Source organism: Psittacula echo (genome assembly GCF_963264785.1).
Source record: "Psittacula echo genome assembly, chromosome: 1".
NCBI classification, from domain to species: domain Eukaryota; kingdom Metazoa; phylum Chordata; class Aves; order Psittaciformes; family Psittacidae; genus Psittacula; species Psittacula echo.
In genome coordinates this window covers 43,693,021-43,837,199 of record NC_137735.1, presented here as the reverse complement: position 1 = coordinate 43,837,199, position 144,179 = coordinate 43,693,021, and the positions used below count along the sequence as shown (strand labels likewise).

Here is a 144,179-nt window from a genome sequence, read left to right as displayed (position 1 = left end):
ACAGCTTCCTAGTTGATATATTATGATTTCTTATTTAGAAAGTTATTAGAGTACACTTAAATCAATATCTGTCAAAGTACACTAGTATTTGGACGGACCATGTGAACTGAGCCCAAATACTCATAAATACCTGAAAGTGTTAATTTGGGAACTCCTGGTGCAGCTGAAAAGTTCCTCAGAGGCTGCAGCTTTATGGTTCGGGATGGATGTACAGTGTTATCCACAGCAAAGTTATAATGTTGCTCTAACTAGAAAGGGGCCCTTTGCTAGCATAGATGTGTTGTGTAGGCTCAAGCAGAGCTGCTGCAAAAATTTGCAAGTAGCAGTATTTACAAGTTTTACAATATTTTAATTCTTAATCCTGTATACAAATCTGATTTTTTTTTTTTTGCCTTTTAATATACAAATAAGTTGTCTTCAGTACGGATAGGGCCCAAAACTGGAGGCAGTGTTTTCAGTGTATCACCAGCCCTGAGTAAACAGAGTAGTTTCTCTCTACAAGCTAATGCACTTCTGCAGCATGGAAAAACTGGATCAGAGACAGTCATCGGATCTAGGAAGTTCATACGGTTCATCTCTATTATTTTAATTAAGCTGTATATTTACTTGCCAGAAGATGCTGTAATTGTGGTTGGCTAAATTCGTGCACTAATACTTTTGGAGCATATGTACATCTCATCTGTTAATTCCTACTTAATACAAGGATATTATGTTGGGTGTAGGAAGTCCTTGAATGGCAAGTTACTGGAAGGTGCGCATGTCTTTTGTAGAAGTATCAATAAATGTTTGCGTTGGTTTTGTGTGGTTTGTTTCTTTTGTTTTTTTTCTCTTGTATGTTTTCATTTGGGTTTGGGGTTGTTGGCTGGAGACAGGATTCAGGACTTGAGACAGTTAGGCTTATACTTACTTTTTAACTTTTCTGTGTGATGGAGGAAGAGAAATAAGTACTGTGAACGTTCCTGTTTATGTTAAAACAGGAAAGGAAATCGCATTTAGTTATGACATGCATATTCAGGTATCTTTGTCCAAACAATACAATAAAAAAAGGAAGACATTACCTACAAGGAATTTCAGTGCGTAGTGCAGCAGTAGGAAAAAGGAAGGAGAAATTCTACTCTAAATTGCCAAAGTCTTTTGCAGCCTCCATTGTCCAGATACTTTTCAATGTAAGCATTCCCAATGAAATATGACAGTAATAATAAGCTGATTGTTCAGAAACTGTGGCTGCACTACAAAAGACCAATCTTGACTATAATAGGAGGAGGCAGACTAGTTGGTTTCAAAAAATTGACTACAATCTTAAGTCATCTTGTTCACTTGAATCACATTTATTTTATTTTTTTTTTTCCTGTATCCTTCTTTTCAGTTATTCTCAAAGTCTAACGAGCAGGAGCAAATTCCAGTGTATTACTACCAAGTTATTCTCTTAATCTACATGTAAATCCATATTCCTGCAGGCAACTTATTTGCTCTGTTAAATAACTACAAAGATGTTTTTATGAAACAGCAATAGCTTGTTCACTGGAGCCAGAACACTGCTTTTTCTACACTTTAGGAAACCAGACCATAATGGGATATTCCTGAAACTTCTCTTACTAGTGATGTACCACCACCAATCATGTTTTGTTTGCAGCTGCTGAAATCTCTGTCTGATTTTGGTAGCTAAAGTTGCTATCACTGTTTTGTTGTCTTTTTTTTCCTGTCATTTTCCCCCCCGACTCAAAATACACCTTTTCTATTGTGCATATATTGTAAATTTTTTAGGAGTCTGTGGATTTTCATTACAAATATCCCAGTCTAATACTGCCATGCTCTGAGATACGAGAGCTAAGGAGTTTATACGGTATTTCTTGATCTGACATGAAGTAACCCCATAGGAATAAGCAGTAACCTTAAAATAGCTCCTGTTGTAGCTCTTTGTTTGTCCTTAGCTTTTCTGTTGTTTGACCTTTTAATCTCACTTTAGCCACCATACTTCTGCTTGTGCTGTTTGCAGCAGTGATGTTATCCTAAAAGCAGACTCGTTACCTGTTGTGCAATAAGCCAATTGGCACAGGAACAGGAGAGAGATTGCTTTTTATTCAGGACTGGTGCTTGGTGGATTTCCATAAGTCAAGCACATGCTGGCTTCTTTGTTAGATCCATACACAAAAGTTACAGGGTACTATGCTCTCAGTTAGAATGGTTGATCAGTAGTTTACGTACAGTAATAATATTTGCTGTCATTTGTCTTAATCACTGCGCATGCTCTATGGGGGTCTTTGATGGTCATTAGTGGTCATTTAATGAGGTTTCCCCCAGAAGTTCTTTGCCAAATTTCAGTTGGTCAGCTTTGTGTTATTGGAATAGTCTTCTTGATTGCAACATCAGTTTTCCTGGTTTATATCCAAGATCCAGGGCTAGATATGTCCACCAGTTTCACATAAACAATGCACTGCTATCCTTCAATGTCAAAAACTGGTACAAGGTCATCCTGATAGAAATGAAATAGGTTTGTTTGTAACAGTGATTTGAGATGCGCTCTTGCAAATTTTATGTGGAGCTGAAAAAAATGAAATGACTGCAAGAAAATCAGGATTTTTAATTCTTAAAGAGGATTTTCATATAGAAGTATCCTAAAAGGCTTAACCAAGCCACTGATTGGAGTGTAAGCTAACAAAAAAAGGATGTGTAGGGAGAAGTATCGAAGGTATTTAGCAATCTGAAAAAAGAAATGAGGAAATGATGTCGTGTCAATCATTAGGATGCAACAGTCTGCCACAAGGTTGTATCCTTGTCCTCATCCTCCCTTTGGCATGAACAAAAGATGTTACTGATTGTGTGCAAGAAGATGAGAAGAGTTTTCTTTGGCTTACCTTATTTGATTAGCCTCCCTGTTAATACTATTGCCTTCTGGTAGTCATCAAGATGAGGTTTTTATGAAATGTACAAGAAGACAACATCTGATCCTATCATTCATTATTTCTCATACAGTGAGGTAAGTTGTCTACACCTAGAAACTGAAGGCTTTTCTTACAGGAGAAAATCCTGGTTATATACTTAATTGCCTTGATAAATAACTGTTCTAGTGACCCTTGCAGGTGCAAATGGTAATTTGTAGTGTTTTAAAGCATAAATACATGACATGATTTATGATTCTAATCAGGCAGCTTTTCTAGATGGCATTGTAGTTTTCTCCATGGCAACGCTTTGCAGAAGTGCTCAGCTGGCTGTGTTGCCATACAAGGTTCACAGCAAATACTGCTGGTGCGGAGTCCCACTGTGTAGAATATGTGTCCTTTTCTTGGTTGCTGTTACCCTTCAAAACTCCATGCTCTAAGCCCTCTGTAGGCTACCTACCACAATTTTTACTTAAGGCATCTTCTAATCCAACTTCTTTTTACATAGTCTTATCCAGGTCTGTCCTTAACCCACAGGAACAAAAGTAATTTATGTTTTAACACTATAATCTTTTAATTAAATAAACCAGCTTGTTTTTTGCTTTTTTTTTTTCAGTTGTGATAAAACTCAAACCCCATGCTTGGACTCTATGCACTTTTGCATTAAAAATGTTTATCCCAGATGCTAGAATATCTATAAAAGTGAAAAGGCTTTTCTTGAATGCACTAGTGGAATTCTTAGCAGCTCACACATGCTGTGCATTTGCTTCAAAGTGGATTTTATCCTTCAGAAGATTAAATACTTCTTGAAAAAGCTAATCTTTATTTTAGTAATGTAGGTTTTTGGTCAAGTGAAACAAGTATGTTTGTCTCTGGAAAGCAGGGCTTTCTCTTTTGATCCAAATTTTTGTGACAGGTAACAGATTTCTATTCTTTGAGTTACTTTAGTTACTCTAAAATGCTTAGAAATTCTATTAATTTAGAGTACAAGGAATTCAATGAAGGAGCACATTAGCTTTGAAATGTTGAATTTTGGCATTATTTGTTCTTTGTTGATGCTACCACTTAACGATTTTATCAATTTTCTCATTAAACTGTATAATAACAACAACGACAATGATGGTAATAATAATATCAGAGGTCTTTAGCATATATACACTGAACAGGGATGGCCAAGATATTTTTTCCAGTGACAAATTTCATACTTATCGCAACAATGTATTATTTTCTTTTCTGGAAATAAAGTGACATTCAGTAATGTTCATTGCTGCAGATTTAATCTGATAGCTTCAAGACAAAAAACATACGAGGCATTGTATTATTACCTGTTAGAAAACTTGTGTTCTCTGATAGCTGCTCAATAGGATGCAAATCAATTGCAAAATTAATTGTGTACACACATCCCCTAGAGTACAGGAAGCTTCAAGTATCCCACCAGAGACTGAGGTGGAGTTAAAAATACTTTGAGATGGATTTTTTATTATATTTTTTTTTAATAAAGTTGTTAATTTTGGTTTCTTAACACATTAATTTTTAGTGCTCACTAAGGACAAACTTTAATTATTACCAGTTTATTAGATACTAGAATGGTATTTTTCACATTGTATGCTTGTTTTGCAAGGATGCAGTGCAATTAAATATTCTTGATTAAACATACCAGCAGAATATTAGTAATACTTAGGGAAATTATTACAGTGCAGGTCTTCTGTGAAATTCTGCTTGCTGTCCTCTAGAAGTGTTGTGTCCCAGTTTCTTCCAAGAAATTGTTTAACTGTAAACTGGACAAATATCAGATAGTAATTTTACCAAAAAGTAGATTTGTTTTAGATGAAGCAGAATAAGTTTTACACTGTTCTGAATTAGGCATGTATTTCTGTTTGAAACTTTACCTTGACTTGCATTGTGATTCCAGAAAAATGATTTTTGGAGAAAGAAGATTATTATTTGTGTAATAGTCATTCCTGGTTAACATAGCTGTTTTTCTCTGCTAGGTTGAAGACTGACAGAGCTTTGCGTTTGAGTATCATTGGTAAGCAGAAACTTCTATTACTGAATACAGTGTTCAACTTTTTAGCATAGATTTTAAGTTTTACCAATTTTATAGATACTCTAGTTAGAGTATCTTTCTCTGTAATAATGACTCTGTAATCTTTAAAGACTTTGAAATGCTAAAATACCAGGCGGTCACTCAAGTAGTATATACAGGGTTGAATTTGAGGCAGAGTGCAATTTAATCTTTAGTCAGTGTACATGACAACAGTGCAATACAGACCAAATGTCTGGTTTGTACATCTGTGCATGTATTTGTTGTGCTTGTCTCCATGTTTTTTTTAATTGCCTGTAAAAGAGGATAATATATGCAGGTTAACAGACATATGGTGCTAGCAAGTAAATTCAAAACTTTGACACACAACCTGGAGTATTTTCCTCTTTTATGACTGACGCTGCACCTTTTCAATTTAATCTGTTTAAGAATTGTGATGATCAGAGCTCTCACTAACCCACTGTGTTGTTTTTTGGTTTTTTTTCTTTCCCTTGGGGCCTTCTGAGGTTTCCATCTTAAGCAGTTGATGCAGAGATATTTTAAACACTAATTTTGAGAAAAGCAAAGTGTAATGTCTTTTTTTTCTGTAAGGAAAAACATAAAATACATCTGAAAAGATGGGAGAATACTTCTGTTACAGCTGCTTTCATACCTGGTACACACAATATCAGTGAGTCTGTGATGCCTTTCAAAATCTTAAAAAATGGGGGGTTACTTTAAAAGCTTTGAAGAACTTTAATCTGTGTTGATGCTACAGTGGTGGTGTAATCATTGATGTTTATTCTTATAGGAGAAAAACTGCAATGGTTTCAAAGTCACCTGGACCCCACTAAAATCGAGTACACAAAGAAGGAAGCTGGCGAACTAATTGAAAAGTAAGACTGGTGTTAAAAACAGGATTGAAAAGCTTGATTTGTCTTAAAATAATGTTCTTAAATAAGATCTGTAAAGTGATGATGACTCAGAGGTGGACTTTTTATATATTACTAATATCAAGTAGTTGCTTTTGTTGGAACTGGAGTGAATTATATATTGAAAGATGCATATATTCACACTAGAATTACTCATGTAAGTCATGTGTTTGGAGATCTTTTATTATTTAAGTATATCTGCTTTTGTAGCGTGTGAAGGACCCAAAATTATTTGAAAAGTAGTAAAGGCGTGAATTTGCTAGCTGGCTTATTTGATGACATTTAAATGCACAGATTTCATTCTACTTACTCCTTTATTCTTTAATTTTCTTTGCTGAGAAGATTAAACAGTACTGAGGTGGGTCAATTTTTAGGGCAGGAAATACCAAAATTGAATCTGCTAAGCAGCAGCTCAGTTATTTCTGTGTTGCTGGATGTGTGTACCTGTGGCTTGTCACCTGCTAACTAAATAACATAGGTGTACTGTATCAGTTCCCTTTCAGAAGCTCTGAAATATTTCTTACACTGTTCATGGAACCTGTAAACTGCCAATTAATGCTAGTGATACTGCAAAGGCAATAGGAGCTTACTTTTTGGATTTTGGTTGGGTATTTGTGAGATGATTTAGAACACGTTAAAGAAGAATGTTACTTTAAAAATTATTATTGAGGTGGTGAAATTCAGCAATTAAAAATTAGGAATACTCAGATTTAACACTGGTCTTCCAGAGCAGGTGAATTATAATAATGTGGGAGTTTTGTTTTATGCAAATACAGTTTAAAAACCAAACCAACAAAAAGGCAAATAAAACCCCATAATCTTCTGGATGCCACAGATCATTCAAATGAAATTCTAAATTGAGCTTCCATTTTGAAGATTAAAGTCGTAGTTCAAATCTAACAAACATCTCTGGCTAATTTAGAAAATAAATACAATTAGTAAAATAACTCCTTAGATTATCAAAGTAATTCTGTTTTGCAGAAGTTTTGCATGACTGCACCTAGCATAAATGCATTTTATTTCTTTCAGTTATATGTGTCGATTCAATGCTGAGTTGGAGCAGATTGAATTACAAAACAGTATTAAAGGTAGACAAGGCAGACAGCATGGTTCACGGGAAACTGTCATCAAGCAGACCATTGAACGTGAAAGACAACTCTATGAAGGCTACGGAATGGGTATGGAAAAGCATTGCAAATAATCTTGTGGTCATACCTCCTCCTGCTCACAAGGCTAGAATCTAGGTGAAATTTCTAGGTATTGTCTTTATTTTTCTCTTCAAAGGAATTAACTAACTGCAGAGGACTTTGGGAGGGGGCAGTGTAAAGAAAAGAAGTAAAAAGATGATGGAGATGTGACTCAGATTTCTTGTTTATTACTTTTGTGCATTTTTGTTAGTACTGCCTCTTTACTGCAGGCATTTATAACCCATTTTTGAAACTAAAGTGAGATTTAACGCACCTCTCTCAAACACAGATACAGTTCAGCAGCTTGCTTGGACCTTAATTATATATGAAGTAGTTTTTATTTTACAAGTACATTTCAGTGGGTGTGCATGTTTTAACATGCATCAGCATGAAGACTTTATTTGCTCATGTGGAGAATAGCCAGCATCACTTTCTCTACAAATTAATTACTTTTTTCAGGTGGTCTTCATTACCTAGACTTGAGACAATGAAATCTTTATATGGAGCTTTCTCTGTCATTCTTTTGATAATATATGAACTTATTGTTAGGGCTAAACCTATAGCCTGATTTGCCCCTTTTGACCAAGGTGGACCAGTGGCATGAGGAACTTCAGCAGGTCATGAGCAGGTATCATGAGAGAGCGGGCTTGAGTGTTCATGAACTTAAACAAAACCAAAGCCTCTTCAGAAAGAGACCTTTCGTTCCACCAAGGTTGAGATATTTCATGTGGGAGAATGATGCAACAGAAATTGTAGTATTGATGTATTTCCAAAACTCCAGAAGTTTCCAGAGTTCGCATTTAAAATTCAGGTATTCCAGGAAGAAATCCTGGGCTATTGTGTCACATCTGCTGTACAGGCTCTATTCTACATGCATAAATGATAATAAATTTTGCCTTTTGTTCTTCTTGGGCAAAGGAGTTGAAAGCACTTGGAGTTTTTAAACATTCACCTTGGCAATTATCACGAATCTGGGTAAGATCATGCCAGATATTCTTGTTGACTTTTTTTGTTACTGTTTATCTTCCTTTGGGTAGCCATCTATGCCAGCAGATAATCTAATAAAATATTGTGAGGAACAGTTGTGTGAAAACCACAACATAATCATTAGAGTTGAAAATTTCCTCTTAAGGTGCATGATCTTGTTTAAGAAGAAACACTTAAATTCTTTTTGAAATTATTTTCTGGTATTGGAGGTAAGTCCACAGATACAGGCTACATGTGAAAAAGAGAAATGAAAGACTGAAAATTAGACAGCTAGAACTACGCTGAAGGGAAAGCAGCAGTAATCTGGTGAAATAAGGGAGAAAGACAAAGGAATAATGAAAATGCAAAAAGCAAAGAGCTTTGAGTAGAATCAAGTCAAAATAGTGAAATTGATGTATTTTGCTTTAATAAATAAGCATGTTGGAGTTGAGTGATGAACTTGGCTTTAGTGCTAAAGTATTATTGAGACCTTTTAACGGTACATCATGGAAGAGATTAAAAATCTATATTGTTTTGTGGTTAGGATACAAAGCACAGCAATGTTTGGGTTGTGTGTCATACTCCCCTTTCCTCCAGTTTATGTTGACCAATAAAGATCAATGGCTTTAAAATTTTGCCAGTGATACTTAGTACTTTCACAGCCTGCAGTGGCAGAGGAATTCAGTAATATCTGTAAGACTTCATGCATAATCTTTGATTTCTTAAAAAAGGTGAAAAGGTCATAGGAAATAAATACTATGAATGTCATCAAATAGCTTAGTTGTAGAAAATCTCTTTTTTGGTTTTGTGGAAAGCTGACAGAAAAAAAACAGTACGACAAGTTAGAAAGATGTCAAATGCACAAACACAACATAAAAATAAAGAAAAATCTAGAAATATTGTAAGCAAAATTTGAGGTTATTATAGTATTACTAAGTAAATCATTCAGAGAGCATGGTGCAACTTCACATATTAAATACACTCTCAAATCATTCATTATTTGTTATCACAGCTGCTGCAGGTTTTGCTCTCTGTCTAGGACAGTATTAATTCAGAGAAAATAGTTGCTGCTAGATACTGTAATTAGAAGTTGGGGATAAATGGAAAACAGCTGGAAACTGTGCTTTTATGCTCGAGCTCATTATTATCCCTGAAAACTAGTGAGTGGAACTGTTATAACGACTTAGTATTTGTTGGGCTTTTTTCCCCCTTATTCTTGAGATTGGTTATTTCTTGTATGCACATGCATTTGCTATGAGAAGACTACGTGATATGAATTATTTACATTTAGGAAAGTCTTTTACAATTTGATGCTCTCTATATCAGATATATGTAAATGAAAAATGAATTCTTCACTCTCTGTTTACAAAAGTAGTAGATATCCAAAAGCATAGTAAATGTTAGTCTTTCTTTTTAAAAAATACCTATACAGGGAATATTCAGTTTGTGTTGTTGTTGAGTTTTGTTAACAGCTTCTTGTCACTTCTTTATTCATGAAGTTTATCTACATTAGTTGTACTGCAGTTTTCTTCCTAATGTTGTCATTTACTTTATTCCTACACATAGGACTAGAGTTTCTAGTTCTGTTCCTAATCTGGCAACTCTGTGGTTTGCAAACACACATGTAAGTGTAACTTCAAAAACCTTTTCCACTGCCAGAGCAGTAAAAAGCAATTCAGTACAAAATCTTGGTCACAGAATCCCTCCCCTTCAGAATGCCTGCTTTCTCATGATATTGGTAAGCCCTGGATGACAGGCTAGATAAAACTATTGGAATATTCTCTTTGGAAAAAGATCTTCATATGTTAATAAAAGGTATCAATGATTTACAAGGTCTTTTTTTTGTTTGTTTGTTTGTTTTTGTTTTGGGGTTGTTTTTTGGTGGGGTTTTGTTTGTTTGTTTGTTTTTTCCAACCAAAAAAAGCAATTGACAGTTGAAAGTTTTGTCATTTCATCCTAGTTTGAGAAAAACACTGGACTGAATGTTGGAGCAGTGCTTTAATAGAGGGAACAAATACAAATCTCAGCTGGCACATATTTCGGCCCAAATTAGCATGGTGCTACTTCTGCCAAACTGACTGTTTACATCACTGAGCTGTGTCCCAGAAGCAAACCAAGCAGTCATTGCTCCTTGTAAAATACCTGAGACAAGGGAAGAACTTCTTTCTCTTGTGAGGGCTAGGATGTTTCCGCATTTGGCACCCAGCTGCCAAGAGTGCATTTGAATGTGTTCTATTTAAACACCTGATATCTTGCTGTGCTTTTCCCAGTGTTTGTATTTTAAACACACATGTTCTTTACTGCATGGTAAATTTCATGAAGTGTATTTAACTGTTGGTTACATTTTCTCACCTGAATTACCAGATTTACTTTCCTAACTACTGCTGATCCCGCTTGCAGTGGTGACTTAAGTGCTTTGAAATTTTTTTCCAAAAACATTTCAAAATACTTATGGACCACTTAGTGCTCATTAATTTAGAGTGAGGCCTGTATATTTAGGCCAGCTTTGAAACGAAGTTTTCTTATTTTACCTTATATCTGTTGTGCATATTTATAGTGAGTTCTGAGGAGTGTAATTGTCTTTTCATTATGTGAGTGGGTGAATGTCTGTTAAAAACTGACATAGTTAGACCTTGATCTTGGTTGTGGATGTTAGTTATGCTTTTAAATCAAATAATAAATTAATTGTTAGTTTCTTCACTGGACTTTTTCTAAAGGGAAAATGTAAATGCTTAAAATTCTGCTATTTCTCAGATGTGTCAGAGAAAATTCAGCATGCTCTTTTTTATTATTTGTCAGGTAGGATTTTCAGTAAATGGTACATTTGAAATCTGGACAGGTTCTTAGGTATAAGTTCACTTTTTCTGAAGCAGTGAGAAGTCTTCCTGTTTATATATTGCTTTATAAACTTTCTAATGAATTCTCATTTTCTTGGGCTTTTAATCTCTGAAATAATACGTTCGCCCTTTAGCTCACATTTCTTTCTTTGAAATGAGACTCATGAATAATGTAACACATCTAATAGAATTTAATTTCATTCCCATTAGAGATCCCAGACATTATGAACAGAAAGCATCTTAAATTTTTCAGGTAAGTTCTTTTTATTATCACTACTAATCTGTTTACGGAAAACAGTGTTTCTGAATTTGACATATTATATGTCCTTTTTGTTAAAAAAGAATTTATGCAAAACTGTCAAAGGATTTGTCATTTGAAAAAGCGGACTAGGTATGCTGTTGCTATTTCAGCATTTATTAGCTGTTAGAAGCTAAATGCTGGTGACAGTTAATCATTAAAATATTGAGAAGGTTAGAAAGCTTCAAAAACTAGAATTCAATTTCTGTAACTTAAGTATCTTTTTTCAGTATTCTTGGAGAATTTTTTCTCTTTACCTACAATTCTGACCTCATCTGTTCACTGATTTACAAAAAACCTAGCATTTACTGTTAATGTTTAAGGATCAAGCCATGAATTTATTGATAAATTGCATTACACTGTTTTCTTACCAAAATGAGATTTCAGATGGTAACTTTAGTCATATAACATAGTGGCTTTAGATATTTATACTCAGAACTTACCATTAAGTAACTAAACCAGCACTAAGTTCTTAGTTGTATTTTCTAAGTGTAGTACACATTTGTGTGTACATATTAGTTGTAAATCTTAAGCCAACTGAGGACTTGCATCCAGTTAAAAGACCTGGGAGCTGTGCACATTTGGGCCAGTAAGCCAGTATGCCTTGGTAATGGATTGAATGAACACTCCTGCTGACAGCTCTGTCAAATAAGGTACTTCAGGGGAAAAAAAAAGGAGCCTTACCAATGCTTATGTTGCAAGGAAAGATATACCATTATACCACTAACTCCTAGAGGTGGTATGTAGCCAAAGTCATGCTTAGAGGATGATGGAATGAATTAACAGACCTCTGGCTGCTGTGTTTATAAATACACTATTGACTTCTTTTAGTGGGATGTCTGATGGAAGTGTTGTTGTATTATCTTGGTAGAGCAAAAATGTGTCTGTCTCCTAATTGGCAAATACTGGCTTTGCCCTTGAGAAAAATTATCCATGCAGTGCACTTACTGTGATCAAGAAGGCATTCCATTAATTGAGTACTGGATTTGACTTGTCATATATAAATGAACCCTTCCTCCTTCATGCAGCCTTTTGAAATAATATACTTATGTGAATTAATGCATACTAGCATTTTGTGTCCTCTTGAAGTCAGTCCTACAAGATTTTAACAGTTACCATAGAATCATAGAATAGTTAAGGTTGGAAAGGACTTTAAGATCATCTAGTTCTAACCCCCCTGCCATGGGCAGGGACACCCCACACACCCTCTCAGTAAAGAATTTCTTCCTTAGATCCAATCTAAACTTCCCCTGTTTAAGTTTGAACCCGTTACCACTTGTCCTATCACTACAGTCCCTGATGTATAGTCCCTCCCCAGCATCCTTGTAGGCCCCTGTAGGTACTGGAAGGCTGCTATGAGGTCTCCACGCAGCCTTCTCTTCTCCAGGCTGAACAGCCCCAGCTTTCTCAGCCTGTCTTCATACGGAAGGTGCTCCAGTCCCCTGATCATCCTCGTGGCCCTCCTCTGGACTTGTTCCAACGGTTCCATGTCCTTTTTATGTTGAGGACACCAGAACTGTACACAATACTCAAGGTGAGGTCTCACAAGAGCAGAGTAGAGGGGCAGGATCAGCTCCTTCGTCCTGCTGGTCACGCTCCTCTTGATGCATCCCAGGATGCAGTTGGCTTTCTGGTCTGCGAGCGCACACTGCCAGCTCATGTTCATTTTTTCATTGACCAACACCCCCAAGTCCTTCTCTGCAGGGCTGCTCTGAATCTCTTCTCTGCCCAACCTGTAGCTGTGCCTGGGATTGCTCCGACCCAGGTGTAGGACCTTGCACTTGGCATGGTTAAACTTCATAAGGTTGGCATCAGCCCACCTCACAAGCGTGTCAAGGTCCCTCTGGATGGCATCCCTTCCCTCCGGCGTATCAAGCGAACCACACAGCTTGGTGTCATCGGCAAACTTGCTGAGGGCGCACTGGCTTAGCAACTTCATTCGCCAGCTCCTTCAGGACCCGCGGATGGATGTTGTCAGGTCCCGTGGACTTGTGTACGTTTAGGTTTTTAAGATGGTCTCGAACCAGATCCTCTCCTACAGTGGGCCTAGGGTCTTCATTCTCACAGTCCCTGCGTTCACCTTCCAAGACTTGGGTGGTGTGGTCAGAGATTTTGCCAGTGAAGACCGAGGCAAAGAAGTCATTAAGAACCTCAGCCTTCTCCAAATCCCGGGTAGCCAGTTCTCCCGATATCTTCCGAAGGGGGCCTACGTTGTCCCTAGTCTGTCTTTTACTCGCTACGTACCTATAGAATCCCTTCCTATTATCCTTAACATCCTTAGCCAAGTTCAATTCTAACTGGGCCTTAGCCTTCCTCACCTGGTCCCTAGCTTCCCAGACAGCATCCCTGTATTCTTCCCAGGCCGCCTGTCCCTGCTTCCACCTTCTATAAGCCTCTTTTTTCCTTTGAATTTTCCTCAGCAGCTCCTTATCCATCCAAGGAGGTCTCCTGGCCCCCCTGCTGCACTTCCTTCTAGTTGGGATGCAACACTCCTGAGCTTGGAGCAGGTGATCCTTGAATAACAACCAGCAGTCTTGGGACCCCCTGCCCTCTAGGGCTGTGTCCCATGGAACCTTACTAAGCAGGTTCCTGAAGAGGCCAAAGTCTGCTCTCTTGAAGTCCAGGGCAGTGAGCTTGCTGCACGCTCTTCTCACGGTCCCGAGGATCTCGAATTCGACCATCTCATGGTCACTGCAACCAAGGCTGCCCTGGAGCGTCACATTTCCAACCAGCCCTTGTTGATGAGCACGAGGTCAAGCACGGCACCTCTCCTTGTTGGCTCCTCTATTACTTGCAGAAGGAAGTTGTCTTCCACACAATCGAGGAACCATAAATCATAATGAAGGACTTTATGTACATGTGGGGTTAGCTCTGCAAATTGCACATCCAAATGAAGAAACTCTTCCAGTGTAAGCAACAAAAAAGAAGTTTGAGAGTTTAGTTTGTCAAATCGAAAAGCAGGCAGCCTGAAGTAGCTGAGGAAACAAATAGTCTGTGGGAATAAAGTGAATCATATTTTTTGTTCAGAATGTCAAATCTGAAAGCATTTAATTCTTCAGAGATATGTTACAGGTGCTGTAGTATAGAGATCAGGTCAAAACATTGGTCCTTATTCATACTGCAGTATGAATACTCAGGGACTGAGTATAATTTAGAAAAGCAGCCTCACTTGAGTTAACGTCTTGTGAAGAAAGGTAAAGTAACTCTGCCACAATCCTTCTTGCTGTTTTTATTGGTAATGGGTTTTCATTAATTTTTTCTTTAAGGGAATGGGATGGTGATCTGAGGAAACTGCCAAATATCAAAATGAAAAAGCTCTCAGCTAGCGATGCTGCTTGCAGTAACCCTGAGGTGGCAGATGAAAGAAACTAAAAGAAAGCTAAAGAAGAATTGAATAAAGCAGAAGAGGTGGCTTAATGAGCACCAGCTGATTCAAGAGCTGAAAGAGCTGAAGGACATTGTAAGAAACCTATTTTAAAGATCACTAGAAACAAGAATAAATTCTAACCATATTTGCAAAGGCTCTTCTAGTTGCATTTTTTATGAGCTCACTGTGTACCTATGGTAAACATTAAACAGTATATTACTGGGTAAAGCTGTATATTGTTGGATAAAAAAATCTGAATATAAATAAATACTTAAAATCTTAATTGTGTCCTTCTCATATTGTACCTTCACTTTAGGATGCAGGCTCCTGAGTTGACAAAGCAGATTTTCTTAGTAATGGCAAGAGTGTATGTCATGTATATAAACAGCAGGTACCCTGGTAAACAGTAGGGCCACCTAGCATCAACTTTTATTTATCACTTGTGGTGGTGGCTGGGATGCCTCTAGCTGTATGTAGTATTGTGGAGAGCAGTAGTAGGCCTCATCTCACAAAATCCAGAACACTACCTTGGGTGTAAGAAATGGTCTCCCACTTGGTGGAAATATATGTGCAGAATATGAGGTACCTGGAGAATCAGTTAATTCTGAAGAACTCTTGTATTGTACCTGTCCTGAGAATCTGTGTCAGGAACATAGAAAGCTGGAAAGACTTCAATAAAAAACTGAGTATTTTATGTTTTGTCAAGAGAATTTGAGAGAATTACACTGTCTTCACCACTCTGTATTGAAGAATTCAGATCAGAAGCCAACTGAAATCCCTACAGTCTGTTTTTAAATATCTTTTTTCCATTTTTTTTCTTTCTTTGCTGCCCCTTGTGTTGAGAAAGCTCTGCATTTTTAAAGTAAATTGCTTAGGACTTCTAAATAGCAGCCTTGCTTTGTGAAGCAGCTCTTTAGATGCCTTTAATGTGTCTTTCAGGAAGGTTCTTAGCTGAATCTCACTCATAATAGTGTAAAATAAATCAAAAAAAAAAGGGTAAGGGCAAAGCCAGGGCTAATTTCACACCAGGAATTAAGTAGGACATCTCTTAGCATGGATTAGATTGTCTGGGTTCAGAAGTTGCAGTTCAGATGCACTGTCTGTATACTTTGTAGCAGTCACAGTTCAGCTGCTTGTAAATTACATGGAAATAATTATTCCTGGTGGATAATCTTTCTAGTACTCAATCCCCAATACAGTTCTGTGTGTTAAACAACAAGGCATTGTCATGGTAAGTAGATACGTGGATTCCCAGATTTCTTTTACAGATAATTTTATAGGTTTGTATTTTCTTAGCTGTGCAATAGGTGTAACTGATGAGTGTTATTCTATTAATATCTGTGTTAAGTTTTTCACTATTTACTAAATAGGCTTGTGCTATCCTTTCCTGATTTAGAGAACCAGTCTGTTTTGGTAATACAGAAATAACTGTTGTCCTCTTTAAATTAATCTGAAGAAGAAACCTGAAAAATTTAACAGACCTGAAGCACGTGTGAGTGATCTAATGCATCTTCAGATGGACTGTAAATCTTAAACCTGGCTAGAGGCCTTGTCCTCTGATACCAGCCACATCTTTACACTGTCACATCACTGCTTTGTGTTTGTGTTTTAGAATCAAGTGTACTGAAGTTCAGGTGAGGCTTTGCTATTTTTTTTAACTTTGTTAAATTGACCAGTGTTATGGAATTCAGCTTTTGATTTATAGAACTTGAGGTGTTAAACTTCCTAGACCGTTGCAAAATATTTGACACTGTCCCACACGACATCTTTGTCTCTAAACGGAAGAGACATGGATTTGACAGGTAGACCACTTGGTGGATAAGGAATTGGCTGGCTGGTTTCACTCAGAGTTGTGGTAAATGACCAAGTGGAGACCAGTGACGAGTGGTGTTTCTCAGGGATCAGTATTGGGACTGGCGCTGTTAAACATCTTTGGTGGTGACACATGTACAGTGGGATTGAGTGCACCCTCAAGAAGTTTGCAAAGACCCCACCTGCAGTACTGTGTTCAGCTCTGAGGCCCCAATACAAGAGGTACATGGACCTGCTCGTGCGAGTTCAGAAGAGGGCCACAAAGATGCTCAGAGGGCTGCAGCACCTCTCCTGTGAAGACAGGCTGAGAGAGCTGGGCTTGTTCAGCCTGGAGAAGAAAAGGCTCTGGGGAGACCCCTACTTTCTAGTACCTAAAAGGGGCCAACAGAAGATCTGGAGAGGAACTTTTTACAAGTGTATGTAGTGACAGAAAAAGGGGGAATGGCTTTAAACTGACAGAGGGGAGATTTACATTAGGTATTAGGAAAATATTCTTTACTGTGAGAGTGGTGAGGCACTGGCATGGGTTGCCCAGAGAAGCTGTGGCTGCTCCATCCCTGGGCAGTGTTCAAGGCCAGGTTGGATGGGCCTTGGAGCAACCTGGTCTAGTGGAAGGTATCGCTGCCTGTGGCAGCAGGGTTGGAACCAGATGATCTTTAAGGTCTTTTCCAACTGAAATCATTCTGTGATTATAATTCTAGAGGAAGGTAAGCCAGGCTAATTGGCCTGAACTAAAGCCGTGTATGTGTTTTTCAGTGCTTTGACAGATTTTGCTTTTCAGAAGGTTCATCTTGACTTTTTGCTTGTATACAACATCTGATGTGCTTTGAAATTTTAAGCAGAAACATTGCAGAAAATGTCACTTTTCCATTACATTGGGTAAAATACAAAAGGAAAATGAGGAGTAAGATAACTACTTGTCACAGTAATGACAGGTGAATGCTTTAAAAAAGATCGTATCACAAAGATATGAAGAATAAGATGTTCTATATTCCTTGAAACAGTTCAGTTATAAGACATTACAAAAAAGTAATTATGGCTTGTGTGGTTGATGTGATAGTCAAATATTTGAAGTGATTTCTTTTTTAACATTTGTTATTCGTACATCAAGAACATGTTTACAATTTGGACTTTGTTGAGTTTGTGGATTTTCTCCTTTGAAGGCCACTTTTTCTCTGCTGCTTTAGCTGACTTTTAAAATGTTTTGATGAACTACTGCCTAAGTAATGCACAAAGAACAGGTTCTGTGTGTGAACTTTTTATATTGAATTATCAGAAAAAATCATATGCAGCTGTCAAATATTCATATTTGAATTGAAAAGTAATCTAGACTTAAGTTGATGATGTGCCAGTTTACCGGATGAGTTTTGTTGCAGAATACTAATGTGGCAATGGGAAAGAAAAAAGAGAAAAAAGCCATGTATTTATTGATTTATTTTTAATTTCTGTGCTCAGAGTTTTGGTGCCGAGAGGCCTGGAGGGAGTCTTTTGCCTCATATGTGTTACTGAGACAAGACAGTGCAATCTCTTCTATCAGTTTCGTAATCCAATCATGCCTGTGCTTTAAAGTCAGCTATTAGGGTTCTGTATGCTGATGAGTTTCTTCCCTATAGTGGAAAAAAACGATGAAAGATCTCAGGAGTTCTGAATTGTCATTCTGTTTCTTTAAAATTAAAACCTAGAAAGCAGGTGCTTTTAAAGGTGGGAATGGGAAATATTTCTGTGATGTTCTCTATTCTTACAAACTTGTCTCAAAATTCTGTTCATTTGTAACTGAGGATTACAGACTTCAATGTTAAATCCTCTGTTATAATTTTCTGTGATGGGCTTTTATGGTTAAAGATTAATGTTATGGAAATTTAATTCTTAAATTGTCAGATATTGCTTCACAATATTTTTTCATTTTTAACTGTGAAGTTGTAATAGTTAAAACTCAAGTTTCTTTAATTATAAGGGCTCCTATTAAATACAAAAAAAATTCAAACAAAAAAGGAACACTTTAACATGGAAAGCCACTTTTATATAAGAGCTTTGGGGTTTTTTATGCTTTCTAAGTTTTCACACTTTACAGTGTACTTACTAAGCTATACTTTTATTCCAGCCAGCCTTGGAGAGCTAAGACTTTGCTAAGGAACTGGTTGAATTACATTCAGACTTTCAGTAGCATTTGGCTTGCTATTTGTGCTCTGATTCTGAAACTTACTCTATGGATGGTCTCAGCTGGAAAGAACCAGCTGACTTTAATTCCAGTAGCAGTATAGGTTTTTTTAGGTAAACAAAACAAATGTTGATTTTTAAAAAACCCAACCAACTAACCAACCAAAAAAACCCCCCACAAATTCAGAAAACACTGTCCTTCTCAAGGCTGGTTGTATGCAGTAGATTGATTAATTTACAGTTTTTTAGTGTTACAAACTAATGTGACTGAATTAATAGAATTGTTCATGGCTTTCCAGTCTGCTCCAAAAAGTTGGCTCTAAAGGAATGAGACTTCCACAATTCTGATGTGGAGAAACAAGCATATAGTGAAGCACTTAGCCTTAGCATTGTATTTGTTATCTTTTTTTCCTCTGCCAAAGCATACTATATTTTTTCCTATGCCAAAGTATTCTTTATGGAACTCCAGTATGTGCAACGGGATGCAGAAAGGCAAAAAGGCAATGTATATGAACCATTTTATGAGCCATTCTTAAATAGTTCAAGGAAGATATTTAACCAGTACATTATGTGTGATTGATTTATTTTTTTGTCTTTGATCATACTAGCATATTTACTTATCTCTGTAATGACACTGTTGTGTGTGAGGACAGAATCTGGGATCCAAAAATGTGTATGTTAAAGTACAATTTAATAAGAACAATAAAATGCCTGCATCATATTTCTATTTTCTAGCTCCTTCAAGAGTAAAAAGTCATTATTCTTGACTTCCAGACTTTCTCCCAGAAGTTTTACGAAGGTAAGAAACTTTGCCAATGAGGTGTTGTGATTTATGCATAACAGTTTAAGCTGTTGCCTTAAATACAGCTAAGCAAGATCGTGTGCAGAGTTCCCATAATGAAATTCTATAAATAAGCTGATGGTGGGAGACTTATTGTAGAGGTCCTGTAATCAAGTTCCCTAAGTCTTAACTGCTTGTATTGAAAATACTGCCTTATTTTCATAAAAAGGAGGATTTAATATGTAACTAGTTACCTGTTACAAATGAAAAATAAAACTATATAAACTTTAAACTGAGTTATTAGAGCAAAATGCCAGCATTACTCTAAAACCAGAAGCATTTTCTAAATAAGTATAGAAAGGTGGCAGCATTCTGTTAATGTCAGCTCATGTTCAATTTCATATATAGTCAAGAAGGACAGTAACATGCTGATTTGAAAATTTGTAAAGTGACAATGCCCATTGCTAGGCTATGAACTAGCCCAAAATTCTCACACATACTTTTTTAAATGAAATATTCCTGTATTTCTCCAGCTCTCAAAACATATTAGCAAGCCTTCAGGTAAAGTGGTACTTGAAGTTTTGCCAGAACCTTTGCTTGAATTTTCTTCTAGACTGATTTGCTCTTTTGACTGCATTCTTCATGACTCCTGTGAGTAGCAGTCTTACTCCTGAGAGCCATTAAGATTTTGTTTGTTGGTTTGTTGTTCTTTTCTGAGTTTATTTTTTAATATAACCCATCTAAATGTTGCTGCTTTACTTTCCACTTCTATGCTGTTTGTGAGCCATTATCAAATTTTATAGAACATGTTGTTTACCATGTTCTCAGATATATACATACACAGATGTAATGATCCGTGCTTCATTATAGCCTTATTTCTTCAAATTAATAAACTGCACAAGGTTGAAAGTCATTGTAACTATATGGTAGTTCTGAAGGAAAAAAAGAGTTAACATGCCATTTATTGAACTAGATGATCCTAAAGAAATGAGAAAAGTTAATCCTTTGTGTCATAAAGGCTGGACAGTTTCCCATGTGGCTTTCAAAAGCAGTTATCCATTGCTAAAATAAGACCTAATTTAGTTAACACACTTAAAAATTACTGTGACTTGTTTTTTATTTGGAATAGTTCTGATTATTATATTTTCGTGTATATTACCTCTGAGCCATTTAAAAAAGAAAGGATTCAGTGTGATAATAACTGTGACTCAGTCTCAGTCATAAGTATTTGCAAGTAATAGAAAGGCAAGTTTGTCCCAGAGCCCAAAGCCTGCAGCAGACTGGAACCATTCTGTTCTCAACCATGGTGTAAAATTTATCCAAGGTTATTTTCTGAGCTCCATGTCATAGGCAGTGGAAATGTAGCACACCATACAAAGTACTTTTGGTGAGTTGTTTGTTAACTGACTTTTTCTTAAACTTTTAGGTAAAGCTCATGCATAGCAGCCTCAATATTTTATTGGGGGGCAGGGGAAGGAGAGTGTGAGTAAATACTATATAGCACATTTCCTTCTTTACATGTATATAGAGAGCAAACTGGACAGAAATGTGTTTTGTGTTCTAACGGTGCGTTCCATCAAGAGATTTGAACATTTGTGTGCAAAGCAAGAAGGCATAGTGACATACACCCCTAATCTTTTCATTCTAAACCTAAACTTTTTTAAAACTGTTTTTCCATATGCTAAGAAATGGAAATGGATAGATCTTTATTATTAGAACTCCTTTGGTTGTGCTGTTTCTTCTGTATGATGTCTTGTAGGGATTTGTGAATCCATCTTTGATTTGCACAGTGAGCTAGTTAGGGCAATTTTAGCAAAATGAACAAGCTGTTGGCCTTGGATGTAGGGAATGTAATGTGTTAGAACATTCTCTCATTTATCCGTTTCGAATGTATATTCTTAGCAGCCATATGATGACTTATTCCAGCTAGAACTGTGAAGTTTTGAAACTTAGCCCACTCTCTCCCAGGCCGACAATCTAAAGGAATGATATGGGGTAGGTGGGTACAATGCTCCTGAGAAAGCTAAATTTGTAGTTTAGTTGGAACACTGTGTATTTATCGAGATAGGATACTTTCTCTGGTTTTACACCTGACTGAAAGTACAGATTCTTTTATAATGCAAACATATAATATTTTTTTACATTAAAAAAAATGCATCTTTAGGGTTTTTTGAAAAGTAGAAGTCTAAAATAATAAAAAGGAGAACAGGATCCATTCTGACAATCAAAGGTGGGATTAGCTTTAAACCATCTAACTGTCCAACCCAGCTCTAAATCTTGTTGGACATTCCACAGTCACACATAACAAAACAGTTCATTCCAAAGCACTGCTCTCCTTAGGAATCGTTTTTCCTTTTATCCTCCTACAGTTGAATCCCTATACTAGTTTTCCATTTTGCTATGGATGTAAACAGGTTGTTTTCTGGGCATTCTTTATGCAGTTGAAGCCTGTTGACAATCTTCCCTTCTGCAAGTTAAACAACTGTAGTTCTTTTCAAGTGTTTTTGTACTGTGAGGTATTTTCCTTAGCATTCTGCCAAGGCATGGTACCCAGAATAGCCACTCTGAGTTAGCAGGTTTATCAACATTAAGTACACAGCTGAGTGTACAGTTCACCTTTCTTGCAAGAGTTTGGTCTTGACAATTCATATTCAGCATGTGATGCTCTCTATAACAAAAGTGACAAATGTAGAATACTACAGTAATTTAGGTAATTTGTTTAATACAAATACATTTTTTTCACAACAATAAGCAGATACATTACTTTTGTTTCCCTTATCTTCTCTCTTTCAGTACACATTCAACCACAATTTTTCTTTTGCAAAAGAGAGGGAGTTAAACAAGTAACACAAACTTGTAGTTCCAAATATTATACACAGTAAAATATTTTCATCTTAGAGTAAGTTTCATTGCATTATTAGAAATTAATTATAAATGGGTTGTTCTGGTGATGGAGAATTACTGGTTTTTTCTACACAACAAAAATAAACACTGCCTTCAGATAGAGCAGTGTGTGAATGGCACAGTTGGACTAGTTGAGAATCTTTGTAATGCTAATGATAGTCAAAAGTGGTATGTTTATGCCAGTTTGAAATAAATTTTATAATGCTTGTAACTTAAAACAGGAAATGTGTTTATTCACAGGTTAAGAGTATCTTCTTTAAAATTCCAGATCTGATCTGAAACCAGATTACTTCTACCTACCTTCATTAAAACTTTTTAAACAAGAATGCAGATTAAGCTGCTCTTGGTAATGGCTGCTCAGAGCAAGGTTCTGCCCTTGTGGGTTTAGTCAAGGCTAAATTCCACTGCCAGCATCTTTGCCCAGGAATGCACTGTGGCTACACAGGCAGTTTGGTATGGATCTTTATTTAATATGTAATTTTCATTAAAAAGTCTTAGAATGTATCTTAAAACTTTCAGCATACTGTTTTTTGCAGGATAGAATCCTGTGGTTATTAAATTGATAGAGAAAATTGTGCTTTGTGTAGGAATGAAAAAACATTGGCTGGTAAGCAGCAGTCTGGTGTCTGTATTTGCGCACCTTATCCATGCAGAGCTGTATCCAAGGCATGATGGTGTGAATAGCTCCTTGCCCTCTTGAAGAGGTAGCATCCTGCTTCAGAAGCAAATTCCAATCCTGCATGAAATCCCTGAAAGCTCTAGAGTATCCAGTGCACCTAAGAAGATAAAGGGATGCACAGGCGCTAATACTGTAATGCTTTAAAAGGTTAAAGACTGCTTCGAGCTGCAGACTTGCTGTCTGTCTTAGCAGACAGTGTCCCATTTCTCTCCTTTTCCTAATATTTCAAAGGGAGAGGAGGAATTTCTACTGAAGTCTTTCTCTGTTCTTGTATTTCACTAACTGTAAGCTCAGTTTCACATGTAGTTGAGTGCCAAAATAGCATTTTGAAGTTGAAGTCATCTGTAGGTTAGGTTGTCTGTTCTGTGGCCTACTCTCTAGTATATTTTAAAAAATGGATACTACAGAAGCCTTAGGTATTTTCTTTGAGTTGAATTTTATGCTTATTCAAGAAAAAAAACAATGTGAATTGGTCTCTAGTAAACTGTCAAAATAGGGGATAATGTATTTTCAATGGGGTCATGATGCTATAGCAGGTCAAAGAACAAGCTAGCTAAGGAAGCAGAGGGTTACTGTCACTTTGTAAGAAAATCTCTGATGATTTCATAAAGCTGATGATTTATCTTCCATAATAATGTTCCTTGTCAGTCAATTTTGCTATGATTCATCAGGTTTTAGTGTAGACATCCTCCCAAACATTTAGATGCAGCTAGTAATTCTAAGTGTCTGACTTCAGATTTAAGATTTACTTTTTAGCAAGTAAATTTACACTTTTTGAAAACCGTGACTTTGCAGGCTGTTTTAAACATGTGCAGTTATGAAGCATTCCTTAGTACTGTCATTGTTTTCTGAAGGTCTTCTGAAGTCTTCTTCACAATTGCAAACAGAGAAATGATTTGGTTATTCTTCTTTGTAATTTCAAATGAGAAGCTGCTATAATTCTAATTTGAAATTCTATAATTGGAAAGTTATTTTATATGAAAAGTGTGTGTTGTTATGTGAAAAATCTTAAACATTAGTCCAATTCACCTGGAGTAAATTACACTAAATATTAACATGTATTGAGGGCCTGTTCAAGCCCCAGGATTTTGTGTTCTGTCTAGTCAGATGACAGTCACTTAGTCACAGCAAAATTATATGAGCAATTCCAATATAAAAGAACATAATGGTCTGATAAAAGACACATTTCTTGCTAATACTGCCACTTCCAGTGTTCCCTGAGCCTTAAGCCAGTGAACACATTCACAAAGGAATGCCTAATATATGAACTCTAATACATCTTAGGCCCAGCACCCTGGATAATTGCAAGAATGGACTGATTCTGTTAGTTAATTACAGATATTTGAGTGTGTAAAGAGGAAATTTACCAAGGCTTCTGTAGAAGTCTATTCACTTGTAATTATGGCAGATTTCCCCCTTTGAATGAACCTGTCCTTTCCTATCCTCTTTACTCTGGTTCTTTATTTGCTTGTTTGCTTTTCCTTCTTTACCTAAATAAAAGATAAAAAAAAAAAAACTTTATTTTTTTTTTCTTTAAATACACATTACTTTCAGGCCCCAGTCTTGTCCATGCCAGTACGTAACTACTGCAGGTCAATACTTGCTGTTGTGTCCTGATGGTAAACATCACAGATATGAGAAGTGAATCACAAAAATGGTTCTTTATATATAATTCACCCTGTCGGACACAGTATTACATCTACATTCATTTATCTATTGCACCTTTTAATGCTATTCACACTTCATTTTTATACGAGGATGTTCAAAACACAAAGAAGTTAACTGAACTGTAAATCTCTAACACCTCAAGTTTACCTGTACAGAGGGAAACCATTGATTTATTTTTTCAGTCAGGAAGATAAAAACTAACTTTTCAGAACAAGGAGATAAAAACTAATGTTCTGTTAAAATATGTAGATATATTCTCTTATGTCTACTGTTCTGTATCATGAATCTTAAAACATAAAACCAAAATTGGCTTCCATCTTCCCTCTGTGTCATCCTTTTCCAGACCTTTGATAATATGCTATTTACTTTTGTGTGGTTCTGCACTGAACTGCATTTTTTTCATTTATAGTTCTGCCTCAAATCTTTGTGTATCCAAGTTACGTCTAATTCACTCTTACAAAGCAAAATGAACAGCTGAGCTGCTCTTCTAAATACATATCTACACATTCTTTCCTTCCTGTTCTTATTTTGCAGAGAGCTATACTTAAAATATATCTGTAGCTTATGGAGACATGAGTTTATACTGGTTGGAGTTACTTACTTTTCAAAAATTCAGGCATATTCAAAACAATACTACCCTTCAAATGTCTCAAATATCCTCAGTTGACACAGCTGCCCAGACATTCAGGCTCCACTGCAGTCACATGAATGTGTGTTGCCATATGAGGTTTAGAGAGTGAGTACTGAGATACAGCTCTTTGTACTTTGCTTCAGTTAATGCATATAACTTGATTGGTACCCTCTTGAAGTGTATCTTTAAGAAGATAAATAGCAAATACACAACTCTTAGTGGTAAACAGATTAAAGGTTTTTGTTTTCTGTAAACAAAATGATTCTATCAGGTCTGTGCCTACTTCCCCAGCCATCAAATTTAAATAAAATAAAACAAAACAAAATAGAAAAAAAAAAAAAAAAAGAAAGTACTATTGTCACATTGGTTTGGCATTGTCTGTTAAACCTGTTCTCTATTGCACTTTCTACACTTCCACTTTTACTACACTTGGTGACTAATTGAGGAACTACTTCACAAATGGTCACATTCCATACAGTAACAAGTTGCTTTGCTGGATCCATTTTCCTTGTAGGATTTTGTTTTTTGTGTGGTTTTTGTTCTTTTTAACTGAAAAAAATGCACAGTCATTTCTGCTCTCTTTTAGCATTTGTAGTGTACAAAACACTACGCCTTATTCTGCAAGGAAGAAACAGTGCTGCCTCTGTCAAACTGGCATGACCTCAGACATCATTTCTTCAGCTTCTGGCTGAGAGTTTGTACCTGTCTGTGCTACTGGCACCACTACTGCGTCCTTGATATCTGAGGTCTGAGTGCACAAAGAGTTCTTGTCCTCCAGTTTTTTGGTGGTGTCTGGGCAGTTCTGAACAAAGATCACTCTGTTGTAGGCTTTCAACCTGCGCCACAGCTGAACATACACCTTACACTGCACGTACATGAAGACCAGGCCTCCCGTGAATCCAATGGCCACCACAACGAGTTTTGTCCAAAACGGCCATTCAAGGACACCTTTAAAATAAAACATTTATATAAATTACTGTTGTTATACATTGAATATCAAGCACTGAGTTTCAGTAAAATATTTTGAAAATAACCCACTTACTTGCTAAGAATTCCGGGTATGTACATGCTATTGGGGCAGTTGTGACTCAAGCAGAAAAGAGCAGCAGTTTCCTATCCCATAGGCCAGCCAAGAAACTACATCTGCCTCCAACTTTCAACTGACTTCACCACAATTTGGTCAAATAATAAATGAAAGGCCACTTGCACAAAGGAAGTATAATGCTTGATAACATTGATAGCTGTAGTTTTCTCTGTCATAGCAGTACTTTGAAATAGTAACGATCTATTAAGTGATGGTGCTAGCTGGTTTTTTTTTAATTTGCAGAAAAATGAAAGCATACAAAGAGTTGAAAATCACTTTGTATCTGCCTAAACTGCTATTACTCTACTTAATTGAACTTGCCAGAGACAAATCCTTATGTATTTGTTAAATTTGTTCACAAAATGTTTGTCATACCTTTCTTCAATCCCCTGTACCTGGAATCAGAAGAAGTAACAAAGAACACTTTGCCAAGGTGTCATATCCAGTGATGTGTTCTTTCTCTCATTTTCCCCTTTAATAACTGGGTTTAAATATCACTGTCTCTTCCTTGCTCTTAAACGTGAAAGCAGTATGGTTAGCATCTGACTAAGCCTATCAGTGGGTAAAGGCACTTAGAATTGGCAAGTCACAGCTGGATTGCTGAGCTCAGAAGAAAGAGGCTGAATAAAACAGCTCTGCTTTCGTTCAGAGTTTCTTCCACTTCTTAGAATTAAAGATGTGCTGCTGCTGCTTCATCCATGGTTATACAGAAAGTGTCATTTGTTGCTTAACTGATATGGCACAGTGAATTTTGCATCATGCAGTATATTCCAGAATTGCTGTATTTTAACAAACTCGAGATTTATTAGGAGAGGTAAAGCTCAGACCTGCTTCTTCACACAGAGCAAATTTATGTGAAACTTGATTCCCTACCAGTGGTGCCATATAAATTTTAGAATATTTTAAATAGATTTTAAATTGTCTTTTCTATTGACCAGTGACAGTTTTACCAATGAAGGGGTTTACACTTTCATTTATTTGTATCATATGCTTTCATAAGGAGGAAAAAAAAAAAAAATCCCTTTAAATATTTTGAGATACATGTTAAAAAGAGATTTTTTTAACTTACATAATATTAACAAACAGTACTAGTGCTCAGGGCTTTTAGTTTTTCTCCTCTAAAGATGTTTATAAAGTGTCTTTTGCTCCTGTGTTCACTGTCTTTTTCCCAGCATTTCCCATTTAAAGAGAGATAATGAAGAGAAAAGCAAACTACAGATATGGCTCTTTCCTGTCCTCTTCCTCTTGATTGATTTTGTGAAAGTACTACCCCTGCCAACATGGGGGCAAAAGACTTCTCTTCAATAAACAGTTATTTTTACATGGTTTAAGTAGCTTCAAGGTGTATCTCTCTCCACTTTTTAGTGTGGAGAATCATGCGTTACATTTGGCAGGCACTGAATTCTATAGAAATCATAAATATTTTCAGCCTACCAGGAATTAATTAATATGACTATTATGCATTCTATATAACAACAAAAATTCATGTCAGCTGTTTTGTTGTGTAAATTTAGCTAATCCACAGAAATACCTTCCCCCTTTTAATGAGTAGGATCACGTAGTTGTACTCATAAATAAATAGTTCAATGCCATTCCTAGTCCTGTACACTTAGGGCCATTTTTTTTTTTGAGAGAGATGAAAAATAGGGTTACCCATCTAGAAAGAAGGCAAAACAAGACTATACAGTATACATTCATCTGTGACTTACTGAGGCTTGCTACTATTTTCCTTTCATAGGGAAGAAAGGGAAGCATCAGGAGTATCATCAAATATTCATCTGTCAAGGCACAAAGCTCTGCCTATTTTGTTTTCTGTGTTAACTTCAGAGCATAGCACAAAGCTACAGACCTTTGTCCTTCTACTGTGCTTAAAGTTAATTCAGATACAAATTCAAAAGCCTTTTATCATCATGATCATATTTAAGACTAAATTTAAGACCAAACAGACTTGAAATGGAAAACAGTAGTTCAGTTTGGAACACAGTTTCCACATAGGGTACAAAGAAACCTAGTTGTGTTAAACACATGTTTTGCTACACATAGCCAGTTGGGTTTTTGGTATGTCCACAGATGAAGACTCCAGAACCTCTCTGTTCCAGTGTTTGACCTCCCTCACAATAAAAGCAACTGGCATTCACAGTGAAATTCTATTCAAAAGGATGCAGGGATGGCTTTCCATATTTCTTAAGTCCTACATGAAGGACTAACACAACTGGAATGCAGTCTCTTGGAAGTTTGTATTAGGAAGCTTGTTGATGAAAGATCTCTATCATGTTTTACAGGATATCAAGGTTCAAGTGGGTAATATAAACAAATCACTATTTTTTGACCTGAGCTTGCACTAAGCTGTTTGAATTTGAGTCAGCTTTTTGTCTGAACTTCAGAAATATCTAGATAATGGGAGATTAACCTAAGAAAAACCAGCAGGCTAGCTAAGCCATGGCAATGATTACACTAAGTAGAGGTCTCTCTGCAGGGCATAACAAGCTTTTAACACTGATGCACTCATTACTTCTGCATTAAAGCAATTGATGTAGCCATGTATCACTGAGCTGTTATTTAAGAACAGAATGTGACTGGTTACATACCTGCCTTTCAAAGCCATCCATTGCATTATCAAGAAGACTGAAGAAGGTAGAAGATACTTACCATTATCATTGCCTTGTTTAATTTCCTCAGCGGTTCTGTCAATTAAAACATACAATGACCAAACAACACAGGTAATTGCAATTACATGGAATGTGACTGAACAAACTATTTTCCTCCTCTCACTTGTTGTCATCTGTAGTTTCTCCCACTGTAATGAAAAAAATAAATCAAAGTCAGAATTTTAAAATATTACAATAAACTGATTAAGCCATTCTGTTTCTTTCTACCAAAAAGAAAAAAGAAAAAGCAGTAATTAATAAAATTAACAAATCCTTTTATTTTGATAATACACATTACAGTAGTATGTGCATCATCACTATAAAATTCATAATGATATTTTTACAGATTCAGAGGAATGAAGAGTTCTGTTTCTGTCTGCTTGCAAATGACATCTGAAGTAATTTCATTGCAGCACAGTCAAAACATGTTAATAGACAGGTAATAAGCTAAATATTAATTTTAACTTTACCTGATGCACACTTCTGGTGATAAGAGAATTAAAAAAATCCAAACTGAGTTTTTAATACTTACACTATTCTCAGCTATTCTCAGTTGCTTAAAATTAGAGGAATGCAGTTATGGAACAGACTTTGCATAACTTAAGAGCATAAGAAATGCAACTGCATTGAGGATTTAATTCAATAAACTTGAAAAGATGATTACATGGAAATGATTGTATGTGAAAGCAGTCAGCCTTGGTAATACAAGAAGGATCTCCCAGGCACACGTTTGTGAATTATGGCCTCTAAATCCATCATACATCTGTGAATTATGGCAATAAATCCTCGCTGAAGTTAAGGCTATTTTAAGATGAAATAAAGCTATTCTCTGCATTTGAACAATGCAACTCTTTGGGACAATTTTTAATCGTCTTGCTTGTGAAGATGTATCTTTTTCAGCACTTCTTTAAAATAAACCCCTTCTCTACTAAAATGCTTGCCTTGAAAAACAGATGAAAGAATGACATTTAAAACCAAAATGCCTCAATTCCAAAGGATAATCTCAGAGCTAGCATGTGATGCATGGTACAAGTACAAACCACAATACAACAGTGCCACCTCCCTGCAGTCGTTCTCATGCAAGACTGAACTGTGCTTCAGTGTGCAGGCCCCAGCAGACCACCGGCACAGCAAAGCTGCTTCTTGCCTGACATGTATTTTTAGTACACTCCTGCAGTGGTTCCTAGTCTTTTCCAGGTGCTAAACCTGGATCAAAACTCCTGGCCACTTCAGAGCACCGAGGTGGTATAAATTTGCTTTGAAGGTATGAGTTTGGCTTTGTTTTCCTTGTTTGAGGTTGCTTTGGGGCTTTTTTGTTGTTGTTGGCTGGTTTGGTTTTTATATTTTGTTTTGGTTTGTTATAGGGAAATAACAAATTTCCCCTAAATTGCTTGTGTGTAGTTTTGCAGATAGTTAGCATTAAAGCTAGATGCTTACACTTTAACCTGAACCAGTACGGCAGTTCTTGTCTGACTACTGCTTGCTGTCCTGTCACATTTTGAAGGAGCACAACTGCACTAAAATGTTAATGCAGTGTCACCAAGAGGGCTAGCTTTCAAAAATGCTTCTTCCTGCCCCTACTTTTACAACAGTACTTACTGGACCAAACAAATTTCAGTCCTTAATGGCAGTTAAACTTGCACATTTCAGAGCTGTCGCCTCAAAACAAAATCTCTGGAGCATTTTCTAGCCCTTGCTAGAGTTTTACAATCACAAGGTTAAATAACTGTATAGAAGAACTGAACTATTTCCTGAATTATATACAAAGAGACAGTGCTAGAAGTTTATTTCCTAGCTAGTACTTCATTTCATTTTCTGATACATCTACTTAGGAATGAAGATGAAGCTTACTGGGTTCTGTACAGCAGTCTGGGAAAATGGGAGGCATTAAAAAAAGTAAACCAGCAAAAATCCCCAGAACCTTATAATCATTGTAGTTCATGTAGGTAGTATTCAGCAGACAGACTGTGACATTATCATCACAGTCTTACCATATCATTACAGTCACCAGGTTACACAGCATTTGACCTAGAGGCTTTTATCCTTTTTGCAGCAAAAATTCAATTCAAGCCTTGCAAAAGGCTTTCTTTCCAAAGTGGTCTTTGTCCACATGGAAAAAGGGATTTTACCTTAACCCTTCATTTACCTGTGTATGCTTTGTGAGAGATCAATGCTGAACATAATAAAGAATGAACTGTGTTCACAAACAGAAATTTTTTTGCAATCTCAACTCTGATGCTCTGTGTTTTGGTCTACTGGAGAAGATTCTGAGCTAAATTTTCACTGTCATGTATACCTCCAGTCTCCTTACAGCCATTTTACTCTCTGTAACTGTCCTGGTTTAGCAGTAGCAGTCATTTTTTCTACTGGTGCAGTGCTGTGTTTTGACTTTCGACCTGGGAATAATATGATAAAGCTGATGTTTTCAGTTGTGGGTCAGAATGTTTACCCTGACCAAGGACTTTGTGAGTCTCCTGCTCTGCCAGGGAGGAGGAGAAGCCGGGAGGAAGCAGGGACAGGACACCTGACCCAAACTAGCCAAAGAGGTATTCCATACCACAGCACGTCATGCCCAGGAGGTAGAACTGAGAGTCCCTGGAAGGGCTGGATCATGGCAGGGTAGGGGTGAGGTACCGGTTGGTGAGCGGTTGTATTCTCTTGCTTGTTATTTCCTTTATCATTATTACTATTAGTGGTAGCAGTAGTGATTTGTGTTATACCTCAGTTATTAAACTGTTCTTATCTCAACCCGTGGGAGCTGCATTCTTTCGATTCTCCTCCTCGTCCCTCCAGGAGCGGAGGGAAGAAAGGTGGGGGGGGAAGTGGACTTCGTGGTTCTGATTTATGGCCTGGGCTTAAACCACGACAGTTCTTTTTGGCGCCCAACGTGGGGCTTGAAGGGTTGAGATAACAACAGATCTGACTGAGGCACAATGCTGATTTATGGGCTCTCAAAGTTGTTTCTCTTGATGCCACAGTTTCAGTATGCTGTAGCTTACTTAGAGCCGGTATTTGCTGTGTTAGTGTTTATCAAGTGTGGGCCTTGGGCTAAGGTTCTTGTTTCATTGTACTTTATGGTAATGGCTTGCGATAGCGGGGGGCTCCGGCAGCAGGGCGGAACGGACGTGGCCGTGGACTTGTACCTGGCCGTCCCGCTGCTCTTCACTGTCCTGGCCCTCGTCCTCGCCTCCGTCTTTGTGAGGCTGCGGGGAGCCGAGGGGGAGCGGCCCCGGGAGCCGGCGGCGGCCGAAGCGGCCCGGGAGAGCGGCCCCGGGGACCAAGCGGCGGCGGGAGCGGGGCCGGAGGCCGGGAAGGAAGCGGCTGCCGAGGAGGGGAAGGAGGCGGCTGCCGAGCAGCGGGAGGAGGCGGCGGAGGAGCCGAGCCCCACGGCCGAGCCCAGCCCTGCGGCGGCCGAGAGCATCCCCCAGCAGCAGCCGTCCGCCGAGCCCTGTGAGCCTGAGCCGCAGGAGGATGCAGGAGACCCTGCAGCACTTTCCAGCAAGGCAGAGGAGGAAGATCTGGACTCAGAAAAAGCGAAGCTGGTGGTGAGAGAGCCTGCAAGCACAGCAGCATCATTTGAGATTTCTGAAGGTTTTGAATGGCCTTTGGGTACCCTTGGGACCTGCCTGCTCATTGTGATGGGGATCACTATGTTGGCACACACACAGAGTGAGTTCTACCCACGACCATTTTGTCTGATCTCGAAAGTTAAGCAGAGTCAGGTTTGGGTCTTGTCTGGGTTTAGACAATACAGGGGGACCGAGAGGTTTTCCCCAAGGCTGGGCAGTCGTGAGTGTCACGGCGTGTGGGACAGCATGGGCGAGTATCTAATCCACTGGGCCCCTCCAGTGCTTTGGAAGCGTCGGAGATGGAAGGCAGCTGCATGGAGTCCCCGACAAGTTGCAGAGACTGCTGCAGGGGAGGGTGAATCATTTTGAGCCTGATGGGCCCATGACACTTCAGGCCATCAGGGCAGAGATGCAACATAGAGATGGACTCATGATCGAGGGGTGGACTTTGCAATGGGCCTCTCCTGCTCTGAAAGACTGTTACAAGTGATGGTATATTGAAAATGTGGGATCTGAGCATGACATGAATGGTATGGAATAAGGGGTGGATACTGTCCTGGTTTAGCAGTAGCAGTCATTTTTTCTACTGGTGCAGTGCTGTGTTTTGACTTTCGACCTGGGAATAATATGATAAAGCTGATGTTTTCAGTTGTGGGTCAGAATGTTTACCCTGACCAAGGACTTTGTGAGTCTCCTGCTCTGCCAGGGAGGAGGAGAAGCCGGGAGGAAGCAGGGACAGGACACCTGACCCAAACTAGCCAAAGAGGTATTCCATACCACAGCACGTCATGCCCAGGAGGTAGAACTGAGAGTCCCTGGAAGGGCTGGATCATGGCAGGGTAGGGGTGAGGTACCGGTTGGTGAGCGGTTGTATTCTCTTGCTTGTTATTTCCTTTATCATTATTACTATTAGTGGTAGCAGTAGTGATTTGTGTTATACCTCAGTTATTAAACTGTTCTTATCTCAACCCGTGGGAGCTGCATTCTTTCGATTCTCCTCCTCGTCCCTCCAGGAGCGGAGGGAAGAAAGGTGGGGGGGGAAGTGGACTTCGTGGTTCTGATTTATGGCCTGGGCTTAAACCACGACAGTAACATACACAAAAGCTTTAGTGTCAATCTGGACACCCAGACAAATACAGCTATTTCATATGGAATTTTAAAGTCAAAGAAGAAGGTTGGTCCCGTTTCTCTAAATGCAAACATTTTGTAAGTGAGGAAAAAAAAAAAAAAAAGGCAAAACTGAATGACCAACAGGCAGGATAGGTAAATAAATGCACAAGCTCACAGACTTCTGCTGAGATTGACAAGAAAGGTGTATCAGAAGAGGGAGCTAGCAGAAATGGGCTAAAGCAGACCTTTTTTGCTAACATCCTGTGATCAGATCTAGCCAGAAAGCAAGCCAAGGCCTGCCTGACTCTGATTCCTTTTCCGGCCCCTTTCCTTCTGTCACCAGACAGCATGCCTGTGTGTCTAGTCTACCACCAGAAATAAGCTGGCTGGCAGGGGACTCGGAGAGGCCACCAGGACACGGATCATTATGGAACTGGAGGACTGTGCAGAGTTCCAGCTGGGATACAAGAAAGGAACTAGAGACCTGCTCACACAGACACAGGGGGATCAGAGTACTTGGGAGCAATTAAAATTCTTAAACAGTAAAAGAGTTGTGCTTTTGTTCTGCCCTGCCCCAGCTGCAGTCCCAGTTCTCCTCTCAACTCCAGCCATGATGAGCTAAACTCAGAAGGGGAAGTTCAATTAAACTTTATGCTTTACCCCTGGTGATCTCTGTGGTAGTTATGGGAATTTTCCTGTCCTACTCATGCATTTTAGCTTGGCTGAGCAGAGAGTACTACATGACTACTGTCACTCTCTAGTAGACGCTAGACTAGATGTTAGTAGATAAGCTAACAATTTATGTTGTCCTGGAGCAGAAAAGTGCAATTCACGATTTTAGGGTATTTGCAATTCACTTAAATCAAAAATTTAACTGTTTCTGTTAGCACAGACTTTCTTGGATAAAATCATAGGTAGGGAAATAAAAATTAGCTTGAAAATCCATAGCAAAGGCCACAATATATTGAGCAGTGAAAGCATCACCCCTTTTACTTGTACTTTGTAGTCTAGGACTCAATACAGCTTAAAGTTCTGTGGATAAGTTTGGCAGGTGCTACCATGTCACAGCATATCAATGCCTCCTTAACCACTCAGAAATTCACTCCTGCTGTATTTGGAAGCTTCTGCAGTTCTCATGGCATGAGTTCTACATTCATGATAAGAAGGTAAAATAAAATGCATCATCTTTTATCATCTTCATCAGTGCTCCAGAAAAATGTGCAACCATCAGGTTGATGACACTCTCACATGCCATAGAGGCACCAAAGAACAGAAAGCACAAAAATAAGTGCTCAAATGCAATTTTCCTTGGAAACTCATATGTTAATACACATAAAGAGACTGGAAGGAGGAAAAGAAATGGAAGAGACCGTAACAGCCAGAGGAGACATTTATAAGGACTTGCAAATTATTGAGACTCTAAATTGATAGACAAAAATCCAAACACTGTAGCTTTTGCCCAACTACCTCTGAAGCACCCCTTCACTGTTGCACATCTGATTGTCTTCAGCCATAGATTCCTTAATCCTGACAGCAATACAGACACAGACAGGAAATCATGAGAGATGCAGATGGTTAACGTCTTGCAAATGCAAGCAATTGCATGAATCATAGAATCATAGAATAGTTAGGGTTGGAAAGGACCTTAAGATCATCTAGTTCCAACCCCCCTGCCATGGGCACGGACACCCCACACTAAACCATGCCACCCAAGGCCTCATCCAACCTGGCATAATGAATGAATGCCATTATGCTCCACAGAACAGGTGTGCCAAACCACTCTGTAACATCTAAAGACTGCAACACCTTTTACACAAGTCGCCCCAAAAAAACCCCCACAATGCAACAATACATATCCCACGAAGAAAGCTTGAAATAGCCCCAACCCCCTATTTTCTGAATGAGCTTTCTGAACATTACACTTGCAGTATGCTCTGCAGACCACTGGAGGGTGGTAGGAGACCGTCTACCTGCTTCAGAGGTTCCCACCAGGAAGAGAGAATGAACTGTCAAAGGAAAGAAGGTGGATTGTAAATGTGACAAGAAACACTCCTCCCACCCCAACCACTACTTACAGCTACTGCTAAAACACGATGTGCACCTCAGCCTGAATTCCTGTGCTTTACTGCTGGATAAATCTGTAATAATCTTGAAAGTGGCAGCTGTAAAACACTGTTCTAAGTATCTACCTCGTGCTCTGGTTTTGATTCTTTAAGACTCTGAAATTTTAAGGGAATGGTTACTGATTTCAAAACCCACACTCGCAATTACAAAATGCAGTCATGAGTCGTTTGGGTAAAGAAAAAGAAAATCAAAACAAAACCAAATTAAAATATAGCCTACTCACAGGGAACATCTAAATCATACGCAGCCAACCACTTCCCTTTCCTATAACATAGTCTCATAAAATCTCTGGTGTTTATTTTAAAGGACCAAAATCTACCTCCCTGCATGTCACTTCTAATAGAAGCTTGGTTAATCAGTATCAACAAATAAAGATGGATATTTTCTTAATATCTTCTGAAAACAGATTGTCTGCTTCATATCCTAGAGATCCCAATACAGCCTCTCTTCTTAACAGAAGTAAACCTGCAATTTTAATTCCCTCCCATACTTAAGCTTTCTGCAAAGTGGTTTCATGATTGCCCAATGCAGAACCAAAAGATTCACACTGATTCACACACAATAGCTATTACCACATCACAGAACTGCACTCTGCAGACTGCTGCTTGTGTTCCTTTTTCCCCACTTTCAAATTGCAGATTGATTGCCTGCCTGCCCCCATCCACCATTTTGTGTCCACACATTGCCTCCTGCTAGTGGTAATCTTCCCTCACATTGGCCATGAGATTTTGTCTACATAGATGTCCTGAAGCAACTTCATATCTACTGCAGGTCTGTAGGTTCTAATCTTTACAACCAAAGATCTCTCTCTTGCAGGAGCTCATCACTGACAATGCCAAATTGAAGGTGAAGTTAATGGGCTGCTTTGAAACATGCTGTAAATGCTTGGACTTCTAACTCCTGGGCATTTTCAGAAGCCCCGATTTTAAAATTTGCAGGTAAGGAGACTTGACAGGGGAATCTCATATGGCCATGACATTGCTAGTATTAAATATTTTTCCCATTCTGACATATTTCTCCCTATCCATCATTTAGCAAAAAAGTGACAACAAATGGAAGGTAAACAGTACCCACAGCTGGAAGGACATCCTTCTGCTCTCACCTAGAGCTAAACTCATCATGCAACATTTTCTGGATTCTTTCCACTATCTAAAGAAAGACCTTGAGCCAACCTTTGCCTTAGAATAATCATGCTTGCAAAATGAAGGCTAAAATAATTTACTAGGGGCTGTTGTAGAAACTGTACTCTGCACACAAACCAGGAATACACAGAAAAACGTCTTTCTTATCTCAAACCAGGCCCGCAGGATCTACCCAGCACTTCTGAAAAAAGCTTTAAAGAACTGGGGCAGTGTATGATGAAGTGAGCCAAGCACTCAAGATATGTCAGTAGTCTGAACATGTAGCTTAGAGTATAGTGAGTGGGTTAGGCAGGCTTTTCTGGTCACTCGTCGCAGTACTAATTGGTTCGGTCTCCACAGTAAACTGTTCATTACCAGCTGGAGGAAAGCAGCTGCAACAGTAGTTTGCAGGAATGGAATTTGTTCAGCAGGTGGAGGAGGGAGAAGTAATAGTAATAAAGGACAACAGGGCTCCACACATGTTGGGAGAACAAAATAGCTTCGTGCAGATTTGAAGTGCTGATGAGAGATGAGACCTCAAACCTTGTAATATGACTAAAAGCCACTCCATGCCACCTAAACATGTGTCTACAGCCTGTGCCTTAGGGACGATGCATGCCGCACTGCACCCTTCTCCAAGATAAGAAGTGCCCCTCATGCAGTCCAACAGAATGTGTCAGGTCTGATGGCTAAAAAGAAAAGGGATTGGCCCCTGAAAACACCTCTTTTGTGTTCCTTTCCTCAAACACATCCAGAGCACGTTTAGAGAGGAAGAACTGAGCAGGTTCACAAAAGCAAAGAAAATGTATTTGTTGTTGCTTGTCATCAAAAGGTACATCCCAAAGAAAAAAACTCTTGTAAGGATCAAGATTAGAAGACCTGCAACATTAGCCATAGTACACAAAAATCAAATCAATTTAAAACATCCCAACTTGTATGGTGAATCATAGAGCCATATCAATGCACAACCCTACCTTGGTCTATTTAGCTCATTAGATAAGCTGGTACAAATCCTTCTCTGGCAAACCTGTCTGAAGTTTGCCTAAAATCTATTTCTGTCCCCAGGTGACCTAAATAAAGCTCTCTGAAATTCAAATGAATGTCTATGGTGTATTTAAAACACCTGTTAAAAGTTTAAAACTGAACCAGAAATGGGTGCATATCTAAAGACAAGCACACTTTAATTTGCTTTTATGTGGGATATGCATGCCTGGAGTAATAAAAGAACTACATAATGGAAAATCTCATTTTGATAAACACCTTAAGATTATCATCTGCAAAGACTAATAATTCAGTTTTATCAAAACCAATCTTTATTAACTGACAGTTAAAAGAGCTGGACTTGAATGATATAATCATTCACAAACTTAGGCAATTTTTTAGCTGTGTATGTCATCAATTAGCAGACCTTTAAAAAGTGTGAAATGGGGGTATTAAGCAATTGGAGAAGACAATTTCTAAAATGAAGTGGCTGGTTTTGCAATCTGAAAGTACCATTGAGGAAACTTGTCATTTACAACTAGAACTTCAGTATCTGCATCCTCATCATCCTAACACAGACTAAACAAGAAAAAGAATGCTACGCTTTGGAAATACAGTACTAGTGAGACCTCATGTCCCTTTCATCCAATGGTCTGTCTCAGGCAGAGGCCACCACCAGATGCTTCAGATAAATGTGCAAGAAACCCCCTGGCAAGTAATTATAGCATAATCTCTTCATACTGGGTACTTTTTCCTAGCTCCCATCTGCTAGAAATTATTACATCAATGTGAAAGAATGTGAAAGTACTCTACAAAATGTTTATTTTCCAAGCATCCTCCTTGAACGCTGATACAGCATTAACCAATTATTTGTTCATTAGAAGTCTACATGATCAGACTTTGGTGCTACAATGAACTTCTCTTCTACAACTGCTGTTTCTTTTCTTGCCTTGTAAGCTATTTAAGAAAAGGATCATTATCTCCTAGCACAGTACACTTCATCTACCTTATCTGAAAAGATGATCCTGACAGATAAACTGCAGGTGAAATGCTAAACCACTGGTCAGGAATGAACTATCACCATAATGCAAAAACTATGGACAATGTCCAGTACTAAAAACATGAGACACACATCTGGAACTCTAGAAAATATTTATGTTAGGTGCCTTGGCATATGCCTTTATTACTCAAAAATCAAAAAACCAAGCTACATATGGGCAACCCATAAAGAAGCAAGGGAAAAAAGGGGTAGAATCTATGTCTCCACTACATTTTATCACAGTTAAGAACAGGAATAGATGCTTTTACCTTCTCTTCCTGAAGTATTTCTACAGTCATTCTACTGAAAGGATCTGGTTTGTGTGTCACTTTTATTCTCTTTGCAGCTAGTTGTCTCGACCTCTCTCTCCTCTGTCTTTCCAAAAGAGCAGCACACCTAATTGAATGCCAGACATTCTCCTGCAGTCACTAAGTAGCAAATGCCGTTAAATCACAGTCCAGCTCTCAAATGACAACTCAGGCACACCAAAAAATCCCCCCAGCACTGCACATGAAAAAAAAAAGAATCAATCAATCAAACTACCATACCACAAAGCACAGATCATAATTTTGCTACAAGGCCAGTTTAAGCTGAGATTCCATTTTCCAAACAAAGCAGGTGGAAGTGCTGCGTTTTGTAGTATGTACTCTACAGGCAATACAAGAGCAGCCATGACACATGCCCAATGCTGATTTTGAGACGGATTGTGTCAGGGTCAAAGCAAAGACGAGCCCTTCCTCCACTACAGAAGCCATAACAACCCATCTCCCAACAGTCTATGCCAGATATGCTCCCTTTGCATATCTGTGTGTATTCTAGCCTTAAACAGTGTGATGGATGTGGACAGAAGGCTGGGATAGCATGGTAGAAATAGGAAAAGGAGAGGAATTAGACAGAAAGGAGGATATAGCAACATACTGGAGATCAACATCCTATTACACAGTCTTGCACGCTTCTCCAAATTTCTTTAGTCCTGTCCAATTAAAGTGAAATTCCTCTTAGGCACCTAACACATAGTTATTATAATATATGATCACAGTTTTGTTAGAGTCTTTTCTTGCATCACCTTTTGTTCAGTATTTATCACAGTGCTTAATTTCCTCGATATCAAATTGTTTAGCCTGCTGAGAAGTATCTCGAAGCACGCATTTTGAAATTAGAGTTGATGAAATAAAACTGGTGACACGTGAAAAGCTAAATCAACAAATATACTTTCTGTTTATTTAGCTGTAGTTATAAATGGTGTACAGAGTCTTCTCTGGGAGTTACAACAGAATATTAGTTATTCCATCTTCCACTTAGAAAATATTTTTCATCTACGTTTGCTTTCTCTTAAAACAGTGCAAGCATGAAAATTCTTATTACTGCCTGGTTCTACATGTGCTTTGTCTTTTTTGTTTGCTGATCATGTCCTTGATTGTCCCATTTAATACATAACTAGTTTAAACAATCTTTCCAATATGTAAAATTCCGTAGAGTTTTAATTTGTGTCTTACAGAATAAAAACCTAAAGCAATCTACCTGGGGAACTTGCTGCGCAACCTGGCCTACAGAAGTGTGTGTTACACCACTACAGCCCAAAGCCCTTCAGCATCACATCTTAACAGGAATAGAGAGAAGAATAGCAGCAAGTGAAGGAAGGAAGGGTACAAAGGTCCCCTTGCAGGCTAAGGAGTCTTGTGAGAAAAGGAGTACAGTTGACTGGAAACAGAAAGCAGCCATATCTGAAAGTCACTGAACGAAGAATAGCCATTTGGTACTGTTGGATGAACCTCATGAACATCTTGCATGCCTTTTAAACTCCATAGATCAAAGATGCTTTTATCAATTCTGTCCCCCATCACTCACTAATTTAATAGTACAAGTGAACCTGAATACTAATTCTTTTTAAATGGTCATTTTTTTCCTGAAGTTGTAAAAGCAATTGACCTACACTGTATAGAAAATGTAACTCGACTTCTGAGCTTCTCTTAACCAAATCAGTCTGAATCATTACAAAGATGTAGCTTAGTTTAAATGTATACCAAAACCCTGGTAATTTTAAATACATTGCTGTTTAAACATATCTAGATGCATCTTATTTTTGCAACGGTATATATGGTATATATGCATCTATCTGAATTGCCATGTAACAAAGATTAAAAAAAGGAGCCAATGTGCTTCATTATCTATAAATATGACTTTAACAAGAATACTCATTTCTCAGTGAATAGCTACAGTTACCTTCCCTGCCTTTTAATTTTCCCACAAGAGAGATTCTTTTGATCCAATTAAATAAAAATGAAATAAAGGAAATTTGTGATGAGGAAAGACTATGGTAATTAACATAAAACTACAGTCTAGTGCTCTGGCAAAGAGCTGAGGGAAGCTATTCAGTCTGGAAGACCTCCAACAAATGCTTTACATTCCAATTTTGACAGATATCAACAAAGATGAATTAAGATCTGACTAATTCCTGGATAAAAAGAAATCTCATTTTTTCCAAATAATTTTAATAAAAAGCTACACTAATAAAATTAAAATAACATTAAAATCATAAAATATGCATAATATACATCATATACTGAATAAACTGATAATTATTCCATTAGATCATAATTTTGATCAAATAACATACTGCTACGTTCAAGAGAATATCACTATGTTCCTATGTTCAAGAGAAGGCGTTTTTTTTGCATGCCTTCCACCAATAAGCAAGCATTAGCCTGTGAACTAAAACTCCATTCAGATCATCTCACATCAATAGGTCTCAGTAACATAAATTTGAGGCAAATAACACTGTAAAATTGTACACGTTAGTTATGTGAGAAATTAATATTTACATTAATCAGATCAGATCATGAGTAGCAGCCTAGTCCCATTAGAGCTGGTAAAATCCCTAGCTTCAAAATTAAACAGCGGAAATGTAATTTTTACAGAAGTCCATGAATTATAATGACTGGTTTAAGCCAATGCTTGGGTTGATTATGCTTTTTAAATGTTATATTAATAGCTATACATTTTGTGTAAAAAAATGAAAATGAGACGAGAATACCCCAAGCTCTTACAAAGTAAGTGAGAGGCTGCTGAACTGCAACATAGGGTAGGACCCACCAGTTAAAATGGAAATGAAACATTTTGATCCAAGTTGTAAAACAGGTCAGACCAAACTGTTTCTTTCAGCCTCAGAAAACACAGATGGATTTGTACCTTCCAGACCTGATGTTCATGGACTGTTCAAAAGTGGGTAACATCACTAATAGCCATATCTGGACAATCTCCTGAATTCCTTTTGCTTTTATACATGCTACCAAGCTACAGAAGGAGCAAATTTGATTACTAGCAGCTAATTAGAAGATGACAGTTTTAATTTCATGTTATGGTGTAAGACTTTTTCTGTTTGCTTCTCAAAAGAATGCATGTTCAAAGCAATGACAATAGTATCACAATGGCAAAGTATCACAGGAAGACAGCTTTTTGAAAGCCTAAGGGGATGTTATGATGGTTTCAAGGTATGCAGCACATGAGGTCAGAATCTGTTGTCAGAGTTCCATGAGAACTGGAACAGCTGTGATAATAAAAGCTGTATTGAATGAAAGAGAAAGAAATATAGAAGTCGAAAGCTAACCCAAATTCTACCATTACAAGAAAGCTAAGGTCTATTATTCTTGTTATAGCACAAAACACACGACAACATTACTCTGCAAGCTACAACATGCGGTCTATATACAGATAAATTAGCAGTAGAGTTCTATTACTCTCTCTCACAAATTGGGAATACAACTGTCTGAACAATGTAGTTCTTCGCATCCTTGAGGCATCACAATCGGATATAAATACTATAGAATTATTTTTACTTTAAAAGCTTTAACATACACATTCTCCCTTGAGCACAAAGTTATTCACTATAATGACATGATAGCCAATAAGAAAGTAATAGCTTTGTGCCTTTGTGCATACTAGTGAAGTGTCTGACCCCACATATTACAAGAAATGATTTGCGGCTAGCAATGTTTTGAGACAGTTTACTGGAAAAAAGATAACACTAGAGCAGGTTGCCTTGACAACACTGTGTAGCTGCACCAGAAGCTAAAAGGAAATGTAGGATCTTCTATGTTAAAGATTGCAAAGTATCCACCAAATTGGGTTACAAGGCAATGAATCCCACAGCAAGTCAATGCTATCTGACCTATGCAATATTAGCTATCACTTCTTATCATGAGCCTTATTAGAAAACTGATGAAAAAGCCAGATGGTTCATACTTCACAGCACAGGGCAATAAGAAGTCAACAGCAAGCATTACAATAACAAGTTCTTCAAGTTTCTCTTTTTATTTTCCTGAGAGACTCTGCAGGTCACTTCTGGTTTTGGGAGTCTACTTTGGTAGGAGAAACCGTTTCCAATGGTGACCACTTTTGATTACATAGCAGGATTTCATGAAGATGTCTCTGCAGGCTGTATCACTTTTGGCAGCAACCACTGTATTCGTAAGTAAGGAATGCAAATATAAATTACACAGGTAGCACTGAACCAAATATAAATCAACAACCTTAACATACTTTGCTGTCACTGAACTTATCCTGCATGCTACCAGATTTTATGAAAAACCCCAAGATTTAGCATAGCATCCAGTTATGAACGAACTCCTCCAGGGCAGTCATATTTTTAAAGATTTATTCTTTTTCTAGGACTATGTTGAGCACAGAGAAGGGAGCTGAATCTGGCTCTCTCACATATTACCTAAGTGCTCTAACAACTGGATTTAAAGTGGTGCAGATGACAACTGTTTTGTAAAAAATAGTCCCCTATGGAGTTTTGACTCCAACAGGGAGAGCAGAGACAGATGTGTCCCTGCTCCAAAGTGAAACAGTAAGTCTAGAAGAGAAATGGTACTTAGAGATTTAATTAAGGCTTTTGTTTCATCTATCAAAGCTCTCAAAGCAGCATTCTGATTTTCTTCCGTTGCTTCCATAGGTGATTCAATTTATTATTTTTATTAAGGAGCCTGTGGAATTGCTGATTCCTCTGCTTTGCAGCTGGGCATTACCCTCAAGCTGTCTGTTGGCTCAAACCATACATCTTAATTGGATACACAGCTCTTACTGTTTCAATGGTCTTGTTGCAAACACAGTATTTTTAACCTACTACAGTAAAACTAAATATTTGCTTTTGATCCAATAGTATAATCAGCATTACACCAAACCTTTGAAATCTTTCGCAAACTGATTTAACCAGTTAATCACTAATCTGACCACAAAAGGGCACTGATATGCTTGAACTGAGTTTTGCTTTGCATGGAAATTTGAGTTAGTGTGTTCCGAAACTTCTCTCCAGAACCTAAATACCCTGCTCTGGAAAGTTCTGAACCATGCATCTCCAACTGAGACTTAAAACTTTTGATCCTGTAAAGGAGTTAAAGCTGTCATAGACATTTTATCACTCTTATTACTATCTGATTATTTATAAAGTTAATGATACCAAGAGGATACAGAGCATTTCTTCGTTCTCTTCTTATGACAGCAGAAGTTCCACAGAGTTCAAAGGTGCAAAACCCAAAGACAGGCTCATATCTGAGGCTCGTATGTGAAACCTCATATCACATTTTGAAGTGCTGTTTATCAGTATAAATACAAATACAGAATACAAGAGGAGTAAACACTTAGAAGATATATCTACACTTTCAAAATAAACAAGATTAAGTTTCTTTCATTATCAGTGTTTTAACACTGGTTTTGCTTCTGTTTAATTTAACAGAAACTTATCACTGTGTTCTAAAAGAACACTTCCAATGTTGAAAGGGATGAATTCATATACCCTTTCTTTCAGAAAGAAAATCAACCTTAACTGGTACATAATGCTTCCCTAAACAAAAAACTAACTTGCTCTTCCTTAATGACCAAGATTAACTACATGGCTACAGTGTGCAACATTGCTAAGGCCTCATAAAAACAAGTTATTATCAAAGATTAAATAAAATCAGGAGAGAAATATAGACATCCAACACCACAGAATAATCTGCTGGGATAATGCATTGAAGGAACACATCTCATCAGATACCAGACATCTTAACTGGATGTCGTGGTTTAAGCCAGTCAACAAGTCAGCCACACAGTTTCTACTCTCCCTGCCCCCCCTCCCGGAGGGATGGGGAGGAGAATCGAAAGAACGTAACTCCCTCGGGTTGAGATAAGAACAGTCCAGTAACTAAGGTATAACACAAATCACTACTGCTGCCACCAATAATAATAATGATAAGAGAAATAACAAGGGAAGAGAATACGATACCATCTGCCGGAAATGAGCAGGGCAGAGAGCGTGCCCTTCTGGGTAACTCCTAGTTACATCCCCGGGCATGACGTGCTGTGGTATGGAATACCTCTTTGGCTAGTTTGGGTCAGGTGTCCTGTCCCTGCTTCCTCCCGGCTTCCCCTCCTCCCTGGCAGAGCATGAGACTCACAAAGTCCTTGGTCAGGGTAAACATTCTGACCAGCAACTGAAAACATCGGCTTTATCAGTATTATTCCCAGGCCGAAAGTCAAAACCACAGCACTGCACCAGCTACTAAGAAGGAAAAAAAATGACTGCTACTGCTGAACCCAGGACACTGGACAGCAAAATTTAAATACGAAAAGTATTTTGAAGTTTAGCAAGACCGTGTGGAGAAATCTCCATTTGAAGACATTCCTGCATTTTGAACATCTTTTAATCTGACACTTTAATCCATTTCATACTCACAGTGTTTTCATTCAGTTCCTGTTTCTACTACACTTCAAACACCAAATTCAAGAGATATGAAATGCAGGTTGTTACCTTACAAGGACTACATCCTTTTTAAAGAAGAAGTAATTTTCTCAGGATGAAGCTATTACCTGAGAAAGCTCAATAAGGAACTCCCACAAGCTTCTTGCCACTTTCTAATTCATAACAAATAAGGTCACTTTATAAATAAGAAATTCTGCACTATGGATTGCAAATGTGGAAAGGTAAAGCTACAAATGCAACTGTATTGCTACAACCACAGACAGACATAACAGAGACCATGAGAAATAAAACAGACACACTAAGCAATGCTTAATATTTAATTTCTAATTTTATATTCAGCCAAATGATTAGACCTGCTCAAATATATGAAACACTTGCAATACGTGTTGATCAATGCTTAAAAGGATTACTTCAATGCAGAGACTCACTAAAATGATTAAACTAAATTTTATTTGATGTCTGGTGCTTTTCAAGGATTCTGTAATTAAATAAGCATAGCATATTGGCACAAGCCTATTGATTTAGTAAAGGTATCTTGATTTATGCTAACAGTATGCTGCACATTATCACTTATGGGTGCTAACAGCTGTATGATATACGGTATTCAAACATGTTTTTGTTATGATATGTTTTTGCTATGAGACTTTGATAAAAAGCTGTTAGGAAACACTGAGGGAGCATGAAAGGCCAAGGCATGAATAAAGATGGTAATATACCACTTGAATCAAATATTTTGGTATATATTTACATTCTGCTTTTGTGGTACTGCAAAAACAAAAGTATAGATACATATAATTAAGTTCTGTGGTCTGTATTTTGCAATGCACAGGAAAGAACCAAACTTCAGAATCTCACATCATGAGTAGAGAGTAGAGATTAAAATGAAAACTGGTTGAGAGATATGGCCCTCTCACTTCTACAATGTCACTTCAATGCAGGTCTAATGGCCATGGAAATGACATCTTCTGGAGCAGGCCCGAAACTTACACTGTAGGGAAAATAGTTTCCTTCTTTTTTTTTTGTTTTAATAAAATAAGTTTCATATGGAACTGAATATGTACTCTTCTACTGGAATTAAATCTGAGGTCTTTTGTTTAGAAAACACTGAAATAAAACCTGTTTTCAGAAAAAAATCCCCAAAAGACATATGACAGGCAGGGGACTATATAGAGTTATCTCTTTCCTGTCACATTAGTTAAAATTTATCTGAAATTACTAAACCCTAAGTCAATATAATTAAGTCCTCAGTCATCCTTTTTTTATTTACATCTGTTTCAATTTTCAGTCTCCCTGGAAAGATCTACTTGGCACTTAAGAACTGTGTCCTTTCCTATCACAAGCTTTGCTTGTTAAATCAATCCTAATTCTCTCTTCAAAAGTGGTTTATCATCAGGAGCTGACTAGAAAGTTTCTCTGAATGGGAAATGAGAAAGAATTCCATTTGCTCTCCTTTCTCTGAACTGCTGCTACCTGTGTGAGGCTGACAAAATCAAAATGTCTTTTGCCATCAAAACATTACTATGTAGCCATACACTAGTTATAAGCTAATAGTTTCAACATGTTTTTCAAGGTCTCTCAGATTGAAATTTATTCTAAATCAAAACTTGCCCTGTTCTAGATTGACTCAAATCTCAAAGATAAAACAAAACCCAAAAATTACGAGAGCATTTTTAAAGAAAAATTAAAGGAGAAATAATTCACTCCAAAGAAAATAAACCCCACATTTGTTTAATAAATGCCTTACCAACCCTATACTGACAACCTGTGTACCATTATATTGATTTATCCTGGAAAACAGATGAGCACAGATAATGTATGTTTGACTTTCAGGATGTAAGGTCACCCTGTAGTTTATATTCTATCAACTAACCTTAATGTACGAGTGACTAATTTGCCCACAAGTGTAACAGTTAGAACAGATGCAGCTAAATTGACTGACGTTACTTCATAATTGCTGTCTCCACATTGGTATGTCATTCTCAACTAGAAGTTACAGGATCAATGTAAAAATTACTGAGTGAACTGGCTGTGTTATCCAGGAGCAAAACTTGATGAGAAAGATTCCTTTCTGGCTTAAAAATAGGCAGATGAGCCAATAAGAAAAAGCTGCAGATAAAAATTCTGAACACTAAAAAATGTTATATGTGCACTTACATTGCATGTCTTCTGAAAGAGTCTTCAGTCAAAATCCTCTGCTGCTGTAAATCAACTAATTTAAATGTAGACATAAAATCACTGTGACTGAATTAACAACAGCAAATACAAAACTATTTTGGACAAGCAGATGTTTCTTTAATTGGGCCAGTGATTTGCACTGCCATTGTGGATATTTGACACTGAAGGATAATGAAATTCAAAAGCAACATACCTTCCGAAGAGGTTTGAGCTTGGTCTCCATTATAAAGTCGTACTTGCAAAGCTCACAACAGCGTGTGTCTGAGCTCTTAATCCATTGGTGCAGACAGGCCTGATGAACAAAGCGCAGGGTCCCTGTGCAGCGACACGGTGTGATGAGGGGACTTTCATCATCTCCCTCACAGTGACAAATCCTGACAGGAAGGACAGCAAGAGCTAGTGAGGGAACTTGCCAACCAGCAATGCAAAGGCACTGGTTTATTTACACTGCTTTTTCATTTTCAGACTTGACATTCATAAGACGCCCAGTATGTGACCTTTCAGATTGAGGCTCAGGAACATATTCCTTATTCCCTTCTTCCACTTAGCAATTTCTCTTCACTTAGTTATTTCTCTTTGAATTTGCTACATGGTCTGAAGGTGAACCAATAGAAATAACACCATTTTCCCCTTTTATGCATGGCAAAACCTTTAAGACAAATATCAGTGCTCTTTCTAAGAGCTGAATAGTTCTTGGCCTGTAAGTAATGCCAATAAAAACCTCAAAGTTAGCAGGAAAGCTGAAAATATCCAGTATAAAAAAATATAAGAAGTTCATAGGATACTTCTTTGGAGTTACACAGTTAAAAGGATTAGAGAACAGTTTTGAGTACTCTGGAGTCATGTGTATGGGACAGTGTTGCACACACATGCACACACTTTTTAGTAGGCAGGTGTTAAAAAGTCACGATCCTTCGTCTTTTTCATTCTTCACTGTCCCTTTGAAGCAGACAGCTGTGTTACTTAGGAGAAAAAAAAAATCCTACAGATGTAAGCAGATGTTATGATAGAGGTTGGTCCCAGAACTGTTGTTACCTTGCAATGGGATACAGAGCTTTTCACATCGTGATTTTGCATTAAATGATCAGTGTCCTGAGATCAAAATGTGACGGTTTTCTTCTGTGTCCAAATATTTTTGTGATCCTCCCCCTTCCAAACAGACCCCTGATCACACCAGGAAAGCATTCACCCATTGAAACCAATGACAGCTTTGTTGGTAAGCATCTCTGTGAAGGCAAAGAAAGCTCTACAGTGAGTGGAGGGCTTAACCAAACACCTGAAGTTCAGGAAGTTCACCTCAACAAAGAATAACTCCCTCCCATCCCCATCCCAGAAAAACACAACAAAGCACCCAAGCACTAATGAATTTCCAAAGCGTCAAATTGGCATGGGGAGGTTGAGCGGTGGGGGTGGGGAAAAATGTTATTTCAAAATAGAGAAGTAGCAACAACAGCATAGATTGTGGTGTTACACAAATTAAACCTTGAGTTTAGAAACTTAGTACTTTGAAAAGGCACCCTTAGATGTGTGTGTGCAGAAGAGTCTGAATACATCTGAGGAGTAACTCATCCCTTTATGCAGAAAGCTGTTGCCACACCATTCCTGGGGTAGGAAAAGGGCTGGGGAGGCCCGTCTGGTGAGGTTGCCTTCCCACTGACCAGGTCAGGGAAGAAGGGCAACATTCTTCATAGCACAGGAGCACCTGATGTATATCAGGAGGAGGCAACCTGGCACAGACACCCTGTGAAAGATTGCCTACAGCACAGCACTGAGGGTGCCAAGCCTACAAGCAGGGGGAGGAGGACATTTCAGCGTTTAAGCGGAAGATCTATGGATCAAAACCAGCAGCTTCACTATTCTTCCGTGGTGTAGCCTACAGCAATGAGAAAACAATATTGAGAAAGCAGAACAAAGCTGCTTTGCTGAATAAAAAATAAATAAATGAAGCTCTGGAAAGCTGCTACACAAAAGTGAGGTTTCAGTGTCTGCGGTGGTGCCTGTACAGCATCTTATATCCCATGGGAGAGGAGGGGAGAAGAAAATACACACAACTATCTTGCACACATTAATTTTTCGAAACACATTTTACAAGAACTTAGTTTGCAGTCATTTCTTTACTAACCCAGCCAAACAAGGTGCGTTAGCAGCTTAGCTCCTAAGTGTAAACTGACTGTATGCTGACTTCTTATTGAGCCTGTAGCTTAGGCAGAACTAAAGTTTCAAAATACTGAATAGCTATTTTGCTAACAAATGCATTCCCAGCTGAGAGTTACATAAACCCCATTATTTTCTTTTAAAATCAAAGCTATTTCCCAAAGGAAAACTATTATTCTTTGTTCCTTTAAACTCAAGCTATACATAATTTATTTTACAGGCTTAGCATTTAAACTATTTAGGAATTAGACAATTAATCTGTGTACCCAAAAGTGTTTTTTCTACTACTGCCAGAATTGTTTAAAATTATTTTAAGAGCTAAAATGCAAACCTAAAATTCCCTTGTGATCTTCAGATAAAGTGATACTGTAAATTTGAAATGAAAGATTTTTTATACTTTTACAGAAAAACACTATATGCATTATACATTCTATTTGTGCTTTCCTTGTACAGAAGTTACAAGGTAAACATATAAATAACAGGGAGACATTAAGAGCTTACATTATACAGAAGCTTGAACTAAATAATCGAATGGCCTCTTCTAACTTTATTACCATGACATATGTAATAAGAATAAAAACAAACTTCAAATGGAATTAAAGTTCAGAGAAAATAACCAAAGGCATGGTTTTCATTAGCTTGAATGCTCTTTGGTGCAACTTAGCTCTTCATTATTTGTTTAGCCAGAAGAAACTAGCCTAAAAGAAATTAGTGCTATCTAAATTCACAATCACAGTCTTCAAGATACATGTGTGCCTGACAGCTATTGAAACAGACTGTTGGCTAACTGCTCAAATATCTTTCAAAGACTTGGATGGGATAATTTGTAATATCTTGCTGAGCCATTAGTATTGAAACAGAATTCTGTTTGTCTTTGTCCTTTGCTCTATTTATCCAACATGTACAACATAATTATCACAAATTATAGAAAATAAATTGTAAATAATGTTTTTGCAAAATTTGGTGCGCAAACAGAACTGACGTAGGGATACAAAGGATAGACTTAATGTATCTAAACCAAGTCAGAACTTCCATTCTGATTTCCTATTTTTACACAATCAGAACTTGTCAAAATTTTCCCCATCAGACTATTTACAGGGCTGAACTACTTCTTAGAGTAAAATTTATTTATATAAGAAATGAGCTGAATGAAAAATCCCACTAGAAAAACTTTGCTAAATCTCTACTGATTTATTTACAAGTTGTAGTCCAACACTGTCTGTGGTTAATAGCTGCAGTTTCAGCTGCTCAGACACCTACAGAATGTACATACGCAGCTTTTCTCAACTTTCTAGTCATTTAGTAGATAAATGGCCTTCATTACAGAGCAATACTTACAGCTATCTGGAAATGGAAAGGAAGGATGTCTGCTACTTGACCAAATCATTTTAGTTCTAAGCCCTTTATCACAAATTGAGCCTGATTGATCAGATTTCTTTTTTTTTTTTGGTAAGCTTGACATCTTAGTGCTTTCAATATTCCTGCCTATGAACAAGACCTTGCTTTGCTAGAGGAAAAGAGAAATACAAGACTCCAAAGGAGTTTTTGCTCTGTTAATCATCACCAGACAACACAGCATATATGAACTATTAGATGATCTTCTGATTCAGATAGATATACAAGATTCTTTCCTGGTGTGTATAAAATATGCACCTATTATACACATCCTACATGTTGAGATCACAGAATATACTTCTTTAAGGAAAGTTGGCAGTGAAACTTTATGAAATATTGCTGTAACAGTTCAGTCATTCTTTTGCTAAGTTTCTGCTTTACATGCCAGCATTTTAATTACCCAGCACATATATCTTTACCACTGAATTATTTTTGCAACCTTCAGCACACAGATGTACAAAACAGAGAAATTTATGCCAACACTATGCATATATCAGCAAAAGTCCATTAAAATTCTTTAAAGGATGTTCTTAAATAGCGTGTTCACTTATGATGCAATAAATTAGCAAAAAAAAAAAAAATACTTTTCAGGAGAAATCAAAAATGCTAAACTGAAAACAAAATTAGTCTTTGCAAAATATTTTTGCATAATTCATACGAAAATTGTTGCAGATTTTTTATATGTTCCCTACAGAAAATATAATTCTCAAACAGAAACACAATAGCTCAATTTAGAAATTTTTTAGAGAATGATTTATGTAAAAATGAAAAATTAAAGTTTTCTGAGAATATTTTATAATTATTTTTCAGCATTTCTTTTTTGTTCAAAGTATTAACTGAATTTAAGGCACATTCAAATGATGCCGAAAAACTCACTGATAATACAATATTTCATTGAGAAATTGAATGTGACATATTAAACTGTGTACCACAATGAGTATTCAAAATTAGTAAGTAAAGTTGCCAGTAGTTAAAGGTACCCTATCTCCTTCACTAAAGGGCATATTGATACCATACATATATAAAAGAGAGAAATTTCTTATTGGATTAAAATCATGAGACGCTGTTTAACCAAGCACTCAGAAATCAGGCATATTCAGAATGGAGTATTGTCATGCTGTCTTTAATTCCATGACTATGAACTGTTTTCCCTGGTCCTGTTCATTGCAGAAGTTAGCAGGAAGGAAAGTAGGAAACAAAATAGCTATAGCTTGTAGCCATTCCTATGTTAATTTGATTTAGGCTGCTATTCAGAAAAACAGCATCCTGGATGACTGTCCTTCACTTCTCATCAAAATAAGGTTTTATAATTTTTTCCATACAAACAAACATTTCTTACAAAATCTCAGTTTAAAAGGTCAGCTAAAATCAGTATGAAGCAAGGAGTTCACACGGAAAATTTTCACCTTTTCCTGACAGTGGTTCAGTTTGGCAAAACCATAGCAACAAAAAATACAATCTAGATGATTAGTCACCATGTAAGCTTCTTATTGCAAGAGATACTGGTAGATTCCAACAGGTTTGTAGCTTTTCTTCATATGCAAGGTAACAATTTGACTCTCATTAAAGAGAATAGCTGCTTATCTCTACCCTCATTGGAAAAACAGCAGTTACCCTAACCTGTCTTTCCCTAATCCACTTTACTCTTCCGTAATTAAGAAAATAGGCCAATCTCTATGCTGCTGTAGTGAAGTAGAAAATGCACTCACTCTGCAGGAGTCTCGTGTGCACTGTGAAAATTAGTGCTTGACCCCTACCCAGCTGGCAAGTGCTCCTCTATGACAGTATCTGTGCAGCTGATTTCCATAGATGACTATTGTCAAAGGAAGGTGATAATAAGAATGAATCAGTGTGTCCCTGCTTGTGCTTCAAGCCATGTAAGAGCCTTGTCATTAGGAGCAGCACTGATGGAAAAGAGTTTGCAGTAGTTCTGCACTACCGGAACTCTTTCAGGGGATCCTGTATTTCAGATAGGTACCTGATAAAATTTTCAGGGTTTTTTGGCTTTTACATGTAGAGACAGGGTTTAGCTACAGTAACATTGTGCAGATAGCTTTTTATAGACTTACTTAAAAATATCACAGGTCAAATTTTACCCTCATTAACAAATGTACAACCTAGGGGAATGCCTCTGAGGCATTCAAAAGCAGAAGTATATATGGGAGCATGGGCATACTGATAAAGATGTCTGATAATGTTCAAGGGCTATAAATGACATAATTATGTAAAACTGTATTGTGTTCTAATATTCCTGGGTGCTACGCAGCTATGTCTATGCTAACTGACAAAATTAGGAGGAGATACTGCCTTATGACTGTGACATATTTACCAGCACTGTGATGTGATTTCTATGCGCTGTGAACTAAATTAATGCAGTTGCACAATACCCATTTTGTTATTTTCCTGCAGATGGGATTATGCCAGTAGAATAGAAATGCTTTTGAACTTTTAACAGATCTCTCTAAAAAAATGAGGAAATATCTTCTCCATGTAAATATGGTCAAGGAAGATAATGCCTATTCCAAAACCATTATTTTTGGTGAGAAATGACTGCAAAGGCAGTTAAAATCTTGTCCTTCACTGGAAAGCATACCTGGACCGATAATGATTATGCAAAGATAAATTCTTACCCTGTTTCAGAAGGTATATCTTGTTGCTATAGCTCACTGTTCTAAAGGGAGCTTAGTCAGGGAGAAGCCGCTTAGCTGGAAAATGTTGGACCAAGTGAATCCCCGGCTTTGATTTTGGCTATGAGGATTATTAGCTGCCAGCATGAAATACCATGAGCTCCTAGGTTATCTTAATTGGACCAAAAGGAACAAAAGGTTTGCAAAAGGATGCACAAAACTGCTGTCATTGCTGCTGTCTGATCATCTCAGGAAAACTGTCCTCCTGTCCAAGAAAGGTAATTTGGTCTTTCTGCCAATTTATAAAGTGCTTACAGTGCTTTTAGGTATATTGAACCTAAAATTAAAGCAAAAAACTTTACGAACAACTCAGAGGAAATAATTACCTCATTTATAGACAGAAAAAAACCCAAACCAAATCAAGAAAACAATTCTGCCTCTGCATAATTTATAGTTGGGGGAAAAAAAAGAAAGTTAAATTTACTAAATACATTCACCCTGCAATAGGCTACAGCATGCCATGTTTCCCTTGGTTTCATTTTGCACGCTTTTTTTTTTTTTCTTCTAAATCTCATTTCCATTCTTTCCACTGTTAAATAATAAAGTAATCTAAATGACAAATTGGCCTTTCTCTCTCTTTAAACACAGTGTGAATGAAGCACATTAATTCTCCATACCGAATGCTATCAATTTGTATACCTCTTCCCTGTCACTCCTGCCCTTCCATTATGCCATGCAGTCAGCTGTCTTTATCTGATTAGAGGAAAAAACATTTCCAGAATGTTGCACCACACCAGCGGAATTTCATAATGGCCTAGGTAAAGCTTTCTCTTGGTTTCAGCAAACGTGATCAGAATTCGTAAGAGATCCAAGAGCAAACAACATTAGCAAAGGCACACTTAATCTTTTCTTTTGTCAACATTTTTCGTCCTTCTATTAATCTTCCATAATAGGTGATAAACAGGATATCTAGCCATCTAAACAGTTACAAGTAATTCCTGCCTCAGATGCACTGTCACTGCAAGTCAAGATACATGCCAGACAAGATTTACTGCACTGAACATAACTCAAAGTATTAGGGATTGCAACTTGAAAAGGAATTTAGATTTCCTCCCACCCACCTAGTGAAAGTCAAAACTTTGAGTAACTAAACTCCCTACAAAACATAAGCAAGCTTTAAATATTTAATAAGAGGACCCTTAAAACCAAATCCCTCCTCACCCAAGCTTTCTATCAGGATGTGGTGCCATTTCACCTATTTGCATTAAAAATAATAACAGGTTTTGAGAAAAAGAAGTAGAAACCAAGATTCGGTTCTCCCCCATTTCAGTGACCTGAACCACAACACAGACATGCTTGCCTTGTTTCCGCTCTCCTTTCATCCTTCTGAATCATGGAGAGCTTCCAAAAGAGATTTCATAGCCAGATGGCTAAAGAGGTGACAGATGGGGCTTTGAACCATCAGGCAGAGAATAGAATTAACCAGGATTTAATACTGCTTCAAAGACGATGAACCACTAGACCATGATACAGAGGAGGAGATTCCTCAAAACGCAGGAGCTTCCTATCAGAGAGTCACCATGTGAAAAGGCTTCGAAGAGGAGACTAAACAGAAGTCACAGCTCTTTAAAACGAAGGGGTGAGGAGCCAAAAATGGAGAAACAGGTGAAAAACCCTCTTCAGCCAAACACTATAGTCTGGCAGTTCAGCAACCTCCAGTTTTTGGTGATTTTAGAAGGCTTTGAATTGTATTTCAAACCTACATATTCTACAATTTAAATTATTTACTGGATCAAGCTTCATGGTTTCAGTATAAATATTTAAAATGAGTGTTAAATTTCAATGGTAGAATTTGAGCCTATGTATCTATCTTCTGTTCACTTTTCTCTTTTTTCCTGAAGCTTATAAGGACTTCTTCCTCCCAAGCAGCTTTTTGTCTGTTGACTTTATGAACACTCTACTAGATGAATATTTCAGGATGTAAGTATTTTCCTGCAAGACACTACTTTTGCAGGTCCTACTAAGTTACATTATGGAAAAAAAAACCCAAACCCATTACAATACTATTTCACAGAAACTCCATAATCATATCGCCTCATCACACGCAATATGCACTATTTCTTGCTATCTATGATTGTGCTAACACATAGAAATTCCCATTATAGTTTTTTCCTAAGTTTATAATGGTCTTTTCATTTCAAAGCTGATTCGTAAAAAAATTATACTTGAAGTAGATTCTGCAGATTTCATGAATCAACTTCATCATCTCCCTTACTACTTCTCCCCATTCCAACCAGTCTTCTGGCATGCCATACTCTTCTATTTAATCCTCAGATGAGGGGCTACCATTTTCTGACTGCATACAGTCATTCACGGTGTGAGGAACTGGCTGACATGCTGCATGGTGATGGTAAATAGTTCCTTTTCAAACTGGCAACCTATCCTTGATGGGGTCTCCCAAGGATTGATACAGGGCTCAATGCTGTTCAGTGTCTTCATAAGTGATCTGGATGATGGGATCAAGCGTACCCTGACCAAGTTTGCTGATGATACCAAGTTGAGTGGGGAAGCGGAAACTTCAGAAAGGAGAGCCACCCTACAGGAAGACCTGGATAGGCTGGAAGACTCAGCTAACAAGAACCTGATGAAGTTCAACAAGGACAAGTGTAAGGTCTTGCACCTGGGAAAATACAATTCAATAGTACAGCACAGTTTGGGATCTAATTGGCTGGAGAGCAACTCTGGAAAGGGACCTGAGGATTCTGGTGCACAACAAAATCAACATGAGTGAACAGTGTGCATGCAGCTGTGGCAAAGAAAGCCAACAGGATGCTGGGTTATATTCACAAGGGCAACACAAGCAGAGATAAAGAAGTCATTATCCTACTCTACTCAGCACTTGTCAGGCCACATCAGGAATACTGTGTTCAGTTTTGGTCCCCGATATATAAAGAAGATGTGAACAGGTTGGACAGGGTCCAGAGAAGGGCCACAGAGGTGATCAAAGGACTGGGAAGATGCTGTACGAGGAGAGGCTGAGAGAACTGGGCTTGTTCAGCCTTGAGAAAAGAAGGCTCAGGGGAGACCTTATCACCATGTTCCAGTATTTAAAGGGTGGCTACAAAGAAGATGGAAACTCCCTGTTTTACCACGAGTCACATGGAAAAGATGTGGTGGATTCCCCGACACTGGACACTTTTAAGATCTGGCTGGACAGGATGCTGGGACATGTAGTTTAGGTCATGCTTTGCCTAGAAAGGCTGGACCAGATGATCCTTGAGGCCCCTTCCAACCTGGTATTCTGTGATTCTGTGATTCAACAAAATCAAAATTATTCTTCTTCTAAGCATCTTTTTAATAGTGAGTAGCTCCACTTTATTTAAGTGTGTGTGGTTTCTTTCAGCTAGCTACAGTTTGGTGTTATTGCTGAAATGACTGCATCCACTACAAAAATATTTCACACCAAAAGAAGAAGTAGTCAAAGAGAAAATATATTTCTGTTCTCCCATCATAAATAATAAAAATACCATAAGCTTAATTCAGAGTCAATACACAAAGCACTTACGATACCCTAATGATAATATCAATAAGCAATTTTCTTTCCTTAGTAATTCCCACGTGAAAATCCATGGGACTAAGTCCTCTTAATCCACTCACTTTATCATGTTCCACACATAGATTTTTCCCTTCAGTGAGATTACCCTCATGTAGACCAAACAAAGCTATTTCTGAGGTTGTGTCTCAAGCCACGTGGCAAATTCCAGAATAAAGTACACAAAAAGAAAGTCTCAGACAAAGGGCAACTTAGGAAGAGGGTGATCCAGCTGTATGATTTAGGAAGTTTATCCCAACAATTTAACATGGTCAGAACTTATGTATGCATCTCTAATCCCAGAAGCAGAAAGCTTGCCTTCTGATGGACTACAGAAGGAAGGAGTATGTTCAAGGAAGAGATTGTAAAGGTCATTATTGATGTCATTGTTTCAACATCTTGGAAACAGAGAAATAATGACACTAGAAGGGGAAATGTCTCACTTGAAGTGACCAAGAGGTCTACATTAAACTAGCTGAGGTATATATTGTGCCATGGTACTATACTTCATCTGATGTGTGCTTATGCTAGAATTGGGTGTGCCCTGTCACATTCCCACTCATTCCGCTAAACGCACATTGAGGAAACAGCTTATTCCCTTACATGTGCATATAAATGCGTTTCTCTGCCAGCAATTCATGAGGAAGTAATGGAAAAAAATTGCCTACCCAAACGCTTCAAAACAAAATAACTGGCACCAGGAGATGTTTGAGATCCCTGTTCCTCTGCTATTTCCACACAATCCCATCTGGGCAACAGCAATTCATCTCAGCCAGCTTGATCACAACAACTAGAAGATATGAACACCTAGGATGAAAAGCTTGGAGAAACACATCTCTAGAAAACATTTTTCTACATCACAACCAGCTATGTTAAACCAGTCTTAAAACTAAACATAACAAAAATCTCCTTTTTCTATTTCTCATGCAGAAAAATGGTTACTGGATATGTGCACATCTGCATTGAAATGTAACTATTTTTTTGCTTCAGATGCAAGATTGTGAATCTGAAGAAAAACACACCACATAATGAACCAATTAAATGCATGGACTCATCCTGAAAAACAGAACCTACAATCTATAATGGATCAGTAGTAAAAACATGTCTTCCTTTGTCTTTTGCTGTCTGCAAACTGATTAAGACAACTTGCCAACAATGAAAAATTAACATGCTTTTGATTTTTAAAATGTTTTTCATAGATGCATTATCATCACTGTCATTGACCTACTAATGACAACAACAAAAAAGCGTTATCCCTGACATGGAGAAAAAAGAGTTATGATTTTCTTGACAAATTTTGCACACCAGGCCAGGTTATCAACTCTGTTGAGTTTAACTCTAGTTGTTCAAGGAGCATCTCCACTGATAGTAAGCCTAGGAACACATAGCTATCAAAAGGTTTCAACCCTCCTCTTCTGAACAAAAGCCTAGCAGAAAAGTTTGCATGCACATCCAAAAAATTCACTCTTGAACTAAGCTTCAAGTCTTACAAAAAATGCCTAAATAATTGTAATAAAATCAAATGGGTTGAGAAGATATAAAAAACTAGAGTCCACTTTCCATCTGAAAGCAAAGTTTAAGTCTGGGGACTTGGGGAACCGTTAGGATTAATCTACTCGAAACAATTATAAAACTTTGACTTTACTTTCTCTTTTTTATGAACACGGTATCGTTAAGCCCATATAAAAGCCTGTGCTGAAATAGTTTATTTCAGGTTTTGGGTAGCTCATACTCTTAACTCTGAAGTTGTTCAAGTAGTTATCTGTGTACGCCTCTGCATCATACTACATAGACATATATGAAGTGCTTAAAAAATGTATAACATTGTTACCACTGCTGCTGTTTCTCTGCATTTGTATAAGATGAAGAGGTCCCAAGCCAGCAGTATGGTCCTGATATACAAACTGATGTACAAATACAGCAAGGCTTTACTCTGAAGAGTCTTAAATGATCATGACTGACAATGGTCAGACAACTGAAATATCCCTTATTGCTTGAAAAGTGCAACAAGGAGTGCATAGCAGTAGCTGTATTATCAATGGCTATGTCTCCTGCTGTGAAAGGAACCATGCCTACATGTAATCTTTTTCCTTTTTAAAACTAGGATATTTGTAGTGTGCTACTAAGTTGAAGTATATTGTGAAACTGCATGATGTGGCATCACGAACTTCCTCATTTTGACTGTGTTTACATTTCCATGCAAATTTCTTCCCAGCAAAGGTAAGTGAGAAGTTTTGGGTTACCATTATAAAGAAACTAAGCCTGATCCTCTTTTTATACTTTGTAGATGAAAGTTGATGCTGGTTCACAAGTTTGGGGAAAAAAAAAAATAAATAAAAAAATAAAAAAACCTTGTTTCAGTTCTGTTAAACTTACGGGATGACACATTTTCATTTACCACTACATTACATAACTCAAGTACACCCAGCTGTCTACATTTGGACTTTTGCTCAGAAGCCAGCTTGCTCTCATTTCCAGAGGAAAATGCTCACCTTCTGATTGCATGCATCACACCAGGGGTATCAGACTGTCAGAAGCCTGAACTTCTGAAACAGAGAGAACTGCTGGTGCTGCTTTTTCTATCCCAAACTCTATTTTAATGCTTATTCTGCCCACTCATCACCATTCTAATCCTTGTCATAGGTACCAAAATAAGAGCCCCTACATGTTCACAGTGCAGAGCTGCTCAGCAGTGCAAAGTCTTGTACAACTTATGCCTGACTGGAAAGAGTGTAGGCACTGACCATCAGCTTGCAGTGATAATGGCAGTTCTAGAGGACACTGAATCGAGACCATAAATTTATTTCATGTAAGTCAATGAAAAATGACGAGGGACCAAAGCTGGATTTGAACTGATCACCTAAGGAGGAAAAACTCCATATCCCATTGTATTGAGCTATCTGGAACTCTGCCTCATCCTTTGCCTCTGGCTGGAGATTTAAAACGCAGTAATACGCTGCCACAGGACACAGAGTGTCTGTCTTCCTGAAGAAAAATGAAGCAAAAAAAAAAATTTAGTTCTCTTGTAGGATTACTGTTTTTAAATTAGGGAAGTATATCTCCAACCTGAGGGATGCTAACTTCTCTGTAGCAAAGGCTTTTGTGTTATTTCTTATGGTCTGCTTAGCAGTTTATTACTGAGAAACAGTGACAGAAAGCAGTCAAGAGAGGGGCACTCAACCCACAGCAGTGTGAAACTCTTGTTAAGAATTTTAAATCTTTCTTATTAGGGACTAACCTGCATACTTCTAAATCATCAGACAAGTCATCATACAACACTGAAGGCTTCTGAACATCATCAGTCACACTGGGCCCTGCCCCAGCAGGTGCTCCATTATTGGGGACTGCCAGAGCATCACTCCCAGAGCCTCCCTCTGCAAAGCAGTCCTTCAAATCTTTACTGTGTCTAAGGAAGGATGCAGGGTGCCGATCTCTGTAGTAGCTTTTTCCTTTGCTTTTTCCACATTTTCTTGAGGAAATCCTTGCTTCTTGAGATGACACTGAAGACTGTGATTCCTTTAGCCTTGGAACCCTTCTTCGGCGGTGATTTAAAGCAGGATTCTCAGGGTCAGATACCTCTTGCTTGTTTTTCCCCACTGTCCCCAAAGTGACAAGTTCGACAGCGTTATTGTTTGAGGACTCATCCTGGTTAATGCATGATCTAGTGTTCCTTCTCCCCCTCCTGGGTATTCTGGCCTTTTCTCTTGCTCTCCTCCTAGCCTGAGCCCACTGACTCTCATCCGAAGATGATGATGAATCAGATGCATTCCAACTGGACCTTGCAGGCTCAGGATGCAATTTACAGTCTTTCCCTTTTCCTTGCTTTTCTGCACGCTCACCAGTGTCTCCAGTTTCTCTTTTCCGCCTAAACCTTCGTTTTACTTGTTTTTTACCAAACTCCCTATTAGAAGGGGTCAACACCATAACAGGGGTTGCAAGTTCAAGCTCATCTTCTGACAAATCATGCAAGGTAGTAGATCTAGACAAAGCAGTAAGCAAAGGAAAGGGATGGAAATGGTAAGGGTGGGTGGAAGGAGAGAAATCACAAAAAAAAAAAAGAATGAAAATGAAAACATGAATTTTAATAGAAAAACATGAGATTGAAAAGCAAAACCACAACCAAACCAAAAAGAGATCAAAAACAAACTAAAGTCTATGTAAATTATGAATAGCGGTAAGCAGAAGCAAGAGCTACGTATAATGTAATAAAAACAACTAACAAGTATCAACCAGATTAGAGTATATTTTTCTCAGCACATACCTACAAATGTCCTGAGTGGAAGGGCACACAGACAACCGTGACTGACTCCTGGGAGCTGTTCCTGTTGTAGGACTGCTTGCCTGTTGAAATAAGTTAGACAGTTTGGAATCTTTGTCCATGAAATACATTACAGATATTTTACCGCTTTGCCACATGATTAAAAAATTAAAGTAACTGTTGCTGCTGTTCATAGCGCACTGTTGAACACATGCAAGCTCACAAAATACAGGAAGCCTGACCAAAAGTGAAACCTATTTGTGGAACTAAGTGTGATTGAAGTGTTTCAGCTCTCATTTGTTCATGACTACTTTTTGTCACTGTTTGAGGAAGTAGCTTTCAACATTTAAATTTCATTTGGGTTTTGAATATCTGATGGGAAAGGATGTTGTTTTTATTTTGTGCAATCAAACAACCATGATGATTCTTTTCAAAATGGAGTGAAGTGCATTTAAATTATGCTGAGTGATGAAGAGAACAAAGCTAACCTATGTTGAGTGGACTGACAGAATGGCACAGAAATTAAAGTGTGTTTTAAAAGGTTTTCAAGGCAATCTAATCTTCTAGAAGAGCTGAAAAATGTTAAACTGATGAGCCTGAGAAGACCAAAGTGCAGGCTACATCTCTCAAGAGCTGATCACATTCTCAAACAACAGGAGATATATAACCACATTTAGTATGTGACATTTTGCTTATCAGGTTGTTGCTACAAATTGTAGGCTCAGTTGCTCAATACTTCTACTGAAAATACATTTTGATGGTGTTAACAGCAAACCATTTCAATCTGCCTCACAGTCTACTGGCAGCATAGCTGTATGGAATCCAAATTTAAATGAAGGGCTTTGGGATTCAGGATCACCCATGAAGTACAGTATTGTGGGAAGAACATTCCATACAAATAATTTTTGAGGCTTTGACCTTCCTTTAGCTGGTAAGGACATTATCTTTTAGTATGCAACCCTACCCTGTTATAAGCACCACTACCAAATGGAGACAAAATACTATAAGCCTAAGGATTCTACAAGATCACACACCAGATACAAGGGAAGAATGACTGTTAAGCAATCATACAAAGCACAAATAATAAAAAGATGTAAAGGCTGTCATCCCAAGCTTTTTTACCAGTAAATCAAATTCAGTCACATGTAGAGTCTATAATGAAAATTATTTCTAGCTCACCTTTCACAGACATTTTTGTGGTGTCAGTTTGAAAATTAATAGTACAAGTAAAAATAAATAACACCAGCAAGTACCTGCTAACACTTCACTTTTATCCAGGGTTCTACCCATCGTATTTCATGCATAGATCTTTTGGAAACACCAGTCACCTCTATGTGCATTTTTGGTTTTAATGGGATATCATCTGAGACTTAAGAATGGTGCTTTTCCATGAAAACAATCTTACAGCTTTTGGAATTCAAAAACTTTTTACCTCTTGATTAATATCACAACAGCAAAAACATTAGTAATTCTTTACTAACAGTTCCATGAAATGAAACTCAGAGGTATGAAAACTAAGCCAACACAAGAAAGTGAATCAATAGCATTTTTGGGCACAATCCTTATGTTCAAATGGTGGTCCACCAGACAGAGAAGGAACTTTAGTGTGTCTACATGCAGTCTAATGCTGGGAAAAAGAACAACTATCAGTGACAGAAATTGTATTTAATATCTTTTCTTCTACAAAAGCAACTTTTCAATTGCATGTACTATAAAGGAATATGAATTTTTCTTACATACATATTAGAAACAGATGGCATATATATGGTTGGGTATATAATCACCTCAGCCTCTGTGATTACTTTTAAGTGATTAGGCATAAATTAAGCTACTTAATGAGGGAAGATGTAGACATCAGCATAAGCCACATTGCTGGGCTACATGCTGCTGCTGTGTGAAAAAATGTCCCACCAGACTAAACCACAGGTGAAGGACTGATGAAGAAATCCAGCCCTAGAGTAAAGTGTGGATTCCCTAATCCATCCTTTGTGTCTAGCTTCCATTTCTTTTTCCCCTCACAGCTGCAGGACTCTTACCATTGCTTCTTTCAGGATCTATATACTACAAGGGTTCGTCTCAATCTTAAGTGGCCAGGTCATCTCCATGCTGTAAACTAAAGTTTTGTATCGCCTTGTCACAAGCATTTATTATACCCTTTGAATGGATAAGAAGAATGACTCAGCTGGCCCAATAACCATACAGTAGGTCTGCACAAGTTCAAGAAACTTTCAGCAGCTATTAAGGTAGGAAGTCAGCTAGACATTACTTCAGAGGGCTGAAATCAAGCCAAAAATTAAAACAAATTCCTTGAAAAGCTTTTACACTTATTATTTGAGACTGGAGACAGGTGGAAATCTAATTATTTTTAGATAAAAATTACATTACCAGCTTGATTGCTTAAATCCTACATTTCACTCTCAGCTGTAAAGAGGTCTGGACTGTTTCAGCCTTGCTCAGTCAAATTGACTTTCTAGTTCCCCTGCATAATGATGTTACGTTTAGTTGCACGTAACTCAGAGGAAGGTTTATTTCCTTCTAAAATAATTTACATCAAAATCTTAACAAACAAACAAACAAACAAACAAAAGAACACTTTTTGCTTGTTTGTATAATCCCTATTGGAGCAAGCCTGACATCTGGGCAGACAAAAAGCCTATGCACCACTTAAATCTTCAAAAGCAAAGCAAGTAAACTGCCAAGTTACGCACAAGAGAATTCAGATTCTTATCCTTAAGCAAGATTCGTTCAATAGGTTTCTCAACTTTTAAATACAAATTTTGATTTTTATCTACCCTAAAGTAGCTTTTAATGGTTAAATCATAGATGCATAGAAAACCAATTTGGAAGGGACATCAAGGAGCACCTGGTCCAACCTTTCTTGGCAAAAGCACAGTCTAGACAAGATGGCCCAGTAAGCCATCCAGCTGAATCTTTAATGTGTCCAGTGCTGGAAAAATGAAGATGAACTGATAAAGTGATTTCTAAAACCAAGAAAGTTTGCGCTCCTGTTACTCACTATTTGATGTTTAGTTATGGACCTTACACATAGCAGAGGGCCTTATTTTGTAAATAATTCCCATCTTTGTAAATGAAACAGGAGTGGAAGGACCTGTTAAAGACAGGTCTGTTCCTGCTACCACATGCCATATGAATATAATCATTCACAGTTCATCAAGCTGTTTTTAAAGACTTGCAAATTCCAACTCAGCAGAAAGCTTGTTCCAGACCTTTACTCCAAAACCTTTTTGCTTTGTCATCCTACCCATGTTCCGACAGCATAAACTGCACCTGCTTTCTGCTGCCAGCACTACCTCTGGGCTTACCTCATTTCTCTCAGTAATATTCCCTCTTAGCCATCTTGCCTACAAGCTATACATTCCAAGCAAATATATTTATTTATTTTTTAAATACTTATTTTCTGAAGTTCAGCCTCACAATGAAGATACCTAAAGCAGCATTTAGTCAGGTGTTGTGTTTACAGAGCACAGCATACAGCTATATGGAAGTTCCAGATTAGATCCTAGAAGGGATACATTTCATCAGTGCTGCATTTTGCTTCCTCTGAGCAACAGAGTCGGCTGATGAACCCAACCAAGTACTGAACAAGTTCCGTGTTTATTCAGTCAGCGCTACCTTGGAGTCTTTGCAGTAGTGTGATGCCACAAAACACTGGTTCATCACCCCTGATCATAATATAGGCTTTCTTTTATTTTTAATCATCTTTAAGCCTAGTTTTAGTAACAAAATACAAAATCTGTTAAGTGGTATCGAGTTTATTTTAGAGGCATATCTGAAAAACCAAAACATGATCATATGAATATATTCTGATCACATCATACCAGTCCAGCTCTTTTGGGAATTTATATAATACAGATGTCGGAAACAGTATCGAGCACACAGATCTTATTGCTATAATTGCTATCCCACTGCTATACTGCTGTTTAGCACACTGAATATTTTGAGATACTGTATTTATTGAATAGAGGGATCAGAGTGGTGCTGTGGACTCAATTCCACTTGGCAGGCAGAATAAGGATTTTTTAAAACAATAATAATCCTTGAATGTATGACTACTTCAGACAGCTATATTGCACAGCTCATCTGAATGGGAAAACTAAACTAGCACTGTACTAATTCTATCAAAGCAAATTATATCATCTACATAATTAAATGTGGCAATTCAAAATAAAGTTGTTTAACAATTCATTTGTAAGCAAGGCAGCTAATTTCTCTGTGCCATCGACACAAGAAAGATGTGTGAAGGATAATACCAACTCCAGCTGATTAAGTCTGGCATTTCAAAAACATTGTTAGTTGAGAGAGATTCCCCTGTCACCACCTTCTGCTCTCTTGGCCAGTTTTGATGAACCCTCTTGTCAAAGATATGCAATTCAATTAACTGACATGACAGGGCACTTATCCATAATTACTTTTGATACATTCAACAGGAGTTGATATTATGCTTTTCAAACAGAATATTGGTAAATACAAAGTCTTCAGGACAAGCAAGATAATAATCATTTATCTGACACAAGCAGACTTCAGTATCACACACATATCCGTGTTAAAGACTACAGCAAAGACACAAATGGGGGACAGAATGAAGTTCAACTAATTAAAACAGTGAGAATTTCAAACCAAGATTGCCTTTACATTGGTGTTCAGAATCTGACAGAATATTCCCGATAATAACAAGAAATCAGAATCCTCATTGACTATTGCTTAATGCTGCTTGTTAAAACTAGTCCAAGAACAAGTCAAATTGTGCTTTTCTCAGAAAGAGAAAAGGGCTCTAACAGAAAAGCTGAGCAAAAACATTCCACAAATGCAAAGCATTCATATATGGAGTTGAGCTTTAAACTAACAAACCAGATGTAAAGGACAGCTGATAAAAAATGGCCTCACAGATGTCACCAGAAAGGCTAATGAATCCACTAGTGCTTCTCTAATGCTGAATAAGGAAGGCCAGAGGCATTTCTAAAAGCTGCTCAGCTTACAATACTGCTTAAGTAGAAAGGTGCAGAAAATTGAGGGATGATAGTGCAGACAGGGAATATGAACAATGCTTTTATTCTCCTACTAAGTATATGCTTTATAGCAGTGAGCATCACAGAATCCTCCAGATTTCACCAGCTAGTACAGTTAAAAAGCTGAAACTTCATCCTATTAAAATAATGGCACACCAAGGAATGGTTACCTTAGAAGATTAGAACAGTTTGCATGGCAATAAGCTCAGCAGGAGATCTAGTCTGTGTATTCTCATCTGAAAAATTCTGCTTTGTAAACAATGCAACTTTTTATGGAAAACATCCATCTTTATAAACTTTTTTTTGGATTATTTCTCAGGTCTAAAAACCACAGAGGAAATGACCCAAGACAGGTATATCTTACAAAGTGTATCTTTATGGCAAATGCAAATGGGTTTGGTTAAAGGAGGGTTCTTGGGGGTTTTTTTGTTGCTGCTTGAGTTTTTTTCTTGGTTGTTTTTGTTTGTTTGCTTGTTTTGTGGGTTTGGGGTTTTTTTGGTTCTTTATGATGGAGTTCCTGCTTTGTGCTCAGATTTCAAGGTTCTTATAATCTGATTGACAGCTTTACAGCAACACTAAATTAATTGGTAACTCAATTTATCTTACATTTTCTTACACATAATTTTTTTTTTTTTTAAATTATTCCTTGCACATTTCTTCCCGAAACTTTTTCTTTCTCTTCTGTCCTCCTTGCCCTTGCTTCTAAAGAGAAGGAATAAAGGGAAAAGTAACACAAGGGAAAGAGAGGAAATATCCCTATGATTCTGCACTTTTGAAAATATTATTCTGTTAGAAAATGGCTTGAAATCTAAATCACTAAAGCAGGTTTACTTTCCATCGAAGTAAAATCAAAATAGCAAGTGGCAAATCTATCCTACTATTTAAAAAAATGAACGGCAATTACACCTTTGATTTGTAGATTCGATAAGCTTTTTGATTTCTCTTTACTGATCTATGTTAATCTTTATTTTAAAGGTACAAATTTTAGTAAAAAAATCCACTGTTTCTCTACATGCAGAAGCACTGTTAGCTAAACTTTGAATTATCAGATGGACTATAGTTCGTAAAAATCTTTGGTCTGCAGCAATGCAATATTTTTGATTCAAGATTCTCTTCAAGGATGTATCTTTCTAGGCATTATCACTGTCATATTTGCAGTTCTGAGAAAAATTACAGAGAGGTGGGCAATTGAAACAAAGGATGTGCTGGTCTTTATACAAAAGATGAAGAGACCTAAGACCAGCAGATTTTGACTGTTTGGAAGAAGCTACATGCAAATTTAGCCTGCAGGAAAGGTGAAGCACAAAACATGTGTTTTCTTTGGTACTGGATAACAGTATGCTAATTCTAAAGGTAGTCAGTATCAGTATTGAGAGAGCATAATTTCGACTGTCTCTTCCATTTAAAAGGGCATCTGTTTTAATTTCACAGTATTAATTTCACAGTACGTTAGAGATTGGAAGGTACCTCAAAAGATCATCTAGTCCAATCCCCCTGCCGGAGCAGGAACACCTAAATAAGGTTACATAGGAATGTGTCCAGGCCGGTTTTGAATGTCTCCAGAGAAGGAGACTCCACAACCTCCCTGGGCAGCCTGTTCCAGTGTTCTGTCACCCTCACTGAGAAGAAGTTTCTTCTCAAATTTAAGTGGAACCTCTTGTGTTCCAGTTTATACCCATTACCCCTTGTCCTATCATTGTTTGCCACTGAGAAGAGCGTGGCTCCATCCTCATGACACTCCCCCTTTATATATTTATATACACTAATAAGGTCCCCCCGCAGTCTCCTCTTCTCCAAACTATAGAGACCCAGCTCCCTCAGCCTTTCCTCATAAGGGAGATGCTCCACTCCCTTAATCATCTTAGTTGCCCTGCGCTGGACTCTCTCCAGCAGGTCCCTGTCCTTCTTGAACTGAGGGGCCCAGAACTGGACACAATATTCCAGGTGCGGTCTCACCAGGGCAGAGTAGAGGGGAAGGAGGACCTCTCTCGACCTACTGACCACCCCCCTTCTAATACACCCCAGGATGCCATTGGCCTTCTTGGCCACAAGGGCACAGTGTTGGCTCATGGTCATCCTGCCATCCACTAGGACCCCCAGGTCCCTCTCCCCTACACGACTCTCTAACAGGTCGTTCCCCAACCTATACTGGAACCTGGGGTTGTTCCTGCCCAGATGCAGGACTCTACACTTTCCCTTGTTATATTTCATCAAGTTATTCCCTGCCCAACTCTCCAGCCTGTCCAGGTCCCGCTGGATGGCAGCACAGCCTTCTGGCGTGTCAGCCACTCCTCCCAGCTTAGTGTCATCAGCAAACTTGCTGACAGTACACTCAATTCCCTCATCTAAATCATTGATGAATATATTAAATAATACTGGTCCCAGTACTGACCCTTGAGGCACTCCACTAGATACAGGCCTCCAACTAGACTCCGCCCCATAGACTACAACTCTCTGGCTTCTCTCCTTCAGCCAGTTCGCAGTCCACCTCACTACCTGATCATCCAGACCGTACTTCCTCAGTTTAGCTATGAGAATGCTGTGGGAGACTGTGTCAAATACTTTGCTGAAGTCAAAGTAGACCACATCTACCGCTCTGCCATCATCCATCCACAATGTTATTTCCTCATAAAAGGGTATGAGGTTGGTCAAGCATGACTTCCCCTTGGTAAAGCCATGTTGACTGCCCGTCATAACCCTCTTATCCTTGACATGCCTTGAGATGGCACCAAGGATAAGGTGTTCCATCACTTTCCCAGGGATGGAGGTGAGGCTGACCGGTCTATAGTTACCCGGGTCCTCCTTCTTGCCCTTTTTGAAGACTGGAGTGACATTTGCTTTCCTCCAGTCCTCAGGCACCTCTCCCATTTCCCAAGACTTGGTAAAGATGATGGAGAGTGGTCTAGCAATGACTTCCGCCAGTTCCCTCAGCACCCGCGGGTGCATCCCATCTGGAACCATGGATTTATGGATGTCCAGATTGCTCAACTGGTCCCTAACCCATTCCTTGTCGACTAAGGCAAACTGCTCCAGTGACCTGACTTCATCTGAGGTCTCAGGAGTACAGGGCTCTTCAGGACTGCCTGCGGCAGAGTAGACTGAGACAAAGAAGGCATTCAATAACTCTGCCATCTCTGTATCTTCTGTCACCAGAGCACCCATCCCGTTCACCAGTGGGCCAACCTTGCCTCTGGTGTTAGTTTTATCAGCTATGTATTTGAAAAAGCTCTTTCTGCTGTCCTTGACCCCTCTTGCCAGATTTAATTCTAAGGAGTTTTCATATATCCCTCTATCGGCAAGACTTAAAGCCTCAAAATGTTTCTATAAACTAAGCAGTTTTCAATCATATGACATTCCTACCATTTTCCTGCCATACTTACTTGTGTGAGTGCATACACTCACCATATGCTTTTTTTGGGTTATGCAGGAGACAGACTGGATAAAATCCTATTTGTGAGGATATCAGTATATTTGAACAACTCTGTTGTGTATTTGATACCTACTTATTCCAGCCCTAAGGATAAGAGAAACCTCAATCTGCTGTATTTACAGTACAAAACCAGCAAAAGATCTGTAGAAAGAATATTGAAATGACTAAGCTAGAAGACAGTGAAACCCTGACAATGCATCATTACAGAAAACAGGAGATGCCATATCCAATCATTGTAGAAATACAGTTTTCTTAATTTTACTCTTTTTAGGACAAACACTTGAAATGTGCTTCTGAGTGCCATAGCAAAAAAATAAATGTCATATAAAAATTTCCAGGAGGCTATGTGGAGCTGGTATGTTAAAGATCATAGTTTTTGTTGAAAATTGAATAATAAGCAGATGTAATAAGTTGCATATCCTGTTTACTGAAAACAAATCAATGCTGCTTCTCCTGTCCAGTATCGCATATCATAGCATAGGACTGAAATCTGTGATAACACAACATCTTTACAAAAATGGAAATTCTACATGGGCGTTACACGTTAAGTAAGCATGTATAAACAAATTTTGTGGTATTTAACACATTTCAACCATATATGCTATTTTGTCTGAATGTGTTGTGGCACATGTAGGTAAACTCAGAATACACTGTTGGTAAGAACTGTGATTTAATAAAATAGAATCTGCATAATTATATGTATTGTTGTAGACATATAATTGTATTTTGTATGTATTCCCTCTCATTACAACACAAGTTTAAAACAGGTCAAGTGTATCCAAGAATAAATTGAAAATGTATTATTTTCTACTGGTTGTCACCTGGAACTGAGATAGATTTAATGCAATTTTATTCAGAAGTTTAAATTTCAGGCAGACTTAGATAAATTCTGCAGTTACACTTTTTGTTAAACTTATTGTAAATAATGAATAAACTAGGGAAAAGCCACAGAGTATTCTCTAGACAAAAAACCCAAACTTTTACACTTCAGAGAAAAGAAGTGCAGCAATAGTTATTATGCCATTGTATTTAGTTCTATTTTTTTTTTCTTTCCCTGCTTTATGTTTTGATAAACCAAATACTTTTCATTAACTTGTTTACTTTGTGCTGTTGTTTTTTTTACAGTGAATGAGAGTTAAGTGCCTGGTTAGTCTTCACCTTTGATATTAATGATTCTTTTTATGAGCAAGAATCATTTAGATGACTAACATAACATTTACACTCAATTTTAATACTGGTTTTGTATACATGGTATTATTCACTGTAACAGCAATTTTGAAGGCTGACATTTTACAGTTTATAAGAGCAAGGACTTTTTTTTCTTGATTTACTTTCTGTTTTGAAAGCTCTAACATTTCCTCTCAGCTGCTCACTACAGTAATCTGGAAGCTACGTGGTTTTTTGAAAAAATAAACCAACAAAACATCAAAACCCAAACCACAAAACCTACCTGTCTGGAAGAGAATTGTAATTTATAATTAGTGTGAAATTGGAAAAGACCAGTAAGAATAACAAATGTGAATCAACTTATAGCACTGCAGTCCCCTATGGCAAAATGCAAAGGGTTATGCAACTGCCCTTTAGCATTCATACAAAAAGTATCTTGGAGATGTTGCAATCCTTTTTCAGGCTATGAAAGTTGATTATATTAATTTCTCTTAAAAGAACACTTTAAGTTCTTTTATTCTTTATCCACCATAAAGCGTATCATTTGTGCTTACAGTAATTCAGAGAGATTATATTATGCATTCTTTGTTGATATCATTGCTAAAGACATGGTGGTATCTCTACCCATTAAAATATAATACTGAGCTCTGCTTCATGTTGTGTAAATCACCCAGATTGTCATACAGGACTCGATACATTCACCTCATACTGAGAAAGGATAAAAAATAACAGAATATCAAAACCCATATGAGAGAAGATTCGATTTATTGGAAGAGATTAAATGGAATTTTATGATTCAGAAGGATAAAACATCATATTACATATTGCATAAATTGATACTCAGTTTGTGAAATATATTTTGAAATCACAAATTGAGTACCTCAAATCAACAATCAATCATTGGCAACAATAAATTTTTCATCTAAAACATTAGTGGCTCTATTTTGACATGCTGGTGTCTTTTGGTTTTGATTTGTATGTTTTCAAGAGGAGCCGAACCTGACATAAGAAATGAGTACAGAAATTGCATAAAGATATAGTAAAATCAATTATTTCCTTCTTTCCTTTCTCTTGTTTTTCATATTTCTAAATTAGACCAATGAATATTATCACATAAAATATTCCAAAACAATCACCCCCAATTCTGCCTAATGTAACTCAATGGAATTTTATTAGAGGAATGCTTCAGAGACTTGTAAATAAAAAGTGTTCTAACACCTGCTCCAGGCTTTTGAGAAGCAATTGAACCAAAACAGAAATCAGGCAAGCCTGAGTTTCTCTGCACTGAAAAATAAGCCCAAAGTTACCATCAGAGAATTTCAAAACTTACTGCTGAAAGAGCATCCTTCTCTAAGGAGCTCTTGAATCATGATTAACATGCAGAAAGATAATTACAATGTGTTAGAAATGTTTCTTCCAGAAAGCATTTTAACATAACCAGGCAGCCTCAGAAACACACATAAGCATAACCTCCATGGTAATTCAAACACTCAATTTGTTCCACTGGTTAACCACAACAGAAAGAAATGAATCCGCTGGATCCTTCTCAGACTAGCTTTCCTTGTAAATTATACACATTTTTAGGAAGACATAACAAGTTTAACAAGAAATCTATAGTGCACAGAATTAAGCAATGGAAAATAGGTTATGAACAAGGTCAAGTTTTTAATTCGTTAGATTTTAAATACACACAGGTAAGATAATATTAATTCTGAAATCCAGAACACTGCACAAGACTATCTTTCACACAGAATAATAAAGTTGTTTGTCCTACTAAGACCACGGAAAATGAGTGGGAAAGTCTAAGGGTTAAAAATGTAATAATTAGAAAACAGCAAGGCTGGTTCAAAAATCATATTTTCAATACTTCTATGTGTTTATTTATATGTATTACAGTAGATTAGTTTTGAAAGCCATAGTTAGTTAGTAACCAAGGCTCCATTTTGTCACTATGTGATAATATGAAATGCAGGTCAGTCCCAGGAATGAGCTATTACTCCCAGTGCTAGCAGGGCAGAAGGCAAAGAAGACTTGTTAATTGATTTATTGATTCTACAGGAAAAATCTAGGTTATTACTGGTAAGGTAGCAGAAATCAGACACTCATACATTTTCCTAATTGTCTCTGCTTGGAAAACCAACTGAAGTAGTTGCTCTTGGATTCCCAAGGCAGTTTTATTGATGTATAGGCTGAAGTGTATAAACAGATGTCACAGGTGGACATTCCCTGAAGACAGCCACAGCTGACTGTCAGTCAGGAGTACCAGGTAACAGGCAGACAGAACTGGGCATAGTATGGAAGAATGAAAGTACAAAATAATCCTAGATTACTTTCAAACACCTGCAATTAACTCAGTGGTTGCCCTAAGAACGGGATATTTAAGGTCACTGTAATAAGCTGGAAAAGAACCCAGAGAGGGATCAGCAAATTAGTTTGAGGAAATGCTCTCCCTCCTTCCCACTGACCAAAATGGTGCAGGTATGGCACAGGAGGGCCAAGGCAGCTGGAGTAAAGCATGCTGTCTTGCGGGGGCAGTGAGAGCTATAGCCCTGCTACACTTAATTTTCACTGTTCATATACTCTTGCCCACAAATAAAACAGTAACTGTTTCAGTGCTGGAAGTGTAAGATTTTGCCTTACTCCTGCCACAGTGATGAAATACTCCACTACACATGTAAAAACAAAAAAATTAAAAAAAAAAAAAAATGGGTAGAGCTACATAATTTTGTAATTACATGAAAAGCATTTGTAAATATTCCAGTTGGCTTAATTTTAAATTCATACACATACAGAAACACATTGGCCAGGCACTGTTTTTACTTAGTAACATGTATTAAGATGGACTTTAAAAATAATTTCATATTGAAATCATATCTAAATATTTTAAATTTTGTCCTTCCATTAGCCTACAATAGTTTATTACTGAAATTCCAATCAGAAACTTACATGCACTCTCAACAGACAGCAAAAGTGGGTGATAAAATTGGAGTGATCTTCCCCCTCGTCCCTCTAGGGAATGTTTGATTTTAAAATCTATAGATTGAATAGGCATATGCTAACTAGCCTCTGGTAAATAACAAACAAACTAAAGCCATTCCTTCTCATTATGTCTAGACAAGACATATTCGATGTTCAACAATTCAGTTTAATTTGTAATACTGTGTAATTCAGAGTTAATGTGCCTAGTAAGTAAAATTGCCCAAGCATATACTGCAAAGCTCAGGTGCCTTCTCTGAATAAACAACTTACGAGCATTATGAAATATGAATCTATCTCTGCAGAATCATTACTAGATTTCTTTTCACAAACAGGGTGGTACAAAACCCAGTGATATCAGGGAGCACTTACTCTGCCCTAGGGCAGGAGCTCCATATGCAACCAAGGGTGGCACACACAATAAGTAGTAACTATTAAAAACTAACTCTGTATTTGACCTGTTTTAGCTTATTCATACTGGCAAATGAAGGCAGTAAAAGACAATGTTTTGATTACTGTAATTCCTATTTTTAGATAAAGACTCTCTTTTATTTTATTGAAATTTTTATTGTGTGCAAGATCCAGCACTGCACACAACTCAAAGCTTGCCTTCGGTATGCAGTTTACATCACCTAGAAGCTTCCAATCTTGTTTTCAGGTGCAGTATTTGTTACTGTTACTTCGTGCCATGCAATACTAACCTGAAAAGTCGTTTGCTCTTCTATGCATACACAGACATATAACCTCCTGTTTTACAAAAGAAGCATTTTGAATCAGACATCAAACTGGAAACTGGATATCCAATCAAATCTCTTTGAGCATTTGAAAAGCTTCACTGGCAGGTAGCTTCACATAGAAAAATTCATCCAAAAGAATGAATGATGCTATACATCAGACAAAGATTAAATGTGTGCCTGAACACCTTGCTTTTTAACGTACTACTTTAAAAGGTGAAAGTATTCCTTTTTAATAAGCATCTATACTCATTTCTGCAGAATTTACTTAAAAATAAATGCTAATCACTGGCATGTTTCTCATGTCAGTGAATATATTTATGCTTTGTCACTGTGGAGCCCATGCAACTGACAGAAAAAGCAGAAGTAATATCAAAGCAACACAGATTTATACGAATTGTAACCTAGTCTTGCATTTAAAACTCTTAGTGAAAATAAAACATACAACTCACTGTGATCAAGCACATAAGTATATATATATATCTTTTTTAAAAACAAGCAACAGGGCAGGAAGGGATTCAGCCATATCCTACAAAAGGCTGGACATATTCCACATCTTTTTTTTCCTGCATTTTTTTTCCTTCCTAATGTAAAAGAGCAGAACACAACTTATAACACAATATAACATAATATTTCTTTAATTAAAAAAACACAGTTGGGTTTATTTTTGGCTATGAGAAGAAAACAGTTTTACAGTGTGTACCCCACAGACAATAACATGGGGAAGGGCCTTAAGGATACTGTGCTTGCACTGAATGCAAAGTATTTAATCTTTTGATACAAACATAAAACATAGCAGAGGTTTAGTCTGGGATTCAGACAATTGTTGAGTTTTTGTCTTTTACCTCCTGTATATATCCTGGCTTTTTGGCATAGATTTCAGCCACATCTGAACCAAAAATGCCGAAAAGAAAGTGGTTAAAACTAAAGAACTCCAGTATAAATCACATTTTGCCTTTTCCTAAAGTTTCCCTTCTGTTTCCTAGAAACTAAAAAGCATCTAGATATAAAGTTCTGGCTTTGGTGAATCATAAGTCCCTGTAAAAGGAATTTAGAATTCAATCCAAAATGATGACACATTCATAGCTCTACACATTACAGTTGTTATTATTTGGGTAGGCAGGGGACAAAAATCAAGCAGTAATTCTATCTTAAGCCAAAGTGCTAATGTATCATTAAGCAGTTGTGGAAAGCAGGTGAATAAAGTGCAACTGTCATTTAGTGCTTGTTAATATACATACTACAGTAATGCCTAATTGTATATTTATACTTTTATTTATATTTATATTTATTATTATATTTATATTATATTATATTATATTTATTATATTATTATATGCCTATATTTATATTTATATTTATATTTATATTTATATTATTATATATATTTATTATTTATTTATATTTATAGATGGACTATACCTGGTAACCATCATGTTAGGCAGCAAAACATCAAATCTGATGTGTATAAAGATAACATCAGAATATACATATGTGGTTAAATGGAATAAAGTACTATATTACTTTGACAAACTTTGTTTTCTTTAAATTCTATATAAAGGAAATACATTTCACACACCTTTGAAATGTTGCTTGATCGACTTGTGGAACGCCCTGGGGATTTGTCATTCTGGAAAACAAAATTAAAAGATGAAGAAAGTTATGTCACTCAAATTCTTCCTAAGGAGATTTACTCTTTTTGCGATTGTGAGTGTGCAGTTTCTCTTCCTCTATTTTTCTTCAGTTTGGCTACTGACTGGATGATGGAAGACAGCTCAACAAATAAACCATTACAAGACGCATGCAAATTACACCAGTAAATGTTGAAAAAAGTTCTGTAAAATGCTAGCACTTAATTACATTTTGCAGGTTTTTTTAACAATATTTGAGGGAAAGATTAATGTATCATCACAGCTTCTCATGAAAACTTGGGATTATTGTATGAAGAGGAATGTTTCATGACAAATAATAAAACCCACATAGTTACACTGGACACAACCCTGCTCAGAAAGTTGAATTCCTCCTTTCAGGAAAGTTAAAATGGAACTAGATGACTTCCTGGCCAGGCATGCTCTGAGAACAACAAACTGTAACCAGTCATAGATGTAGTTGAATTTAACACCTACCCCCACATCCCCTCTCACTCATGCAAAACCATACAAACCAACACCATAGGCTGAAATCCTATGTAAATAAAGTATACGTTGAACAGCTACATTTCTGTAGCAGAATTATTTTTTTTTTTCTGGTAGACCAAAATAGGAAGCAAAGCAGTTGTTCAATAATTTGTTCACTATTTATACTTCTCCAGGTACAGATTCAGCTTCATTTACACTGAAAAGATAAAAGATATTTCAGAAACAGTGCTCATCCCCTTGGTAAATGCACACATTTAATGAGGCCATGGAAATGTTTTTCTCGACACTGAGAATATAGATTCAAACACTCAGATGAAACAGTCATATAAACTAGATTGATTTTTACCTAGAAGGGATTAAGCTAGGTACCTTTTGTGCAAGTTTGTTAGACAAGTTACTTGGGGGAAGAGAGGGCAAATCCCAAAGTAGACCTTCCACTTGTGCAGCTGAATTTGCAATGCATGCATACATGTCTATTGAAGATTTTCAACCTGACTATGACTCACCCCTCCTCATTCTTCATTTAATAACTACAGAAAAATACAGAAGCTAAAACTTCCTGCTCCATTACTGTGCATATCTAGTCTAGAAATTAGTATTTCCCCAACAATTTGTAGCACATGACAGTTTTGCAATGGCAAAAATGACAGAAAAAAAACCAAACCCAAGCCTTAGGTAATTTGGCAGCAAACATTTAGGAAAAAAACACTTAGCTATTTTTATCTCTAAAAAGTTGCTTTATTCTCAATCCCAGTAAGCACACCCATATCACAGAATCACAGAATATTAAGAATTGGAAGGGACCTCAAAAGATCATCTAGTCCAATCCCCCTGCTGGAGCAGGAACACCTAGATGAGGTTACACAGGAAGGCGTCCAGGCGGGTTTTGAATGTCTCCAGAGAAGGAGACTCCACAACCTCCCTGGGCAGCCTGCTCCAGTGTTCTGTCACCCTCACTGAGAAGAAGTTTCTTCTCAAATTTAAGTGGAACCTCTTGTGTTCCAGTTTGAGCCCATTACCCCTTGTCTTACCATTGGTTGTCACCGAGAAGAGCCTGGCTCCATCCTCGTGACACTCCCCCTTCATATATTTATAAACATTAATGAGGTCACCCCTCAGTCTCCTCTTCTCCAAACTAAAGAGACCCAGCTCCCTCAGCCTTTCCTCATAAGGGAGATGCTCCACTCCCTTAATCATCTTTGTCGCCCTGCGCTGGACTCTCTCCAGCAGGTCCCTGTCCTTCTTGAAATGAGGGGCCCAGAACTGGACACAATATTCCAGATGCGGTCTCACCAGGGCAGAGTAGAGGGGAAGGAGGACCTCTCTCGACCTACTGACCACCCCCCTTCTAATACACCCCAGGATGCCATTGGCCTTCCTGGCCACAAGGGCACAGTGTTGGCTCATGGTCATCCTCCTATCCACCAGGACCCCCAGGTCCCTTTCCCCTTCACTGCTCTCTAATAGGTTGTTCCCCAACCTGTACTGGAACCTGGGGTTGTTCCTGCCCAGATGCAGGACTCTACACTTTCCTTTGTTATATTTCATCCCATTTTTCACAGCCCAACTTTCCAGCCTGTCCAGGTCCCGCTGGATGGCAGCACAGCCTTCTGGCATGTCAGCCACTCCTCCCAGCTTAGTGTCATCAGCAAACTTGCTGACAGTACACTCAATTCCCTCATCCAGATCATTGATGAAGATATTGAATAATACTGGCCCCAGCACTGACCCTTGAGGCACTCCACTAGATACCGGCCTCCAACTAGACTCCGCCCCATAGACTACAACTCTCTGGCTTCTCTCCTTCAGCCAGTTCACAGTCCACCTCACCACCCGACCATCCAGTCCACACTTCCTCAGTTTAGCTATGAGGATGCTGTGGGAGACTGTGTCAAATGCTTTACTGAAGTCAAGGTAGACCACATCCACTGCCCTGCCATAATCCAACCACCTTGTTATGTCTTCATAAAAGGGTATGAGGTTGGTCAAACATGACTTCCCCAAGACTTGGTAAAGATGATGGAGAGTGGTCTAGCAATGACTTCCGCCAGTTCCCTCAGCACCCGCGGGTGCATCCCATCTGGACCCATGGATTTATGGATGTCCAGATTGCTTAATTGCTCCCTAATCCAGTCCTCATCAACTAAGGCAAACTCTTCCATTTTCCCGACTTCCTCTGGGTCCTCAGGGGTACGGGGCTCCTCAGGACAGCCTCCAGCAGAGTAGACAGAGACAAAGACGGCATTCAGCAACTCTGCCTTCTCTGTATCTTCTGTCACCAGGGCACCCACCCCATTCATCAGTGGGCCCACATTACCTCTGGTGTTGGTTTTATCTGCCAGATATTTGAAAAAGCTCTTTCTGTTGTCCTTGACCCCTCTCGCCAGGTTTAATTCTAAGGAGGCCTTAGCTTTCCTGGTTGCCTCCCTACATCCTCTGACAACAGCCTTATATTCTTCTCAAGTGGCCAGCCCCTCCTTCCATGATCTGTAAACTCTCCTCTTCCATTTGAGCTTACCCAGCAGTTCCTTGTCTAACCATGCAGGTCTCCTGGCTCCCTTCCTTGACTTCCTACGTGTCGGGATGCTTTGATCTTGAGCTTGGTAGAAGCAGTCCTTGAATGCTAGCCAACTATCTTGGGCCTCTTTACCTTCGAGCAGCCTTGCCCATGGGATTTCCCCCAGCAATTGTTTGAAAAGGCCAAAGTTTGCCCTGCTGAAGTCAAGGGTTGCAATTCTGTTTGCTATTCTGTTCCTGCCAGACGAGATCCTAAACTCCACCATTTCATGGTCGCTACAACCGAGGCAGCCCTCAACCTAAAAATATATATATATATGGAAAATAGTGTCAAAACTACTTGTTGTTCCACACACTATTGTATCTCTCTTCCTTCAGACTTTAGGTAATTTATTTTTTTGTTCCATCCCTAAGCACCACCAATTTTTTGCACTGAAAATACTAACATACTGAGCTATCTCTCTTTTTACTTTGCCTTCACTAGCATTAAGATACACAACAGACTCTTGCCCTCAGAAAAACAGCACTGCTGAGCTCCTTGACCATACATCACTCTCCCTTTGATTCTACCATATGGGGTAATTCTCAGGACTTAACCACCTTTAGGTCTGTGTCAGAGTTTCTTCTTTTTTAGGAAGATTTAAAAAACACAAAAATAATTCTTCAAATTATGCACTCATTTATTACATCATGTCTTTGAGGTTGGCCCTGCATTGAACAGAGAAATGAACCTAATGATTCCTTCTCACCTGAAGTATTCTATGCTTCCAGTATTACTTCTGTGATATATTAACCACTGTAGCTTTGGTAATAAATTAATGATTGCTTATCCTTTCTAGACAACATTAAATATATAAAGTTTCAAATGTCTTCATTTATATCTACAGAAAATACACTTTGGATATACTAGGTCAGCATTCAGAGCAGCTCTGCTTTGACCTCAAAATAATAGAAGTTATGGACCCATGAAATTAATTCCCCTTTTGCGGTTAGAGATTATGAAGAGGGATCATAGCTAAGAAACTCCCTGCTAAAACTATGCAATCTTTATGCTCCATCACTTGGACTAAAGAAATGTTTTTTATTTTCTGACAGTGTGGTGAACTCTGGAACTGTAGCTTACTTTCTTTTAACAATCTGTCATTCAAGATTAATTTTCAAAATCTGTTTCCTGACTGCAGCTCTCTAGGCTCTTTACATGATCGATTCTTCACTATGCCATATATCTCCTTCACTTTAGTTACCACAAGCTCCTGACTTTCTAACTCCCAGCACCCACACTCTGCAAAGTACTAGCTCATACACTGAATGGTCTACATTGACCTGGCTGGCTCTACAGCTTTTGGAAAAATAAATAAATAAATTTAACCATTATTTCCAAGTTCAGGTATTTTGTAGTGATTTATTCTAAAGAGCATACAAATAAACCACAAAATGTTGCCCTAAATAACCATACATGAATTGAAGCTAGAATTCTTCATTTGAGTTCACATTGAACTTGCATGACTGTTCACACAGAGAAAGAACAGAATAGAAAAGTTATGGCAAAATCTCTTATGAATGTGTCTTAAAAGAATGTCTGTGTGCTTCTGTTTTAATGGTTTGTTTATAAAATATTCACATCATTAAGAACAATTGATTTCTTACTGTAAGTGAAGAGGAACTATATTGAACAACGTTTTTTTCCCAAAAACTTGCTAAACACTAACAAGATACATATGTTTAAACATATGTACATATTTTTGTGCATTAGGGAAATGTCTTAGCACGTCCTTCCAATCAGATTATTTCAAATAAAATAGCTTTTCACCCTTTAGAATTAACAGTTCTCAGAAGGAATTATTTAATGTCTACAATGTCTTGGTTCTTGATTTCCCTGAGTTTTTTGAATTTACACATAGAGAGCTCTGGCCCTTTAGCTAATATTCAGAGATCTCTCTTGCTAAAATTCTCAAGCTCTTTTCCTCCAGTCAACAAAATAACAGAACAACTGCTTCCAAGACTTCTCCTGGCCATGATAGATACAAGATTCTCAGGTTGTATGTTGTATTATGCAGTCCAGACTGAAATGCCTCCTCTTATTCACAGACATCCTGTATCACCAACTTGTCATCTCTCCTATCTTGTGTTTCATCATGCTCATCACACTCATCAGGTATCTCTTCAAAACTCTGACAGCACACAGTTCCTGTAACTATTCCACTGGAACATCAGTCTGTGTTGGTAAATTTCCTGAGAATTCAGTTTCACCAAGGTAATTTACAAGAATATAATTGAAGACGTAATTCAGCCTTCAATATGAATTCTGGGAGGAAGACTAAAGAGAAATAATGCCATGAAATTTCAGATTATGACACATTAATGAAACTGCTTTATGAAGAATGTTACATGTACTTGTCTGACCACATCCTACCAAGAAAACAACTGTGTAACATAACAGGTAGTAATAAGGAATTCATAAATACTGCAGTGATACTGCAATACTGAGTTCAGTCTCTCATTCTAAAGAGGAAACTGGTAGATCAGCTGCTTGCTTTCTGACTTGCGCTAAATATTTATCAACACGGTTAATGATTTAATTCTTGTTGGATAGCATAGTGCATTTTAAACAAACTAATCCATTTGTCTAGTTTCTTTCCTTTAGCTGTTGCTTGCTTTGCTCTGGCTCTGAGCATCGCTTGGGCTGACCCAGCAGCTTGCTAGCAGATTGCACTCCATCTCTCTGAAGAGGCCACGGTAGCATCAAGAACTAATCACAGTATCTCAACTCACAAGAGAATCTTAAGCAACAACTTGTCACACACGTACATTCTACCCACTCCCCACCACCAAACAAACCCCAACAAAACTTTGCACAAAATAATTCACCTCTGCTTTCTTTCTGTGAGCTCTAACCTTTGCATTCCAGTGGTACAATGTGCTGCTTCACACATCTGCACACAGTCCTCAACCTTAGGATTCCATAAATGATTGGAAAAACAGATTTTCCTCTAGAAGTCATATAGCAATATATCACAAAAATAAATGTCTCCTAAATATAAGCACAACACAAGCCAAACAAATGTGGTTTTGCCTGCCTAAAGTCCCTTTCCATTTAGCACTCTCTCACGGCATTGACAAAGGAGTCTCCTTTTAGCACCTTTTCACTTCTGGAGTTTAAATAGGAGCAGAAATGGCTTTCACTTTACATCTTGAGCTATCAGATATGTAGATGATCTCAACTAGCAGCATCAGTCACTGGAAATCTAAAGAGCAGGAGTCGATATCACTAAAATTAATGTGCGGACTCAGCATACCTATTTCAATACCTTAACATCAAAATGAAAAGACAAAACCACAAAACTGGCAACATTTGCTTTAACTGATAACCTAAATTCCAACACCCATAATTAACTAATACATAAACACACTGTGTTTACTGGGCATCAGGTGCAGTTTTACTACGGAACCTAGAATGTTTTCAATACCAAAGAATAGCTGGGTTCAAAGTGCCCACTCACAGAAGAAAAGTTCACTGGGAACATTAAAGACTGTGATGAGGAAGCAATCCTTAATTAAAATAACAAGAAAATATAAATAACAACAACTATTAATAAAAATTATATAAAATACAGACAATATATATAGCATAATACAAGAAAGAAGCTCATCATTAATTGACAGGCATCTTCTATTATTCATGGAAGTATTTTCTGTGCTGTTACACATTTTATTTATTTTTTCATACTCTCAAATATTTAACAGTTAGCTGTATAACGCCTCTTATAAATGAATCATACCTCTAAACCACCTAATACAAAATTACTGGTAGGTAAGTCTCCCTTCTTTCTAAACAAGTAACTTCCCATCTGAATAAATTTTAACTTCACTAAGAAGTTCAACATTCATGTCAAATCACTCACAAGGTCACTAGGCAAAAAGCCTCTGGACAAGATAAATCTAAACAGACTTTTTCTCTGTTGTAAAGTACAGCTGTGCAAACCTAGCTATTATGACAAACAAAGCTTCTGAGGATGCTGACGCATTTCAAACATGCCATTCTGACTGTCATCTGCAGAAACAGACTACACATAATCCAGTGTGACATGAAGAAGTTAGTATTATTAACCTAAAAGTTGCATATTTTCCGTATTTATATTTAGGTAGAAGAATACATGTCAATAATTAAAGAACTTTCCTATTAGTGGGCTGCTAGCTATCCTTACATAAGAATAACATACAGGTGCTGTACTTGTCATATGCCCTGTTACTATTTTGCAACTAAGACATATTTGTGGCCAAATTCACAGCACATGAGGACCATAAAAATTGGACATTGCTACTTTCACAGCAATAAAGTTTGGAGTAAAACATTTTAGGAAGCTATTTTCTTCTTCACCATTTTTTATTGTGAACAGAAATCTACAATGCCTCCAACTGCCTGGCACAGACATATCACTGTATTACTTACAGCTTCTTATCTCTAGCGGGCTAGGTTCCTTTCCTTTCATATCTCATACTAGCTCACTCACATCAGTCTCCACGGACTCAGTGTAGCTGCTCTTATTTTTTTAGCACAAGCTGCTAATAAGCATGATAAATATATCAGAATCTGATCCACCACCCTTTTGACTAGAAAATACTAATTACAATCCATCACAGGCCAAGATGAGTCAATAGTATGCTTGCTGTTACAATATAAGGGTTTCACAGTGATGCTTCTACCTGCAATTACATGGACAACTTCCATGTTACAAATTAGTAAACAAACAATACTTGTCACATACCTGCCTTTGATCATGACATAAGCAGCTATCCAGAAGCTTTTATTGGTATAAATGTCTAATACTAATGAGAATGAGGTATGTGCTGAACCCAGGACAGGCTATGATGGGGTTAATTTTTTTCAAAGTAGCTAGTATGGGCTATATTTTGGATTTTTGCTGGATACAGTGTTGATATCACAGGGATGTTCTAGTTATTGCTGAGCAGTGTTTACACACAGTCAAGGCCCTTTGTGCTTCTCACCCCACCCCACCAGTGAAAAGGCTGAGGGTACACAAGAAGTTGGGAGGGGACACAGCCAGGACAGCTGACCCCAACTGACCAAACGGATATTCTACAGCATATGGTGTCATGCTCAGCATATAAAGGTTAAAGGAACAAAACTCAAAATAAAAAAGGCTGGGATTTCACAAGATCAACATGTAAGGGTGAGCAATAGTCATACAACAAAGAAGCCATACGCAGCAGTCAAAGGGTCTTGCTCATTAGTACCTCCTGCTTTCTAGTAGCGAAGTGAACTTGTTCCTACTGCAATTAAGATAACCAAGAACTGAGACTTGGAAGTGGCTCTCATTTCCTTCAGCACCTGTAGACTAAGAAGAGCCATTTGATTCAGTTCAGAGGCTGAAGATCACATCCTTTCCCTCATTGAATGCAAGGCAAGAAAACAACTTGAACAAATCTTAAACAGCTCTAAGAAACATCTTCCACATTTTCCTGCTGCAGGTTATGTAATTCTTCATCCAAGTCAGCAAAACGTTATGTCTGAAGCATCAATTTACTAAAATACCAAAGAGAATTGAAGGGATTCATACAAACAAGCATGAATAAGAATTACCAGGATTTTGCACTCTTTACTATAATGCATCACATTTTTGATAAATCTCTACACTGACCTCTATTAGGTGGTGAAACACGTTTCTCAGGATAGACTGACAATAAGCAATACACTGTGTGTGGCAACAGCCTGGTGCCAGTGGATCTTTTTACCTTCTTGATCTAGGGCAATACTGATTGCATCTACTGGCAGAGAGGTTCATAGAACTCTTCAAAAACAAACCTGTGTTATATCACCCAGCTCGTTTCCAAATAATACTATCAATCAGAAACTATGGACACCAGTATCCTAATCAGTCTCTGGTTAACATACTTTAACAATACATAATTTCACATGAATGGTTTCATTATTTAAGTAGATGTGAAATTTCATATACTCCTAGTTTTACCACCTAATTATTCAGCTGACTGACAATATCAGGATTTTTTTTTTTTTTTTTTAAGCTAACCAGGTTTCATTTACCCTTTTTCTTGCTTTAATCTTCAGAAAAATAACAAACTTTTAATCCAAGGTTGTTCTCTATGACTAGGTATTCTAAATCACTTAGTATGCAAAAATACACATCTAAAAAAAAGTATCTGTCCTTGCTGACTCAGGAACTGCTTGGTGTAACCAAGCATCAAGCACTGTGTGAATAATCTGCTGTAATTAGCTGCCTTTGCTCTTCAGTTTATACCTCGGGGGAAAAAGAAAAAAAGGCTGCCAAAATGATACTTTCTAGTAGTACTTTTCTAACAAGATAAGAGTGATGCCTGTCTTTATCCAAAGCTGACTATATAGTTAAAAATTAAAAGCTGCAAAAACAGATAATGGACAAGTGAAACTTGCCATTACCTTCTTATTAAAAAGTCACTGGGAAAATCATAGGAAGACTATAATTTAAAAATCAACTAATACATTAGTCTGTATTCTAATGACATACCTTAGCTTGACTGAGACACATGGAATATTATTTGCAAATGGAATTATATAAAAAAAAATGCAAAGAAGGATAATATTAATTGCAACTGAAGAAAATATTACAAAATAAATAAAAACAGAAAAAGACAAATACAAAGGAAAACAGATGGAATGAAAAATAAACATGGGAAAATATTTCCCCCATTCTGTCAAAATATAGAACCATATAAAAAGTAAAATTTTCCTTCAGGCATATAGGCATTTAAAAGAAATAGTTCTTTAGAGTCAAAAAGTTAACCTACAGGGAGAAAGATTAATTGCATAAATTCACTCGTTAGTTTTTCACCAGAGAACCGTTCTCATATTGGTACTCAATACAAGGCTCTGACTTCTCTGACAGTGTCTATAGAAGATTTACTTGTCATGTTTAGAAACAAATCTTGGGCTACAAACATCTTACTAATGCTTTTATTTTCCACTGCTATTTACCAAGATACTTCTCTTCAGCAAAAATACAAAGGTTTTTATTATTACTGTATCAATGTCTAAGTACAGCCTGCTTAATTTCTACTATCTTGCTACATTAATCACAGCACTTTAGATATAACAGGTAGCAATATAATTTGTGATAGATTCCCACATGTCAAAAGCACCTTCAGCTACTTGGTAATTATAAACAACCTGCACGATTGCACTAACACTTGATTTACATTCATTTGTTACTGGAGACATACTATGGGGATTTTGTGTTTGAGTGTTGTTGATAAAGATACCTTACCTGGGAAAACTGTAAATGTTAATTCTATACCCTTTTTTCTTGGCATTACTCAGGTATAGAAAATGAAGATAAGGACCAGTTTTATTCCCCCCCCCCCCAATAAAATACAAATGCAGCAAACACTCTGCATGCTCTACTTTGTCAATCTGTTTTGCTAATGAAAAACTGTCAATTCAGCTTTGTCTTATTACTTCTACATAGGTGTGACACCTCACTGTACATCTCTTGGTTTCAAATATTAAATAAACCGACTATTTAATTATCACTTATTTTCACAATGCTACCCTCCTTAAATGGGTTTGACACACAGAGCAAGAAAGTGAAATAGAGTCCTTCTCAGTATGACATCAAATTATCATTTTGTTGCTCTTCTGCGATGAACAGAAATGGAACACAATAAATTTCACTGCAGCACTCATGTCAAATTGTTCTGTCATTTACACATTGCTATCATTTACAGATAATGTATTTACGCATTTCCTTCCTCAATCAATGAAGATCTGTTTTTTCGTTGTCTTGTACAGCATGATAGAACTTTAGTACACTAGCCACTATATTTATCTTCCAAAGCTCCCAGTGTGTCACAAAACTTTGCTTTTCTGTAAGACTGAGACTGAAGAGAATTGTTTTTTTCATCACCACGCTGAGCTCCAATCAATGTTTGTTCAGTTATGAGCCTGAATTTTTCTCTAATGAGTGAATATTTTTCTCTAATATTTTTCTCTGATATTTTCTGATTATTTTTTCCAAAGAGTGACAACCTTTCTCGTATTTCAGAATGTTTCCCCAAACACCTGGTCTCTGCAATGATCCTCTCCTGTAAGAACACTCTTGGTGGTCTGTATATGAATTTCAGCAAGCAGTTGTAAGAAGTGGTGAATAGGAATTATTCTACAAGAAAGTAGACCTGGTCTGTGGACCATGTCATCCGAGTTTTAAACAGATATGCATTCAGTTTTCTCTGTTAAGTACAACTATATGCAGGGGGTTTTTTAATTGTTTCAGAAGCTTGAATTCAGAGGTCATTTTGTTGTCAGCCATTTACTGTGACCTGCTGGATTCCAGTCAATTAGTACCAGAGATGAAAGACTCTGTGTGGCCAAGTATTTGTCTAACAGCCAAATGTTTATCAAAGGACAAAAGATTATTTAAATACACGAAGTCTAAGTGCCTCAATTACAACAGAACCATAAACATTACTTGAATATATGCTGCACATTCAAATATCACCAATTTTATACCTTTTATTTGGAGTTCTATGTCTTCAGTGTCCCTTTAACACAAACTCCTCTGAGTAAAATGGACAATGAAAGGAAATATTTTTTTCCCCTGTCCTCTAAAGGACATCTAAACAATTAAATCTTTTAAAGTACAGGTGCTACCTTTCACTGGCCAATTTTTTTCATTATTGAGCCTAAGCCCACTGATCTCCAATTGTAACAAGAATAGCAGCAAAACTATATATAAGTAAGTACTTGACCAAAAGTCCTAAGTGCCAAGTAATAATGCTAAGAAAAAAAATAAACAGAACTAAAGAACACTATTTGACTATGCATTCAGCTCTTAATATCCAGCGAATCTGCATCTTGAGAATCTCCACATGCATAACAGCGATGTAAGCAGAACAGTAGAGGTCACAGAGAATACTGGTATTAGATAAGAGTAAGATTAAGAGAATTTATGTTGAACCCTTGCTACTACCAGATGCAGATGAGAAATTAGAGATGTTACCACCTGAACAATTTAATTCTGTAACATGTACCTGTACCTGCAGGCCCAGATTCAAAAGCCCATAATTCTTAGTGTTACAGGCTTATCATGAACCTTACAATCACAAGCTGAAAATAGCAAATGTAAGCACAGCACATGAAGGAATTTTATGCCAGTTGATTCCAAGATGCACATAGATTACACAGATACATTCATCAGCATCTTTCCTAACTATTCTGGAAATCCCAAAATTCATTCTAAAGCTAGATTAACAGAGGTTAACAAATAATCAAACAGATGGGGGCTTATTGTTAAATTTAATTATGCACCTATTAGTTTAATCATTATGTAGTTTGTAATTTTCAACATAAATTTGAACATTACAACTCCTTCATCTTTAAACACCACATCTACACATCTTTTAAACACCTCCAGGCATGGTAACTCCACAACTTCCCTGTGCAGTCTGTTGCAATGCTTGACAGCTCTTAGGTGAAGAATTTTTTCCTAATATCCAGTCAAAACCTCCCCTGGCACAACTTGAGGCCATTTCGTCTTGTCCTATTGCTTGTTACTTGCGACAAGAGACAAATCCCCACCTCATTCCAGCCTTCTTTCAGGTAGCTGTAGAGAGTCTCCCTGAGTCTTCTCCAGACTAAACACCCCAAGTCCTCCCAACTGCTCCCCATAACCATTGTTCTCCAGACCCTTCACCAGCTTTGTCGCCCTTCTCTGGATCCACTCCAGCGCCTCAATGTCTTTCTTGTAGTGAGGGGCCCAGAACTGAACACAGTACTCAACGTACAGCCTCACCAGTGTCAAGTATAGCGGGATGATCACTGCCCTGGCCCTACTGGCCACACGACTGCTGATACAGGCCAGGATGCTGTTGGCCTTCTTGGCCACCTGGGTACAAGCTGGCTAATGTTCAGCTGGCTGTCAACCAACACCCGCAGGTCCCCTTCCACCAGGCAGCTCTCCAGCCACTCTTCCCCAAGCCTGTAGCGTTGCATGGAGCTATTGTGGCCCAAGCGCAGGTCCCAACACTGAGGTACTGAGTCTTCTCATAAATTAATAGTAGTATATTACTGCACAAACATAAAAAAGAGTCATTTACTCCAATCTTTTGAAGAGCTCACATGACAAAGACTAGATCCTTTTTTCAGTAACATCTGGAATATTTTAAGGCAGCAGGGTTCAGGATCCAGGACACAATTTGTTTTTCTCCGCTTTCTGAAATACTCAGTATGTTCATTAGAAGAAGGATGTTGTAGAAATCACAGTTAAGTTGCACTTATCACAAGCCTACCTATTGTAATATACTAATTTATTCTGTCAGGGAATGAAGGGAAGCTATTATACAGAAGCTTTTTTGTTTATTCTTTGTAGCTACCCTAATATTTCACTGAAAAGCTAATTCTTGATTATATTTTTCTACTTCAAATAATTCAAGTAAAAAGAAGTGTGGAACACAGTATACACTTATTTCTTAGCAGACTTGACAGCAAGTCATACATATTCATAACAGAAGCCTTCTACAGGTCTTTTATTCCCAGACAAACACAACCTACGCATTCCATCTCGAAGATGTGTTGAGAGATGGACTTGTACAGCACACCATTTACTGATTACTCCTTCTTTGCAGACTTTGTATTATACCAGAAATCTCTCGAATAGAAAAAAAAAAACACCAAATGGGAAAGAAGGAGGAAGTTTGGGGAAAACAGATAAGGAGGAGACTGTCCTGGGGAAGAGAAAATGCCACCCTAGCTTCGGTGAGGGAAGAGTTTACTGTGCAAAGCATAATTTCTGATTCGAGATGCGACCAATAAACGAACAGAAAAATAAAACCAAAATATAAGAAGTGGCTCTGCCATGATATCTGATTAGCTATAATGCAAAGACATTGTAGGCAGTTGTTAAATTCCTACTAGTCAGACCTTCATGCCTAATAAAAAAAGTCCCTGGCATAATTTGGACAGACAATAATTCAAAGTATCTGAGAGTGGCTATAAATAACTACTTAGCAGATTATAGAATACACTATTCTGTTAATTACTGCAAAGAATTTAGACTGTGCTGGAAGTAACATCCTGACACTAATTGACTAATATTTGCACACAATATTCTGTGCAGTTACGTGTATCTGTCTTCAAAGGCTCTAGCTGCTAAAACCACCACTGAAATTATCTAGTCTCTTATTCATGAAGCATTTTAATTAGTGTCTCAGCAGTTTAGACCTTATGCTTTGCACTTTTTTCCATTACTCCATTCTTTTCTATTATTTTCAGTGCTTTCTCACCAAGGAATCCTGCTTTGCTTAGTCACAACACGTAATGTGAAATAACATTATACAGAAATCACTACTGTAATTCCAAAATGGATACCACACTTTCCCTCATTTCACTAAAGTAGGTCACCAGTGTGATAAATGCTCTAGATTTTTTAGTCTTCAGTGCACTTCCAGATTTCCAGTAGTCCCTGTTGGAAAGGATAACAAGTACAATAATAGTATTTTAAGAAAATAAACAATATTCTGCCACTTGTATCTGAAACAGGTATTTAACTGGTGACTAACACAGTGTTGAGTGGAATCAGGTCCACTGAAGATCTGACTCATTCATTTCAGGTAGTGGTCCACACTTTGCAATATGATGCTCATAGAATGTTTTCAGCAACACATCATCTTTCATATTTTTGGGAACCGGGACTCCCAACACTGGCAAACATTGTCTTATACAGCTACAAAAATGCAGATGGTATTCAGGTAATTCTCTTTTAGATCTAAAACATCTTTAGCTCAAACTGAATTTTTTCCTTCATACAGAAACAGCACTCTTGCCAATTATTGCTGTAAACAAGCAAAACAGGGCTTTCACAATCTGGGAGAGGACTTTCAGTGTCCTTTCCAGCTAAACTGTGTGTGCACTGATTTTAAAAGAGGAATCATAGCAAAACCAGTTGTTATTGGGGAGTATATTTTCATTTTTTGTTGATAGTAAAATTTCTCCATCTAATCACAGTGTGAGGTCGTCCTGGTTTCAGGCTATATTCAGAAGTTCTGTCAGTTCAGCCTTATCTTCCCTGCTCAGTTTGTCTCTAATGTGGATGAGTAAGCTGAGTTATATGTTGTTGTGCTTGTCTGGATCACAGTTCAGTGGTTTTAGCACATCTATTTTCTTTGAATGAAAAAGGTTAATTTCATTCTAGGGTAGATTACATCTGGATACTGAATTTTGCAACTGGAAAAACAGACAGAATTGTAGTTTAATTAACCTCCCAAACAAATATATATTTGAAACATACTCAAGAAACCATATGTTTTAAATTCTTCTGGGAGCCATGTAAGAATGGTGGATTGCTGATATCTGGAAACATTGGAATTCTCCAGAATGAGACAAAAGGAGATTCTTTTTGTATTAACTTGGATAGGCTGAGAGAATTTGGATGTCTTTTGCTCTTTATATACAGAAATGTGTGTGGGAGAGAAGTCATGTACATGTCCTGGCTCTTCGTCACACAGTAGACAATGTTATATCCCTGTAGCCACCCTCTTGCTATGGTTTTTTTTCTCATAGTACAATTGGCCTCTGCAATTAACTGGAATAAAGAAGCAGCACAGTTGGATTTTCTTTCCTTCTCAGGTCTGTATATGAGCTGCTCAGAAAGAAACTCCACAGTATTAAGGAGAAAGGAAGTGAGATTAGCCTGTAATTGCAGAAACATCAGGGGACACATCCAGTTAAAAAAACCTTACAAGGGCCTTGCTGTCAGTCCCTCAGTTCTCTCGTTGCAAAAAAACACCACCAGGGGCCCTTAATTAGCTATGAGACCTGAAAGATGCAAGGAAGAAATCCCCATCTTGCCTCTGAGATGGTCTGTCAGTAGCAAGAATCTATTCTTCCACTTTAAGCATGAAAAGAAATGATACTTTTATACCACTTCAAATCACTTCTGCATTGCACTCCTGCTCTTTAAGTGCCACAGTGGAAGCAGCTTTGAGTTCATATTTGTATTAACTTTTCAGTTTTATAATGCACTTTTCCAAGGGCTAATATTGGTACATGTTCTTTTGTGGTACTCAGAAAACATGACATGAAACAGGAGCAGAGAATTAAAAGCTGTATGTCTTTTACAAGTACTTACTGGAATTTGAGAGCAGATGTTGGGATATCTTAGGTTCCCTTGCATCCTAAAATAAATATAGTCTAATCTCTGTAGTTTATTTAGCTATTTAACATAGCCCAGCATCCGTTAAGGTACTCCCTTTACCAGAGTGAGACGGGCATCAGACTTGTGCACTGATCTCCATGGCAACAAGCTTGTATATTTGGCAACTAAATAAACCTGGTAAATTAAGGGTATTTTCCTTTCTTCTCTTACTCTCAGGCACTTCAAAAAGCATAAAAAGGGAGGAAAAAAAAAAGGAGAAATATAATAAACAGGTCATGATTTTTTTCATGATGAAAATGACACAAACCAGAGCCACCATGAAAAGGCAGTGTTTTTCAGAGTTACTTATTTCAATGAATTAATTATGACAAAAATCATACCTGTCAAATGAACATTAGCTGGTGAATTGCTAGTGTATAAAGTATGCATTTGCAATGTATTATAAACTGCCAGCTCTGCTGTAACAACCACTGTATAGAAAATCGCAGACACAGTATATTGTATTACTTACGATAGCCAAAAGAAGAAAACAAACCACACACACACACAAAGGAAACAAACCAACCAACAGAACGAAACACTTTCCTCCCAAAGGTTCTTTACCTTTGCAAATTCATCTTGGCTACTCTGAAAAATTATTTTCTTATTGACCACTGACCCTCTGTCATCTTTCCCTCTATTATGGATCTAAGCTTCCTGTGAGACAGTTTATGAATTGAGCTAACCAAGGCAAGCAAAAATTCATTTTTGGTATCTTTCTCTGTATTTAGCTGATGGAATAATTGTTGAGCAATGGGTGACCTACCCAGGTCTGACCATGTTTCTGCAGCACTTCATATTCTGTTTAGCACTAACAACTCAAATTCAGCTACAGCAAGTTTTAACATTCTAGACTGTACATACATCTATTTAAAACTGCAGAAAAATTAATAGCAATATTAATCCTTATGAAAATAACTGAGACTCATTGATTCCTCTTTGGAGCTCAAACTCTTCTGCATTTTGGCTCATAAAGTAGTTAGACACATTTTTTTCTTGCCTTAACATCTATATATTGTTCCAGACTTCAAAATTTGAAATTCCTGGATAAATTTTCAGAGTGAATTCAGTACTCTTTAGTGTTAAAAAAAAATGAATGTACAGCTGTGAAGGAATCCTACAGAAAGCTGAAGTTGTGTCCAAGTGATGAAAATATGAATAAATATACCCTCTGGGTGATTATATGTAAAGGATATGAGCCAAAAAAAAAACAAACCAACCCCCAAAAAACCTATCAGCAAGAATTTGCCAAAGGCATAAACATTCACAATAATCCTCTTCTTCACCAAACAAATAAAGAGTGAGAAATCTGCTGGAAAATTTGTATGGTCAACTCGTTACTGGTCTCCAGCTGGACATCGAGCCATTGACCACAACTCTTTGTGTGCGGCCATCCAGCCAGTTCTTTATCCACCGAGTGGTCCACCCATCAAATTGACATCTCTCCAATTTAGAGACAAGGATGTCATGTGGGACAGTGTCGAATGCTTTGCACAAGTCCAGGTAGATGACGTCAACTGCTCTACCCCTGTCCATCAGTTCCGTAGCCCCATCATAGAAGGCCACCAAATTGGTCAGGCAGGATTTCCCCTTTGTGAAGCCCTGCTGGCTGTCACCAACCACCTCCTTGTTTTTCATGTGCCTTAGCATGCCTTCCAGGAGAATCTGCTCCAGGATTTTGCCAGGCACAGAGGTGAGACTGACTGGTCTGTAATTCCCCGGGTCATCCATTTTCCCCTTCTTGAAAATGGGGGTTATATTTCCCTTTTTCCAGTCGTCGGGAACTTCACCTGACTGCCATGACTTTTCAAATATGATGGCCAGTGGCTTAGCAACTTCATTCACCAGCTCCTTCAGGACCCGCGGATGGATGTTGTCAGGTCCCATGGACTTGTGTACGTTTAGGTTTTTAAGATGGTCTCGAACCAGATCCTCTCCTACAGTGGGCCTAGGGTCCTCATTGTCACAGTCCCTGCATTCGCCTTCCAAGACTTGGGTGGTGCGGTCAGAGACTTTGACAGTGAAGACTGAGGCAAAGAAGTCATTAAGAACCTCAGCCTTCTCCAAATCCTGCGTAGCCAGTTCTGCCGATATCTTCCGAAGGGGGCCTACGTTGTCCCTAGTCTGTCTTTTACTCGCTATGTACCTATAGAATCCCTTCCTGTTATCCTTAACATCCCTAGCCAAGTTCAATTCTAACTGGGCCTTAGCCTTCCTCACCTGGTCCCTAGCTTCCCAGACAGCATCCCTGTATTCTTCCCAGGCTGCCTGTCCCTGCTTCCACCTTCTATAAGCCTCTTTTTTCCTTTGAATTTTCCTGAGCAGCTCCTTATCCACCCAAGGAGGTCTCCTGGCCCTCCTGCTGCACTTCCTTCTAGTTGGGATGCAACACTCCTGAGCTTGGAGCAGGTGATCCTTGAATAACAACCAAGAGTCTTGGGCCCCCCTGCCCTCTAGGACTGTGTCCAATGGAACCTTACTAAGCAGGTTCCTGAAGAGGCCAAAGTCTGCTCTCTTGAAGTCCAGGGCAGTGAGCTTGCTGCACGCTCTTCCCACTGTCCCGAGGATCTCGAATTCGACCATCTCGTGGTCACTGCAACCAAGGCTGCCCTGGAGCGTCACATTTCCAACCAGCCCTTCCCTGTTGGTGAGCACGAGGTCAAGCATGGCACCTCTCCTTATATTCTGCTGTCCTGGTTTAGCAGTAGCAGTCATTTTTTCTACTGGTGCAGTGCTGTGTTTTGGCTTTCGACCTGGGAATAATACTGATAAAGCTGATGTTTTCAGTTGCTGGTCAGAGTGTTTACCCTGAGCAAGGACTTTGTGAGTCTCATGCTCTGCCAGGGAGGAGGAGGGGCCGGGAGGAAGCAGGGACAGGACACCTGACCCAAACTAGCCAAAGAGGTATTCCATACCACAGCACGTCATGCCCAGGGATGTAGAACTGAGAGTCCCCGGAAGGGCTGGATGATGGCAGGGTGGGGGTGAGGTACCGGTTGGTGAGCGGTTGTATTCTCTTCCTTGTTATTTCCTTTATCATTACTATTGGTGGTAGCAGCAGTGATTTGTGTTATACCTTAGTTATTAAACTGTTCTTATCTCAACCCGTGGGAGTTGCATTCTTTTGATTCTCCTCCCCGTCCCTCCAGGAGCGGAGGGAAGAAAGGTGGGGGGGGAAGTGGACTGCGTGGTTCTGATTTACGGCCTGGGCTTAAACCACGACAGTTCTTTTTGGCGCCCAACGTGGGGCCCGAAGGGTTGAGATAACGACAGATCTGACCGGAGTGTGTCTAATCGTATTTGTGATAAGCATTCAGTGTTTAGGATTAATAGTCACTCGTCACAATGCTGATTTATTGGCTCTCAAAGTTGTTGTTTTTGATCTCACAGTCTCAATATGCCGTAGGTTACTTAGAGCCGGTATTTGCTGTGTTGGTGTTTTTCAAGTGTGGGGCTTGGGCTAAGGTTGTTGTCTCGTTGTATTTTGTAGCAATGACTTGTAATACAATAGAAGGATTGATCATGAAACTGATCTGGCTTGTGTTCCCAGTGTGGTCACCACCTTTATACTTTGGGAGGTATATAATACAAATGCTTAGCAACTATACATCTTTTTTCTCCTTCCTGGGTGGTCAACCTATGAAGGAGACATTCTTTTACCCTCCCAGTGCCCCTCCCAGACCGTTTACAGCATCGTTTGAGAGTTTTGAAATTTTTGAGTGGCCTTTTAATATTGTTGAGACCTGTTTGCTGATTGTGATGGGGGTCACCATGTTGGCACGCATACAGAGTGTGTTTTGTCCACAACCATTACGTCTGATCTCAAAAGTTAAGCAGAGTCGGGTTTGGGTCTTGTCTGGGGTTAGACGACAAAATAGGGGGACCGAGAGGTTTTCCCCAAGGCTGGACAGCCATGAGTGTCATGGTGTGTGGGACAGTATGGGCGAGTATCTAATCCACTGGGCCCCTCCAGTGCTTTGGAAGCGTCGGAGATGGAAGGCAGCTGTGTGGAGTCCCCAACAACAAGTTGCAGAGACTGCTGCAGGGGAGGGTGAATTATTTTGAGCCTGATGGGCCCATGACACTTCAGGCCATCAGGGCAGAGATGCAACATAGAGATGGACTCATGATCGAGGGGTGGACTTTGCAATGGGCCTCACCTGCTCTGAAAGACTGTTACAAGTGATGGTATATTGAAAATGTGGGATCTGAGCATGACATGAATGGTATGGAATAAGGGGTGGATACTGTCCTGGTTTAGCAGTAGCAGTCATTTTTTCTACTGGTGCAGTGCTGTGTTTTGGCTTTCGACCTGGGAATAATACTGATAAAGCTGATGTTTTCAGTTGCTGGTCAGAGTGTTTACCCTGAGCAAGGACTTTGTGAGTCTCATGCTCTGCCAGGGAGGAGGAGGGGCCGGGAGGAAGCAGGGACAGGACACCTGACCCAAACTAGCCAAAGAGGTATTCCATACCACAGCACGTCATGCCCAGGGATGTAGAACTGAGAGTCCCCGGAAGGGCTGGATGATGGCAGGGTGGGGGTGAGGTACCGGTTGGTGAGCGGTTGTATTCTCTTCCTTGTTATTTCCTTTATCATTACTATTGGTGGTAGCAGCAGTGATTTGTGTTATACCTTAGTTATTAAACTGTTCTTATCTCAACCCGTGGGAGTTGCATTCTTTTGATTCTCCTCCCCGTCCCTCCAGGAGCGGAGGGAAGAAAGGTGGGGGGGGAAGTGGACTGCGTGGTTCTGATTTACGGCCTGGGCTTAAACCACGACATCTGCTTATATAAGTGGAAAATAAAATATCATAAATAGCTAATGTTTAATAAGCACATCAGAAATTTTTGAAAGCTTATAGAGGATCAAAAGGCAACCAAATGTACTTGCAGAAGGAAAGTTTGTTCAAGGGGAACACATAAAAAATTACCTCTTGGCCAGAAATTCCTTGAACTACAATTTACTGGACACTGAGCAAATACTCTTTAAGTCACACTAACAGCTCACGTCTTATGCTTCCCATAGCATTCACAATTAGCCATTGTCTGAGACAGCATACTGAGCTACATGGGCTTTTAAGTTTGTGTTCATTTGGACCTTCTTACCTTAATAGACATAAACTGGATAGTTATAAGATTGAAATTTGCCATTTCAATTACCAAGATGGGGATAAGGTAGAACATTTCACACAATTCAATAAAACTGTTGTACAATATTATGTATGACAGTATTTAGCTAATTCAGTCCTGGAAGATATCTTCACTCATGTAAAGCAACTTATTTAACTCCCAGTAATTTAAATAATAGCTCCTGGAAAGTCAACAGCTCTGAAAACTACAAGGAGATCTTTTTTACTGTAAATGTGAAAATCTACAGTATAACAAACCTTTTATGAATTCAGACTGTCTGCAGGTAAGATGAAATCATATGTGATCTGAATCCTAGACTGTTAATTCATCTGCATTTGGAAAAAATCCTGGCTAGTAAAGAGAGTCTGTGTATACAAGAAATAAAAATTAAAAGGACTTGAGATTTAGACCTTTGTCTATAGCTTTGTCCACATTTTTTCCTCACAGAATGAGTTCAGAGTAAATGAAACAGTAAGTCCTTACCTGTGCTGAATAATATTTTGGAAAATTACCATTCATAATAACATTAAATTCAGTGATTTACAATAGCTTTGCAAAACCACATAATGTAACTTGAATTATCTTTGATTACATTTTTAGCATCAAGTTAGATGGCTATTTTGCTCCTAATGGAAAATACAGATTTAGTAGGGCTAGTTCATCTTCTGTCATTTATATTAGCTTTCCATTTATTCCAAACATGTGTTCCAGAAGTTTATTTTCTTCCTTTTAAACCATTAAGCATATTGCTACACAAGGTACTTCAACTTTGACAGTATGATCCCACTACTTAGCGCTTGATAACAAGATCTGTCTCAATTACCAATTACCAGAAGAGTCTGCACAGTAAACCATGAGAAATTTGATAAACTATAAATAAGTCAAAGGCTCTCATAAAGAAACATATCCTAGGCATAAATAGGAGATGAGATAAATACCACCTGCATTTTTATAGCTGTATAGGACAGTGTTTGCCAGTGTTGGGAGGCCTGGTTTCCAAAACTATGAAAGATAATATGTTGCTGAGGACATTCTATGCACATCATATTGCAGAGCATGGACTGCTACCTGAGATGAATGAGTCAGATCCTCAGCAGACCTGGTTCCAGTTGACAATGTGTTAGCCACCAGTTAAACACCTGCTTCAGATACAAGTGGCAGAATATTATTTTCTTAAAATAGTATAACTGTACTTAATATATTTTCCAACAAGGACTGGAAATCTGGAAGTGCAGTCTGTACATAGCATCACGCTTGTTCTTCTATAAACCAAATTATATCCTGTTAAGTCAACTTGACCCTTCTGGAATTCTAAATTTTTACATCCTTTCCAGCTGAATATCATCTTTACATTGTTACTTAGATCATAGCAAAAAATACTGCATTATGAGAAAGTGTCGCATGACTGCCATAGCTGAAGCCAGGACAGAAAGTTGGAATACTCCTATAGCAGCTTACTATACCATTCAGTATGTATACAGTCTTCTGTTATTACTGAAGTAACGTATATTTATCTCTGATTGAGCTGAATGCTATTTCTAATTTTGTTACATTTTTTTGGGGGGTGGGCGGCGGGGCAAGGGGGTGTTGTTTTTTTGTGGGTGTTTTTTTTTTCAAGCCTTGAAGTAGGCTTAGGCCTCAAGATTTAATCTAGATCTTTTCAAGCCATAATTTTTAAAATGTGGCCAAAATATATAAAGCATTCTAGATGTCTTGTTTAAGGTCTACTGCTGATTTACACAGTCTTATTACAGTATCTGCAGTGTTATTTACCCTTACATTTATTAGTTCCACTGACAACAGTTTTTAATCCTGAGGAAAATTCCCCTGCAGAACTCATAACAGAACACTGACTATTTTTCTGAAAGAGGAAAACCTGTTTTAAATTACCATATCTAATTTCCCGTATTTTCATTGGTAAAAAACCCCCAAAACCAAAACCAAACCAACCAATCAATCAATCAAAAAACCCAACTGTAACAAAGGCAAAAAAGACCTACCTGGCTTTGCACCGTTGTTTTTACTTTTTTTATCATGTACCAGGAAAACTTCTTAAGGAAATTTCAGCTTCCATTTCTTCTAAACGGAGCAATTAATTCCTAGCTCAAACCTTTGCTACTTTACTTGCTTGGATCTTTCCTTCTTTTGAGATTAAAATGGTAATTGCTATTCTTATTAGAAGATACATTTTTTAGCACAGTATTTTCTATAAGGCAACTTTAAATCCAAAATCATCAATAGCAGGTTTCTTTATATCTTTTTCTTAAAAGACACTAAAAAAAAGATGAATGCTTTCTGAAACATATCAGGAAAATGTTATTGCTAATGTGCTAGATACTGATGAGATCACATCTATAATAGCATATACAAGGACAGACACATAAAGATTAATTGAAGCTAGAACAGAGGCAGAAAGTCCAGTAGAATCATTTGAGAAGTAGAAAGCCTATTCTCCAAGACAGGCTTAAAGAGTTTGACTGGTTTAGATTAGCAAATGATGCTGAGATTGGATATCTGCTATGCATGAATACAGTAGATATGTAGGTGTGGGAAAATTTAAGATATGCCACAGTTTGGATAAAATAAATGGGTATAAAATATCCACAGAGTAAATTTAGGCTAGACATAAAAGATTGTTAATAGCTAGAAAATAGCTAGAAAAACAACTTCCCAGTAAAAGGAGAAAAACGTACATGCTAACCAGTAAGTTAAAGAACAATATGAAAGTTGTAACCATGGGTGACTGGGCTCAGTGATGGAGGAAGTTCCCTCTAGACATATATTTTTAGCAAGAAAACCACAATTTTTAACACTAGAAATTTTGATAAGAACATGTTTCAGAAGCATGATATAAAACTACATACTGCATCTGAGTTGTAGATCTAGTACTAAATCAAATTGAGAATAATATTTGATTTTTTTATACTTTGTGTGTGAGGTGTCCCACTCATGGCAGGGGGGTTGGAACTAGATGATCTTAAGGTCCTTTCCAACCCTAACTGTTCTATGATTCTATAATTTATTATCTCCTGTACACTGAATAATCCCTTAGTATCAGCAGAAATTACCCCTTTCCTTAGTTAGCCAGTTTCAAAATAATTCACAAACACATCATTTGCATGTTCCTTGACTTCATATTTCCTCAATGTTTTGTAAACCACTTGAGGACCTTAGTCACAGAAAGATTTGTTTTTTTCTGATCTGGCATTTCACTGCCCATCTAGAGCCTATTTCCATTCATCATTAGTTTTTCTTTCCCAAATACATTTGTGAGTTTTTCATCTTGCCTTTCTTACACTAAGCACTGCAACAGAACTGAGCTTCAAAATTGTGTTTTTGAATAGTCACTCTAATGTAAAGTTGCTGCAGAAGTTTCATTCAATGCAATTCAGTTTTCTTGTGCACACCATTTCACAGGCAAATTAAATACTTCTGCACTTCTTATATATTGCTCCTGCTGGTCTTTAAACATGGTATGTCGCTAGGGAGGATTCAGAGAAATATCTAGCAGGTTCTCAAGTGTGATTTAATTATGTTACACTGTTGTCTCAGTGAATGAATCTTATATTTACAGAATATCAGATTCCAGAACATTTTTTAATTTTAACATTAAACATTTTAACAGAATTTTAAAACTGATTACTAAAATTTCCAATAAATATGAATTTTCAGGTTTTCTTCATAATAACTGTCAATAAAACTGTTTTTACACATGTCCTGGTTTGGGCTGGGATAGAGTTAATTTTCTTCCTAGTAGCTGGTGCAGTGCTGTGTTTTGGCTTTAGTCTGAGAACAGAGTTGATAACACACCAATGTTTTAGTTGTTGCTAAGTAATGCTTACTCCGATCAAGGACTTTTAAGTCTCATGCTCTGCCAGTGAGGAGGGGAAGTTGGGAGGAAACAGAGACAGGACACCTGACCCAGACTAGCCAAAGGGGTATCCTATACCACAGCATGTCATGCCCAGTATATAAACTGCGGGGAGTTACCCAGAAAGGCAGATCACTGCTCAGGTCGGGCTGGATATTGGTTAGTGTGTTGTGAGCAATTGTATTGTGCATCACTGTTGTTCATTGGTTTTTTTTCACTTTTCCCTGTTAGTTTTATATGTCCTTTTCCTTGTTTTTTCCCTTATCATTATTATTAGTATTATACTGTTCTTTATTTTAGTTATTAAACTGTTGTTATTTCAATCTGTGTCTTCTATATCACTTAGATGGCAGCCAAGAGAATGGCTGCGTGGTACTCAGTTACTGGCTGTGGTTAAACTATGACAATACAGATACTGTTTTAATTCAAAATATTCCCTATGACAACAAACTGTTATTCCCAGCTATGAAAAAACACATTTAAGATGTTTCCAATAAAATTTTTTAACACTATGAATCCTTGATTCTCCTCTTTTGAAAGTGACAGTTAATTCTGTTATTCAGATTTTACTCTAAGATCTTAATATTTAAAGGTATAAAAATAAACTCAATTATGGCCTGCTCATTTTTAAATACTACAATCTAAGTAAATATGACAAACTGGACTCTTTTAAGAGAATCTTGGTTATACACCTGAGACACTGAGGCTGGCTTTGCTGATTGCAATGCAGGATTTGTACATTAGTGTATTGTCCTTTCTGTGCTCAGCATTCTGCTTACTGTTATCAATCAAATGCAACGGTGCCACTGGTGGTTCATTCAGACTTGATTTACAATAGAGAAAATAACATCTAAAATTCCCATTCAATTTAGTAACATCAAAGGCTCTAATGCAAATCTACACATTCAGTGTAAAGTCCCACCTTGAATGATCTAAATTACCTACCATTTCAGTTTCATTTATTTCACTAGTAAATTGAATCCTGCTATGTGGGCATATATAGCCACGTAGTTGTAATGAAGGCCTTGTAATACTGGAAATAAAAGAATTAATAGAAAGTGCCTGATGATATGCTCCTAGTGAATACAACCACCAGTGATCATTATGTGCAGCTTATTGTCAGAAGCCTGGAACTGCACCTGCCCTGAAAGCTCTCAGATCTATTTTTAAGTCAATCTCTGTTTAAGAAAAAAAAAAAAAATATATAGCAATGTTGCACATAGCCCACCCCTAGACAGAGAGCCTGGGCATGCTGCCAGCTACTAAAATAAGAATAGTCATTTTTAAAGTTGATTTTTAATAATTTTTTACTTTTTTTTTTTTTTGTAAAAAGCTCATGTTGCTTCTTCAGAAATTCCATGTTCACAAATCACTCTGCAAATTCCTGTACTGATTGAGCTTAAAAAGGTAGGCAGTAATATTGCAAAACTATTCATTATTTTCATGGATAAACTTGGGAACACAGATGCTCTTGCTTATCCCATGGGGACACTTGTAAATTTCGTCATTAGTTGTAACTGATGTAAAATTTGGATCTCAGCTTATTATTCTCAGCTAATACCTGAGTATTAGAAAAGGGAACTCATACATAAAAGTAATATATACCTGAATAGTTTCATGATACTGTTCTTTTTTAATTACTTAGGCATTACATGACTTAAAATAGAAGGTATTTGATCATACAGCTGGAAGTAGCTTTACTTGTCCTGCAGTGTTGAAATTTTCATATACACAAATTACCTGGTACATGTTCATATTTAGCAATTTAACAGGAACTTATGTTTGTTTGTTTGGGCTTTTTTGTTGATTTTTTTTTTTTTTAATTCACTATGTTACTGGAATTAATAAATTTTTATAATCTCTTACCGTGTATCTGATAAAATTAGTATCATGCATAACAAGAACATTGACATCATAATTTGGATCTGATGAAACCTAATGTACTTCAGCCTGCATACAAGAGAACAAGAAATTATCAAATAATTATACAATTATAAAAACCCAACTGTGTGATTGCCAACTGTAAACTATTAATGAGATAACTGCTTGAAAATGCTCCATTTATGCATCCCAACGTCTGTGTGACAGAAAACAGAAAAAAACACATTAACATTTGTCCCAATATTTAAAGCCTCAAGCTATTTCTGAAGCAGGCTGAATGTTTCAAAAATGCTTGAAGAATCTTTGACAAAACCCAAGCGTCTCATTTCTAAAGATGCATGATTCCACTTAGAAATCTTACTTTAAAATACCCTGAGGCTGCTGCCTTAAGATACCAAAAGATACAATTATTCACACAACTAATAGGTGGCATAAGTAAAAATATGCTTCTAAAATGCAAGCATACCACTTAGAGGACTGCACAACTAACAACAGGCACAAAAAGGAAGATAACAATGGAATCATACAAAAACTTTGTCCTGTGACAGCATATTCATTCTCTATGTACTTCTAGCCAAAAAAAGCCCGAACATCATGCCTCCAAGCAAGAGATAAATAAGTTAAAATGTGTAAACTAAACAGGTCACCTGCAGACCCAGCTTCAGGACTAATCTGACAATACTCTTTCTTATACAGCCTGCATTCAGTCCTTTTCCCCTACACAACTAAACATCTTGATCTCTACCCTTTTAGCTTTTTATCACATTAAAATCACATAAAAAAATTTAATTATTATTTTCCAGAGAGGCTGCAATGATAGTTATGTGACTCCACTAAAGCCTTTGAACATAAAGCCTTTCCTACCTTTGTATGATAACTCAGCTGTCTGCATAATTTATGACAACAGATGAAAGACTACTTCCCATGCAAATATGTCAGGCAGAAAAATAACTACTTTGAAATGAAACTGAGAGTAATATTTAGATCTGACTTTGGGAGTTAAAGCATAAAGCCAAATTCCTAGCAAGCATTACAGTACTTATATATTGCAGAGGGCCTGCAGAAATTACAGGTCAAATTCTGCTCCATACCAAACTCAAAATTTGACTTAGCTCAAAATCAAAATTTGACTTTTAGCTAAGTGTACTATGCAATGCCAAAGAATCCAGTACACTGTAAAAGGTACATAATGCTGAGACGTCCCCAAATCAGGTTATGTGAGGCACATCAAATACTTTTGAAACACTTATGATCATTATGCACTGCTAAATTTACAGAAACAAGTGAGCATCTGTATCAGCAATGCTTTTCATACAAATATAGCTCCACGTTTGGGAATCACAGAAGATCTGCCTTCAGGTAGAAACATGAACCTTTTAATTTCACCTTTGCTTATGCCTGATGAGAGAAATGCTACTGTCAAGTACCTAAAGAGCTAAACTTTACAAAAGTGTGCCAACAATTTTGGGTACAAAATTATGAACTGAACTTCTTTCTGCATCTACTCAAACAAAGGCTTTTGGTATGCAAGGACAACCCACTCCTCTGGAGACTCTGCTTTCTCTCTACTTTCCAAGAACCTTTCTAAAATTCTTTTTTATATTTACACTAAACTCAGCAATATTTATTTACACTGAACTTCCAGTCCCTTCCTCAATCATCAAATCAGCAGCCCAGGAAAAGCTGCTCTTCTTTTCTACCCTTCCAAACAATAGTGGAAGCAACATCAGAGCAACCTCTATGAAGCTGAAAGTTGAACAAGAACATGCCTGGATGGGAATCCCAGATTCTTACTGATCACAATGTGCTTGTCTCTCATTCTTGAAGTCACTAGGCATAGCCTCAAGACTGCAGAGAATGCTGGGATCTGCCAAAATGGAACAGATAACGCCATCTTCTACCCTTCCACTCAACTGAATATTCAGCCCCCGTGAATGTGCTGACAGGTATCCTCCTGCTCTGATTATTTGGGAATTTGCTGCAGGGAAAACTGAAGTTAGGAGTAGCACTCTGCTTGATAGGCTTTTAAAGGAATTTCATATTCTTTAGACTTCTGACAGAAGAACAGAAATTAAAGCCTAATTAAACATAGTTTAATTTCTTTAATTTGAGTATCAAAGGTTGAGAAGGTGTAAAATTGCAGGTAGCATCAATAAGTGAAAATTATTTTTTTCCTTTGCAAAATTCACACAGTAGCCTCAAAATTGTTCAGAAACAGCAAATAACATGCTAGGCCTCAGCAGCTCTTCCAAGTTTTTTAATTGGGCTATAAAAGAGGCATAAAGGGCACTCTTTGTAAAGAATCCACATCAGGTTTGATAATTTATTTCAATATGCATCTAAGTAAGAGCCTAGGGATTTCATTAATAATAACAACATGCAGTAGTTCTTCACACAGTCAAGTAATTAAACATTGGAACTCTGCCAGAGAAATGGGTCAATGTTAAAAATTAATGTTCAATGGACATTAAAAGGCACGCAACTAGGGAAATTAATGAAAACATTTATAAATTATTAACATTATCAATGTTAAATACCCTATGTTAACCAATATGGAGAAGGAGGGCCTGTTACCACATATCTCTTCAGGTTTGAGGAGCACATCACAGAAGTATTGATATCTGTGTTCTCCAGGCATCGGTCATTTTTGAAGGAGACATGATACTGGGCTAGATTAATCATTTGATAACCATCCAGATAATTGGATTTTGCATGAATTGAGCTTCAGAAACCATTTTTTTGTCAACTTTTTTTTAAGGTGACAGAGATGTAAAGCTCTCATATTTGAATTTCATTATTGCTTTCTGGTTCAACCCTTTGACAAAACAGAAAAACAATTTCAGGAACAGCATAATATTTCAATTTTAGGTGTACAGTGAATAGCAACCTCAGTCATATTGCAGCATCCTTTACTACCATAAAATACAGTTTATGTCTTACATTGTATAATACTCAGCCTCATATAAAGACATGACACTTGCAGCTATAGCAAGAAGTAAAACTTCATCTGAATTACATAACTTACTTGCACAGAATCACAGAATCAACGAGGTTGCAAAAGGCCTTTAAGATCATAAAGTCCAACCATTACCCCAGGACTGCCAGGACCATCACTAAACCATATCACTGAGGGCCTTGTCTACATAGTTTTCAAATACTTCCAGGGATGGTGATTCCACCACTTTCCTGGGAAGCCTGTTCCAATACTGAGTAATGTTATATACTTTTCAGTGTTTATATAAAAGCAGTATCCACTTCCTAACATGAGAACAAATGAAAGAAATGAAAAGAAAATGAATGTTGTAACTGCTCTATGTCCAAGAATTCAGTAATGAATAGTGAAATGTCTTGATTTGCATTTTCAGAACAATGCACTTGAAAAAGATAAATTAAAAACCACACCATAATATCTGCTGGGAAAAACCAAAAATAATAACAAGAAAAGAGCTGTCTATTTTGTAGACCTACTTTCTTGTCCCTTGCTGATCTCTAAATACTGATTAAGCCCAGGTTTAATTTTCTTAGAAGATCAGACAAGATCACAGTTCATGGCAGTATTAAAAATAAAGAATTAATTTCCTTCATTAATGTGCTCATTGCTACTCCAAGGAGTGAAATAAATGGAATAAATGCAACATATGGAATATATGTTTAGCTTTCCTCAACCCTCAAGTCACACATGCATACATGTTTTAGAAACACAGTCTATAAATCATGGTTAAGGAATGTACTTATGAACATGTTTACTTACCTATTCAGTGAAAAATTTGCTCTTTAATAGCAGTATAATGCATGCATGTGGTTAGATTTTTCAGCTCTCTGAGTATCAGGATGATTACTATGCAATTAATCTTCTTGCAACCAAGAAGACTACTTGGATAAAAAAGGAGAGTTGGGTGCACCACGAGAATCAATGATGAATCTTTAATCACTGAACCTTTACAGGTGATTTTTGTAAATAAGTTTTGCCCAAATCTGTTCTAATCTGATAATTAGACAAGATTTTTCAAATCAGAACAAAAATCTTTCTGATGTGTAGTATTTAAGCTTTGAGTACAAGTAAGGCTCTTTTAAAATTTTATTCCTCTTAAAACCAGCATAACTGTGAGCTTAAGCATATTTCAAATTCATATATAGTTGACAAGGTTAAAGGTAAAATGGTAGAAAATTGTGTTGAAAATCCTTCTCTCCCCCCCAAAAAGACAGCTGTGAATCTATGCTGATCATTACTGAGGCTCTGAAATCTGAAAGGCCAAATCCTACAATACTTCCCTCCTAACTGAAAAGACCTTTAGAACTGGGATGACAGATGCATACACTTGCAAATGTGTTACACTATGGGAAATGGAAGAAAACAGTAAGGACACTCTTGCACATATGAATTCTGAATGTGATTTTTCAAGTGCAAACTGTACTGGAAGGTTTCAGTTTTTACTATTTAAAACAAGAACTTAGAACCATTCTGAAAACTTAAAATCTTAACAGAAACCTGAACTTTCAAAATTCAATTAAAAAATATTTTCTAAGCAAAGGAACTGAACTACCACTGGACTTTCATTTAGTAAAAAAACCCGAATTTCATACAAGACAAAGCAAAATCCATTTTGTCTTCAAAAGGTGAGCCTTACAGAACACAATGCAAAATTGGATGTTTCCTAGAAAAAAGCGGTTGCATGAATGTCAAAACCAACTTCACGACTGTGAAACTTTCATCACAGCAATCTCTTGACATCATAGGTTTTAGTGAAGATTAGAAAGCAGTTGCAACTACACTATTTTCATTAATATAACTACCAGAGGCCATTCAAAACCAAAGGCAGTGACTGGAAGGCTATTAAAGAACAATAATAAGCTTTCTTGAGCAACCGTGTTATTCACAGCCGCCCTGCTGAATCTTTTTTTTAAATTCTGTTTTAAAGATAACCTACAGGTCAAATGCATTGGAATACATTCAGTCTTCACTCTCAGCTTTCTAAATAATGTGTTTTAAAAGCTGTCATTTCAAAGTCTTGGGTTTCACTTAGTATTGGGGTTGAAGGGGAAAGGAGTGAATGTGGAAAAGCCTTGTTTTTTAGTTTCACATAGCTGATTCCCCTCAAACACCCCATTTAGGAAGAAAGAAAAAGTATTTATCTCCTCATTTCTTATCATAGCACAGGAAACTTAACGGTAGTTTAATTCTCATGCCTGAAATGTAAATGTTAGTCCTTTCCCCAGCTATTTATGAATTAAGTATTAAAATAATAATGCAAATGGTCTAAGTTGTTGGTTTTATATAAAGTAATGATGTAGACCTTGAAGCAGCTTCAGATGGTCTAGAATTAATGTAAACACTCAGCTAATAAATCCTGAAGTAGTTACATTTTCTGGTGGCTGAAATCAGTCCAAGACAATCGAGTGGTTTCTGAAATGTTTCTGCATAATGAAAACAAAATCCACAAAGCTTTACACTATTCTCCTGTATCTCAAGTTACTGATTTTTGGTTTGCTCATCTTGGGTTTGTTTTTTTTTCATATTTACAAAACTTATACCTAAAATGTGTAATCAGGCACAAAAAAGCAAAAAGATCTATTGTGAATCATGACATCAGAGTTTCCATAGTTTAGGTTTCTTTTCATTACAAAGGCATACAAAGTCTAAACACTAAGACTTATAGTTTGCAGTAAGCTCTAAAAGAAGTGATCAGCTTGCCTGAGCAACTCCACCACCATTTACAGTTTTGCTGTAACACAGATGTTATTTAGTAGGAAAGCTGTTGTAATTATTTGGAAAAAAAATAAAATGCTGTGCATCAAATTAGATACTGCCTGCAGGGAAAAAGAGAAGCTACTAAGCTGTATTAGAGAACTGTCTTGCAACATTCTTAGCAATATTGAGAGTAAACAAATACATTTCACTTATTTTAAATAAAGCCCAATAGGAGTTTATACAGTGGAGTCTATTCCACTTGTCTTTGGTTTTAAACTATTTTGTATTTAATACAAAAAAATGCATGAAAAAGCTCAGAGCTGCATTACTTTAATTAAAGTGAATATATAAATTTTTAAAGAGTTCTAACAGATTAAGTTTGAAATTGTATTTACCCTTCCTCAGATAGCTACGCTGCTAGTTTGCAAGCTTGCCAGAATGCTCTTTAGTTTATTTCTCTGATGGAGGCAATCTGTATTAAAGCAAAATACAAGCTCATAATCAGAAAAATTCACATAGCAGGTTTCTACTCTCAATTTAGAGCAAAAACCACACAATTCACCTTCATCCCACTATAGTGCTTTAAAACGGAAAAAAAATGAGTTGTGAACTTGGTCTGATCCCCTGTGAGGTAACAGAAAGCAAAATTCTAAAATATTCTTCCACGTTTATGCATACTTTGGAAAAAAAAGAGTTTGCCTGAACCATGCAATAATAAAATGAAAAAAACAAAACAAAACAAACAAACAAACAAAACCCCTCCATACAATGGCCACTAGAAACAAAATTCCTAATAACATGAGTAGATCTCTAGATGACTAATTTTTTTTTTTTTTTCTTAATTAAAATACAATTTGGACCTTTTTTTTTTTTCATGCAGACAATTTGATAGTTACTTCTGAATGCACAAACAGATGCTATTCTGACTGGCCTTTATGCAGTTAATTACATCTCAAAAATAAACTGAACACATAGATAACCAAAGCATATTGGATTTTCTCATGTACAGAAATAAATTGCTTTCAATTTATTTTGTTTTTATCTGCAAGAAACCAATTCCTTTACTAAACATATAAAATTACTAAGCTAATTGCACATCTCATGCATCCAAGAACCTGATAAGCAATGCATTTTCCATAGCAGGCACAAACTGACCAAAGCATTAACTCACTTTACTGTAATACATAGTATTAAAAAAATATGTCTTTGCAAATAGTTCTTCAAATTTCCACAGTTCAGTGACAGAAAGGGCGCTGTGGAGCAAGCAACATGACCCTGCAGTGGTGCAAGTGCTCCACCTTGTTTCTTCCTTCTAAAAAAACCCAACCCAGCCCCCCAAAAAAAACCTTCAAAGTGGATTTCTTAAATAATGCTGAAATTCTTTTGTATATGGACTTATAATAAAGCTCCTCTAAAATATATTTTTATTAAGAAATACAGACCATACTTTCAAGACTGGCACTAGAGTTAGCTTCTTGATTCAACCCTATGAGTAGACACGTATTACATGAAAGCTTTTTGCACATGTTAAACAAAAAGCTTTTAGGTCACTTGCAGCACCACAGCAAATTTCACTGTTATACTTTGCAGAATTATTTGCCTTGTAATCACTTCTTCAGAATCATGGGAAAAAGGTTTTCCAAGAAACACACATTAATTATGTTATACTGTATATTCCCTATATCTATATTTAGAAACAAAGCATGACCAGTGTTAAAGATCAACCAGGAAAAATGAATGATTCTATGATTAAAGGACAAAAATCAGAAGCTAGATGACTACTGTTTCCTGTTAGTGAAAGTGCAAGTAAAAATTCAGTTTCCTTAGAACATATCTTCAAAGCCAGCAGATTGATGATGGATGTCTCTGATTTTTTTACAGGGTATTTTAAACATACTTGCATGTTAGAAGGGTAGGCACCCACAAAACAGTTTAAAAAATGCATTTAGTTGGAGATGTCAACACAGTGAATACTCAGCCTTACAGATGCTATCACGCATCAATACTGCTCAATACATAAGCCAAGGTGAACTGTGAATATGGTGTATATTTGAGTATTTTGAAGAAAAATAATCCTTTTTTTTTTTTTCCCCTCCATTCTCTGTCCCATTTAATTTTGTCTCTGCTTTTATGAAGAATTAAACATGATGGCAAAAGAAAAAAAGAAAGAAAAAAGTTCTGCCTGAATCATGCTCTCATTATTTCAAACAATTCCTGAGAGTGTAGAACCTTGATTACCACAAGATTTCAGTAATGGAAGATTTTCTGATGCTATCTGAAGCAGACCTTGCACCTACAAATCACACTTTGATAAATCACCAAACTCTGAGATGTATCACTTCAGGTATTCTAAGCATATAACTTCAATTGGTTCCTCTGAGAGACAGCCTATTTTTATTGAAATCCCAAAGTAATGATTTAAAAGTAATTTTTAGGTTCACATACGTGAAAATACCTCTTTTGACTACAGGAAATGATTTTCAGAGATAGGAAGCATCAATAGACATTTAAAGTTACTAGAAGACAATCAACTCTTAAAAAATGACATGAGTATCTTGAATTGGCTATCCACTCACCAGGCATCATTACTGATGTTTTCACAATTTAGTAATTATCTATGCAGTAATAAAATAATTTAAATTGATTAATTGAATCACTCATTTTTCTGCATTTCATTTTTATCACCTGTTAACATTTCATGAGCATTAATATTTATAGATTACAAAGATTACGAGAAGCAATTAGCATGTTCTGAAATAATATTACCCAGAGAAAACAAACATCAAACATGATTAAATAAACACAGGTTTCCATAATAAAAAAATAAATTCAATTATTTTCAGCATCAGGAAATGCTGTAGTTTAAATTAATGTCACTTACCAAGAATAGTATATGCCTAAATCTGAATAAGTAAAATTGTATTTCCCCACTAAACATTATGGGTTTAATGCACAACACTTCCAGATTATCCACAGAGCACTTTTAGAGCCCTTGGAAGCATCTGTACTGCCTCCATGGTCTTCATCTACACTGAGTTTGAGTCCATTGGATGGACAAACATCCACATGCCTCCTGGTTCAATGATCTCATTGCTATAAATTTCACTTCACAAAAATTTATTCTGCCCACCCTCAAAATTACACTAGGCAGTACTTGCCTGTACTCAACAGCTTCTTTGTGAAACACAAAGAGCAGCGAGTTTGCACCTACCTCAGGTTTGGAGATTTTTCTGTTGTTTGTTTTGGAGGGCTTCTTTGTCTGGGTGAGCCAAACATAAGATCCTATTGACCATATTTTATGAAAAGCAATAACTCACTTATATAAATTACAACCTATATGGTTAACAAGTAAATATTGTCAGGGTCAGCATACACTGAAAACCAGAAAAAATTGAAATATGAGGCACAGAAATAGAAACCAGACACTTTATCGCAAAATGGATATTCACAAAAGATGAAATCTAAACACTTCTAGTTAAACAAAGCTTAATGGTTAGACAGATCACAGTCAGTCAACTAATCTAGTCCAGAAGCTGGACATTTCATTCATTCCATTGATTTTATAAAAGGATTACCAGGGCAAGAAAAGCCAACCATATGCTGGGCTGTATCAAAATTAGTGTTGCCAGCAGGTTGACAGAGGCGATTCTCCCCCTCTACTCCACTTTCATGAGACCCCACTGGAGTACTGCGTTCATCTCTGGTGCCTCCAACACAAGAGGGCATGCTTGACTGAGCCCAGAGGAGGGCCACAAAGATAATCAGAGGGTGGAGTACCCCTCCTGCGCAGACAGGCTGAGAGAGTTGGGCTTGTACAGCCTGGAGAAGAGAAGGCTCCAGGAAGACCTTAGATCAACTCCAGTGCCTAAAGGGGGCCTATGAGAAACCTGGAGAGGGACTTTTTACAAGGGCATGTAGTAACAGGACAACGGGGAATGGTTTTAAGCTGACAGAGAGATTTAGATTAGATATTAGGAAAAAAATTCTTCACTATTAGGGTAGAAAGACACTGGCACAGGTTGCCCAGAGAAGCTGTGGATGCTCCATCCCTGGAAGTGTTTAAGGATAGGTTAGACAGGGCTTTGAGTAACCTGGTCTCGTGGAAGGTGGCTCTGCTTATAGCAGACTGGTTGGAACTAGGTATTTTTTAAGGCCCCTTCCCACCCTAACCATCCTGTGATTCTATGAAAAGCTAGGATGCATTTCCTTTAGAAACAGGAAAAAAACTACATGCACAAAAAATCAGAGGCAGGGGAACTACACAAATATCATGTGCCAATGTCTCCATTCCAAATTTCAAGCATCCCAGGCACGGGATTCCTGTAACCCTCAATGCAAAATCACATAGCAGCCTAAGGCATTTCATTGTCACAGGTATGTTCTTTACCTTCAGCCTAAATTTCCGCTTCTTAATCTCATCCTATTACTCCCATCTCGCACTTTATGAAAGGGCAAGGGGCAGTAACTAAAAGATTAACCCCAGATGTAATTACCTTAACAAAGTCATAGTCATTTTCCTTTCACAATCAAAAGAGTCGACAAAACTGATATGGTCAGCACCCACACATGGCCATCTTTGCCGACAAACCCATTTTTAACTAAATTGGCAAGACTGGCATTTCCAAGACCATGATCTGAACTAACACCACTGAAACTGCAGCACCCTGGTTCATGATATTATCTCCATGTCCTGTGGAATGAACACTAAACTTCAGCCTATCTGTTGATTCATCTCTAGAAAGCTACTAGGTCTTCTACCATATTTTCTCCTTCTCCTTTATATTCATTACCCAATTTTATTTAATCCTTTCACTATCAACAAGAGAAGTCTAACACCTTTGTCTCTACAGGATTTAAGCACCAAGCAGCTGTAAGTGAAACTTTATAATGAGTGTTATCCACATGTTATTGTTTATTATTCACATTTATGTTTATCCATATTAATGAGGCTGAAATCACAAAGCAGAAATGACTTTCACAAAATTATCTGGAAGTTACATACAATGCAAGTCAACACTTTAACCTAAACAATAATTACGATCTTTTTTCTGCCTCAGTGCGTCACTCCAGCATGTGTGATGAACTCTTCTTTCTTGTAAAAGGGACACCACAATTGCAGTTGCAATGGCAGGTACTCAGTGTACTGTGAGTGTACTCAGTGAGTACTCAGTACTCAGTACATGCTGGCAACTGGAAACCAGAGTGGTAACATTAGATTTCAGAATCTTCCCACAGAGTATTTTTGGAATAGTCTCCCTACAAATGTTATATTTTATTTGAAAATCCAATTTCTGTCCAGACCCTCTCTTAGCTCAGTGCTCAAATCTTATAAAAAGGGAGACTCATATGTGTTGCAGATTTCAAGAGGCCCTACTTAATCTTCTGTGCTACAGCACGCCTCTGTTAAATAGGGAACCACAATGAAATGCAAATAGGACTCTGACTTTCTACACAAGCTAGGTGCTCACAAGACAGCCCTGATACTTGCAGACTCATTATTCTTCAGGAAAACCAGGCCAACAGCTGGTTGGAACACAGTGCTGAATGTGGCTTGATGACACATTGACATATCCATTGCACCAGGACAGCTAGATGCAGAGATGTGGTGCACTGCCTAGCCTCTTACGCCACAAAACCAACACCAAACCGTTTGTAGTACTGAAAAGACTCTTACTGAAGGTAGTGTAGCAGAAGAATACATGAGGGATATATGCAGAGAGAGGTATAGTTTCCTCTAATTTACTAGTTTCTTCTTTTTTCACCCCTATCTGTAGCAAAACTTATGTAATAATGCAAATACATGAAATCACTTCTATGCACATACAACCCCATGTTCCTCAATCCTTTTTTTTTGAGTATTTTGGAAGTATATTTTGCAGTAATAATTACTTTGTAAACCACTTAACAGTGAGAATGAATTCTGTCATAGACACTGCACAAAACTACCTGATTAAGTACAATTTAAACTAGCAGGGTTAAAAGAAATATATACATATATGTAGGAGAGAAATCCTGTTTCTTACCTTTTTCTATCAGAGCTCTAAACTGCTGCTTCACAAACTTACATGCACATATTTTACTCTAAACATGAATATAGTATTAGTATAGACTCTTCAAGCAAATTAGGAATACACATTTCCATTTACAGCAGTGAGCTGCACAGACCATAGCAGTCAGCACAGTAGACAGCTTATCCTAAAACTTTCTGACTCTTATAATGCAAGAAATATTGGACTGCAAAATACCATGCAAAAAAATATGGGTCCTCAGGAATGTGAGTACTATGCAAACTTGCAATTTAACTTAAACATGTAGTAAAACTCTGAATTTTTTTTAAAGATAAAGTTGCAGAATCATCATCTTTTATTTATTTAAAATTTTTTTTTACATGATGTGCTTTCATAGCTTTCATTGCTGGTATTACTCTGGCAATAAATGAATGAATAGACATTTCTTTGATATTTCCTGTCATCCTGTCTTCCCCATTACAGTTAATGTTGGGACTGTTCAGTTAATGATGGGACTGGAGGCTTTGCTGAGCTAAAATGAGAATAACCCATCTCACCTTAAAAAAACAAACCTTAGGTTAATTACTTGGCCCTGTCTGATTCTATGATTTTCCAGAACTCATTTTCCAGTTAGAAAATGAATGGTGATCTGGTAATCCTCTCTTTGTCTCGATATCTATAACCCTACATCATATAACCGGGAGCTTTACACACTTAACTAAATCTAAGATTTCTATGGACATATAAAAATTGCTGGAAAAATAATTCTCAAGCTTTTGGTCAGAATTTATGTGAACAATTCTAACACACCGAGATGTACTCTTATCTGGAAAACTGAAAAAAAAAAGTTAATACATCTTAAATTCTGCACAGAAAAGATGAAACTTTTCCTAAGTGAAACTAAATAATCAGCTTCAACTATACAAAAAAGAAACAAATTATGAATAAATTATATGAAATAGATTTGAACCAATCTTACAAACACACGTTGCTCTGAGAGACAAGGTGCATGAACTATCCTGGAGAAAGAATAAAGGATTGAGTACAGTCTATTCAAAAAGTTACGAAGATATAAAAAAAATAATTATTGTCAATGTCTTCTTATAGTAATCTGATCTACAGAAAATAATTTCTTGCAAATTCCACTGATAAAATCAGCTGTAAATGTAGACACTTGGACACTTAACAACTAGAAAACATAAATATAATTCAAGTTATAAATCTAAAAATAAAAAATACCTTTTTAAACATAATACTAATACTACTGATAATAATTTGCTCTACTGAAGCCACCTTTCAGGTAAGCTTTTTTTTTCCTCCAATATTCAAGTTATTGTTGTTTCTACAAATGCAAAGTAATCATAATTTTCTGTGTATCCTCCATTTTTGGTCAGGAAATGTGTCATCCTTTTCACAAGTAAAATAAAAATTACTGAAGTGAGGATTGTTATTTTAAGCCTGTCACAAGGGAAGCCTACCCGCAATAACTGGTCAAGTAAGTACCATATCTGCTCTGCTTTTAAATTATTAAAAGACACTGGTGTGCACTGAGGAAGAAACTGAGCACTGGGGGAGACTTACCCAAAAGCTTCGGCCACATCTGCCCTGCTCTAATGGTTTATGTATACACAGAAAAGAAACACAAAAGAAGTCTTCAGAACTTTACATCATTATAACACATTTGTGGTGAGAACATGGAAGGTGATGGTAACCCAGGTAACGACTGCTAATTGGCTTTAAATGTAGGAAAAATCAATAAGAGTGGCCCGGGGTGGCATGGCTACTGAGGCCACTGACAGCTTAGGCTGGTCCTGTAAATTAGAAAGCAATGAATAGTTAAAACTATTGCCTTGCAGGGGAGCATGCAGCATCATGCAGAATGATGAGCCCAATGTGGAACATCTACATTACAAGGAAAAGTTTCCATAGCTTAACATTAACAGATACTGAATACAACTTACTAAATGAGAAGCTAAAAATTAACCTATTGTCAAATACAAAAAATGAATATGCATCTAATTAAATTTCTTCTCAAAAGGCCTTAGAGCATCTGAGGAAAGAAGAACAGGTGAGGTGAGTAAAAAAGTACAATGAACAATGGCAATAAGAATTTTAGTCCAAGAATATCAGAAAAAATGCTGTCTTTCACTGAAATGCTGCAGAAGTTTCATATGTCTATGAGATACAAACAGAAAAACCCTGTCACTTAGAACTTTTTAGCGCCAGAAAAAAGGAGGGAATCAGCCTAGCTGAGATATGTAGCACCAGAGAATGTGATATTTAGGATCCTCCTATCCCCTGCCAAGTTTAAAACACAACAAAAACACTCTCCATTGTTTGTTAATTATATTTTGGAATGACCACCAACTCCTATTAACTTGCTCAGTCAACATATGTAGATCAGACATGGCAACCTGGGATCTGCCTATATAAACCAGATGATTCATAAACATACTTTACTTCCTCTTGGAGATGCAGATGGTACCATTTGTTTGCATAAAAGAAAAGAATCCTTCTTAGAGTTAAATTACCCACTTGATGCTTCTACATTTCATTTGCATATACAAACATAAATTTTGTAGTTACTCACATGGCTACACTTCCACATATATTCACCCATAACTCTAGTGGGGAACACAACAGGGAAAAGTAGTATGCACTAATGACTACAATTCAGCATTAAGTATGTGTTCATGTCCATTAGCTTCATGTGTTTAACATGATGTACTGAATCAAGGACTAGTCCATACCCTATGCAGAACAGCCTGTACATAACTATTAAGAACATAGATTCTTAATGTCATGTTCTTAAGATCATGTTCAAGTTCCGAATTTGGACACCAAGAAATATTAGACACTGAGCAAAGACAGAATCATAGAATAGTTTGGGTTGGAAAGGTCCTTAAGATCATCTAGTTCCAACCCCCCTGCCATGGGTAGGGACATCTTGCATTAAACCATGTCACCCAAGACTCCATCCAACCTGGCCTTGAACACTGGCAGAAATGAAGCATTCACTACTTCATTGGGCAACCCATTCCAGTGTCTCACCACCCACACAGGAAAGAACTTCTACCTTATATCTAATCTGAAGTTCCCCTGTTTGAGTTCAAACCCATTATCCCTTGTCCTACCACTACAGTCCCTGATGAAGAGTCCATCCCCAGCATCCTTGTAGGCCCCCTTCAGATACTGGAAGGCTGCTATGAGGTCTCCATGCAGCCTTCTCTTCTCCAGGCTGAACAGCCCCAACTTTCTCAGCCTATCTTCATACGAGGGGTGCTCCAGTCCCCTGATCATCCTCGTGGCCCTCCTCTGGACATGTTCCAACAGTTCCATGTCCTTTTTATGTTGAGGACACCAGAACTGTAGGCAGGCACAGAACTGCTTCTAGTAAAATTGATTAATCAATGTTAATACATATGTATGTATCCACATCAAAATCATTTAAACTAACCATACATATATATGCTTACAGAATCACAGTATAAATAGATACCGTCAGTAAAAAGACAAGTGACTCATGAAGAAAAGATTTAAAATTGCATATTTTCAGTTATACCCATTATACTTTCAGAAAACAAAACCTGCAAGTACTATTGCACAGAATTATGATCTTTCAAGATCTGGAATCTTTTCAATTAAGGAAGAAAACATTACCATTCTTCCCCAACTCTAGCAAAAATCAGAGAAATGGGAAAAAAAAACCAAACCCAAAGATACGAATTTACATTTAAGAAAATAGGGAATAATCTGAACATCTTCAGATATGTCTGAATGAATATCTAATTCAGAAGAGATAAATCTAGTAGATGAACATTACATGAAATAGAAAAGCAAAAAAAATATACTAGCATGTAATGAAAAAAGTAAACAACCTCAAAACAAACACTCCTTCAGAGAAAAAACAAAACCAACCAACCAAACAAACAAAATCACCAAAAGACAGACTAACCAGAAACAAACTTTCAAAAAAGAAAGTTAAGTAGGAAAAAGTGGTTTTGCTAAATAAATTTAAAAAAACATTGAATGAAAAAGAACAGAGTAATAAATAATTGGAATTGATGCAGTCAATATACTGATCGAAACAACATAGTCTTGAGGTTTGGTCTCAAAATTAAAATAATAGTTACAAAAAAATATATTGATAAAATGATTCTAAATCTGCTCAGTAAATTAATTAGTTAAATTAAATATTAATTAAGATACTTGTGATACTGGATAGGGAATATTTAGTGCCAAAGTTAGGAAAAAAAAGCTTGATCTGGAGTGCTGTGTACAACTGGTCACTCATCTTCCAGTGGAACAAGAATTAGACCTTTTAAGATACTCACAGGAACAGTATGATGGAAAGGGAAAGTTGAAAAGCTGTATTAGAGGTCTCTGAAAATAAATCTTATGACGAACATTAGGAAGGATGAACCTTCAAATTTTAGAAACAACGTGTACAGGATGAACAAGCACAAGCAGATAATAAATACAGCTTGAAAAACAGATTATTTCTAGCTATCAGAAAAGCAGTGAATTCAGCTTTATGTCCCACTTCACTAATTTAATGGACTATGAGACTGTTCTGAGTATGAAAAAAAATAAAAGCTCTTATCCTTTTGAATCTAAAATTATCCAACAAATTGTAAGAATAAACAATATTTTTTGAGAAGTTATGCCTCTTTTCATTATAGAATGGCTCAAAATTTTTGAGGCATGCTGAGAACCAAGAAGCTAGAGTTCCACCTAAAAGTGAATGCAAAGGCTTTAATCTTCAAATAAAGCATGCTAAGGTGATAAAGCCTGAGGATAATATTACAGCTAAATAAAAAATAATAATGGAAAAATGTTTCCAAGAATATTTCATTGAGTTTTGCTGAAATATTTCAGAATTTATTTGATTTGGATGAAGCTAGAACATCTTGACATCAAATAAAATGAAACGGTATAACTGATTTTATTAAACTCCCTAAAATTATTTCAGTTGTTTTGTGAGCTAATTTCTTTTCTATTAATTTCTGCACTTCTGTTCAGTATTCCATTTACTTGTTTAATGAAAGAAAAGTGCAACTTTTTAATGATCACAACCTGCTTCCTACTCCACAAGCTTCCTTCTTTCTTTCACCAAAAAAAAATATTTCTATTTGTGTACACAAAAGGCAAATGGCAGAGCTGAAAAAAAGATGCACTGTACATTCCAGCTGGCTTCCCACCAAACCCAGACTTGCCACCTACAGCCTGAGGAAACAAATAACTACCATATTCCTATTTGAGGAAACAAATAACTATCATAACTGTGCTCACAAGATAAATAGACCTGATAAACCCTACTAATGGAATCAGGTCCACAGAGGAACTGCAATGCACTGAAAAATGAAGGTTAATTCGGAAACAAGGGACTTAAATAGGTCATCAGAAGTGGGTTTGTACACTTACAACAAATAATTTATTATATTCTTAAATTTCTGCTGTTTCATTATTTTTCATTTTCCAGTGCTAAATCTGTATGCTCAAAAACAAATGGAAAATTTTTCCACATTGAAAGGCTAAGACTACAAAGAAAAATCAAAACTGATTTGAAACAACATTTCAATTTAGAAGTATTCATAAGGAAAATAAGGATTTTTAGCCTACAGCCCACAAGTTGGAAAGACACAGTCAGCAAAATCTTATGCTGAAAGTCACTTACTTCAGAAGTGAGAGACAGAAAGAGTAATGGTTGAGAGAGCAGGAAGTAAAGAAAATGAAGAGGAAAGCTTGACAGGCTTCAAGAGATATTATTGTTTTATTTCCTATTGTGAAGATTATTATTCTATAGCCAATCACATCATTAAAGGAAACAGTATCTTCCCCAGCTGTTTATATCCTTCGCTTTCTTACACACTTCATCAGCTAAGCAGCAGTGTATACAGTTTCACACAAACTTATTTTTGAACAAGTTTTAATATTAATACAGTTAAAACATGCTGATTCTACCAACCAACTGTTATGAACTGTATTCCCAGCTCATTGCTTCTAAATCCCATCTAGTAGATTGGAATACTTATCTCTGGACTATCAAACTGAATTAAATGTTGACTAGCAGTCAAGCAGAAATCAAAATATGCAAATTTCCATATATTTAACTATATTCCTTACTAGCTAGCACCTACTACTAGCAATACCTAAACATTAATAGTAACTAAATAAAATGTAAAAAGAAAATAGCAATAATAATACTAATAGTAATTAAATATGGTGATAACATACTTGAAATTTCTTCTTTCATGACTCAATGCTTTTTAATTTCCTTTTATTTCTCTGAAAGAAAAGAATTCCAGATGAAAGTGTGCTATAATAATAATCTAGGATATTAAGTAAGCTATAAAATAGGCAATTTTTAGTGCTGCCTTTTTGTGTTCTCTATCTCAACAGAAACTTACATCCTATATAATCTACCATTTAATAAGATAATTTTGCCACATTAAGTAGGGGCTTTTTTTCACCAGAACTTCAACAACTTTCAAACAGACCACTGCCTCTTCATTTATAACTCTCTTTACACTTTTTGGAATATCACATTTCATCAGTGTTTATAAGCAATTGTTCATCTTTCTGCTTAGATGTCATCATGTCTGTGTTTCAACAAAAGGAGGGCAGTTTTTCCTGAAACCTCACACTTCTTAGGATAGGAAAGGCTGTGCCTATTCTAAACTCAATAATGAAATTGGATCAGGCATATTTAACTGAATATGCCCCAAATAATCAGTTCCGTAGCCTAAAAATGTCAATGCAGTTGATGAAAAACAAGTAAAAAGATGATATTTGCTCTTACACGCAGGGCACTCTGAAGCCTTTACATTCAAGTACCAGTTTTTACTCACCTTGGGAGGTCTACTGATGTAAATAGATTTATTTGAATGAGCAAAAAGTGCAGGATTAATATTCTTGTCAATGAGTCACTTTATTCAGCTTCATACAATTCATAACTGCACTACATAAATTTTTGACTTTACATTGCCTGAACATCTACGATCAATGGCTTTGCATGCAGAAACTCAGCCATCTCTTGCAGCATCACATCATCTTAACTCTATGAAGATATTTTTAAAATCCAGCTGCCTAACACAAGTGTCGACATACTATACTTTGCTCCTGTTACAGACAGGAGCAAAGAGCAAACAAGATACCTTTAGATAAATCCAGTCGCATTAATCAGGGACCAAATGCCATTACATTGATTAAGATCACAAAGAATATAAGTAATCCATATTAGGACACATTTTCTGCTTAAAGACTTTACCATTCACAAAACATCAATACTGATTTATAGACATAGCATGCAAGTCAGAATGGACCATGCATAACATAAGGGATTAAAAAAAAAAACCAAAAAAAGCAATGGAAAGGGGTAAATAGCTACAATGTCAAATGCACGCTGAGGTAATGCAATCAATGGCAAACACTACACTTTTTAAAAACAAATTGGTAACACCTCTGAAGTTCATCTTAGCATGCCACCATCATGAAATGCAGCTTTTCACTCACCAAAGTAGAGTTACGTGAAGCATCACCTGAGACCTCGGGTGTTCTTGTGCTGTTTGGAAGTCTGTGAGGGTTACGAGCTATCGCTTGGCACCAGCCCAACATTTTCTCCTTCCACTTATCCTTTCTTAATTGCTGAAATTCTGAAAATAATTTAGATTCCCTGAAACATTGACACTTTGAATTTATTGCATGCATGTCTCTGGAGGCATGCCTTTAAAAACAGCTTTTAAAATTACATCTAAACAAGGTAATAAACATATTTTTAGAAGAACATGTTTATTTAAAGTACTCCAAAGGGTTATGCCATGCAGGTTAGAAAAGAACTATGCACTTTCAGCACACCTTACATGCATTAATACTATTTCAGTGTCAGCAAATTCAGTGCCTTTTCTCCATGTTAAATCCACAAGTTGTCACTTTAATTAAAAAAAAAAGTAATTTTAAAGGAATTTTATTATAAAATAACTGAGACTAGCACCACTCCTAAAACTATATAACATTTGGATGCAACACCTAACATTCCCTGAAACAACTAGAAATAACTGTAAAGCAATCGCAGATATTAAATACAAATCAACACAGACACATATGTACTCATGCCCACACACATCAGAATACCTGGCTTATCCTGACGTGTTACACTAGGATGTATTGTAAATGGCAAAAAGTATAGTACACACCCCAGCAGTAAATGCTACACGCCAGCTCTAAGATACATGTGAACTTGTTTTAGTTTGTAACAGTAACAAAATACCTTTCAGGTAATACTAATATATTCGGCAAATGCAGCAGTAGTAACAGGGGTTTTAAGCTTAAGAAACCCCCGTAAGTATTTTTAAAATTTCACAGTCTACTTTTCCCAGTTGAAATAGGTAACGCAGTCATTCAGTGCAGAACGTTGCTGATAAATAATAAAAAAAACCTCTCAAGCATATTTTTTCTCCACAACATCTGAAGCAATTTATAATCTGGTTATTTATAACATTTTTAAATTTAAAACATGCTATTCTGTAACACCATGAAACATAATAAACAAAAAGATTGACTTACCAGACTGAGTGCCTAGTACCCCAAATGAGGTTATTACTAGACTGAACAGATTTGAAACACACAGATAGTAATGCCTTACAATAAGACCTTACATAGTAAAGTAGCACCTATTTAATGTCATTGAGTATTATGTACTTTGACAGTAGGTTTATTTTTTCTACTATACATGTCCATGCTGTACACAAGACATACTAGTGTTTACAGCAGGCTTTTATTTTCCCATGTTCTGATTCTCACAAACTACAGCCCCTCCTTTTAAATACTACTCTACCATTTCCACATTTACCATAAGAATTTCAAAGTATGAAATGCAGAAAGCTGTATTTCTCCACACAACCTCATGGAACTGATAGGAAGGAGTAAGTGAAAACTAGCCTTAGCTTTATTGCACTGGAGATAATTAGATGAGTGGATGAATGAGTCTACAGGTGAACTCATTGATTTTTGACTCTCTTGAAATTTTAACATGAGATAAAAATATGTGACAGTAAAGCATTGATAACATGAAGATTGTAACACAGCCTGTTTCTATTATAAATTATTTCAGCCGTAGACTTACAAGAATTCAGCCCTCCAGAGCACGAATACAACCTGGCAAAGGCTTCACAATGAGAAATCCAACTGAAACACCAACTAAACTTCTTGTCACCAACTTAGCAGCAGTTACAATCTCCACTGTCTTGCAGACCCTCATTTGTTATGAGTGCTGATCTGCATTCTCCCATGACCAGTACATTCCTGTTGTGCTTTTTCATTTTGGTTTTTTTTGCAGATGCCTAGAAACTAGAGATTGAGGCTGGGCAGGAAAAGACAAACAAGCAAACCCCAACAAAATCAACTCTTAAAAAATAAAATTAAATTAAAAAAACACAAACAGAACATGCCGCCCCCCAAATGCATACAGAGTATTTCCATCACTATTTAAAAGATCCTTCTCCCCAGAGCACTGTTCGGATGGAAAATTTCCTGACCATTCTCCCAAAATTGGACACAAATGTCCAAACTTTCTATTACTAAAAAAATCCAACCTTTAAATAGTCACTCATTCACTTCCTTCTCTGGACCAAGTGCAGACAAACATGCTTTTGCAAAGGCAGTAAAATTAATCTGGTATATTTAAGATAAGTGACTGAAAAGATACCCTAGGAATAAAACATAGGGTTCCCAAGTTCCTAGAGCTCTAGGGTCAGTTTAAAAGTCTTCTACACCTACTGATGAGAAGCAGTTCACATGAGTAGTAAGCCAAGGCTTCCTTTTGAACCACCACACTCTAAATCATTTATTAAGAGGGAAAGGGAAGGGCCTTTCTAATATTCTATAAATTCTGATGAATTATTATCTTATTATTTTAGGCTTGTATTTTAATACAGCTTTATGTGTCGGGCTACTAACTTTGCTTCTGATTGTCTACCAAATTTTCAAGTGAGCTTTTAGCAGAAATGAACCAGTATTGCTGCATGCTTCAGTGTACAGCAAATTCTTCCAGACATGTCCTTAGTGTAGAGAAGCAATGCAAACTCCATCATCTCTGGAGTGTAGTCTTCACACTTGGGGTGGATATAAGCCAGTTCAACCTGAGAATACAACTCAACACATCAAATATAACCATACAATGTGTTATGCTGCAAAGTTGGAGTTTGATCACAGATTAAAGGAAAAAATAACTTAGTCTAGGGAATATTCTAAATATTCTACAAAATTACACTGAACAGCTGGATGCTCCTTAGAACTGAGTATCTGAGAACAAAAAAACCATAAACCCCAGGCAACAGCTGTAGTTCAGTATGATAAAGGTAATTACTTGAAGCTTTTATGAGTTTCTACACAGTCAAGACAGGTATAAGGCATTTTAACAATTTGCAACAGATCCTCTATAATGTCAGCTGGAAAGAAGTCTAGGCACTCAAAGTTTTACAAGCTTTTAAAAACCTGTTAGTTTAGAGCTTCAGAGAGTCTACCTGACCCACAGGTGTAGTGAACAGTTGATGTACAAGATCAGTGCACGCCATCTACCTGCAGCAACAGTCCTCCAAAGATCTACAAGACCATTCCAGAGTGATACCACCATCACCCCTTTGTTAGTGATCAATCAATCCTTTCTGTGCTGCCTGTACCTGTGAAAACAGGGAATCATCTGATTATAGCAACAATCCTATTCTGTTCCTCTCGGGGTGCAGAACCTCTTGAAACATTTGCAATTCTTTTCTGCCCTAAGGAATCAAAATGATGACTATCACTGTACAGTTCATTTAGTGTGAGGTGTTCCTGCCCATGGCAGGAGGGTTGGAACTAGATGATCTTAAGGTCCTTTCCAACCCTAACTGTTCTAGGATTCTAGGATTCTATGAAAAGAGGACTTTCCATTTGCGCATACAATTGAAGAATCACCACCTCAAACTTCCTGAAAAAAAAAAAAAAAAAATTCATCCCCTATAATATTTTTTAATAAAATTACTTTATTAGTACTTTTTCAAGGGAGACAACTTGTACTTCTAATTTAAGCAAGCAAAAGGGCATAGAGAATTACACATTCACGTACATCTTGTATAATATTAAGACTAAATAAATAGATCTTAATTTAGCTAAGGATCATGTATTAAAAATAGCCAGTTGTATGAAATAAAAACATAGCATCTCCAAAAAAAGTCCATTAATCTAGCAAGAGAAAAGAATAGTAAGTTTAATTCAGGAACATTATTAGATTCAGGTAACAAAGACCTCAACAAAGGCTGTATTAAGATGAAGTACATCAGCAGGTTATGCTTTTGCAGTCCTTACCAGGATCTGAGAGCTACCACAGAACAGCAGGAAATTGAACACAAAACATACTGTTCTTTATCTAAGCTAAATAGTTTTGTTCTTCATGTTCAAAGATTCCCAAAAGCAATCAAAGTGATGGTCTTTGTCCAGCAACTAAACACACTGCATGACTTGGCAGATCATCAAAATATTCCTGGAGCAGAGCTGCAGAAATATTGAAATGCAAATAGCCTTCAATGCTGAGCTCTGGTAAGAGAAGTCCCTGTTGCTTTTTGCATACCTCTTGCCTGAGTCTTAATCAAGCTGTGACTTCCAATCAATTATTCTAATCTGAATACAAACATCAATTCATGGGCTGAATGCATTAGGAAGCACTGATAGCTTGTGCTGGTTTTGTATCACAAGTGAGCCAAAGGCTTTTCTCAACCAGCTAGTCAATAATATCCTGTGACTGTTGTGTTTCACGACAATTCACTGCAACCATAGCATAACAGCATAATAACTCTTAAATCTGTATGTCTACAAATAAGAAGCTCAACCTCAAGTTTGAAAATTATCTCCCTATTAAAAATATTAATATTAGAATTTATGTCATTGTATCAACAGCTGTTAAGAGTCCAGTACAGTTCAGTGGTGGTTCTTTAAAGTTGGGGGGAGAAATTAGTTTTTGCATACAAAGGATACAATTATCTGTAAATAACTTTTTCTTTTTTCCATCAGAAGTGCTGAGTACAATCTGCCCTCCCAAACTGAGGAATTATTGAGTCCAGTATTGAATTAAAAAAACTTGCAACATCAGTACCTTGAAAGGCCAACAAGCTAGTAAAATGTTATCTTCTTGACCAATACTTGCAGCAAGTAATGTGCTAGTCTCATTAAAATAAAATGAATGCAGAAACCAACAGATATCAGGCAGACATGCCCACAAATTATCCAGCTGACAGCTAGAAACACAGCACTAGTCAGGACTCTAATGATACCAGTTTTCTTGTATATACCCACTGGATATACACAATCAAAAACCTCTGCATTAAGTTGATGTAAGAATCTGAATTCAGGCATATTCTCCTATTTATTAATGACTGATTTAAGAAGTGCTTCTATGGCGCTACTTGAGGAGTAAACCCAATTATACACAAGTAAATGAATTTCCCTAGCTGCAAAGACAAAAAAGAGTTGCCATTTAACTTCGTTATCTTTATCAAATGTGTCACTTCAGCAACTCTTTAAAAAAACATAACCACAGTATCGGCACCCCTCTTTAGAGCATTAGAAGTTTCATTGTGTCCTGGGTTCAGCAGTGGCAGTCAGTTTTTTTGGTTTTTTTTTCCTTCTTAGTAGCTGTTGCAGCACTGTGTTTTTGACTTTTGGCTTGGGAACAAAAAAAACTGATAACACCGATGTTTAGACTGACCAAGGATTTTGTGAGTCTCATGCTCTGCCAGGGAGGAGGAGGGGCCGGGAGGAAGCGGGGACAGGACACCTGACCCAGACTGGCCAAGGAGGTGTTCCATACCACAGCACGTCATGCCAGGGGATGGAACTGGGAGCTACCCGGAAGGGCACGTCCCCTGGTCGGGCGGGCTGTCTTTTCCGGCGGGCGGTATCGTATTCTCTTCCCTTGTTATTTCTCTTGTCGTTGTTATTGTTGGTGGCGGCAGTGGTGATTTGTGTTATACCTTAGTTATTAAACTGTTCTTATCTCAACCCGTGGGAGCTGCATTCTTTTGATTCTCCTCCCCGTCCCTCCAGAAGCGGAGGGAAGAAAGGGGGGGGGGGGGGGGGGGGGCAGTAGACTGCGTGGTTCTGATTTACAGCTTGGGCTTAAACCACGACAGTTCTTTTGGTGCCCAACGTGGGGCACGAAGGGTTGAGATAACGACAGATCTGACCGGAGTGTGTCTAATCGTATTTGTGATAAGCATTCAGTGTTTTGGATTGATAGTCACTTGTCACAATGCTGATTTATTGGCTCTCAAAGTTGTTGTCTTTGATCTCACAGTCTCAATATGCCGTAGGTTACTTAGAGCCGGTATTTGCTGTGTTAGTGTTTTTCAAGTGTGGGGCTTGGGCTAAGGTTATTGTCTCATTATATTTTATGGTAATGACTTGTAATACAATAGAAAAATTGATCATGAAACTGATCTGGCTTATGTTCCCAGTGTGGTCACCACCTTTATACTTTGGGAGGTATATAATACAAATGCTTAGCAACTATACATCTTTTTTCTCCTTCCTGGGTGGTCAACCTATGAAGGAGACATTCTTTTACCCTCCCAGTGCCCCTTCCAGACCGTTTACAGCATCGTTTGAGAGTTTTGAAGTTTTTGAGTGGCCTTTTAATATTGTTGAGACCTGTTTGCTGATTGTGATGGGGGTCACCATGTTGGCACGCATACAGAGTGTGTTTTGTCCACAACCATTACGTCTGATCTCAAGAGTTAAGCAGAGTCGGGTTTGGGCCTTGTCTGGGGTTAGACGACAAAATAGGGGGACCGAGAGATTTTCCCCGAGGCTGGACAGCCATGAGTGGCAGGGTGTGTGGGATAGTATGGGCAAGTATCTAGGTCAGTGGGCCCCTCCAGTGTTTTGGAACTTCACCACCGAACAACTGCAAAATCCAGAAGAATTAGTAAAACACTTAAATGAGGTGTGCTGTCATCCTGGTCATACCAGAGAGGGACAAATCATGTCAACGTGCTGGGGCTTGGCCTATGCTTACCGGGCCTTGTTCAACACTATCCAGCACCTTCAAAAGGAAGGAAATGTCCTTGGATCTGAGGGCGAAGCAACAGACAGCGCAGCTACTCCAGCTCCGAGCACAGCAGCTACACCACCCTCAGCGACAAGTACAGCCACTACTCAAACTTCGACTGCAACAGACAGTGCAGCTACCCCAGCGACAAGTACAGCCACTACTCAAACTTCAACTGCAACAGACAGCGAAGCTACCCCAGCTCCAACCACAGCAGCTACACCACTCCCAGCGACAAGTACAGCCACTACTCAAACTTCAACTGCAACAGATAGCGAAGCTACCCCAGCCCCAACCACAGCAGCTACACCACCCCCCGCGACAAGTACTGTTGCTACTCAAAGCACAGTGATAATGACTGCAGCTAAACCAGAGGACCAATTCGTACCAATATCGATTGCCCCCATAAGCAAGAGAAAAAGCAGAAAAGAGGCAAGAAGGGTGAAGCAAGATGAAGAAACAATGTATTCACCACCCAGGCCACCACCTGATCAGGAGTCATCATCCCATGATGAAGGGGTTCGAGCTGCTTCGGAGGTGATTGGCACTGAAGCACAGCTCCTCCTGGCACCCCGGTTGCCCGTTCTGGGCTGGATGTTCAAAGGCAGGGTCTCCTCTACACATCATGCAACCGATGCGACATGGAGTAAATGGGCTGCACTAATTACACAACGAGCTCGAATAGGAAATCCCAGTCGTCCAGGCATTCTAGAAGTCATCATGGACTGGCCAGAGGGCAAAGATTTTGGAATGTCACCAGAGGAGGAGGTGATGCGTGCTGAAGAGGCCCCACCATATAATAAACTATCAGAAAGTGAAAAGCAGTATGCCTTGTTTACTGATGGGTCCTGCCGTATTGTGGGAAAACATCGGAGATGGAAGGCAGCTGTATGGAATCCTCAACGACAAGTTGCAGAAACTGCTGAAGGAGAGGGTGAATCGAGTCAGTTTGCCGAGGTGAAAGCCATCCAGCTGGCCCTGGACATTGCTGAACGAGAAAAGTGGCCAGTACTTTATCTCTATACTGACTCATGGATGGTGGCAAATGCCTTGTGGGGGTGGTTGCAGCAATGGAAGCAGAGCAACTGGCAACGCAGAGGTAAACCCATCTGGGCTGCTGCACTGTGGCAAGATATCGCTGCCCGGGTGCAGAACCTGGTGGTGAAGGTACGCCATGTAGACGCCCATGTACCCAAGAGTCGGGCCACTGAGGAACACCAGAACAACCAACAAGTGGATAAAGCTGCTAAGATTGAAGTGGCTCAGATGGACTTAGATTGGCAACATAAAGGTGAATTATTTTTGGCTCGGTGGGCCCATGACACTTCAGGCCATCAGGGCAGAGATGCAACATACAGATGGGCCCGTGATCGAGGGGTGGACTTAACAATGGACACTATTGCCCAGGTTATTCATGAGTGTGAAACATGTGCTGCAATTAAACAAGCCAAACGGTTAAAGCCTCTTTGGTATGGAGGACGATGGCTGAAGTACAAATATGGGGAGGCCTGGCAGATTGATTATATCACACTCCCACCAACCCGCCAAGGCAAGCGCCATGTGCTTACCATGGTGGAAGCAACCACCGGATGGCTGGAAACATACGCTGTGCCCCACGCCACTGCCCGGAACACTATCCTGGGCCTTGAGAACCAGATTTTGTGGCGACATGGCACCCCAGAAAGAATTGAATCAGACAATGGGACTCATTTCCGGAATAACCTTACAGACACTTGGGCCAAAGAGCATGGCATTGAGTGGGTATATCACATCCCCTACCATGCACCAGCCTCTGGGAAAATCGAATGGTATAATGGGCTGTTAAAAACTACACTGAGAGCAATGGGTGGGGGAACTTTCAAGCATTGGGATATACACTTACCAAAGGCCACCTGGTTGGTCAACACCAGAGGATCTGCCAACAGGGCTGGCCCAGCACAGTCAGAACTTTTACATATTGTAGAGGGGGACAAAGTTCCTGTGGTGCACATGAAGAATTTGCTGGGGAAGACGGTCTGGGTTATTCCTGCTTCAGGTAAAGGCAAACCCACTCGTGGGATTGCTTTTGCTCAGGGACCTGGATATACTTGGTGGGTAATGCGGGAAGATGGGGAAGTCCGATGCGTACCTCAAGGGGATTTGATTTTAGGGGGAAACAGACAATGAACTCAATTGTACGCTGTTGCCTGCTATAGTCCATCAACTAGAAGTCTGCAGGGCACCAGCGACTGGCTCTGACTTCCCTCCGACCATCATCCCAACAGAGAATGAACTTTGATAGAACCGGATGAGTTCTACAGTAAAGGAATGATCAGCATCAGCAGGCAACGATCCAACACTGCATACAGCTTCTTCTGCCCTGAAAGACTGTTCCAAGAGATGGAGCCCAACATCATGAACCGAATGGACTCAGTAGCTTTATAGGAATTGGTCCGTGCACTAAGATAACAGTGCACCGAGATGAGAGTGAGGGTATATGGAAAATGTGGGATCTGAGCATGACGTGAATGGTATGGAACAAGGGGTGGATACTGTCCTGGGTTCAGCAGTGGCAGTCAGTTTTTTGTTTTTTTTTTCCTTCTTAGTAGCTGTTGCAGCACTGTGTTTTTGACTTTTGGCTTGGGAACAAAAAAAACTGATAACACCGATGTTTAGACTGACCAAGGATTTTGTGAGTCTCATGCTCTGCCAGGGAGGAGGAGGGGCCGGGAGGAAGCGGGGACAGGACACCTGACCCAGACTGGCCAAGGAGGTGTTCCATACCACAGCACGTCATGCCAGGGGATGGAACTGGGAGCTACCCGGAAGGGCACGTCCCCTGGTCGGGCGGGCTGTCTTTTCCGGCGGGCGGTATCGTATTCTCTTCCCTTGTTATTTCTCTTGTCGTTGTTATTGTTGGTGGCGGCAGTGGTGATTTGTGTTATACCTTAGTTATTAAACTGTTCTTATCTCAACCCGTGGGAGCTGCATTCTTTTGATTCTCCTCCCCGTCCCTCCAGAAGCGGAGGGAAGAAAGGGGGGGGGGGGGGGGGGGGCAGTAGACTGCGTGGTTCTGATCTACAGCTTGGGCTTAAACCACGACACATTGTAATCAAGTTTTCTAGAACTCGCTTCAACTGTTTTTTTAAGCCTGCAAGGTATCAACTATAGCATCTTCTTAAATTACAACTATAGCATCTTCTTTTAAATTACAACCTATATTACCCAATCAATTTTCAGAGACTATAAAGTGGCCATTTTGATGCTCCTATACCATAATTAACCATATCATTATTTCCAACTAAAGCCAATCTTTGGTTTGTTCTTTTCTGTTACACTGATAAGATGTATTTCAAGTTGTACTTAGCCCTTCAAGACTTTGATTCCTTTTTGTCATAATTAAGGATCCAAATTTCACTCATTACTTAAAACAGTTTAATAATTGAAAACAAATCAATTTAGCATGATGGGTACACAAATTATTGCAGCTAACATTCCATAACCACTATACCCAAAGAGTGACAAGAAAGCTTTGGAAGAAAAGTCTTTTGGATTACTAAAGATATAAAAATTATGGATATGTTTGCCTTTGTAATCACACTTTTTTTTTTTTTTCCTTCACAATGAAATCAAATATTACTTTTTTTTCTAAAAGGTTCTTCCTCTTAATATCACAGCTACTCTTCTGGGAATACTTTGCTTACCCAAGGTTTGCTGTCTCCATTGAATTGTCTTCCGAACTTTCAAAAGCAGTGCAACAGTATGTGCTCTTGGCATGTTCCTGTCTACAGGTGAGTAACAAAAAGGTGCCTAAGCTTTCTCTCGGGACATCTCCATGTAAATTCCAGGTGCATCAGAATCCCAAGTACAAAAAAGTTGAAACAAACATAGATTTGAGTACATGCTTTGTGAGTTTGCATATATTTAGCCATACACAATTACCAAGAAGCTTAAACCAAAGCTTCAGTTAACAATAAAGGCATGACTGGTAAGTGTACATGTTAAATCCACACCAAGCAGCTGGCAGATTTCTTCAGGAAAGCCAGAGAAATAGCAAAAAGTGTAATATGCCAAAATCCACGAGAAAGTAAAGCATTAACTAACTCATAAAGCTACGCATGCAGTTACCCAAATGCACAGGGCATAAGAAGCTAAAGTAAATCTTTAATGGCCTTTGTTCTGGATATGTAAAAGGAAAAGTCTATCATCTCACAAAGCTTTATCTCATTCTTATGTGGCTTATTTAGAGAAGAAGAGTATATTTAAGGTGTTAGATAAAACCCACTTTGAATCAGGCAGACCTAGCTATTGAAGTAAAATATTATGACAGAATTGTTTGGGTTTTTTTTTAATCCAATAAAGGTTAATATGTCTGAAAGACATAATTTAACCACTAAATACCCTTATTTCAAAGGTTAGATAATTAATACTGAAATTAAATGAGTTTTTAAGAGCAAAAGGAAAATCACATTAAATCACATTTCATTGTCAGAAGTACACATGCCAAAGCATGCTAAGACCATGCTTGGTCCAACAGAAGTATCTCCCATTTGCCAGAGAACTAGTTTTAACAGTAATTCTTCTACCAAATAATATGTTCTGGGCAGTCATAAACCACTCTCCTGTGATAACCCTAAGCATAGAAATCTAATGCTTGTGAGCAGTTCACAAAATGATCATGTGATAGATCAGCCATACAGGACCTACACTATATGATGATCATCACTGCTGGAAAAAAAAGGCATATCCTGTTGCTTAGATATAACTGTTCTTCATAATGCTCTCTGTAACAACTCCATTGCAAGACAGGATATATCAGAAGGCCACTGCTTCTTTATCTTTGCTGGTCTCTTAATTAAATTTGTCTTACTTAATTTCAAATAATCTTAAGAATATCTTTTAAAAGAAGTAACATCAGAATGACAGGAATGCAATCATTGCACCCAAACTAAATTAACAGAAACACTTCTGTGAAATTCTTACCTGTTCCTGTAGGTTCATTTTGTATACAGACAGAAGATAAAACTTTTTTTATTTTTTTTTATAAAAACTTGAGAATAATAATTGAGCCATCACACCCAGAATATTTTCTGAATGTGTTTTCTGCTGACTCTTTAAGGATGAAAGAAAATGTGGTTATACATTATTGTGGGGGGGTTTAATTCACAGTGCTTAAATAAATGTTGTATGCAGAAGCATGTTTGACTATTGCATTTGACTCCTTGTACTTTATTTCCCAAACATAGTATAAAAGCATACCTTTAAAAAAATACTAATCAAATGGTGAGTAGTAGGTTAACACTTTAAAATGGCATTTCTTTTGTATTATTCAGGTTTTATGTTTCACCTCATTTTTTAAAAAGTCCTATAATTAATTAGGCTCAGGCTTAATTTTAAACTATTTGAAGGAACTCTTAAGAATTCCACTAATTTTAGAGTGCCATACTGGTATTTACCCAATCTGCTGGCACCTCTCCAGATTTTTTATCTTTTCAGCAAAATGTTTCTATTTATTTCACTAAGTTAACTTAAACATAAAAACTGAAAGGGCTACATAATCCTTCAACTTTTGTTTCTACTCAATTTCTCCAGCTATTTCTCAATTTACTTTTTTACAGCAGCCAGCACAACAACAATTGCTTCCCATAATTATGCCATCTAATTATTATTATCTAATGAGAATGCCATTAGGTAAAGCATTCTTTCAGCTATTGAATTATACTTTTTTACCTACGCATTCACTTCTAAAGCCTGCTTTCTATTTGTTTTCTGAAATTGCGGACAAGAATTATCAGAGTAATATTATTCAAAAGTTTAGTCATAAAATTACAAGCCTTTAGGTTTACATATACTTCTTGTGTAAGGGACCGGTTATTTAAGCTGTTGCCAGTAACTGCAGCATTAGGCCAGTAGGCCAGTAATTATTTATAACTTAAATAACTGGAATCCCTTTATCCTGAAAAATCTGAATAAGGCCACCTGCCATGACTTCTTCCCAGCAGAGGTCAGACCTTAAGTCATGTTGTTCATGTTATATATTAGAAGTGGGGCAGGGGTTGTAACTATCTAATGAGCTTATTTAATCTTTATTAAAAAGGAATCCAAGTTTTCTGCCTTCAGGAGATCTGTCACAAGTTTTCATCAAACATAATTTAGCTTTTTTATCAACTATTATTATACACAGTAAATCCTTGATGACAACATAAGCCTTCTCCAAAATATTTAGCAGAATTCTCTTTATTATGATGCATGCAACTTAACATTCCTAAGTGTTTTAACAAGTACCTTCCAACAGAATATCATATTTCACCTTCTTCTGATTTCAGGTCTGTAAGTTGTTAACAAGGAAATAGCTGCAGCTCAGTTTCCAGAGCTGACTGACTCTTCTGTCAACTAGCATTCAAATAACCTATTTCATGACTATTCATCAGTTACACAATACCCACAAATATGTATTGGTGGATATGACCTTACTGCTCACTAATCAGGAGTAAATTCCTTATAAGCATTATTTATTAAAAATAAAAATAAGCTAAACACAATCAGAAACCAATCCAACAATAACATTTTATAAAAACTTACCTAATGGAATATGAGGGAATACAACTAATGGTCTTGAGAGCTGAGCAGAAATAAAAACATTATATTACCAGACCATAATGATTTACTTTTTTCCCCCCATAGAAATTATTGGGGTTTGCTTCTTTGTAAGATGAAAACAGTGCAGTACATGCAGTTATCATAACCACAACTCTCATGTCTGTCAATGAGCTAAAATTCTCACAGATCATATACACATCTATAATACACTATTTTTCACAAAACATTAAAAAAACCACCAAAGATGTACTATTTGTTGTGTTTGCTAATTAAAGTGTAAAAGTAGGCACAGCATCAGTTTCTCTCTTCTATTTCAAAAAAAACACTAAGCACAAAATATGTATCCACCATCTTGCAAGTATTCCCAAAGAACCTCAGAGAAAGACATCATCAAGGATACCTACAAAATGTAACATTATAAAACTAAAATCTTGAGTGTACAGCAGAAGACAAACACAAAGCTTAATGGCTCAGCATAGCTCCCTGGCTCCCTTTACTGACTGGGTGATTTACAACCCTGCTGTGGCTGTGGTGCAGCAGCACAGGCAGCCAGATCTCACCATGTGCCACCCAGAAGGTTTGATCTCTGTCTCTGACAATCCCCAGAAGAGTGTCATCATCTTGCAGTTACAACCTCCTCTAACTTTGCTATATCTATCTATCTATCTATCTATCTATCTATCTATACCACCTTCTTTTCGGCTATACTGAACACCAGCACTGAAGTTGAAACAATAGTACGCAGTATAGCGTAGCACAGCGATGCCCATGGCGGATGTGGGATTTGACCTAGCACAACTATGTAAGCCAGTGCAGTCCTGAACAAAGGTACCAAAGCTGTTTAAGTGCTGTACCAAAGAGCAGCTCCACAGCTAAGCCGTCAGCCTTGCCCTCATGAGAACTATTGCAAGCACAGTGGTGTGAGGCCTCCTTAAGCAGTCACATCTTTTCATATAAGCTCAGTGCTAACTTGAGGAGCTTTGCAGTGTCATTTAATAAGTTACCTTCATCTATTTAGTGTGCCTGTGCCCCATAATATCTGAGCACCCCATAATTTTCAATAATTTGTTTACTCATAATCTCTCATTTCAATGTGCTATTCCCTTCCTTCTACGGACAAGGTGTAACAGACAAGCCTTAGCTTTCCAAAGATACATTATACCACTGATGACCTGAATATTAAATGCTGCCTTGAGGATAACCATGTTTTTGATTCAGCAAGATCTGGAATCAAAGCCTTCCACAGCCTTGACAGGCAATATAGTTCACTGACACAGCATCTCTCCTGTGCATAATTACTTGCTGGGGTTCCTTTTTTTTTCATCCTTTTCCCAATGCACTGTTTTCCCTATTTTCTGAAAATTTCTCCCTTTTCACTTAACAACCCTGGCTGCTTCTGCCTTCAGCACCAATCTATGTGCCCTTTTTCTAATCACTAAAACATTTAGCATTTCTCCTATATAAAACTGCCTCTTGAGCTGGGACATAGGTTGTGCCTCTTTTCTTTAGCTGACCAGTTCCCTGACGTTCCAATTTTATTTAGACATGCACATATTTTACACTGAATTCAGATTTGTTTTTTTTAAGGTTTAATTAAGGTTTGTAGTACTTTGACATTTCAAACTCTCTGTTATACCATTAATTATCATATACATCTCTAATCACAGCATTTTTACATGAAAGCTCTGTCTCATTTAAAGCAAGCAAGCAACCAACCTTCCACTCTAGCACTGTTTCGTTTTTTTCTTAATCCTCTTCAGAAAAATATATTTAAACTAGAAACGTTTGTTAAAAGAGTTAATAAATTTCACCAACACAATTCAAAATATCACTCATAAAAACACACCAACAGATCCATATAATATGAACAAAACAATTTTCACCACATTATCAGGAAACTTGTTTAAAAGTTCGAAATATATGCCATGCTACAAGTCTCAGTGAGCTAATTGGAGTAAGTACACTATTTCTCAATGCCATTCCATCATCTCTGCCTCAAATGTATGAGTGGACTGAGAGCACACTTGCTAAGTACTAGCTCAACAAATGACATTTTATTAAGGATTCTTTCTCTGTCTATAGTTCCACAGTAAACAAGATTGCCTCAGGAAACATGAAATAATAGAAAACAGGTGAATGCAAAAGCACATGTAGGTAGTTGGCCCATATTCAACTTTAACACTTATTTAGAAAGCTAAACAGAGAGAAAAACTAAGTTTGAAAGTAAAAGTTGTATTTAACCGCAGGCCAGCCACTCATAAAACTATGGAGCATTTCAAGAAGTCTTATGGGGAAAAAGAAATGTGCTGGTGAAAATAATTACACATAGGCAGGCTTCCTAGTGCAACTGAAGTACTTATTTTAAAAGACTCCAAGCAAAAACTGAAGATCTTAGCCACTCCCTTAGCTTTTGAAGCACCTAAGGTAGAGCAAATCCAGGTCAGACCCCTGATAATTGGGTGGAAATGGATGGGAATAAGAAAAAGACAGAAAGTCACAGACAAGATACTCAAATAATGGGGTCAAACACACTCATCTGTAATGTGAAAAAAAGGAAAATTAAATGTGCAGAGAGTACGTAATAAAGCATCAGGAAATCTTATAGCCCAAGATGACAGTGGTCTTTGGGCACTTTCTAATAGCTGAACTTCCATGAGCATGTTTAAGAGCTCTTTAATCCACTTTACAAATCTTCATGGTTGACTTAAGAAATGAAGGACAGTCTGTTAATCTTGTGTCCATGCTGAAGCTATGTCATATTTTGAAAGATCAGGACCTCCCCCAGGCTGACAGAGGAGATGTGCCAGTATGTTTAGACTGACAATCCTTTATCTGTGCCAACAAAGTGCTACAAAAGGGAGTTCTCAGGAAGGGACAGACTATTCTCAGACACAGAATATATTTATACCCTGTGGATATATTTACTTAAGTCTTTACTGACAACACATGGGACTGCAGTTTGCTTAGTGTTAACGGTTGTTGTTAATACAGATTAAGTATTTTTTGTGTCCTACATTTTCTGCATTGTAATGGAATTACAGTAGATATACCGTAGATAGGTAGACAGGTAGACTCTTATCCCCAGTAACTGTGTTATTTCTCTACCCTTCTGCTTTGTGACTGTTAACGATAGTTCTTGGAGGAAAATCTATTAGGATCTTTAAAACATTTCTAAGCTATTTACAGAAATAACCCACAGTTATCACTATCTCGCTAGTAGATTTTGAACTAAGAATATAACTCTATCTGATCTAAGATCACATCATCATGCAAAAGAGATAGTTGTTATTTTTTATTTTTAATGATATTTAAATGAACATAAGACAGAAAGAAATACATCTTTCTGTTATCATGCATGCAAAATTTCATCTCAAAGTTCTTCTCCCACCAACTAAAAAGCCCATGAGTGGCAGTGCAGAATGAAGCTGCCAGCTCAAATTTGCTTTTCAGCAGAGCAGCACCTCTAATACAGAAGGAATACTTCCTAGTTTTACAGAAGGCATTATGAAGTACTTAAAGTTACAAGAGTATAAAAAAAAGTCCTGAAATAGAAACAACACTGGAATTAAAATATGTTTTGCTTCATGTAAGCTCAGTACAAGTATGAAGAGGCCTGGTATCAGAAGTGTGAAAATTACACATTTTTCTTTGCTTGCCACTAACTGCTCCCACACTGTGAAGAAAAAAAAAACCAACAAGTACTAGAATGCACATTTTTTACATTCAGAGACTGATAAAATAATCAAAATGTACAGAAATGAAAAATATCAAGCACGCTACTTTAAACACTACTGGAGTTTACTAATTAAGGTTTTCTTCAGTGTAGTTACCACAGTAATGTCAGGTGATGCTGACTGTATTAAATCTAAACAAATTTTAAGACAATACTATACAGACATACTTTATTGATAACCATTAATCAGTCCAGGCAATTTATCAGGTCAGCAGAACAAAATAGTTCCACTTAACAGTGATTCGGAGAAAACTCCAGGAACAAATTTGCCAACAAAGTTTTCAAGCTGACAAGCAGGTATTCTTTATTGCGGCACCGGGAGACACAGGGGATAGCTCCTCCTAACATGTGTCGCTGTATTGCTACACAAGCCGTCCTTATATAGTCCCTGGGCATACATACCTATTCACGAGGCTACGTATGGATTACATCATTTTCCAGAAAGTTTCCCGCATGCGTGCAAAATTGTGGTGGTGGTCTCTGAGGGTCGTTTACTTCTTCCAACAATCTTCATCACTTCTGGCTGCCTTTGACGCATGCGCAGTAGATGCTCATGCCAGCTTAATTGGTTCGTTAGCACCAGAGACAGAATAATCCTCCTATCCTCCTACTTATCAGTTAGTTTAACTGTAGCCCATCCTGGACACCTGCTATTCCCGGATACTCCTTATCCCTATGTCCTGTTGTTCTAGACTATTTTTCCTAAAACTATGTCAACTATAATGATTTATCTTGTACAAGAATTCTCAGTATGTTCTCTAGCTGTACTCTATTTTTTTTTCTCTAATCATGCCCCTCAGTAATTTTCCACTGCTACTGTTACAAAGCCATCAAACTTTACATTACTTTAAACTAATTCTAAAGGTTTATATATTCCATTTTGTGATTTTTGTGCCCCCCTTGTCTCAATAGCCTACTATCCAAAACATGAAATATGCTATGCTCTCTCATTTTTGTCCCTTCTATTAAGATTATAGATAGTTGAAATAAAATTTCTATCACAAAGTAATTCATATACAGTAGTGGGAATTCTGGGTTGCAAAGTTTAAATCTTTTTCTTTTCAGATAAAGAACTAATAGGAAGTAATCAGTAGCATTCCCAGCACGGCATCAATTTAAACTCCCTGGAAAAGTTTAGACTCACCATTCAGTCTATATTTGTACAGAATAATTAATTTCCTTCCTTCATTCATCAAGCAGCTGGTAAATATGTTAAACATTCTCCTGAAAATGAAGCAGCAAGTAAATCTTCTAATTTGTGTCAAACCAAACCAAGACTGCTTGGCGGTGACAAGCAAGATAGATAGGTAGACTCTCCCAGTACCTATGCCTCACTGCCTTCTTAGCTATTTCTCTGTCCTGCTTTGTGACTGCTAAGAACAATAGTTCTTGGAGGAAAATCTATTAGGATCTTTAAAATATTTCTAAGCTACTTACAGAAATAACCCATAGTTATCACTATCTCTCTAGTAGGATTTTGAAATAGTCATACATTCAGAACTGATGAACTACACATTGCTAATGAAATAACTGTGATAAAAACATTGTAAAATAAGTCATCACAGAGTTATTGTTGTCACAAATCTAAATTTCAGCCATATGCTTAACCTAATTCTAAAGATCCAGAATATCTAAATATTTATATTTCAAATTCTGTTTTCCAACAAGCATGAATTAAGATATCCATAGACTATTCATATTGTTTTATAACCAGGAATTGCAGATTAACAGATAATTGGCTTAATTAGCTTTGAAAATTTGAAACAGGTTTGCTTGACAGTACTGTTTGCTAATCCTGAAGTATAAATATATTCACAATGAACAAAAGCTGCAAGAAAATCTTAAATTACTCTGCACTATTGCATGCATGTTTTTGATCAGTTTGTACTCACACAGAGATGAAACCTGGCCTTGGCTCTTTGGCTTCACATAATAACTGGAGACTGCCCAAGCAACTTCTGCTGTGACTGCCTTTAGGAAGAGCATTAGTAAAGGTCTTCAAAATTATTAAGCTAGGCACCTTCAGAATGAAATCAATCTAAACCAAAACAGATAGCTATGAGGTATCTCCTGTTTTGGGCTGGAATAGAGTTGGGTTTTTTTCTTAGTAGCTGGTACAGTGCTCTCTGTTGAATGTAGCATGAGAAAAATGTTGATAAAACACCAATTATTTAGTTGTTGCTCAGTAGCACTTATCCCGACCAAGGACTTTTCAGTCTCATGCTCTGCCAGTGAGGAGGGGCACAAGAAGCCAGGAGGGAGCGGAGCCAGGACACCTGACCCAAACTAGCCACAAGGGTATTCCATACCACAGCACATCATGGCCAGTATATAAACTAGGGGGAGCTGGCTGTGAGCTACCAATTTCTGCTTGGGGATGGGCTGGGCATCAGTCAGATGGTCACAAGCAATTGCATTGAGCATCACTTATCTGTCATGAGTTTTATTCCTCTCTTTTCTCTATTATTATTTACTTTATTTCAATTACCAAAATGTTCTTATCTAAACACACCGGTTTTTACTTTTCTTTCCCGTTCTCCTCACCATCCCACCAGGGAGTGAGCAAGTGGCTGCTTAGTTGCTGGATGGGGTTAAACCATTACAGGTAATAGGGAAAATGGGTAGAATTCTAATGAACTAAATCCTGCTTCTTTGACCTCTTACAGTTCTTGGTAGAAAGTCAACAGTATGATGAACAATGAATAGAAATTACTATTTAGTTGGACTCTCAAAGAACTTTAGGTCATAGCTTCTTGAAAAATATATTTAAGTAAGCAATCACGAGCAGCAGGGAAAATTCTGTCTTGAACAAAAACATGTTGCATTTGAGCAACAGTAGGCAGGAATAAAAGAGCTATTTCTATTGTGAAAAGACAGCTTCAAGGTTTTAAATTAGGGTCTTCCAGTTTTGAAAATGGGAAATTGTCACTTGAAGGAAGTCACTGAAGCTGACAATTCAAACAATAAGTTGAAAAGAAACCTCACCAAAATTATAACAGCCTATTATACACGCAACTATAACCTCATTCGTTCTAGGGTCACAAACTACTTTTCCATGCATTATTTCATACACACAGTGTAAAATAATTACTTAACAGTGAAAAGAAAAAAAGCAGAACATGAAACAATGTTTACTGTACTGTCCAGATCCTTCTTCAAAATACGAGTTTTAATTTCCTCCTAAGTTTTACTATAGCATTAATAAGCACACAGAAAACTATTCATTATCCATACACCATTAACCATGAAGGTTACAAATTAGTTGTGCCTTTGTGACAGTCACAGATTTGGTCTTTGTGCAGAGACAGCCTGGCTCTGAACACTTACTTTTGTTGACATGACTTTTTTACATGACTGTAGCCATATGGGTTATAAAACTTGACACAGTTTAGGTGTGAAATGGTTATTAAGCAAGTCCACATCCAAGCTGACTTCTGAAAAGCCATGCAAGCACTGCCCTTTCCCAGGAGCCACAGCCTGCAAAGGTTTGCTAGCAAAGCCGCAGCATAAGCACATGAAGACAGCTGGGGCCACACCGCACCTGAGCAAAATTTAATTGATGCTTGAGGCACCAGAATACTTTGTGAAAGGATGCCCAAACACTCCTGGGTGAATCCTTTTGAACGAAGGTGAGATTACTAGTTCTCTGTAGGTCAAATTCTGCTATGTCCTAGCGAGATATTAGCTGGGCTTTCCATTATTCCAGACTGAAAAACTGATTGTTACTTGCCAAAGTTTTCATAAATTAGTTTTACAACTCCACAAAAATCATTCAGGTGACAGCTCAGGATTAAGCTTCTTTTATTTTTTTCTGACTCTTGTGAAATATAGGTGTCTGCCTCTTTCCACTCCTGTACACCTTTTAAGGGAAAATGCTTCTAATAAGTATTTCTCCTGGATTTATGCAATAAGCGACCTTTATTGGGACTGGATAGCATGACAATTCGGAAGGAAAATTTTCTCCCTCAAGTATTCTCTCCTTGGTTCTTTTACTGGAAATAAAAGATATTAACATTTATCCCTTAATGGCATTTTCATTAATGTTAAAGCATTTTAAACTTGTGACATCCATAAACTTTATTTGTGAGGTCTTTCATAGACATATGATGTTATTTTCTTTTTCACCTCTGCAACACACAGTATTTTACACTGCAAGGAAGGAGAATAAAAACTGCCTCAATAACATTTGTTTCTTACCACTCCTACCGTATTCAGAAGGCTAAAGCAGCCCTATACATGATTTACAAAGCCTAAAGGAGGGTGACAGACTTGCAG

At 37.6% G+C, this 144,179-nt stretch overlaps 2 protein-coding genes across 2 annotated transcripts in view; one reads left to right on the top strand and one right to left on the bottom strand.

Moving 5' to 3' along the window:
• TMA16 (translation machinery associated 16 homolog) overlaps window positions 1-14,574 on the top strand; it is a 16,902-nt gene extending 2,328 nt beyond the window's left edge. The window contains exons 3-7 of the mRNA XM_080639456.1: window positions 4,871-4,908; window positions 5,714-5,798; window positions 6,864-7,012; window positions 11,035-11,077; window positions 14,389-14,574. Coding sequence (XP_080495582.1) covers window positions 6,868-7,012; window positions 11,035-11,077; window positions 14,389-14,494 — 294 coding nt within the window. The 5' untranslated portion in view covers window positions 4,871-4,908; window positions 5,714-5,798; window positions 6,864-6,867 and the 3' untranslated portion in view covers window positions 14,495-14,574. The remainder of the gene's footprint in view (window positions 1-4,870; window positions 4,909-5,713; window positions 5,799-6,863; window positions 7,013-11,034; window positions 11,078-14,388) is intronic.
• An 11,193-nt stretch (window positions 14,575-25,767) lies between these two features.
• Window positions 25,768-123,129, bottom strand: MARCHF1 (membrane associated ring-CH-type finger 1; the record flags this gene model as incomplete). The annotated part of the gene is made up of 6 exons (XM_080636744.1): window positions 25,768-26,069; window positions 28,855-29,002; window positions 47,908-48,088; window positions 61,744-61,823; window positions 76,654-76,704; window positions 123,028-123,129. The coding sequence occupies 6 exons, from the start codon at window positions 123,127-123,129 to the stop codon at window positions 25,768-25,770; spliced, it is 864 nt and encodes a 287-aa protein (XP_080492870.1).
• Between the last annotated feature and the right edge of the window lie 21,050 nt (window positions 123,130-144,179).